This window comes from Arvicanthis niloticus, chromosome 12 (assembly GCF_011762505.2).
Source record: "Arvicanthis niloticus isolate mArvNil1 chromosome 12, mArvNil1.pat.X, whole genome shotgun sequence".
NCBI lineage: Eukaryota > Metazoa > Chordata > Mammalia > Rodentia > Muridae > Arvicanthis > Arvicanthis niloticus.
Genome location: NC_047669.1, coordinates 74,925,323 through 75,067,684, shown reverse-complemented (window position 1 = coordinate 75,067,684; position 142,362 = coordinate 74,925,323). Strand labels below are relative to the sequence as shown.

General features: G+C 45.0%; 4 protein-coding genes and 1 pseudogene across 13 annotated transcripts; 1 reads left to right on the top strand and 4 right to left on the bottom strand.

The window, feature by feature from the left end:
* Positions 1-25,241: 25,241 nt before the first annotated feature.
* Positions 25,242-56,604, bottom strand: LOC117718132 (carbonyl reductase [NADPH] 1-like). 3 transcript variants are annotated; one of them, XM_076943168.1, is made up of 5 exons: positions 56,467-56,602; positions 37,475-37,641; positions 32,043-32,567; positions 29,251-29,358; positions 25,242-25,802 (listed from the first exon to the last, which is right to left on the bottom strand). In XM_076943168.1, exons 3-5 carry the CDS (start codon positions 32,380-32,382, stop codon positions 25,366-25,368), a joined length of 885 nt encoding a protein of 294 aa, XP_076799283.1. In that variant the 5' UTR covers positions 32,383-32,567; positions 37,475-37,641; positions 56,467-56,602; the 3' UTR covers positions 25,242-25,365. The 3 variants fall into 3 exon arrangements, with proteins under 3 accessions (XP_076799283.1, XP_076799284.1, XP_076799285.1); XM_076943169.1 differs by lacking the exon at positions 37,475-37,641 and having other exon boundaries at positions 56,467-56,604; XM_076943170.1 differs by lacking the exon at positions 29,251-29,358.
* On the bottom strand, positions 55,809-56,759 carry LOC117718105 (carbonyl reductase [NADPH] 1 pseudogene; annotated as a pseudogene).
* Positions 56,760-64,537: 7,778 nt separating this feature from the next.
* LOC117717920 (carbonyl reductase [NADPH] 1-like) lies at positions 64,538-74,386 on the bottom strand. Of its 2 annotated transcripts, none has more exons than XM_034515425.2 (3): positions 74,083-74,386; positions 73,471-73,578; positions 64,538-65,096 (listed from the first exon to the last, which is right to left on the bottom strand). In XM_034515425.2, exons 1-3 carry the CDS (start codon positions 74,369-74,371, stop codon positions 64,660-64,662), a joined length of 834 nt encoding a protein of 277 aa, XP_034371316.1. In that variant the 5' UTR covers positions 74,372-74,386; the 3' UTR covers positions 64,538-64,659. The 2 variants fall into 2 exon arrangements, with proteins under 2 accessions (XP_034371316.1, XP_034371314.1); XM_034515423.3 differs by lacking the exons at positions 73,471-73,578; positions 74,083-74,386 and adding exons at positions 66,024-66,131; positions 66,660-67,065.
* Positions 74,387-82,912: 8,526 nt separating this feature from the next.
* LOC117717490 (carbonyl reductase [NADPH] 1) lies at positions 82,913-85,573 on the bottom strand. Its single transcript, XM_034514700.2, has 3 exons — positions 85,174-85,573; positions 84,379-84,486; positions 82,913-83,456 (listed from the first exon to the last, which is right to left on the bottom strand). Exons 1-3 carry the CDS (start codon positions 85,460-85,462, stop codon positions 83,020-83,022), a joined length of 834 nt encoding a protein of 277 aa, XP_034370591.1. The 5' UTR covers positions 85,463-85,573; the 3' UTR covers positions 82,913-83,019.
* A 4,281-nt stretch (positions 85,574-89,854) lies between these two features.
* Positions 89,855-111,529, top strand: Setd4 (SET domain containing 4). Of its 7 annotated transcripts, none has more exons than XM_076943165.1 (11): positions 89,855-89,929; positions 91,661-91,818; positions 94,168-94,263; positions 97,051-97,088; positions 103,480-103,568; positions 104,624-105,053; positions 105,822-105,996; positions 106,276-106,357; positions 107,522-107,602; positions 109,666-109,789; positions 111,305-111,529. In XM_076943165.1, the coding sequence occupies exons 2-11, from the start codon at positions 91,752-91,754 to the stop codon at positions 111,437-111,439; spliced, it is 1,317 nt and encodes a 438-aa protein (XP_076799280.1). In that variant the 5' UTR covers positions 89,855-89,929; positions 91,661-91,751; the 3' UTR covers positions 111,440-111,529. The 7 variants fall into 7 exon arrangements, 6 of the variants coding, with proteins under 6 accessions (XP_076799280.1, XP_034371742.1, XP_076799281.1 ...); XR_013113667.1 differs by lacking the exon at positions 89,855-89,929 and adding an exon at positions 90,049-90,308 and having other exon boundaries at positions 107,765-109,789; positions 111,305-111,327; XM_034515849.2 differs by lacking the exon at positions 89,855-89,929 and adding an exon at positions 90,049-90,308.
* The last annotated feature ends 30,833 nt before the right edge of the window (positions 111,530-142,362 follow it).

The following is a 142,362-nucleotide window of genomic DNA, read 5'->3' as shown; positions in this document are numbered from 1 at the left end:
TGGCTTGTACAGGAGAGTGAATTTGTAAGCTATGTTAAGGGATAGGACTCCTTTTGAGAGCAGAGAAAAATTCATTTGTCACCCAATTTTTTTAAAAAAAATGTTAAATTGTGTATACACATAGCATTGTGGGTTTGTGCCATGTGTATGTGCCACTCAATTTTTAAGCACATTTAGGGTATGCAACGGAGGACACACTGTTACAATCTCAGCCTGTGTTTCCACACCAGCCTCTATATATTATGGCATTTTGGGAATACGGATGCTGCTTTGTTAGCCTGGCGGATGCTGAGAGAAGAGCCTAGGGCAGCCTTGCTGTGTCTTCTGAGGATGGGGTCATCCTTTCCTCCACCCAAACCCTCCTGTGAATGTGACTGTTTCTCTGTCTGTCTGTCTGTCTCTTAACAGTGTTTCTTTGTGTAGCCCTTGTTACCCTGGAACTTACTCTTTAGACCAAACTATCTCAACCTCACAGATCTCCCTCCTGTGCCTTGTCTCCTCCTAGTGCTGGGATTACAGGAATGTCCCCCCAATACCAAAGACATCTGTTTTTCTTATAAAAACATGGGTTTAGGGCTGGAGAGATGACTCAGAGGTAAAGAACACTGACTGCTCTTCCAGAGGTCCTGAGTTCAATTCCCAGCAACCACTTGGTGGTTCACAACCATCTGTAATGGGATCCGATGCCCTCTTCTGGTGTGTCTGAAGACAGCTTCAGTGTACTTATGTACATAAAATCCAGTACAAGGCTGGGGAGCCAGCTCAGGGTTAGATGAGAGTGTCTGTGACTGAGGCTGTGAAAGATCAAGGCATGTGTAGGGCAATAGTGTGCAGAAGGACACAGTTGGTTCCCACTGGGCTCATATCTATTGGTGCTTCTGTGCATCCAGGAGGGAAAACTATGGCTGTGTAGGCTACTGTAGGAAGAATATAAAACACAGTGTGTATACCACCCAAGGGCCTTGAACTAAGAATGTGTTTTTTGTTGTTGTTTTGTTTTTCTTTATTTTTTTTGGAAGACATATCTTCTGGCTGAGACCAAGTGGAGAAGTGGTTTTTTTCTCCACCAAAAAAAAAAAAAAAAAAAAAAAAGTCTATAAGATTTCCCATGTGAGTGAGTATATATGGACTGAGTTATACCATTTCAGCCCCCAAAACTTTCTCAAACGAAACTGAAGAGCAAAATAGAGCCACCTATGACCTCCTGAAAATGAGTTTGAGCTGAGCATAGCAGCCTGGAATACCAGTGCTCTGTCCAGGGATGGAAGGTCTAGGGGCAGCTCAGATGATGTGGTGAGTTTAAGGCTGGCCTCAGCTGCATAGTGAGACCTTCTTTGAAAAAAACATAAATATATTTTATAATGCCCCCCAGTTTCAGAATTTCATTCACTTGAATATTAATGGGTGTGTAGTATACTTTGTGCAATAAATTTGAAAACAAATTTTATTTTAGTTGTTTTACAATTTAAGATGATTGAAAACAAATTTTATTTTAGTTGTTTTACAATTTAAGATGAAAAACATTCCTTAAACCAATACCTGTGTCTGTATGACTTGTGCACATATATGATGTGTGTGTGCAAACACACATGAGCCAGAATATCTTGTTTTTAGTTTTCTTATAAGATTTGTTTAATGTGTATAGATGTTTTATTTGTATATTTGTCTGTGTGCCATGCATGTGCAGTGTCCACAGAGGCCAGAAGAGGGCCTTCTCTATGTGGGTTCTGGGACTTGAACCCAGGTCCTCTAGAAAAGTAGCCCATGCTCTTAACTGCCGACCTATTTCTCTACCTCACACCTCATTTGTGTGTGTGTGTGTGTGTGTTGTGTATGCCAGTCTGGTTGGTCCCAGGGCTTGACAACTGGGAATAGCCATCATAAGAGGTCTCTGTGATTTGTGTAGAAGGGGACCCTGAGTGTGAATTAGGAGACACTCTTGGTCCTACAGGGTGCCTAGTGGGCAGAAAGTGAGCTGAAGGAGAGGGAAGACTTGCTTTCATCTGAGTGATATCCTAAGTCCTGTCTGTTTCTAACTCCTGGTCTCCCCTCCCCCTTTTCCTGCATGAGGATTCAAAGCCAGGTCTGTGTATATTCTGGGCCATTGCTCTAGCACTGAGCCACACCCCCAGCTCACCCTCTGCCTCCTCTCCTTCACAGCTATTTACTTATTCGCTCATTCATGTGTATGTCTCTGTGTGTGAGTATTCGAGTGTGTAGAGCTCAGAGAACAGCTTATGGAAGTTATGGTTTTCCTTCTCCCACATGGTTCTGGGACTGAACTCAGGTTGTCAGGATGAAGGCAAGCACCTTTGCCCACTGAACCAACCACCTTACCATTCCCTCTTTTTTTTAGTGAAGAGATTCTTGTTAAATATCCTCTTTCATTGGATGGGCAAATGGGCAAAAGATGTTTCCACATTAAGGACCCTGGCTTCACAGAGTGTGTTTCTATGTTGAAATGATTCCTTCAGGAAATGTCTGTGAGCTGAGGAGAGAACTGGTAGATATAGTGGTTGCCATGTAAGTTTGCGGAACTTAGTTCAGATTCCCAGCAACTGGGTACCTGTCAGCCATGGTGCCCTGTACTTACAACTCCAGAGCCAGGAGCTGAGGAAGTGCAGCAGAAATGGCAGACTCCAAGTTCACTTAGAAACCCTGACTGAAAACAAGTGAGGGGAGGGGCCAGAGAGACAGCTCAGCAGGGAGGTGCACTGGCTGCCCTTCCATAGGACCAGGGTTTGATTGCTAGGACCCACATCAGGCAGCTCAGAACTAGCTGTGACCCCTGTAGCTTCCAATGCTTCTAGACTTTAAGGTCCTCAGAAGTCATGTGTTTGCACATACATGTACACACACGCAAACCCACACACATATGTGTTTGTGTATGTATGTATATATATATATATATATATATATAAAATTAAAAAATAAATGTTAATAAAATAGAGAAGTGATTGAGGAAGACACCACAGGATCAATCTCTTGTCTTCACATGCAGCCACACAGGCAAGTGCACCCTCGGACCCATGTATAAACATACACTTAACACAGATGGGTGTATGTGCAACTAATGTGCATGTACACAGAGACACAACATACATATGTAGACACACATACACATATGCATACACAGACTTTGTTGTACAGACATAACACACACATGCCCACACATACAAGTGCACACACATGTACACACACACATGCCCACACATGCAAGTGCACACACATGTACACACACACACACATGCAAAATGATTAACCAATTTCACAAGGTCTTGGTGAGAGACCCTGCCTCAAACAATCAGGTAGAGGTGAGTGGAGGAAGACATTTGTCAACCTCTGGCCTCGGCACATGGCACAAAAAAACAAAAACAAACAAGCAAACAAGATGAGAGCTGTGGTTTTCTGTCAACACCTAGGGGAAAATGGAAACCTGTGTCAAGTACATACTCTGGGGTGGGTGAGATGGCTGTGTTGTGGACAGCCAGTTCCATACATAGCAGCAGGGATTTCAGAGGGTATCTTTTCAAGTGTGGAGTTGTTAGTGAGGGCCTGGTTCTCACTCTGTGATTATTAAACAAAGGGGGAAGGCACTTGTCACCAAGCCTGAGGACTTGAGTTTGATCCCTGAGGTCAACAAAGTGGAAGCAAAGAATTGAGTCTTGCAAGTGTCACACACACATATGCACACACACCTACACACGTACTCATATGCATGTACACACATGCACAAACATAAGCACACACGGACACACACAAACACACACAGACATGAGGTACAACAAAATAGTTTTTTAAAGGAACATAGTACTATCCTCCATCCTCCCTCCCTTCTTCTTTTCCTTCCTCTTTCCCTCTCTCCTTTCCTCCCTGTCTCCCTCCCTCCCTACTAAGACATGCACTCTTTTTGCTGCCCAGACTGACCTTGAGTTCAGCTAAGGATGACCTTGAACTCCCTTCCAGATCCTGCTGGAATTGTAGGCACTCACCACACTGTTTCTGAGTTTTCTAATTTTTGACATAACCTTGGTGTTGTGTTTGGGAGATATGGACTCACTGTGTTGTCCAGGTTGGTCTTGAACTCCTGGGTCTAACAGTCCTTCAGTCCCAGCCTCTAGAGGGGGCACTGGGTCCACAGGCACAGGCCACCAGCCGACTTTTCATCCCTCTGTCTCCTAATAAGTCTAGCAGAGATTTAACATCTTAAAAAAAAACTTTCCCAAGCAACCAACGTTTACTTTTCTTGATCCTCTTTTCTGCATTTTCTGATTTTAATTTATTTTCTGATTTTTATTTCCTGGTTTTGCCCACTTTGGGCTTAATGTGCTCACTGGTCTCTTGAAGTGGAAGCCAAGGCTGCTGGTTTGAGATATTTCCTCTTTCTAGTTCAGGCAGTGCACTTTACACATCTCCCTTAAAGTGCTACTTGGTGACATTTAAATGTTGATTTTGGGGTTGGGTGCTGGATCTTGAACCAGAGCCCAGTGCAGACTCGGTGAGCTGCTGGAGTTCACCATCAGCCCCTTCCAACTTGCCTTTCGATACCTTTCTGAACCAATGTTATTTTTTTTTTTTTTAAATTCTTTTAATTCCAACTGTTTAGTTAGGGTTCTCCCACAATCTTGCTATTGATCTCTAACAGTTCCATTGAGATCAGGGAATAAACTCTAATATTATCCTTTATAAAGAGTTTCAAAAACACCGGGGCATAATAGTACATGCCCAGTAGGCTGTTAAGGGAGGAGATGAGGCAGGGGAGTGGCTTCAGATCAGGAGTTCAAGACCAGCCTGGGCAATTCAGTAAAGCAGTTTTTTCTTTCTTTCTTCCTCCTCCAGAGCCCCTTGTTCTGCCCTCTGGTATGCTCTGGGGTTGTCATCCTCCTGTCTTAGTTTCCCACATGCTGAGCTCACAAGTCTGTGGTATTGTGCCTGGCAAAACCTGTCTCTTAAAAAAATGTTGCAAAAGCTGAGCAATAACAATTGGAGAACAAAGTGTGTAGGAAGAGAAAGCTGTCTGATTGCAGGTATCCTATGGAAGCCTAGGCTGGCTGGGTCCCTGTCTACTGAACAGTGCAGGGAAGCTGTGGGGCAGATGGAGAGCCCTACCAGGCAGACACTCTCACATACAATGCATATTTTCTGGTAGTGATGGGTTCCTGTGGTTTGATGAAATCTCCCTTTTTGTCATTATACACCAGGCATGTTCATGGTACACAGACATATATATACACACATACATGTAAAGAGTTAAATTTAAAATATGCTGAGGGGTTGTATGGACTCTGCTGCTGCCCTGGTCTGCAGGGCGGTGGACTGGGACTGGGGGACCACCTGAAAGAGAGAATGGGGGACAAGGGCACACAAGAAACGGACAGCCTGTCTAAAAGTCTGATCAAGCTGCCAAATTTTAATTTTTCCACACGGGGGTTATATACACATAGAAGCAGGATAAGGGGAGGGGGATGACACAGGGTCTTCTTTGTTTCTGGGGAGTGCAGGTGATCTCAGTAACAGGATATCGGCTACGTGAAGAGTTCACAGAAGAAGCAGAGAGGAACACATCACTATGTACCTGTCCATAAGATCTATTTATTGTTCATTTGTTCTGATCTAGCCTAGTACTTTCCCACCAAGGCTACCCGTCTACAAGATCTATAGCTATCTGTTCTAGGGTGAGTACTTGCCCACAGAGACCAAGACTTTGTGTCAGTAGGCACATATTGCTGACTTAGGCCATTAATGTTTAAGCAGGGTCGCTCCCAACATGCTGCCACTTGGGTCCACCTCATCATTTCTTTGACATGGTGATAGGTGCTGAACCCTTCTAAGAAGCTTCCTTCGTTCACAGAATTATTCCAGAATTCATGTGCTGGGTTGGCATCTCAGTCAGGGTTACTCTTGCTGTGATGAAGCACCATGGCCAAAAGCAACTTGGGGAGGAAAGGGTTAATTTCACTCACAGTTCTATGTAACAGTTCATCACCCAAAGCAGTGAGGACAGGAACTCAAGTAGGGCAGGAACCTGGAGGCAGGAGTTGATGCAGAGGCCAGGGAGGGGTGCTGCTTACTGGCTTGCTCCCCATGGATTCCTCAGTCTGCTTTTTTTTTTGCTTGCTCCTTCCTCCTCCTTCCCTCCTCCTCCTTTTCTTCCTCTTCTTCCTCCTCCTCTTCCTCTTCCTCCTCTTCTTCCTCCTTCCCTCCTCCTCCTTTTCCTCTTCTTCCTCCTCCTCCTCTTCCTCCTCTTCTTCCTCCTTCCCTCCTCCTCCTTTTTCTCTTCTTCCTCTTTTTCCTCTTCTCCTCCTCCTCCTCTTCTCCTCCTTTTCCCCCTTTTCCTTCTTTTCCTTTTCTTCCTCCTCCTCTTCTTGAGACAGGATTTCTTTGTGTAGCCTTGGCTGTCCTGGAACTCTCTCTGTAGACCAGGCTAGCCTCAAACCCACAGAGATCCACCTGCATCTGCCTCTGGAGTTCCGAGATTAAGGTCATGTGCCAGTGCTGCCCTGCTCAGTCTGCTTTCCTTCAGAACCCAGCACCACCTGCTGGGTGCATATGGCCCTACCCACAATGGGCTGGGCCCTACTGTGTTAATTGCTAATTAAGAAATGGTTTACAGGCTCTCTCCTCTCCAGGGACTCTAGCTTGGGACAAGTTCACAGAGCACTATGCAGCAGCATAGCTGGAAATTTCACACATCACAGTATTGGTGCTGGAGGCATGCCCATCTACAGGGAGATATCTGAGGATGAGGGCTCCACCTGAAGCATACAGTCCTGGGATCTTGTCTATGGCAAATGCTTCCCAGGTTTTCATTTAAGCTGCCAGGACATGAAGATGAAGGCCGGCACTAGCACACTGCAAGCCATGGGGTACTTTGTGTTCTGGAATGCCAAAACCTCTGCCAGCTCTGGACAGTGCTAGTACTTTTTGTGAGGGTCTGAGGAGGCCTGGAGTGAATACATATTGTTTAATATTCGTTCGTGGGGCCATGCCAAGAACCAAAGCCTCAGACTCATGGGAAATTGACAAAGCCCCTCCCCCCAGGCCAGCTCAGAGGATGGCAAAACTGTTCTCAGGTCCCAGTGCTGATGGTGGCTGTATGTACAAAACCAGCAACTGAAGCCTCCTCCTCTGGGATGCTTACAGCCTGAGTCTGCTAGACTGCCAGCCTACAGACTGCCTATGGAGACCAGCTAACTCCTCCCCTGCACTGTCAGTGATGAACTTGATGAGCTCCCTGTTGTTAGTGGGAACATCAACAGTAGGAGACGTACTCCATCAGGTTGTCTGCATACATTTCTGACCCTTCTTCATTCCCTTGATGCCCCAGGACCAACTGCACTGAATGTGCTAACATTGGACTTGAGTTGACCCATGTTAAAAACTGAAATTTGAAATCTTAGTGAAATAATAGCATAGCCTAACTTGTATGTACATACCTTAAATATCTATCTATCTATCTATCTATCTATCTATCTATCTATCTATCTATCTATCTATCCATGTACATATATGTTCTATCTGCATGTACACCTGCATGCCAGAAGAGGGCAACAGATCCCAGTATAGATGGTTGTGAGCTACCATGTTGTTGCTGGGAATTGAACTCAGGACCTCTGGAAGAGCAGACAACCTGCACTTATATGCATTAAGTAATTTTTTTAGATCCTAGTTATAGTTTATTTAGATTTTTGCATCTTTAAATGTCTATAATTTAAATTATTGTTAGACCTTTGTTTTTATATACTTTTTAAAGTTTTAAAATCTCTGTACCATTAGACATACATAGGTAGTTCCTGAGAGCACAGCATACATGCGTTACTAAGGACAGTCTTTGCAAAGCAAGTTCCTTTAAGCAGCAAAGGTTACATCTGAAGCCTGTTTATCATTGAATATGGATCTTGTTAATCAGGCAGACCTGCCTGTGAGTTTGCCTTTTCTATCAGGTGACCAAATAGCTCCTGAAAAACAAGTCCTGGTTTTTTTATATATGAAATGCATTGACCAGGCAGCTGCTGCTATATCGTGAAGCTACAGTTAGCTGTTAAGGCCATGAGAAACCTGGGAAGCAGCCAGGCAGTGGTGGTGCACACCTTTAATCCTAGCACTTGGGAGGCAGAAGTAGGTGGATTTCTGAGCTAGAGGTCAGCCTGGTCTACAGAGTGAGTTCTTGTACAGCCAGGGCTACTCAGAGAAACCCTGTCTCAAAAACCAAAAACCAAAACAAACAACAACCACCCCCTCCCCCCGAAACCTTGGAAGGATAAACTGTAGCCTGAAGTATAATCCAAATGGCCTATGCATCAATTAAAATGATAGAGACTTATGTGGGCAGTCACCTGAGGCTCCCAAGGTCTTGGTGGCTTTCTTGGGGTCAGATGTAGTGGCATTTAGGACAGTGTTAAGTCTTCATTTGCTATGGTCAGGACAGCATAGGCTTTTGGCTGTCAGGCTCAGAGGACAGAGTGGTTTTCCTGTGGAGGAGGAACTTGGAATAATTGACTCACTTTGACCCGGCAGAGAGGACAGTCAACCCAGTAATGTCCACAGTTTGGGCAGAGCCTGGGTGACAGGGGCAGTTTTGCTCAGTGGTTAGCATTACTGTCATTTAAGTGGAGTAGTCTGTGCCCTATCATCTTCTTTGGAGACCTTAGGACTGTTACTAGGAGGAAATTTTTGTCTATCATAAGAAAATTTTCCCATTAAATATTTTAAATGCTGTCTTAGGGTTTCATTGCCATGAACAGACACCATGACCAAGGCAACTCTTATTGTAAGGACAACATTTAATTGGGGCTGGTTCACAGGTTCAGAGGTTCAGTCCATTATCATCAAGGTGGGAGCATGCAGCATCCAGGCAGGCATGGTGCAGGAGGAGCTGAGAGTTCTACATCTTCATCTGAAGGCTGCTAGGAGAAGAGTGACATCCTTAGGCAGCTAGGAAGTGGGTCTTAAAGCCCATGCCCACAGTGGCACACTTCCTCCAACAAAGCCACACCTACTCCAACAAGGCCACACCTCCAAATAGTGTCACTCCCTGGGCCAAGCATATACCAACCATCACAAATGCCACCCACACTCAGCAGATCTCTGAAAAGTTTTGAAGGCCATCTATTAAGTGTACCTGATTTAAAACTTTCATTGTTTTTAGTTACTTATTTTAGGTTTAATCTTGAAAACATATGGGAGGCTAAATAAATCTTGTCCCTGTAAATGAATTATATTTGTAAAGAATTTAATCATTTATAAGGTGAATGTTAATCTTCAAATATTAACTATAACAGTTTACAAAAAATTAGTAGCTTTTATAAGACTAGGGTCTTACGGTTTTATCCCTTTTAAGTTTGGCCTTAAAAACATTACACTTCTTGAATGGAAGCTTTTAGCATAAGTCATAAACACAGTCCTAGGGAGACTGGCAACTTTATTTTCCTGGTCCTTTCATAGTGCACCATTGCAGAATTTCACAGGTTCTTCTATGACTCAGTATCTCAAAATAGCTAAAGCTTAACAAAATTAACAAGTACAAGGAGGCTAGACATTCATTCTTTTTTTTTCTATCTTTATTTTATTATCAAATCATAATTTTTACTTTTAAACACAGGGGTTATAAACACGAAAATGCAGGATGTGGGGAAGGGGATGACACAGGAGCATAGGTGTTCAGGGGGAGTACAGATATCTTTCAGAACAGGGTATCAGCTGGGTGAAGGTCCATGGGACAGGTCACCATGACTCTGCCTATGATTCACTTGTCCTTATCTAAGTTGGTACTATCCGCCAAGGCTGCCTATTTACAAGGTCTATGACTACTCAGGCTGGTAGATTTCCACAAAAGCTGCCTGTTTACAATAGCTTATAGCCATCCGTTTCAGTGTTTTTTCCATAGAGACCCAAGACTTTGTGTTAGCAGGCATGTATGTCAGGCCTATTGCTGATATTAGGCTTATGGCTGATTTTAGGCCTTCGGTGTATAAGCAGGGCTGCCCCTGACATCTCTTCCCTTCTCCAAGTATAGAAGGGCTGTGGCGATTCTAATCTTGCCAAGGCGGGGATAGAGGCCTGACCTCCAGTAATTAAAGGGGACCTTGTAATGGCTCCAGTCCTCCTGTCATTGTCCAGTGATAGACATTCATTCTTAAGACAGCCTTTGTTAGCCTGGATAGACTTTAGGTGAGGAGACATTCTACAGGTTCTTTCTCAGGCTCCTTAGGTCACTGTCCTGCATCATGAGATAGGAACATTCCAGTCTCTAGTGTTTAGTGTTTGGAGCTCATAACTGTGGCCCTAACTTTAGTTGGTCTGAGGCTATACCAGGTGTTTGGGAATATTTGAGGAAGATATAGGAGGAAGGGATTCAATGGCCCAGCAAGTCCTATGGAAATCGGGGACAGGTAAAGTGGGCAGGATTTATGTCAACTTTAAGGGCTGTGGCTGAAAGTGCCTCTGCTCTGGGAGATGTTAAAAAGGCAGGAGCTTGCCTAATTTTTGTATGTGAATGGGTTGATGAGTGATAGGTGAGCTGTAAAGCATAGCTGTAAACAATGTTGGGAAACCAAAGTTGTGTTTGATGAAACAGTGGCGGCTGTGCACAGAAGGGAGCGCCTGGGCAGGCCCATGCTGAGGTGTTCCCTCTGAGGAATCAGCCACATGGCAGGCTTAGAATAAAAGGGACATTATTAGGACTTGGAGAAGGGGATAGAGACAGAGAAAGGGGACAGGGAAGGACAGAAAGAGAGGAGAGAGAGGAAGAGAGACAGAGGAAGAGTTGGGCAGGAACAAGAGAGAGAGAGAGAGAGAGAGAGAGAGAGAGAGAGAGAGAGAGAGAGAGAGAGATCTGGAAATACCCCTGATTTGACTTTGAGTTGTTTGTTCCTCTGCTCCCAGACACTTCTTTCTCAGAACCCCTTTCTAGTCTGAGGATGTCCCTTGGCTGGTAGCACCTGGAACAGTGACTGAGACAGGTTAGGTAAATATATTGGGTTTGGGATGGACTTCACTTAGGGTGTCAAAACTCCCTGGTGTTAGATAAAGCTGGGTAAAAGAGTAAAGTTTAAGGTAGATAAAATGGGTCAAGCAAATTTAAAAGATAGCAAAATGTATATTAAGGTCTTGAAACAAGCCATTAGTAAGAAAGGTGTTAAGATGCACACAAATCTTTGGCAAGATTTCTTTGATTTCATTCAGAAAGTTAGTCCACAGTTCCCTGAAGAAAGGTCAATGAGCACTGATACCTGGCACAAGGTCAGTGAGCACTTTAGCAACTGGGTACAGACGCACGAGGGTGAAGAAATGTACGAACATGCTCTTTTCTTGCAAAACACAATTAATTAAACCTTAAAAAGCCAGACATGATTGATGATCTATCTCACTCTAGTTCGGTCTGGGTCAAATTGGTTTCAGTAAAGTCAACTTGCTCCAACTTGATTAGTTTGGGAAAAACTATGTCTTTGCTAAGGCTGCCATCATTGGATCCCCCGCCCCCCATGCTGAAGGCTTTACAGGAAAATCTCGCTATTTCTAAAAACCAAAACTGAATCAAAAGAGCAGTCCAATCCCAGCAGTGATTGGACTGGATTTTGATTTGGGAGGAGGCCACTAATAATGAAAAATGTCCTCCTCTCTTGACGAGTATTACTTGAACACCACAGGAATGGCAACATGTAGCAAGGGCTTGCATCTCAGGAGGGCGATTTTTGTTGTGGAAAACAGAGTATGAGGAGGAAAAGCATTATTCTTCAAAAGAGAGAAATATAGGGATGCTACATATCAGGTATTGACTGGAACCAGGGCATTTGGGGACCCTAGGGCACAAATGAGAATATCAAGAGAAAATTTGGTGGCTAGCTAGAATCTTGCTGTTACTTCCTGGAGGACATTACCTTCTTCTGCAGCACAAACCTTGGCTTTGGTGGACATCAGCCAGGGCGGAGAAGCCTATCTAACAGACACAGTCACAAAAATAATTCCTAATGACCGGCATCAGGTGTCTTGTTGAGGCAATTAGCTTATGAAATGCTACTAAAGTCTGTAGAGACCTGCTTAGGCCTGTAAGGTGTTCTGGAAATATTATGGGTTTTGTCTGCCTCTATGCTGACTTTACTTTTTTTTTTTTTTTTTTTTTTTTTTTTTTTTTTTTTTTTTTTTGGTTTTTCGAGACAGGGTTTCTCTGTGTAGTCCTGGCTATCCTGGAACTCACTCTGTAGACCAGGCTGGCCTCGAACTCAGAAATCCGCCTGTCTCTGCCTCCCAAGGGCTGGGATTAAAGGCGTGCACCACCACCGCCTGGCCTGACTTTACATTCTTATTTGGTGCAAGGGCTTGCAATGGCAGCAGCTTTCCAGGGGATTTTCCCATCTCAAAAAGGGAGACCTAAAAGTAAAGATCCAAGCTCTGGCCTTTGTTTCAACTGTGGACAGCCTGGGCAATTCCCTCATGGGCAAAGCAGAGAAGTGTTGGTGCAGAGTGCTGTGGGCCAAGCAGGGGGTGCCCATCCAACTACACTGTGCCTACGCTGCCAGAAAGGTTACCATTGGCAGAAAGAATGTAGATCTAAGTTTCACAAAAATGACACACCATTCTCTGTTAAAGGGAATTGTCCTCAGCAGCAAATCTTTCAGGGAGCAAAGCCTCAGGTCCCTTAAATAATCGGGGTGTGATGGTTTGTATGTGCTAGGCCCAAGGAGTGGCACTATTAGAAGGTGTGGCCTTGTTGGAATAGCTGTGTCACTGTGGGTGTGGGCTATAAGACCGTCATCCTAGCTGCCTGGAAGTCAGTGTTCTCCTAGCATCCTTCAGATGAAGATATAGAGCTCTCAGCTCCAGCTGCACCATGCCTGCCTAGATGCTGCCATGTCTCTTCCTTGATGATAATGGACTAAACCTCTGAACCTGTAAACCAGCCCTAATTAAATGTTGTCCTTATAAGAGTTGCCTTGGTTGTGGTGTCTGTTCACAGCAGTAAAACACTAACTATACAGGGGGCAGCATGAATTCTTTGCTCTAGTCAATCAAGGATGCCAGTCGACTCCTTATGTCAGGCCACTCCAGGGAGTATAGGATTGGATCTCAGTCCCACCATTTCAGTCATGTTAACTCCTATTTCCTACCCGTGACCATGCCCACAGGGGTACATGGTGTATTGTTCATGGACATGTGGGGTTAATTTTAGGTAGAAACTCTACCTTCATACCTTCTACCTTCATACAAGGGATACATGTAGTCCTAGGAGTTATTGATTCTGACTACACAGGAGAGATAAAAATTATGTTGCAGCCACCCACAAAAACAGTACAGATTCACACAGGACAGAGGGTTGCTCAAATGTTGCTGTTGCCATTATGTGTTAGGAGTCAATCAATACAAACTCAGGCAAGAGGAGACAGAAGCTTTGGTTCAAGTAATTTAGTGTATTCAGTGGATGAGGTAAATAAAAATAGGTCTTTTAAGGAGATAACAGTAAATGGAAAAGTTATCAAAGGCCTTTTGGTTACTGGAGCATATGTCTCTCACATATGCACTGATCCTGCTAGTATAAAGTCGAACAGTCCTCTGAGAGGTGGGGGAGTGAGGATGATTATAGGAAAGACAGAAAGGAGACTCAGAGACAAAAGTTAGAAATCGGGAGGGCTGCAAGTCTATACCATGACATCCCTGAATGTATTTCTCATAGCCTTTATATACTTTACAGTGTTGTGAGAAATAATGTCACAAGCTGACAAAGACAATGGCTGATAACATTGGATATCTGTTCCCATGCAGAGGCCTCCCTGTTCCTTCTACCAAGATTAACAGAACGTTCTGCCCCTCACCTTGAGCTTCAAGTATAGATCCTCTTAATTGTTTCATGCATCAGCAGGCCAGGAAATCTGCCAGCAGACCCTGTCTCAGCTATTGGCACAGAAAGACTGTGCCTGTCTTAGGCATCCCCTCAAGAACTGTGAATCTTACCTGTCATCAGAACATGAATCCTGACATTTATGCTCTACCTTAGGTTGATCAACCTCTGAGAGGATCTTTTCTGTCTTTGACTACCAGCTTCTGCAATGGGAGATGTAATCTATTAGGCTACTGTTTTCAGCTGTATATGATGGAGATATGCACAGATGATCAAAAAGGAATGGAGGGCATACTTAATCACAAGTGTTAACTGGCATAATCCTATAACCATTAGAATACCCAAGGCAAATACTGAGAAGGCCAAATGAGTAAACAAAACCAGGAAGGCATATTCTTTTTTAATTGCTCTAACCATTCAGAGGCAACTTTTGCAGCACCAAATTACAGAGGTTTAGCATCTTTTAGAGTCAAAATTTCTTGATGCAATTGAATTAGATCCAATACTTGCAAACCTCTATCTGCATACCAAGGTTCTGAAACGTTGACTGGAAGCATAACAAGTGAAGGTTGATGAAGTTTCATAACAGAAATTCCTTGTACAATGACAGATACACAGTCAAGTTACAGTCATAGCAAGTTATATTGAATCTAAATCCATACATAGTAATGTTAATTTTCCCTAACAACACCACGTATGACAGGGAAATGCAGGCAAGTATATTGCAACCTTAATATTGGGGATCCTAGGCTTAATAGGTATGATTCCTAGTTTTGCCTTATCCACTACATTCTTAGTTAAAAACATTCACACAGCACATCATGTAGACCAGTTATCCAAAAATGTGTCAATAGCACTCATGATCCAGGAAAATATTGACAGGGGGCTTCAGGATAGGCTTAATGCTGAAACAGTCCTATTTATAGGAAATCAAATTCAAAATATTAAGATCAGGCTCTCAGTGCAATGCCATTCACTGCTCCCTTGGTCTGTGTAATCTCCTTGGAATCTAATACCTCTGAACATCACTGACCTAAAATTCAGTCTCATTCAAAGGGGCTTCGGAACAATTCTAATTGGGCCTTGGACATGAACTCCCTACATCATAAAATCATGGATAATAGTAACTTAAGAGTGGGATTCACCTCTATTGAGGAAGTGTCTGCAGCCTTTGCCTCTGCTGTGAGTGAATTCACTTCATCTTCCTGGATGACTTTGCTGATAAACGGAGGAATCACAGTTGGTTTAGTCTTACTCGTTTTGTTTCTTCTTCTAGTCTGCATCAAAGGAAGTTATTGCTCAGTAGCTACACTCACGATCGATGTTCACACCCTTGAATTAAAACAGAAAGTGGGAGATGCTGACTCCAGTGTGGCCCTGGCAAACTTAATCACAATCATACATACACACATTCATACTCACATACACACATACACACACACTCACATGTGCTCTCACACACAGATGCATTCATACACACATGTACATACATGTGACACACATACATGTTTATATGCACTCTCTCTCACACACACACATACATGTGCATGCACACACACACACACATTCAGATGACAGGTCAGTGGGACTGTCATCATTATATTATTAGATATCTTTCTCTTTGTGGGGTTCAGGCAAGGGTGTTGCACCCTGTGTTCAGTGGGGTATATTTGGTAAAGTATCAGACCTGGTTTTCTCAATATAATTTAAAATATTCATATGTTCATGTCCAGAGCTTAGCCCCGGGGCAGGGTCCTCTCTGAAGCAGCTGAGGGGGAAGAGGGTAGGTGGGGGCAAGGCTTGGTCTTGCAAGACAGTAGGATTGCTCTCTATAATAACTTATGCCTATTTTGACTTTAAGTAACTCTGAGGCCAGAAGCTGCAGGCCTCTGGATCTATTGATACTTGTTGCTAACAGTGGGTGATTAGGTAAAGGATTTATTGCTAGCCTCCCTTCTCTTCCAGGCAGCCAGAAGCCTGTCTGGCTAGGCTGGTTAGCACTTTGTGAAACAGAGAAGAAGAAAGAAAAAGAATGAAAATGTTGTATACAGGCAAATATGCACATACACAAGAACATTCACACATACACTGGCCTGGCTTGACTGTCTGTCACAATCAACTCCACAAGTATTCATGTGTGCTTACAAACATGTAAGTATGCAAGTGTACCTATACATGTACATGTAGACAAACAGATACATACATTTGGATGGATGGATGGATGGATGGATGGATGGATGGATGCATGGATGGATGGATGAGGCAGAGCTCCCCAAGCCAAACCATCCAACTAACAACTTTATTTCTTTTCTCTGGTCTTTCTATACCTTCTAAGACAAAAAGTTCTTTTGAAAATTACCTCAGAGATAAAATGTTAGATAAAATGGGAATTACAGTAGGATGTTGATACTAAGTTCAAAGCGGTGTTTCATTCTATATGCTCATTATAAGTTTAAAGCAACAGTTTTTACACAGCCTTGCCTTATCATAGTGCACCTGTGGCTTTATTCTTGGACCTAAATGTTTCTCCTTGAACACAAATATGCCCCATGTCTAGTTCTCTTTTTAGCATAATTATGAAAGCTCTCAATTGTATTCTTTATTAGGCAGCCTTTATTACTATAATGAGGAGTGGGTACATTCTATTTTTGATTCTAACTTTATTACATCTTTCTAGTGTTGTGCCTGTTCAGGAAGCATTCATGAACCCCAAAAGACCACCAAGGAGCCAATTTGAAGCAATTGCACTAGGATCTTTATTCAAGCTTGAGCTTGGGCTCACCACTGTCACTGTTGCAACAGGATGGTAGGGTGATGCCCTGAGCCCTCAGTGGGACAAGGTTTATAGGAAATAGCAAGCAAGCAAAGGGGTTTCTAACCTGGCAAGCGTCTAATTGAATGATTATTGTATTGTATTGTATTGTATTGTATTGTATTGTATTGTGGGTGCGCTGAGGCAAAACCATAAACAATCACAAATGGTCTGAAAGTACAACTGGAACTACCAGACTAATCCTGATTGGCTGTTGCTCAGAAGTAGCTAGGGAGTAACTCTGGGGTATGGGTCAGAGACAAGTTATGTGGCTCTTCCTGAACTAGGGGGCAGCTTGGGTTCAGCTGCAGGTCAAGTTCTCGGCCCTTTTTCTTTTAAAATGGAGGCCTGATGACAGATTTGGGGTCAATGGAACCTCTTTTACCCCAGTGTTGAATAAATTTTCTTTAGTATCCACAGAGTCAGTGTTCTGAGACTACCTTGGCTGCCAAGTGATTCCATCACTAATTTGTGAAGTAGACTTGCATCTTCTCTATCTACTGGTTTAAAACCATTGCTTGTTTTCAAGTGCACAGTTTCATGGTTGGTACAAGGAAAGATTTGGAAGAAAACGTCAGCCAACTTGAGGCATGGAGCTACTTGCTCCCCTAGAGCTGACGTTGACGTTGCTTTTCTTTGTTATCGTTTTGATAACAATGAAAAAAATAAAAAAAAATTCTGGACTTTTTAATGAGCCTTGATGACATTCAAAATACAGTGTTCACCCTGGGGCAAATTGTGGCTTGGCCAGTTGCCTTATAAACACAATTCACCTAATGCTTCAAAGAGAAACCAAGGTCAAAAGCAATCAGTGAATAAATGATTCCCTTGGGGGTTAGGTCTAGCACGATCTGAGCAAATACCTGTTCAGCCACCATGTATGTAAAATGGCAATTGTGGTAGTTAAGATTATAAATCTACAGATATGATCCTCATTCCTAATCCCTGCATTTTAATAACATGGCTGTGAGGTCTGTTCATGTAGCTTTTCTCCTACATTTCTCCTTCCTTCCTTTCTTTCTTTCTTTCTTCCTTCCTTCCTTCCTTCCTTCCTTCCTTTCTTTCTTCCTTCCTTCCTTCCTTTCTTCCTTCCTTCCTTTCTTTCTTTCTTTCTTTCTCTTTCTCTCTTTCTTTCCCTTTCTTTCTTCCTTCCTTCCTTCCTTCCTTCCTTCCTTCCTTCCTTCCTTCCTTCCTTTCTTGTTTTACTACATAGCCTTGACTGGCCTGGAACTCATTCTGTAGCCAAGGCTGACCTCAGACTCAGAGCTCTGCCTTAAGTGTCTGGAATGCTGAGGTTAAAGTCATGTGCCACCTAGATTGTTATGTAGCTTTGATTTAATCCAAAGAAACTGTACTGATGGCAGTCATAGAAGAGAATGTTCAAGTCACATGCAAAGGTGGGCTCATGAGAATTAAAGCTGATGTATCCATGGAAATTCTGAAAGCCAGAAGGATTTGGAAAGTTGTATTTTAAGTTCTGAAAAATCACAACTGATAACCCAGACCAGTGTGCCCAGGAAATCTATCTATCTAAATTGAAAGATAAATAAAAAAATTTCCATGATGGAAACACATTAAAAGAATGTACAACCACTAAGTTAGCCTTCTAGAGGATGCTAGGAGAAATATTGTAGACTTAAGAATAGGAAAAAGCCAAGAGGTTACAGGGCAAAATAAATGATGATAAGCCCATCCAGGTATAAGATGCTACGCAGGTACCTAGGGATGCAAAGATAACAGTGGCATTATCAAGTGGTGAACTCTGTATGCCACAGTACAGCACATCAATTAGTGAAACAATGGCATGAAGGTTATGGTATAACCAACTGCCTTGGAAGTGGATTTAAGGATTTAAATTCTCATAAGAGAATTTATGCCTAGTCCTGTAAAATTGGGCAAAAGAAAAAAATCTAGTGTGTTTTTAAAAACTTATTTATTTATTTTATATATATGAGAACAATGTAGCTATCTTCAGATACACCAGAAGAGAGTACCAGATTCCATTACAGATGGTTGTGAGCCACCATGTGGTTGCTGGGAATTGAACTCAGGACCTCTGAAGAGCACTCGGTGCTCTTAACTGCTGAGCCATCTCTCCAGCCCTAGTGTGGTGGTTTGATTGAGAATGGCCTCATAGGCTTCATATGTTTGAATGCTTGCTCCCTAATGTGGTGGAACTATTTGGGAGGGATTAAGAGATATGGCTTTGTTGGAGGAGCGTATTACTGGAGTGGGCTTTGAGGTTCCAGAATTCCACCCCATTCCCTGTTAGTTCATTCTCGTCCTCCTACTTGCAGAGGATGTAAGTAAGCTTTCAGCTGCTGCCCCAGCACCATGCCTGCCTGCCTGCTCCCATGCTTCCTAACGTGATGGTCATGGACTCATCCTCTGAAACTGTGAGCCCTCCAATAAAATATTTCTTCTATCAATTGTTTTAGACAATTTCCACCCTAACTCCTCCCACCCCATCCCCACCCCAACCCCCCATACACCACCCCTATCAATCCTCACTCCTTATTCCAACCCCCACCCCCCCAGTCTCAGGGACTAGTGTAACAATCCCCGCCCTGCCTCTCCCCCACCCTGTCCCCATCCCCTCCCCCACCCTGACCTACCCCAGTCTCAGGAAATACCATGGAAGGGGAGGGGAATGTGCAAGCTGGAGGATGAAGAGGACTGCTATAAAATCCTGTCTTCTGGACATGATATGGCTGTTGTAGTGATGAGCTCTCTGCAGCTATCGTCACAGCCACAAGACTTGCACAAGGCCAAACCATAAAGAACAGTTAATATTTCTATTGGCAGCACTAGATGAACCCAACGAGTTTAAAAAAACAAAACAAAACAAAAAAAAAACAAGGACTTGATGTGGGAAGGGAAAGGTGTCAGGGAAGCCTGAGAACTAATAGTTAAAAGTAAGTTAAAATTTTAGAAATAAAAATGAACATGTATACACATAAACAAAGTGGAAAACTTAGACATACAGCAAATTCTCCAAATCACTGAGCAAGTATCAAGGCTTTCCAGTACCTTCCACACTTACATTTCTTTTGTGCTGTTAGACTGTTTGACCTTTGTCACTATAACCAGCATTAATCCCTTACATGATCACTGATTTGATTTTTGAGTTGAAAACAAAGTAAAAATATTAATTAAAATCAGTTAAAATGTATCAAAGACTTCAACAATAATGCTTGAAACTTTAAAGCTGTTAGAGAAAACAAAAGGCACACAGTTTAAGACACAGGGATAGGTAAAGAATTTCTGAAAAGGGCTTCAATAGACCAGAAAACGATACTAAGTGCTCACAAGAGAATGAAAGAAACAGCAGTAAAGGGAATGAATACATAATGAACTCAAAACTTAAAATATAATCAATCAAAATACAAATACAAAAATAATGCAATCAACTGACAGGCAAATGAATCAAGCAGATTAGTTCTCCATAAAACACAAATAATCAATAAACACTCCAAAAATGTTCAATGTCCTTAGCTATCATGGAAATGTAAAATAAAACCACAGTGAGATTTATTTTCACCTTAGGCAGAGCTGGTCTTATAAACAGTAGCACTAAAGTTGAAGTGATATTCCCCCGAGTCAACATGGCTATCATCAAGAAAACAGTTTTGTTGAGGGAAAATGAACCTTCTATGGTGTGCCCTTACCATGAAGTAAGTATGAAAATCACTTTTAAAAACTAAATATAAAGCTGGGCAGTGATGGTGCACGCCTTGGAATCAAAGAAAACAAACCACAACTTATCCGTACATTCAGACTAATCATGGTTATTCATAGCATCTGAGATATGTGTAGTTAGTCTAGAAATCAGATGAACTGATGAACAGATGAATTGATAATTGCAGCGTGGTATGCATTCACAATGAAGTTTTATTCAGACATAAAGAAATATGAAATGATATCATATCAAGGAAATAGTTGGAACTTATTTTGTTAAGCAAAACAAGCCGGGTTCAGAGAGATACATATCACACATTTTCTCTTACTTGTGGATTCAAGATTAAAGTAAGAGATACAAATGTCTTAAAGTGAGTGTTGACTCTAATACAGTACATGGTACATATGGATGGTGATGTCCTAACTATGGTCATTATTTTGGGTGCCATTAAAAAAATACTAAGATAAAACAAGCTATTACTATTTGGCTCCTTCTGCGTCTACCCAGCCTGGTAGAACGTTGTCTCTTCCTCTGACCTAACCTTTACATTATTAAACCCTTAAAGATAATCTGTAGGATTGGATAGGTATAGGGTAGGTTGAAGACAATATCTGCAGAGTGGGTACATATAGAGTAGAAAGACGGTTTGGTGCATAAAGCATTTGCCCCCAAGTGTGAAGATCTGAGATCATATTCCAAGGCACCACGTAAAAAGCTGGGCATGAGATGGATCATCCCAGTGATGAATAAACACAAGCAGACTCCTAGAAGTGAACTGTCCAACCAGCCTCAAACACATGGTACAATTCGGGGCCAAAGAAACCCTCATTCTGATTTCATTGTGTCACTGTTATAGATACTCTGACAACAACAACAACCAAGCCAAACCAAACCAAACCAAACCAAACCAAAAAAAAAAAAAAAAAAAAAAAAAAAAACCAAACAAACAAACAAAAAAAACCAAAACCGTATGGGAGTCCGCAATGAAGAGGAAGGAGAAATGAATGCATATGTGCTTGTCCTCAGCCTGACCTCTCCACTCTCACATAGTTTAGGACCCCTTGCCTAGGGAATGGTGACAGGTAGCTTGTCCTGGGCCTTTTCTCATCAGATAACTTATGACTAGCCCCCAGCCCCAGGCCAAGCCAATGTAGGTAATCCCACCTTGAGTCTTTCTTTGCAGGTAATCCTAAGTTCTGTCAAGTTGACAACTAAAGCTGACCATCAAATGAAGTTATAAAATTTGCAGGCAAATTGATAGAACTGAAAACATTATACTGAATGAGTGAGTCAGACCCAGAAGACAAATGTTATGTGTTCTCTTTAATATGTAGATCTTAGCATCAAATCTTTAGTGTGTTTTACTTGGAGCACCTGTAGAATATAGGCAACTAAAGAAGGACTATTGTTGGGAATGGGAAAGAAAGGTCTTAATTGAGGGGACATAATAGAATACAGGTGATATGAAGTGAAAAGGGGACATAATGGGGAGGGAGATTGTGGTGGGTTAAATAATGGGCTCATAGATTGAAATGCTTAGTCTCAGGGAGTGGCACTGTTAGAATGAGGAGAGACCTAGGATGTCTTACTTAGGGTCTCATTGCTGTGAAGAGACACCATGACCAAGGTAACTCTTATAAACATTTAATTGGAGCTGGCTTACAGTTTCAGAGGTTCAGTCCATTATCATCACTGTGGGAAGCATGGCAGCACCAGGCAGACATGGTGCTGGAGAAGCTGAGAGTTCTACAACTTGATCAGAATGCAGAAGAAGGGGACTGTCTTCTGCAGGCAGCCAGGAGGAGGCTCTGGTTACACACTGGGTGGAGCATAAGCACAAAAGGCCTCAAATCCTGTCTACACAGTGCCATACTTTCTCCAACAAGACCACACCTCCTAATAGTGTCACTTCCGATGGCCAAGCATTAGAATACACACGAATCTATGGAGGCCGTGCCTATTTAAACCACCATACAAGACACGGCAACCAACAACATTCCCTGGCAGAGGGCCTAAACTGTACGAGAGTGGAAAAATCAGACTAAGTACAAGCAAGCATACATTCACTGTTGGGGTAGATGTGGTGTAACTGAAGGCCTCATTGTCGCTGGGGGTGGCCTTTGGGATTTTCAGAAGCCCAAGCCAGGCCCAGTGGCTGTTTCTCTTCTTGCTGCTAGTGGATCCAGATAAAACTCTCAACTTCTCTAGCACCATGATGTCCGCCTGCATGTGGCTAAGCTTCCAGACCAAACCTCTGACATTTTAAGCAAGCCCCAATTGAGTGTCTTTATTTATAAGTGTTGCCAATGTCCTGGTGCCTCTTCATAGCTATAGAACACTGGCTAAGGAAGAGTTTTTAGTGGGGAGAGAGATGAGAGGGGAGGTCAAAGGAGGTGGGGGGACAGATACTAATAATAAGGATGTTCTAAAAAGCCTCATGGAGAAAATACTTATTTGTTGTGGGTTTGGTTTAATGTTTGCACTATGGGTTCCCAAAATGCATGAGAGTCCCAAGCGAGACGATGAAGGTCTCTGCCCCCCAGCAGGCTCTAGTTGGTAAATAAAGTTGCCAGTTGCCTGGCCAACGGCTGGGCAGAGAGATAGAGGTGTGACTTTAGAAGTTGCAGGCAAGGGGACTGAAGGAGGAGAGAGAATCAATATTGCCAGGAAAGGAATAAGATGCAGCATAGAGAGCTGTAAAAGAGAGAGTGTACAATCATGTAAGAGCCAGGGAAGAGTGGCCACAGCCCCCACCGACCCCACCTGGGGTTGGGGTATCGAAGATGGAATGTAGATTTTAGTGAGTAATAATTCAGGAGTATCAGAGGTGAGGTGTTAGCAGCCCGTGTGTGTGTGTGTGTGTGTGTGTGTGTGTGTGTGTGTGTTTGTCTTTCATTCAAAAATCCAGAGCATTTGGGTGGGCAGTGAGGAACTCGCACCACTGGTGGGGAATAGAGCACATTAGTCAGTCTCATATCACTACACTTATTACTCACCCACGCGTACACGTACACACAATTAAATTGGAGCATGTGATAATGCTCCTCCTAGAAGCCATAAGTTGCCAAATAAAAATTTCAACGCCAAGTAAAGGATAGCTCCCTCCAGTTATTAGTCAGGGGTATCCTGGATACTCCCAAACAATACAGGATTTTGAACTGTTCTTGGTTACCTGCCAGAATGTAATGGCAGAAAAAGTCATGCACAGTCTCTCCTCAGTGTGAGTCCTGTGTGTGACAAACACAACAAGACATGCTCAAGGGTGCAAAAGTAGTGTGAATGTTATGGGGGTACCCAATTGCTTTTGTGAGACCACCCTGACAAATTCACCATAACAACCAAGGGAACAAAAGGACAAATAAAGACACAATCAGCCCGCTGGTCAGGCTGTTCCTGATAGCAGGGAGAAAGTGAAAAAAAAAAAAAAAACAATTTGGAGATAAACTGCAGAGTGTACTGATTAGTACCCAGCTCTGTCCTTCACAACCCTGGCTAAACATAGCCCACCAGAAACAATTGCCTGAGTGAGTGTGGCCAATAAGTTTAAAGTCCAATTAGGTTTAGACAAGTTTTACTGTTGCTAAAGTCTGCCTATGCCAAAGTATAAAAGGTGTGTGCTCCAGAAATTCGGGGTCCTTCTTCCTGCGAGAGTGAAGAGACCCCGACATGTCAGAATAAAGATTCCTCTTGCTGTTTGCATCAGTCTCGGTCCCTGTGTCTCTGTGCAGACTTTCAGGTCCAACACTTTCTGGTCAGATTTAAGGTAGTAGTTCTCAACCTCCCTGATGCTGTGGCCTGTAATGCAGTTCCTCATGCTATAGTGACCCCCAACCATAAAAGTACTTTGTTGCTACTTCATAACTCCAATTTTGCTACTGTTATTAATCATAATGTAATCTGATATACAGGATGTGTGATCTGTGACTCTGTGAGGGCCGTGACCACAGGTTGAGAACTGCTGACTTAAGGCCTGCTCCATAGGATGAAACATGTACCTAGGACTGTAAATCTGGTCAAGAACCTGTGGTTGAGGCACTCATAGCCCACAAGGGTAAATCTATTACTATTACTTTGCTAACTGGACACAGTATCTAACTGCCCTCTAAGTTTATATCTGTATACCTGTAGATTACTTTAGCTCACAGTCTTCACTAGAGAGATGTCTTTGTGCAGTGGATAGTGGTAAGTGAAGAAACTCATAACTAGTCAAAGTGTGGAGAAAAAGTGTCTGTAGGGTGCTCACCAACAAAAAGGACAGCTCTGTCAATGTCCCCAAGCCTTAGGCCACTAAGGAAGAAGAGGAAGAAAAATTGTAAGAGCCAGAGGTTGGAGAAGAGGAGAGCAAATCAGAGTCTTCTGTACCTGACAGGATGGCTGACTCATGGACCCACAGCAGTTGTGGTTGCCTGCACAAAGTCAGCATTCTGGCACAGACTGGGGAGGTTCCCATAAGCTTCTGCCCTTAATTGAGGAACTATTGACAGCTGGCAGCGTCTGGGAGTGGGGAGGAGAATCAGTTTTCTTTAAGGATGTGCCCTCTGGTAGTTCAACCAAGCTTGTTTAAAAAACAATAGCAGCAGCAGGAAAAATTAAATGTAAGACAAAGTTGGACATGGTGGGAAAACTGGGGAGTAAGGGGGAGAAGCAGCAGATGAGTATGATCAAAGTATATTGCATGCCTGTATGATAATCTCAAAGAATTAACACAAATAGTTTAAAAGCTATCACAACCTTATCTCAAAAATTAAAAACAAAGAGGAAATGGCCTGAGTATCCAGGCCTAAGGTTTTCTTCTAACTTCTATGCTCATACCATGTATAAATTCATAACATACACATATTGTGCACACATGCATTTACACGTCTAACATACACATACAAACACACACACAATAAATGAACACACATAAAGAGTCATTTACTTCATCTTGATTTTAATTCATTATTTTCATACCTGAAGAAACCACAAGACATCATAGAATTAAGATTAGAACTGTTCCTTTAGGACAGGCTACAAATGGGAGTGTGCAAAGAGCTGAGTTCACCACTGTTCAACTTTTTTGTCTTGAACAAACTGCCCATGAGGCCCCTCTGCATCTGGGGGCAAAAGGGCCAAGTACACGGGGGTCTCTGCTCCTTCTTCTGGGCTTTTGGGGGCTTTTGGTCCTGCCATGTCAGTTCTGACCCATCCAGGGCAGCAGGCATTCAGGAGGATCTTGTCCCCTCTCCTCTGCTTGTTGAGTTTCCTGGCATGGATTCTGGACAGGACTGTCACCCCAATCTTGGACACCCCATATGCACTATTAGGCCATCCTTCTTTTTCATGGATTCCTTTTTTTGTGTCCTCCACAAACTTCTTCATGAGCCCTTCCAACTCCTCCTCAGTGATGGTCTCACTTCGAAACTTCTGCTGCAGCTCTGGGCTGCAGTTTCTCAGGGCCTCAAGACTTATTAGGCTTGACACATTCACCACTCTACCTAAGACACACAACATAAGCACAGAAGTGATGAGTTTTAAGTAGCAGGGGTTTAGCTTAGAAAATTCACACTTGAGAGAATACCAGCAGTGTTCATTTGAAGAGGAGCACACACAAACAAGGCAAGCTTGAGGCAGATTGAGCAGGCAAGAAGCATTGAAAAAGGCTACCTTCTAAAGTCTGTGGAACACAGCCTTAAGGCGTACTGGAATCTGCTGGGGGGGAGGGGTAGGCTGGGACAAAGGACAGTAGTTTAAATTGTATATGTGTGGGGAGCCAACAGATGTCATTCATGTGACATTACAATCTGGAGGAACAATCAAGCATATGATCACTCATATGTTTGCTACAATTGCTGTATTGGGTGTGCCTAAACAGATAAAGACTGACAATGGCCCAGGGTATACAAGCTCCAGGTTCTGCCAATTCTGTGAAAAATTGGGAATACTACATAAAACAGGTATTCCATACAATCCACAGGGCCAAGGTATGGTAGAAAGGGCACATCAAACCATTAAATGTCAATTTGAAAAAATTAAAAAGGAGGAATGGTATCCTACCAAGGGATCCCCCCAAAATATCCTTCATCACATGCTCTTTATTTTAAATTTTTAAACTTTGGATTCTGAAGGAAAATCCGCTGCGATAGATTCTGGCACCCTGATACCAGAAAGAATTTTGCAACAGTCCTCTGGAAAGACCCATTAACTGAAACCTGGAATGGGCCAGATCCAGTGTTTATTTGGGGGAAGAGGTTCTGTCTGCATATATTCCCAAATTGCAGATGCCGCACCAAATCTGGCTGCCAGAGAGACTGATTAAACAAATAGACAACTATAACAAATCCAGGGAGAAGAAACCCCCTGAGAAGCATATTTTTTCTTTTCAGGAAATATGAAGATGCTTCTCAATTGCCTTCAAACTGGAACAGATCAACCAGCAAACCTGACTTGGGAATTCTCCAATGTGGAAGGAGACATCAACACCCATACCTCCAGGGTAGCTCTATTAGACTCTTGTTTCCCCAACTTATGATTTAGTGGAGAACATTGTTTAGACCCAGGAGAACACCCACTACTACAGTTATTATAGTTGTTTTTTGGGTTCGAGATTGACTAGAGCAGGAACAGGGATTTCTGTACTTGTTTTGTTAAGATCAAAGCTATGATCAGTTCTGTATTTCTATAGATTTAGATTCTGTTATAACACATTTATAAACAGAATAGAAGAGGCTTATACTTTTTACTCCTCTGATAGAGGGAGTTATATGTTGCCCTTAAAAAAAGAGTGTTGCTGTTATACTAACTATTCAGGCATTGTTAAGTCTCTTGTCTCTTGGGTCCATCCTCTTCAACAAACTGATGGCTTTTGTACGACAACAGATAGATGCTGTTCAAATGAAACCCACACAGGTCTGTTATTACAGGCTGGAAGTAGGGGTTTGTAAAACCTCTGTCATCAAGACAAATGAGGATTAACCCCTAACTTATGTGCTAAGCCGGATAGTCAAAGACGGGTAAGAGAACACTTCAAGACCCTTGCCCCTAAAAAGGGAGGCTTCACCATCCTAAGACAGGAGCTCAACAAATGGCTGTTGAGTATCCAAAGACAGGAAAGGGAAGCTGGGGTCATTTGTTCCAACCTAAGACAGGCACAGTTTCCATAAGTTTCCCCAGCCTTCCCTTTTGAAAAAAAATTAAAAAGGGGGACCTGTGGGGAGCCAACCGAAGGTGGCTATCATCTTTGAGCCATATACCCTGACAAGAGATTTGATTACATTACCCTACCACAGCTGAGCACACTCTGATAACATCTTGTTTTAGATACCCAAGATCTTCCCTTGGGTGTGTGAGACTTAAAGGTGTGATTTAGAGCTGATATTTAAGGGCGTAACTTAAGGTGTGATTTAGAGATAAGACCTAAGGGTGTGACTTAAGGGTGTGACTTAGAGGCACGCCTTAGAAGTGAGACATATAAAAAGGCAGAGGCAGACAGAAGAAAAGAACAGATGATTATTAGGTATTAGGCACTAGGCACTTGGAGGAAGAACTTGGAATTAGACATTAAGCACTTAGTACTTCGAAGAAGTAATTTGGAACTTGGAGGCACTAGGAACTAGGGACTAGACACTCAAGACTTGGGACTTGGACTAGGAAGAGAGACTGAAGAATAAACGGGATTGAATCACACTCTGCCTGGTCTCCATTCCTTGCATCCATCCTCACTCTTTCTCTTGCTGAACCCCAACCTGTGGACCTGAGCAGCTTGCTGCAGCACAGGCTCTAACAACTTAGCCCCCAAGGCTTGTGGCAGTGCGGGTTCAAACATTGACAGAGCGGTCCGTGACATTTTGGCCCCCAAACATGGGGCAGCTCGGTCCTCAATATACATGTATGTTTTAAAAGTGGTTATTTGTCTTTATTGGTGTCCTATAATACAGGGATAAGTGTGTCACCTACAGTACACAGAAGTGATAAGATGGGATTTTCCAGGTCTACTGTAAATGGCTAGTGTAGAAAAGAGTTTATATGAGTATTTCTGCTCATTCTGCCATCTTATGTTTCTGTCAGCATAACTAAGCTGCCTCTATGAAAGAAGGAGGAGCTAGCTGCAGTGGGACAGGATGCCTGCAAAGAAAGCCACCCGAGAGAGGCTGGCTCACTGGCTAAATTATACTAGAAGAATCTATAATGAAAGATATATGATAGTTTGTCATGTGCAGGTTATTGGGGAGCTAACATGAGCCTGGAGGAAAGTGGAGTGGAATCAGATTATGGTAATCTTTACAAGTCGTGCTAAGGGCTTGGGTTTTCTGTCAAAGGGCTTTGGGTGGGGAATAGGAATGAAGACAATAGGGATGGAAAGGAAAAGACCCAGGAGACTTTGTAGCTGTGGATGGGCAGCTGAGAACCTTATGTAGGGGTGAGCTGACAGACAGAGATGCAGGAGACTCAGGCAGGATACTAGGTTCTGACTCTGAGGGATAAGCATGATGTCATCAACAAACTGGTTAGTTACCAAGATGATTTATAAAGAATTATGGTTGGAGTGAGGGAGTATGTTGTGAGGAGGTAGAAATGTTAGGGATGCAAGGATCTCAGGAGAAGGAAATTCTGGGAGTGTTCAAAGCAGGTGGAAGAATTTTCTGGGTGGTGGGTTTAGTGGGTAGGTGTTGGTGAAGGCTCCACTAGGCTAAGAGAAAATGACGCAGATATACAAATCATAATGCTACGGTGAGGGTCAGTGGGTGCTGGAGAAACAATAGTAGGAAGGATACCCAGCAAGGAGGTCTTCTTGATTGGGAGAAGAAGCTGGACCTGGAAAGGAGATACCAGGCAGATCCCAGTCAGGCAGACCCCAGGCAGGCAGACGGCAGGAGGCCAGAACCCAGTAGGGAAAACTCCCAGGCAGCCAGATCCCAGGCAGAGGAGATCACCCATCAGATTCACCTTGGGTTTTTATTAGAGGGAGTAGCTCTGTGCAGATGGCCTGGGTACCGAAAAAGTTAGTTTTCATTGCAGCTTCTCTTTGAATGTGAAAGTGGGTGAGATCAATGCCTTTGTAGGGAAGAAAGAGAACAAGTAACAAAGCATTCATTAGTCAGAACTTGTTCCAACTGTGGACATGAAGTATAGATAGGTAAGACCTACTATGGTGTTTTGAATGAAAATGGTCCCCACAGGATCATATGTTTGATTGCTTAGTCAGAGGGAGTGGAACTGTTTGGGAAGGATTATGATGTGTGGCCTTGTTAGAGTAGGTGTGGCATTGCAAGTGGACTTTGAGTTTCAAAAGCCCACACCAAGTCCAAACCCTCGCCCTCTCCCCCACTCTCTCTGCCTACTACCCGCAGATCAGGATGTAAAGCTCTCAGTTACTGCTCCAGCACCATGTCTGTCTGCTTCTCTACATGGCGATTATGAACCACCCTCAAAAAATGTAAGTAAGTTCTCAATGAAATGCTTTTTTTTTTTTTTTTTTTATAAATTATCTTGGTCATTGTATCTCTTCACAACAGAACACTGAAAAGACACCTACTGATATATAATTGTTGTACCTTTGAGGAGTTCCTGGTTTGATTATGCTGCATTTTACCACATGACATCTTGGAGCTGAGGTGAAGAAATCTTACAAGGAATCTTAGTGTAAAAGACCCTCTTCCCCATTTCTTACTTATTTCAAATCAGTTAGAACTAAACCCAACTAGTTGTATGGTCCAATCATAACATCCACTTGACATGAATGTGCAAAGAACCCCAGAGTCGAGCCAGATAAGTGGTCATAAGGTTCTTTGAACACAATCTCTGGACCAGCCCTAAATTCTTATACAGTGTCACCCTGAGCTAAGGGTAAACTGTCAGGCCACTTAACTACTATTTCTCTGCCTCTGTAAACAATGCTTGTTGTAGGTGTCCAGGGCTGCTTTTCTGCATATGTCACAGTTGCATTTTTGACATTAAAAACTCAAGCCAACTTCCTGCTAATCTGCTTGGGACACTTCCATTAGTGCCTGGAGCCAGCCTGGCTTGGAATGGTTTGACGTGGGACACAGCATTGGACATAGGCGTAGGGTTTAAAGACTGACACTGATAGTCTCTGACCTTCTAGCTCTCTAACTATACTGAATGGTTGCTGATAACTTCTAAAAATTTTAAAAAACTTTCTTGCTTATTCTGTGGTTAAAAAACACTGGCTTGGGCAACTAACACTATTGCCTAGCAGCGGGGAATTTAGTAAAAAATGTATTGTTATTTCTCCCTTCTCTGTCCAGGCAGCCAGAAGCCTCTGTGGCTAGGCTGGTTAACTCCTTGTGAACCAGAGAGGAAGGAAAGAAAAAGAATTAAAATGCTTTATACAGGCAAATATGCATAGACACATGTACATTCATATACCCACTCTGTGGCCAGGTCTGATCGTCTCTCATTCAACTCCACAAGTGTTTATGCATGCTTATATACATACACATTTACCTACATGGGTACATGCAGATAAAACATACATTTGGATGGATGGCTGGGTGGATGGCTGGGTGGATGGCTGGGTGGATGGCTGGGTGGGTGGCTGGGTGGATGGTTGGGTGGATGGTTGGGTGGATGGCTGGGTGGATGGCTGGGTGGGTGGCTGGGTGGGTGGCTGGGTGGCTGGCTGGGTGGGTGGCTGGGTGGCTGGTTGGGTGGGTGGCTGGGTGGCTGGTTGGGTGGGTAGCTGGGTTGATGGCTGGGTGGGTGGCTGGGTGGATGGCTGGGTAGATGGATGGGTAGATGGATGGGTAGATGGATAGATGGATGGGTGGGTGGTTGGCACAGAGACTCCCAAGCCAAACCATCCAAACAACAATTTTATTTTATTTTTTATATCTTAGACAAAAATAGAAAATTTCTATTTAGAAAATTACCTCAGAGATAAACTGTCACACAAAATAGGAGTTACAGAAGGATGTTGATATTAAGTTCAAAGCAGTGTTTCGTTGTAATAAGTTCATTATAAGTTTAAGCAACAGCTTCTACATCTATGATAGGGCCTTAGCTATCATAGCACACACCTGTGGCTATATCTTTGGACCTAAATGTTTTTCCTTGAACACAAATTTGTCCTAAGTCTGTTTTTCTTTTTAGTGTGATTATGAAAGCTTACTGTATTTCTTATTTTGCAGCCTTTACTTACTGTTATGAGGAGTGGGCACATTCTATTCTTGATTCTAACTTAATTACATCTTTCTAGCAAAACAACTAAGACCATCTCTAAAAACGTTCCTTCTAAAATTATTTGAACAAATCAGGAATTCTATAGAATTATTAATCATGAAAGTTCATTTTTATGTTGATTTGCAGGAAATCTGATCAATAATGCCTAATGCCTAGGGATTATTATATTAATTTAATAATGACAGCAAAGGCATATCAGCTGAAAGAAGCAATCCTGAGGTGAAGTCTCTTTGGGCCTTGCTGCTGAGCTCACCCATCGCACAACATGTGAAAATGGTGGCCACCTCCAGGAAGGTCACCTGCTAGTCTTAGCTATACTAGATGGCTCTTGACACACTAGCAGTTAGTAAACACTCCCTTCGTTTTACTAAGGCTCCAGGGAGTTCTTCAGGCAACCCACATCACTAGAATATTCATCCTGTCCTTGCTGAAGCTCCCAACCTATCTTGTACTTCTCAAGGAGCCAGTTGTGATCCCCACAAGCCACTGGGTCCCCATCCCATACCCCTGCACTGCCAGCACAAGAGTAGACCCACCTGGCTGGGGTTCCTTGAAGAAGTCCCCTTTTCCTGGTGGGTTATTTTTGGGCCAGGTGCCAATGCCCGCATTGTTGACCATCACGTCCAGTCCTCCGTACTCCTTGAGCAGAAAGTCGCGCAGGGCTCGGATGCTCTGAGGGTCGTCGATGTCCAGCTGGTGGAAGCGGGGGCTCAGGCCCTCTGCCTGCAGCTGCTGCACCGCTGTGCGGCCTCGTGCCTCGTCCCTCGCCGTGAGCACCACGTCCCCGGAGAATTTGCGACACAGGTCACGTGTGATTGCAAAGCCGATGCCCTTGTTAGCTCCAGTTACCAGTGCAACACGATTGCAGGACGACATGGCTGGGAGGGCAGCGAGAGGCACGTGCCAGAAGAACTAAACCAGCTGACTTTGGGCCACTAAGATGTTGCTAGACTCGAAATTGTCTGTGTGAACATCCGGAGCATCATGTGTCTGGGGACCTTAGGCCCAGAGCCCAGACACCGGAGCAGTCTTGGGCACTGCTCTTGGCACGACTCAGTGGCCTTAGAGCAAACAAGACAAACAAGTCTAAGTTAGTGATGGGTAAGTGTCTGTCTCACTGCAAGATATCTTAGTCTCTTAGTGGCTAATCGTCTTAATTGCTGGGTGTTTAACCAGTGATGGTATACGTGCTGGCACTGTGCATGGACTCAGTTTTATAACAGCTTACCACAAGAGACACTGGATAGTTTGTAATAGTCAGCATGTGGAACATGTTAATAGACAGTTAAAACAAGGAAGAAAGGTGAGTCCAGATTTTAGAGAACAAAAGGATGATCGTGGTTGGCTGACCTAGAAAGGAAATGCTCAAGACAGGAAGCCTGAACTTTGCTAAAACAGACCTTAGAACTCCTGGCATCTGCCCACCTTGCAGCCAAGAATCATTCAGTTGGCATTGTAGTTAAGTCTGACCGTTTTGTTCTTTACTTCCTGAGGCTCTCAGCTTTCTATGTTGCTTCAAGAAATGGTAACTAGCCTAACCCTTTCCCCCCCCTAGCGTTTAGAAGGTATCTCTGCAAACGAAGTAAGTCTTTATAGCTAGTATAGAATGAGCTGTACGGAATGAATGGGGACCTGGTGGCCACTCACTGCTCAAATGAAGGAAAGCCTGTTGGCTAATTTTTGGCTAGATTTTACATAAATGGTAGGCAACATTTTAAAGTCATTATAGGCTTTTACACCCTGGTACTGAAAAGCCAACATTGTCCCTGCAGGTCAGAATGTCTGCTTTCAGGACACAGGGCTGTCCCTGTAGAGTACTTTAGGGGGCATCCACATGCATTTTTTTGTTTAAATTTTCATTAAAATTTTTATATTAATCTTGTCCCTCTCCCATCAGATCCCGCTCTTCCCCTGGTTCATCTTCATTGCTCACATGTATCTCCACTAAATCTTAGAGCCGTAAGTGTGAAAAGGCATGGAGTGTTTGTCTTTCAGAGGCTTCATTTGCTGTTTAATAGGGTTACCTCCAGTTGCACCCGTTTTCCTGTAAATGACAAAACTTTATATTTGAAAAAGTCCGTTGTGTGTGTGCATTCCTCCACCCGTCCCTCTATTGAGGGACACCTAGGTTGGTTCCATTACTTAGCACTGTGAAGTGTGCCTCAGGAGGCAGCAATGTGCAAGTGTCTCTAAATAACCTCTAGTGCCCTGGGTAAAACTCAGGCCTACAATAGCAGAGTAGTAGGAGAGACTGGTTTTTTGGGTTTTTTTTTGGTGTGTGTTTGTTTTTAATTTTTTGAGAAACCGCTTGTCTTAGTTTTCATTACCATGGCCACGGCAACTCTTAGAAAGGAAACGGTTTCACTGAGGCTGGTTTATAGTTTAGATGTTTAGTTCATTGTCATGGTAGGAAGCATGGAGGCACCAAGGCAGACATGGTACTGGAGAGTAGCTGACAGCTCTACCTCCAGATAGGCAGGCAGCAGGAAGAGAGAGTCCCCGGGTCTGGCTTGAGCATCTGACACCTCAGATCCCACCCCCAGTGACACAGCTCCACCAAGGCCACACCCCCAGTAGTGCCACTCCCTACGAGCCTGTGGTGGCCATTTTCATTGAGAGCCCCACATCTCCATTCTGCTGTCGGTGCTGACTAGACCGGTTTACATGGCACCAGCAGTGGCTGTGGAGTCCTCTTGCTGGTGCTTGCTTTAGATAATTTGTTTTTTATTTTTATGTGTGTGAATGTTTTGCCTCTGTGTATGTATATTCATCTGATAACAGTGGAAGCCAGAAGAGGGCATCAGATTCCTTGGAACTAGAATTACGGATAGTTTTGATACAGATTGTAGGAAGAGAACATGCAAGGACCTGCTGCTGAGCCATCTCTCCAGCCTCTGTTTCTGTAATGACTGTCATTCTGACTAGGATAAGATGGATTCTTATATATAGTGTATAGTATATAGTATATAGTATATAGTATATAGTATATATAGTATATAGTATATAGTATATAGTATATAGTATATAGTATATAGTATATAGTATATAGTATATAGTATATAGTATATAGTATATAGTATATAGTATATAGTATATAGTATATAGTATATAGTATATAGTATATAGTATATAGTATATAGTATATAGTATATAGTATATAGTATATAGTATATAGTATATAGTATATAGTATATAGTATATAGTATATAGTATATAGTATATATAGTATATAGTATATAGTATATAGTATATAGTATATAGTATATAGTATATAGTATATATAGTATATAGTATATAGTATATAGTATATAGTATATAGTATATAGTATATAGTATATAGTATATATAGTATATAGTATATAGTATATAGTATATAGTATATAGTATATAGTATATAGTATATATAGTATATAGTATATAGTATATAGTATATAGTATATAGTATATAGTATATAGTATATATAGTATATAGTATATAGTATATAGTATATAGTTTATAGTATATAGTATATAGTATATATAGTATATAGTATATAGTATATAGTATATAGTATATAGTATATATAGTATATAGTATATAGTATATAGTATATAGTATATAGTATATAGTATATAGTATATATACTATAGTATATAGTATATAGTATATAGTATAGCGTATATAGTATAGAGTATATAGTATATCGTATATCGTATATAGTCTCGAGGATAGTTCTTTTTTTTTCTTTCCCCGAGACAAGGTTTCTTTGCTGTAGACAAGGCTGGCCTTGAACTCAGAAATCCGCCTGCCTCTGGCTCCCAAGTGCTGGGATTAAAGGCGTGCGCCACCACTGCTCGGCTTAGTACAGTTTTAATTTGCGTCTCACTGATGGTGAATCAGGGTGAACATGATCACGTGTTTACTGGCCATTTGTTTTTTGATTGCAGGGCTTTTCGGGGTCCTGTGGAGAGCTTTTGGGGCCGCTTGGCAGGAATCTGACATTGGCCAATGACAAGGAAATGGGTTTTAGGCAGGAATCTGACATTGTTCCATGACAGGGAAGTAAGTTCAGGCAGGAATCTAACTTTAGGCTAAAACAGAGAAGTAATTTTAGTCAGGAATATAAATCTTAGGCTAGAACAAAGAAGTAGGCTTCAGGTATGAACATGACTTTGGGCTAGGACAGGGAAGTAGGCTCAGATATTTTGGACCTCCTGATAAGCCCTTAGAAACAGTGATCACGGGACTTTGCTTATTGCCTTGCTTGTTCCTTGACTATTTGCATTTATTGTATTGCTAGTTCCTCAACCTAGAACTGACCTAAATACTTACATGTAATTAAAATGATATAAAAGCAAATTGGGAGAAAATGAAGCCGCCTTCAGTCTCAGAATTGGCTGGGGACATGCTGCAATGTTCTCTAATCATCTTTTTTCTTTTTAATTCTCACTCCTGCGGTGGAGAGCCTGTTGACTGACTGGCTTACTCAGGGTCCTGCTTGAGGTTTAATAATAAAGATGCAGCGACAACTGTATAGTACAAAGCTGTTGGCCTTTTTACCGGGGCAGTCTCTCAGCTAGCTTCTGACTAGCTAACACCTAACACTTCTACCGTTGTGTCCCTCCATGTGACTCTCACTGCTCTACCTCCCTGCCTTGTCTACTATTCCTTCTGTCTCCTGAGTCTCTCTCCTGCCTCTGCTGGCTCTCCTGTGCAGGCTCTGGCTGGCAGCTCATTATTATGCAAAAAGCCACAGTCCTCACTCATCCAGTTGGCATTGGGGGCTACATGACCTTCCCCATGTCTGCTTGTCTTTCTTTTTGGGCAGCTGAGGAGGTGACAAACAGTTACAGATCCTGCCAGCCTGGCACCCCTGCCCCAGCAGTTAACAATTGAGAACATGGGACACACTTTTTCATAGCTAGTTAATACAGTTTTTGTGGTCCATCCCAACATATTTCATCTTTTGAGAATTTTCTGTCCCTTTTTATTGACTGGGTTGTTAGATTTCGTGTTGTTTAGACTTTTGAGTTCTTTATATATTATAGCTATTAATCCTTGACCTGACATACACTAAGAAAAGACATTGTCCCATTCTGTGTCTCTTTACTCCTCCATTGTTTCCTCCACTATGCAAAAGCTTTGTAATTTCATGAGCTTCCATTTATCCACTGACCTTATCTCCTGAATGACAGAGTCCCATTCAGAAAGTCCTGATCCTGTGTCTCGAAGTATTTGTCTTACTTCTCCCTCTTAGTTTCAAGGTCTCAGATTTTTTTTTCTTGTTTGTTTGTTTGGTTGGTTGGTTTTTGAGACAGTGTTTCTCTGTGTAGCCCTGGCTGTACTAAAACTCACTATGTAGACCAGGCTGGCTTCAAATTCACAGAGATCTGCCTGCCTCCGCTCCAGGGTTCTGAGATTAACAGTGTACACTACAATGCCTCAGGGCTTATATTAAGTTATTTAATCTATACAGTTTTAGTGTAAATACAAGTGTTTCTTCATTTAGCATGAAGCAATCTATAGGCTTTTGTCTTGTATAGCTTCGCTGAGATGTGTTCCCTTCCTTCTTAGTCTCTTCAGAATTTTCTTTAGCTACTGTTATTGTCTTTAGCTGACTTTGGTTTAAAGGTAATGCTGACATTGTAAAAAGAGTTAGGCAGCAATTTTTTCTTTTTTATTTGAGAAGCATGGGTGTAAACTCAAAGGCCTGGTAGAATTCACCAGTGAATCCATTTAGATCTGGACATTTTTGTTTTTAGTTTGAAGATTTTTCAAAATTATTGCTTCAATCCTGTTTCTCATTATAGACCTGTTAAAATGGTTTACTTTGTTTTAGTAGACCGTATGGCTGCAACTTTAATATTCACTAAACAAGGAAACAATGAACCCACGGTCAGTGTGTCAGCTAGGGTTTCTTTGCTGTGAAGAGACACTATGACCAAGGAAACTCTTATAAAGAAAAACATTTAATTGGAGCTGACTTACAGTTTTACAGGTTCAGTCCATTATCATCATGGTGGGAAGCATGGCACCGTGCAGGCAGACATGGTGCTGGAGAAGCTGAGAGATCTATATCTTGACCCGAAGGCAGCCAGGAGAAGACTGTCTTCCACAGGCAGCTAGGAGGAGGGTCTGGATCACACTGTCTAGAACTGAGCATATGTATGAGACCTCAAAGCCCGCCTACTCAGTGACACACTTCCTCCAAGGCCACATCTTCCTATTGGCTAAGCATATTCACACCACCACAGTGTTTACTAAGAATTCAGAGCAAAAGCATAGCAGAAAGATATAAAAATGTGCAGCTGGATGCAGGAGTATGTCATGTAAAGTCTCAGGGTGGGTGTGAATGGAGGGCTCATAACTGTTAAAGACATTGGTGATGTGACAGAACAAAACAGTGCAGTGTCTTCATTTTGAACTCTTGCTCAGGCCATCTCAGATTTTATTAGGATTTGACGTCCTTGATGGGGAGTTCTGTGAAAAATTTCCCAATTGTATTCTAGGAGCCAAGATATCCCCACTTAACTTAGCTACTGCTCAACTGTTGGCACAAAACCTCTCCCTGCAGCTAACTACTTATCTAAGCTTCTGCTAATCTGCTTGCACAAGCCCTAATCCCAGCTAACAATTTAGCTTTTGTTCAAGCCTTATCTTTTGCTCAACTGCTTGCATGTGCAGAACCTCCCCTCCAGCGGCTAAGCTAGGTAACAAGATGTGGTTTAGCCCTTAAAAGCCCCTTGGTTTAAATGCTTAGTGTTATACTTGGGTCCCAGATACCTGAGTGTAGTCCCAGCCAGCTGGAATAAAGACTTTCATTTTGCTATAAACTGTGTTTGAGTTGTCATCTCTGATGGGGTCCCCATAACAGTGATACTAAAGAGAAGCTAAGCACAGAAAAAAAAAAAGGTCTTGATAACAAGATCTTACCCATGGAGTGAGCTTCGGGGTCTAAAAATGAAGACTCACTTGAAAATCTTTCATTTAAAAGGAGAATCCAGGCAGGAGGGATGGCTCAGTTGGTAAAGGCAATTGTTGCCACGATGGCCATCATGATCTAAGTGATGGACGCCATCAAGTCAGAGAACGGAACAGATCTCACGTGGGAGGTTTATTGGGGAGGGGTATAAAGAGAGTTTGGAGAGAAGGGATTGGCCTTTTATAAGGGATGTAGCATACGTTCAGGGGGGAGGTTATGGGACTTGTGGCAACAGTAGGAATGTGTCACATCTTGGCATCTAGGGATGACATATTGTTCTGTCACTGGGTTCCTGGGAGCAGGCAGTGGAGATGCCTGGTTGCTAACAATGACAACCTGAGTCCAATTCCTTGAACGTGTGAATCTCTTTCTGTTGCTCTGGCTGGCACCAGGCTGCCGTCAGCTTCTTTTGTCAGCATGAAATTCCTAGGGGAAGTTTCAATTTTTTGGTCATCATTATTTTAATGGTCTGGTGACCAAAGAGAGGGACACAAGTGTCTCGTTAAAGGATGAAAGAGGGGCCACAAATGTCTCTTCACAGAATGGCTACACTCTGCATCCATGTAGAGTTAAGTCTCAGGGTCAGAGCTGAACTGAGCCTCTGATGACTTGCACTGCAGAAGTGAGGCTCAGGGCCATAGAAGCTGCACATGTAAAGGGCCAGTCAGGTTTCACATGGACAAATGGATGGCAGGTGCAGATGGGAAACAGGCAGATAGATAGATGGAAATTCAGGTAGGTTGTGTTAGCAATAGAGACCAAGTCATCATGAGGCTCCTGGGACAGTTGGGAGTTCTCTGCCTGTTGGTCTCTACACACACACACACACACACACACACACACACACACACACACTTATACATATACACACATTCACACTCCTACTCATACACATACTCATATAACTCATACATATACACACATACTCATAGATACATACACATACATGTTTACACACACTCAAATGCACTCACACACACACATACTTAAACACACACACACGTACTCACACACCCTTATACTTGCTGCCTAGGGTAGTCTTGCTGTGTCTTCTGTGACTGAGGTCATTCTCTCTCTCTCTCTCTCTCTCTCTCTCTGTCTGTCTCTCTCTCTCTCTCCATCTACCCCCATCCCTCTGTCTCTTTTCATCTCCCCCCAACTCTCTGTCTCTTTCCATCTCCTCCCACCCCTCTGTCTCTTGACAGGGTTTTTCTGTGTTGCCCTGGCTGTCCTGGAACTCATTCTGTAAATCAGGCTGGTCTCAAACTCAGAGATTTCCCTCCTCTGCCTTGGCTTCTGCCATTGCTATGATTACAGGCATGCACACCTACCACCGAAGACATGTTATTCTTTTTTGTTGTTGTTGTTTTTGTTTTTCAAAGCAGGGTTTCTCTGTATAGTCCTGGCTGTCCTGGAACTCACTCTGTAGACCAGGCTGGCCTTGAACTCAGAACTCTGCCTGCCTCTGCCTCCCAAGTGCTGGGATTAAAGGTATGCACCACCACTGCCTGGCTATGACATCCGTTAACTCTTATAATAAGATGAGTTTAGGGCTGGAGAGATGGCTCAGTGTTTAAGAGCACTGGCTGTGCTTCCAGAGGTCCTGAGTTCAATTCCCAGCAACAACATGGTGGCTCACAACTATCTGTAATGGGATCTGATGCCCTCTTCTGGTGTGTCTGAAGACAGCTACAGTGTACTCATATACACAAAATAAATAAGTTTTTTTTTTTTTTTAAAGATGGGTTTACCCATCTCCTGTGTCTTTATGACACAGGAGAGCCAGCACAGGGTTAGATGAGAAGGTCTGTGACTGAGGCTGTGAGTGATGCCAGGGGTGAGGAGGGCAATAGTGGGCAGAAGGACATGGCCAGTTCCCACTGGGCTCATGTGTATTGTTGCTTCTGTGCATCTGGAAGGAAAAACAGTGTCTGTGTAGGCTACTGTAGGAAGAATATAAAACACACTGGGCATATAACCCAAGGACCTTGCACTAAAAACGTGGTTTGTTATTGTTATTGTTTTTGTTTTGCAAGACATATCTTCAAATAAAACTTGTGTCAGAGGTTCTCTTCCCATTGCTCTACTCCATGAAGAATAGGTCTAAGATTTCCTGTGTGGAGTTGGAGCTGCTATGTGTGAGTTTAAATGGACTTGGTTATGACAACAGAACATCAGTTTACAGAATTTCCTCAAGCAAAGCTGAAAAGGATACTAGGGCCTTCTAGAAGCTTCTGGGGAAGTAGGTTTGAACCAGGCATAGCGGCCTGGAATGGCACTGCTCCATCCAGGGCATGGCCTCAGTTTTAGAATCTCATTAACTTTAATATTAACAGATATGTAAATGTAAGTTGTCAAATAAATTTGAAAACAAATTTTATTTTAGTTTTACAATTTAACATAAGACAGAAAAATACCTTTAAAAAATCCTGTGTATATATGACTTGTACATATGTATGGTATGTGTATATACACACATGTGCCAGCATACCTTGCTTTAGTGCTCTTTCAAGATTTACTTTATGTGTATGGTCATTTTGCTTGAATATGTGTCTGTGTATAATACATATGCAGGGTCCACAAAGAGGGCCTTCACTATTGTGGGTGGAGGGACTTAAACCCAAGTCTTCTTGAAAAGTAGCCTGTACTCTTAACAGCTGAACCGTCTCTCTGCCCCACACCTTGTTTTTTCTGCTGTGTTTGCCAGTTTATCTGGCTGCAGGGCTTCTGGGTTTCGTCTGTCTGGCTTCCCTTCAATGTGCTACAGCTTACAGCTTGTACTGGGGCCTCACATAGCTCAGCAAGCACTGTGCCCCTGGAGCCATCACTCCAGCCCCAGGAGAATAATGTAGTGCCATTTTCCTTCCAAATAGTGTTGCCAATCTTCATGTGCTCACTCTGTGACTATAGTCACTGGGGCTTGGACTGCGTTGGATCTACTTGTAAAACATTCTCACCGTGTACTTATGCAGCCTGTTCCTGGCGTTTCCCATGTTCCTCTAAGGATGTTGATGTGGTTAGTGGGGACCTGAACCTCACTTCCGTCCTCAGCCTTAGAAACCTTAAAGCTTTCTAGGAAGCCAAGATGTATTAGTCAGGCTTCTCTAGAGTCACAGAATTTATGGAATGTCTGTATATATTAAAGAAAATTGTTGGAATGACTTACAGTCTGCAAGCCAACTAACCCAACAATGGGCAGCTGTGGAGAAGTCCAAGAAGGTGTGTACCACTTTGCCTGGACCTAAGCTTTTGATGGACACTATTCTTCAAGATCTGGATCAAAAACTCGAGTCTTCCAGTCTCAAGATCTGGATCACAGGTGTACCCTCCAGTTTTGGATTGTAGTTCATTCCAGATGAAGTCAAGGTGACAGCTGGGACTAGCCATCATAAGAGGTCTCTGTGATTTGTGTAGAAGGGGACCCTGAGTGTGAATCAGGAGACACTCTTGGTCCTACAGGGTGCCTAGTGGGCAGAAAGTGAGCTGAAGGAGAGGGAAGACTTGCTTTCATCTGAATGATATCCTAAATCCTGTCTGTTTCTAACTCCCGGTCTCCCCTCCCCCTTTTCCTGCATGAGGATTCAAAGCCAGGTCTGTGTATATTCTGGGCCATTGCTCTAGCACTGAGCCACACCCCCAGCTCACCCTCTGCTTCCTCTCCTTCACAGCTATTTACTTATTCGCTCATTCATGTGTATGTCTGTGTGTGTGAGTATTCGAGTGTGTAGAGCTCAGAGAACAGCTTATGGAAGTTATGGTTTTCCTTCTCCCACATGGTTCTGGGACTGAACTCAGGTTGTCAGGATGAAGGCAAGCACCTTTGCCCACTGAACCAACCACCTTACCATTCCCTCTTTTTTTGGTGAAGAGATTCTTGTTAAATATCCTCTTTCATCGGATGGGCAAATGGGCAAAAGATGTTTCCACATTAAGGACCCTGGCTTCACAGAGTGTGTTTCTATGTTGAAATGATTCCTTCAGGAAATGTCTGTGAGCTGAGGAGAGAACTGGTAGATATAGTGGTTGCCATGTAAGTTTGAGGAACTTAGTTCAGATTCCCAGCAACTGGGTACCTGTCAGCCATGGTGCCCTGTACTTACAACTCCAGAGCCAGGAGCTGAGGACAGTGCAGCAGAAATGGCAGACTCCAAGTTCACTTAGAAACCCTGACTGAAAACAAGTGAGGGGAGGGGCCAGAGAGACAGCTCAGCAGGGAGGTGCACTGGCTGCCCTTCCACAGGACCAGGGTTTGATTGCTAGGACCCACATCAGGCAGCTCAGAACTAGCTGTGACCCCTGTAGCTTCCAATGCTTCTAGTTTCTGAGGGAAACAGCAGCCATGTGTTTGCACATGCCTGTACACACACACACACACACACACACACACACACACACACACACACAATTAAAAATAAAATAAACCTTTAAAAAAATTAAAGAGGAGAAGGAAGTCACCACAGGATCAGTCTCTGGTCTTCATTTGCACCCACATAAGCAAGTGTACCCTCAGAGACACATATATACAGACATGCTTATTATATATACATATACACATGCAGACATGACATACACATGCATACACATGCACACATACATACACACATGGATAATGCATATATATGCACAATATGCACTAATAACATACCTACATACATAGGCCCCCACACATGCACACGCGTATGTATGTCTACACGGACACATGACACACACACAAGTACACAGAAATGCAGAGTTTATATAGATGTGACAATTCCTGATATTATTTTAGCAGACAGGGAGTCATTTAGTAAGTTCTCACTGTGTGCAGTCAGGTTGTACTCAGTGTTGTAGAGACTCAAAGGGTCGGGGGGGGGGGGAACACACTTGTTTGGGAATGTGAGAGTCAAGCTGGAAATGTGCCTGTGCTCACACCAGCCCTGTGCCTGTTGAAGGGTGGCCTGGAGCTAGTCTGTCTCTACTGTGCATGCAGTCAGGTGGGATGGCACTGGGCTATTGCAGTCCAGACAGGCCACTACCAGAACCTGTCAGCAGAAATCAGGGTTCAGGTCAGGGATGGTGGGCTAGACAGGGCTGCAAACTCACCCTTTCACAACTTCTTCTTGGGATAAAATCAGATTTTATATTGTGCAGCAAGAGTGTGAGGCCACATCAGCTGTGGTGCCTGGTTTTTGTTTGTTTGTTTAATTTTTGTGTGTGTGTGTTTGTTTTTCTGGGTGTCCAGGATGAATGGAGAGACCCTCATTCATTTTTACCGTAACCTCTGTTGTGTCTCTAAAGGTTTGGAGAAATCACCTTTGAATTCAGGTGGTCTTGACCTTTGCCTTGTTGCAGGTTTTTGTTCCTAATCTTGTTGATGGTTTAATCTGTTTCAGTCATTTTGATTTAATGTTGGTAGGTCATGGGTGTTAAGGCCTAGGTAACTATTATGTGGATAGCCTGCCATTATAAGGAAACTTTCTCATATGTTTCTGCTGTTACTAAGAACCTTAGTAATGCCAAGAGTAATTACATATTCTGTTTTATTCTGTGACCCTGGAAACTAATCAGGACAGAAGTCAGTAGGACTGTTCTGTATAGTTACCCACAATAAGATTGGATCAGAAGCAGCCAGCAGCAGCCCTTCCTGTGCCTATGTACAAACTTATGATATAAGCCATGCTGGGATAGACCCAACATAGGACAGAGACAAACTATTTGGAGTAAGACTTCCATTCTGAGTAGTGGTCTAGTAAAGTTCAGGTTCCCAAGACCTTCCTGGGAACTGACATACTACTTGGCAGAAAGACATACATGTGTGTAACTGACATTCTAGTTGTCAAGCTAAGATATGAATGTTTGACAAGTCCTCTTCGGTTAGATAAGTTAGGACATGAATATTATTAGACAAGGCAAGTCCCCTGTCACCTTTGAATACCCCAACCAACGTGAGCAGGATAAATGTACAACACAGACATGTCCCTAAGGAAATCCCCTAACCCTAAACCCTGATTGGTGGAATAACTTGCCACAGATGTTTGTGGATTTGGGGCTTAAAACCCTTGTAGAATCTTAACTCAGGGTCACAGTTCAGATTCTGAATCAGCACCATGACCCTGGATGACCAGTCTTGATGCACATGCTCAATGAACTGTCTCTGTCTCAGTGAGATCGGTGTCCATGTGGTTTGTGAGGCAATTCCTGGAACCCAACAAAGGGTATTGGAATTTACCTATTACACCTGGAATTTCTAGGTTTGGAGTCCAAGTTATTCTAGCATTCCATAATAAGTCTTTGTATTTAATTGGAATCTGTAGGAACCCCTTCTCCTTCATCTCTAATCCTTTAAAATGTGTTTGAGATTGACTTATGTGTGGGTGTTTTTCCTACATGCATGTCTGTGCATCACGTGCCTGTAATACCGAGTGGTATGGAGCCATCATGTGGGTGCTGGGACTAGAACCCAGGGCCTCTGGAAGGGCATTCAGTGCACTTGTCTACTGAGCTATCTCCAGCCCTTCACCTCTAATCTTACTGAGTCATCTCTCTTTCTTGGCTAGTTGGCTTGTGTTTTCTCAATTGTTTATGTTCTTCATGAACCAAATCTTTAATTGATTCTATCTCTTATTCTTTTAGTCTTCATTAATTAATTTCTGCTGAAGTAAGTTGTTATTTATTGGTTATTTATTTATTTATTGCTATTTATTTTCCTTCCTCTCTCCTTCTCCTTCCCTCTTCTTCTTCCTCCTCATCTTCTTTCCTTTTTCTTTATAAAAATGAGTTAGTGCTGCCCATTGGGCATGAATATGGAGGCACACACTGGAGCACGATCTACCTACCAGGATCAGCACACCTCTAAGAACCCCGACTCCCCTCCCTGAGCAGCTCTCACCTGCCAGCAGCTCCTTGTTTAGGGGTAGGTTCTCTGTGTCTGGATGACATATTCCTACATATCTGTTAAGTCCATTTGATCTGTGTTAAACTTTAACTCTGAGGTTCTTGGATCCTTATCAAGCCCATTTATGTGTGATGAGTGTTTTCCAGAAGGATTTCAGCACTGTGCTTTTGCCCTATTAACTCTGTTTGCAACAGCTCCTGACAGACAGGTAAATGCTGTCGTAAGTTTTAGGAATTTATGTCACTTAGTCTACACCATGGACACACTGATTTTTCTCCTGGTTCATACATAAACTACATGTAAACTCAAACCTTTAATCTTTATCTTTGGACCCACTTCCACATCTGTCTGAATCCTTCACATCATACAAATGATCATACATGTGTTTAATAGAAACTTATTTGGCCTAAGACACAGACCTTTAGGAATATTGAATAATTATACTGCCAGATGCCATGGTTAATCAAGGATTTCCTCATGGAGTGCATTCCTTAAAGCCTTTGCAATGCTAGCTGTTATTAAGGTATTAAGGAAAAATACCTCTGGATTGGAGTACACATTTCAGACTATCTCTTGGAACTCTACGGCTGTGATATTTGATCTTGATGTTCTGGTGTCTGTTTACAAAAGTACAAAATAACTGAGAGGAAATGAACACCCTGTTGGAAGAGGAGCCCTGTGCAGTGAACCCCTATGAAAGGCCTTGCTTTCTATTCAGTGGTGATTATTCCTCTGCCAGCCTGGAAATCACTGGTCCACAGTGAGATTATGTCAGAGGCCTTGAGCAATATGCAGGGTTCCTGACAGAGGCAGGGTCATGGTCAGTTCCAGATTTTGCAAGCTCCCTTGTGATAGAAAGTGATCATGTGCTTTTCTTCATTTTTGAGGACTGTGTCATCCCCAATGGCAGTGTGGGTTGACAGCATATACTCTGCATGTCCACCCACCTGGCAAGGTTTGCACACCTAAATGAAGACATGTATCCTGCTGTTCTCACGCTGACTTGACAGTCAATGTGATAGAGGCACAATGACACTTAGCCATCCTGTTTCAGCTCATGCATTAAGTAGGTAAAGCCAGGGATGTCTTCCTGATCCTCTTTGTTCTAGGGACCCAAACCCAGGGCCTCATGCATGCTGGCATACACTCCATGGCTGAGCAGGCTCCTAGCCTTTTGCCTTGGTTGGAGATCTTTCAACAGATCAAAAGGTGAACAAAAACTTAGTAGCTTCCTCCAGGCTTCTCAAGTGGTTGGGAAGACTTTAACCCCTGTCTTAGTTAGGGGTTTACTGCTGTGAACAGACACCATGACCAAGGCAACTCTTATAAAGACGACATTAAATTGAGTGGGCTTACAGGTTCAGAGTTTCAGTCCATTATCATCATGGTGGGAGCATGGCAGCATCCAGGCAGGCATGGTGTAGGAGGAGCTGAGAGTTCTACATCTTGATCTTAAGGCAGCTAGTAGAAGACTGATTTCCAGGCAGCTAGGATGAGGGTCTTAAGCCCAAACCCATAATGAGACACCTATTCTAACAAGGCTACACCTCCTAAAAGTGCCACTCCCTGGCCCAAGCATATACTAACTATCACACCCAAACTTAGGGGAGGCAAAGACAGCAGATCTCTGGAGGTAGTTGGCCAGCTAGTCTAGCAGAGTAACCTATCTTTGAAACAAAATAAAACCCCCCAAATCTGTCGCGCCCCACTCGACCAGCAAGGAAGATGCGAACAACCGGATCCTTCTCCACAGCCTTTATTGCAGAAGCACTCTTTTAGTTTTCAGGAGGAGACCTCGAATGCCCAGGGCGAGCTTCTTATATACCCTCAGCACTGGGGGCGGGGGGAGAGCACGTGGAGGTGCGCGATTGGTCAGAACTGCAGTGCCTCATTAGCATACCACATTAGCATACCCCGCCCTGGAGGGGTGATTGGTCAGGATCGTGGTACCCCATTAGCATGCCCTGTTCGGGAGGGGTTTGGCGCCAAACTGAGTTGATGCATGCGCAGTGCACTATTTACTAGTAGCCGATACCAGAGGCTGAGGCTGGCGCCATCTTGACCGGCCGAGTTGGGTCAGCAGCCTACATCTCTCCCTTTTTTGTTTTATTGCAAACCCTGAGTTACAGAACAGGTTCATGATAGTTGCCCTATGAGTGTAGTTGTACAGTGAGGGAAAGCAGAGGCCTGATCCACTGTGCAAAATGAGATATTGTAATGGGTTTCTTCTCTTGTCGTCATGCAATGAGTAATACTTCCCATACCCATCTGGATGCCTTTTGACGGGGAAAGGGAACCTTCTCCCTAGGGCGCCTGGCACGGCTCCTCCCACGGAGGGGAGGTTTTGGCATCAAACCTTTGTGCAATCAGGCATACTTTCGGGAAATGTATCCACACTCGTGGAACATTCTCTGTCGAGTACCCACTTGAAAACACCTCAAACTGCCAGTAGTGTACTCTTTATGGGCTTGTATCTGCTGAAACCCTCTCATAATTCCTTTAGGGTTGCAAGCCAAACATGAGGAGGTTCACCATCCTCGATGGCGGCCAAGGCTTGGTAGACTACGGTTTTGTGCCTGGCATGGTCTTGTTGGGAGACGCACTAGTCCCTGTTCAGGCGGCCAAAATATGTCGCTGCCCAAGCAAAATGTTGAGGCCCGGGCTGCCCCACGTTTGCCTGCTACTGTATCCCGGCCCAAGCTGCCACTCTGGTCCTCGGGTTGGGGTTCAGCAAGAGAGAGAGTGAGGGCGGTAGCAAGGAATGGAGGGAGACCAGACAGGGTGTGTTTCAATCCTGTTTATTCTTCAGTCTCTCTTCTTAGTCCAAGTTCCAAGTCTTGAGTTCCTAGTCCCTAGTTCCTAGTCCCTAGTGCCTCCAAGTTCTTTCTCCAAGTTACTTCTTCCAAGTGCCTGCTACCTAATGCCTAATTCCTACTCCAAGTTGTACTCCTTGAAGTATCTCCTAAAAGTGTCTCCTCTGTCTGATTCTGATCTGTTCTGTCTCTGCCTTTTATATGTCTCACTTCTAAGCCACGCCTCTAAGTCACACCTATAATCATGCCCTTAGGTCTTGTCTCTAACTCTGATCTCTACACTTCTAAGTTACACACCTTTAATCTCACACACCCAAGGTAACTAAACCAAGATTATCGGAGTGTGCTCAGCTGTTGTAGGCTATTGCAATCCAAGTCTCATGTCAAGGTATATGGCTCAAGATGGCTGCAAAGCTGATAGCTGCTTTCTGCTAAAAGTCGACCCCCAACATGGTCTCTCTTTAGTTTGCATAGAAGCCACATGCAAAAGACGCAACTGGCCAACACCAGGGCTCCCCAGATAAAGACTCCTGCCCACTCTTTAAAAAAGGAAAAGGATTTGGCTATCCAGGAGGTGAGGTCACTAAGGGAGATAGGCTGCAGTCTGGTCCTGTTCAGCTGGGTAACCTGAACAAACAATCTGGCCACATTTCTTCTGCTTGCAATGACCAGTTGCCTCGCAGGTATTCCGACAGCACCCTGGATTGATTGGCAGACTGAGAAAAGTTAGCTTGTAGGGGGGTGACACAGGGGCCTCTCATGGAGTATACACAGGAGGCCTGAATGACTCTAGCTTGTGGAAGTGAGAACAACTCCCTTTACCTATAGTATAAAGGACTTTCTAAGACTTTGCTAACTTTTAAGTTTGATACAGTTAAGAGTGTGTCAGACAAAGACCAGAAAGAAGATGACACGAATGAATTTGTCAGTGTTGTGTGTTGGCGGGCACTGTCAGATGGGGAGTCCAATGTTCTGATTGCTGCTTACAGCCAGGGTACAGTTAAAGTGCTAGAATTGGTATAGAGTTTCCTGATGTCATTGTGTTTGATCCTCCCAAAAGCCATCTGCAGCTGATGATGAGAAGAAAAAGAAATGGCATGTGATGTCTCTCTCAGCATTATTTGGATTTGTTCTGAGTATCTTTTCTCTCCTTTATGCCTTTGGGACACTGGGAATATCCAGAGAATTCTCTGCCATCAGTGTAACTATGAACTTTGCTGTTGGCAGTGTGGCTATCTAATTTTTGTGATAGGGAAACGTGTCACTCTCCCAGCACATGCTATAAAAGCAATCAAGATTACTACAAACTAGTTGGCTCCTATAGCTGAGTAGTATTACTAACAATAAACACAAAAGGTGCCCTAACACAAACAGGAGTAGGACTAAAGGTAATGTTTTTTTCCAAATCCCTTTCCTACAACTGTCTCATAAAAGGATGGTCTGCAGCAGCTGGAGCTTGAGTCTGTGAGCAGTGCCCGGGACTCAGACTATGACATGGACTCCTCATCACGGAGCCACCTTCGGGCCATTGACAACCAGTATACCCCTTTCTCACAGCTGTACAGAGATGCAAACTTGTGAATGTAACCATTTTCCTCCCCTCCAGAGAACTACAGGCTGTTGCCAGCCTTCCCCAGCTCAGATGTGCCCTGCTTCCCACACACAAGGCTGTCAGGCTTCCTGTCAGCCTCGGCTAGCCCCTGGCTTTCTCCCACTGTTTACAGATGTAGTTTTTGTGCACAGGTGCCACTACTGGTACCCTAGGCCTAGTCCCCAACCCAAAGGAGGTGGAATAAGAAAAATTTTTGTACTCCATGAGATCCTCCCCCAATCATAACAAAGGGTGACAGATCTGTGCAGCTACAATTCACTCCACAAAGCAGCCACACATAGTACCAATATCTGGTGAAAAGGTAAAAAAATTATTTTTTGTTTTACGCTAATAAGTATGACGTTCCACTGCAGAGTGACCAGTTACATCAAGTTGTAAAAAATTTTAAGTAAAAAAAGCAAGAGGATTATGTTCTCTCGGGGTGCAGCTATAGCCAAATCCCCCTTTTTTGTTTTTTTTTTTTTTTTTTTTTTAAATTCTTTAAGAGTACAATGGGCTCTTTCCACCATATCCTGACCTTGTGGATTATATGGTAATCCATGTTTTATGGATACTTGTATTTGTTGACAAAAAATTTTTAAAGGAAGCAGTTGTATAGCCAGGGCCATTATCAGTTTTTATCGCTTGGGGTTTTCCCCTCACTGCCCATGTTTCTAAGCCATGAAGAATGACATTCTTTGCTTTTTCCTCTGACAAGGGGGAAGCAAAAATAAGGCCTGAACAAGCATCTACAGATATAAGGACATATTTTAATTTTCTAAATTTTGAAAAATGTGTTACATCCATTTGCCATAACTGTAAAGGCAGCAATCTCTTTGGATTCACTCCCACTGGACAGGAACAATGAATAGTGTTGGAAGCAATCAGTCTTCCAATCCCCAGTATGTCTATCAGTGCCAGCAGCCAAAGCAGCAGTGTTAATAGTCTTCCAGATGCATCAGATGACAGGAGTAAGCTAGACATGATGGAGGGAGACCATGCAGTGATGTCTAACAGTTCTGTCATCCACTTAAAACCTGAGGAGGAAAATTACCAAGAAGAAGGAGATCCTAGAACAAGAGCATCCGATCCGCAGTCTCCACCTCAAGTGTCTCGTCACAAGTCACATTATCGTAATAGAGAACACTGCAACTATACGAACAGCATCACTGGTTACAAGACAGATGCAAGAACATGAGCAAGACTCTGAACTTAGAGAACAGATGTCTGGTTATAAGCTGATGAGGCAACAGCATCAAAAACAGCTGATGACTCTGGAAATTTTATATTTCATTTGCAATGTTTTAGCATTAACATGAAACGTCTTATGAAATTGGGTGGCTAGCGCTACTGGGGAATTAAGAATACTAGTAAAAATAAACTCTCTGCGCGTAGCCATATTAACTTCATTATTAGCAGCACTAACAGGCCCAGTTAAGCCTGTGTGGGCTCTCACATGCTGCACAAAGAAAGGAAATTTACCTTCCCATATCAATTTTTGCAATATTGTTAACGAATTATAAATAGGACTGTTTAATCTTATCTTATCAGTAGCTTCTAACATCCTTAAAACATTTACCACATACAGAGAATCTGATACTAAATTGAAAGGTTCCCCAAATTTATCAAAAACTTCCATTACAATTTTTTAAATCTATAATTTGTGGAGAGGCAGGAGCAAATTGAATCACCACAGGATCATCAGTATTAAATGTATATGATCCACATCCAGTTTTAGAACCATCAGTATATATAACAGCACCAATTAAAGGGCTACTTTTAGTCATTTTTGGAAAAACAATAGGATGGGATTAAAAAAATTGTATCAATGGATGCTGAGGATTGTTGGGGGCCGACTTTTAGCAGAAAGCGGCTATCAGCTTTGCAGCCATCTTGAGCCATATACCCTGACATGAGACTTGAATTACAATAGCCTACAACAGCTGAGAACACTCCGATAATCTTGGTTTACATACCTTGAGATTAAAGGTGCATGAGATTAAAGGTGTGTGAGATTAAAGGTGTGTGACTTAAGAGTATGACTTAGGAGTATAGAGATAAGAGTTAGAGACAAGACCTAAGGGCATGATTAAAGGTGTAACTTAGAGGCGTGGCTTAGAAGTAAGACATATAAAAGGCAGAGACAGAACAGATCAGGAATCAGACTATAGAGGGAGAATCAGACAGGAGACACTTAGAGGAAGAGAGACTGAAGAATAAACGGGATTGAATCACACCCCGTCTGGTCTCCATTCTTTGAGTCTGCCCTCACCCTTGCTCTTGCTGAACCCCGACCTGCAGACTGGAGCAGCAGCTTGGGCCGGGATACAGTGGCCGCCCAAACGTGGGTCAGCCCGGGCCTCAACATTTTGCCTGGGCTGCAACATTTATTTTGGCCACCCCAACGTGGGGCTAGTGTGGACCTCAACATTATTTTGGCGCCCGAACAGGGACCCGAGCTTGGGCCTCAACATTATTTTGGCACCCAACGTGGGGCTAGTGTGGACCCCAACATTATTTTGGCGCCCAAACAGGGACTCGAGCTTGGGCCTCAACAGAGGATAATGATTATCAAATTTTCCAGCATATCCACATTTTAATATTGCCCAATCATCTATGGTAGCACACAGAACCTGCAATTGATTATTATTAAAAGGTATTATAATTTTAGATAGCTCCATACCAAAATGTTGCAAATACTGTTGCACACCTTCCAAAGGTAATATTGCAACAGCTGCAGGATAATATTCAATAGTTCTGGTTATTGATATTTTAGGATGAATCCATTTTAATGGCCCATGCTGCCACAACACAGCAGTGGGTTGAAATTTTGTCTTTAAAATTATTAATAAAATAATATCTGTGGGTTGACACCGCTGTAGGGATGACTTTGCCAGCTCCTTTTCTACTATCTTTAAGGCTTCTCGCCCCTCGGTGGTTAACTCTATGGGCGAATCTAAAGCAGGATCTCCACATAAAACATTGTATAAGGGTTGAAGCTGATAATTAGGAATTTTTTAAATGTGGTCTACTCCAATTGATATCTCCTAATAATTTCTGGAAATCATTCAAGGTTTTTAAGGACCTTAAAATCTAAAGGCTTTTGATATCTCTAAGCATTAGCATCCTGAAAAACTGGAAAGGCTATTTGAACTTCCTTCCATATTCCTGGGTAAAAAGACTCTCCCCCTCCTCAGACTCCTCCCCCTCCAGGCTCGACTTAAGAAGTAGGTGCAGGCAGCTGCAGCTGAGCAGGAGGGGTGATTGGGGGCAGAGTTTTATGCACCAAAAATGTGACTGCCTCTTCCTTCTTCTTTCTCTTTTGAACTGTTAGAGACTCCATTTTGGATAACAAAGCTTCCAAATTTTCTATTTATTATTATTTATTATTATTATTTATTTTTTTTTGCTGATCTTTTCCCAATTTGTCCCAGCTCGCCAGTGTTAAATGGCCTGAGACCGTAAATCAGGGAGCAATCAGGGAGCCATCGTATCCACTCCTTGTAAAAAGGTTGTAAATACTCCCCTCTTCTTATTTAACCCTTTTGTCTCCAGCAACTCCTGAAAAGCTACGAGAAGCAGCTGAGACTGAGAATTTTCTATGACTTTACCTTATTTTCTATTGTTCTGAGAACCTAAGTTCAAGAAGCTCTTGCAGCACGCTCAAAAATTGGTTGGAGGGAGTGTTCCCCATGTTACTTACTTACCTACGTGAGGTTTACACATGGGTCTTACTGTTGATTGCGGGAGCTCTTCGTCCCAACAAACACACTCTCATTCGGGCAGATGACAATTCAGGCAAAAACATGCAATGAGCGTAAAAACGAAAGCAAGGACGATGAGGAGAGCAGCAATCAGCGGATTGACACCAAAGCTCAGCATAGTCAGACACAGGAAACCTTCTCCCGTCGCTTTACTGCTGATGGATAAATCTCCGCCATACCTCGGACTTTTAAATGGCTGCTTTACCACAGTCTTTTGAATTGCCTCTTTACCGACTTCTGAATCCGCGGACTTTTGAATCCTCTCTTTCCGAGGACCTTTTCTTGTTATCCCATTCGACTGGGAACTTACCGGTACCACCGCTTCTAGGGTGAAGAGTTCTGGATCCGCGAGAATTTCTCCTTGGGTCCCCGTTCTCGAGTTTCTTCTTTTCTGGGTTTCTTCTTTCTTCTGTCCGGGTTTCTTCTTCTTTCTTCTTTCTTCTTTCTTCTTTCTTCTTTCTTCTTTCTTCTTTCTCCTTTCTTCCTTTTTCTTTCTTCTTTTTTCTTTCTTCTTTTTCTGTCCCGGATTTCGGCACCACTTGTTGCGCCCCACTCGACCAGCAAGGAAGACACAAACAACCGGATCCTTCTCAACAGCCTTTATTGCAGAAGTGCTCTTTTAGTTTTCAGGAGGAGACCTTGAATGCCCAGGGCAAGCTGCTTATATACCCTCAGCCCTGGGTGGGTGGGTGGGGGGAAGCGCGTGGAGGTGCGCAATTGGTCAGAACTGCAGTGCTTCATTAGCATACCACATTAGCATACTCCTTCTGGGATGGGGTGATTGGTCAGAATCGTGGTACCCCATTAGCATACCCTGCTCGATTGTGGTACCTCATTAGCATACCCCATTCAGGAAGGGTTTGGCGCCAAACTGAGTTGATGCATGCGCAGTGCACTATTTACTATTTACCAGAGGCCGAGGTCGGCACCATCTTGACTGGCCAAGTCGGGTCGGCAGCCTACATCTCTCCCTTTTTTGTTTTATTGCAAACCCTACACAAATCGATCAGAGCAGGGCCAAGCACCTGAGGAATAACCACTGAGGCTGTCATGTATGTGTACCTGAAAGCACACATACACATCATGTATATGCACATGAAAGCATACATAGAAATTATATATGTGCACATGAAAACACACACACATCATTTATATGAACAGGAAATCACATACACATCGGTAACATACATAAACTCACACAGAGATAATATGTATGTTCACATGAGAACAATACAAATCAGGTGTGTGCACAGGAAAACACATATACACATCTGTATATGCACATGAAACATGTCATGCAAAAGAAGATAACCCCCACACACTATGTGCTTGTTTCCTGTACCATTCACTTTTTACTCTTTGTGATGCTGGTCCTTGTGAACAAAAGTTCTTGAAAAGAAGCTGTGTCTGGCTTGAACCAGACTCCTGAAAGGAGTCTCTCTGCCTGCAGAGACTGAAGCACAGGTTGCTGTGGAGAGACTGGAATTCTGTAAGTTCTGAGGTTAATTCTTCATCTTGGACTAGGTTTAGCTTCTGGAACAACTCCTCCTTGCCCAACTCTGAACTAATGAACAAAAACCTCTCAGAAGCTGCTGACTCTGTGGAATACTAGCTTCCAGCAACCCGGGAGCTAACAGTGTCTTCAGGTGGCATCTCGGGCCTACAGAAGAGCTCCATTTCATTGACCCTGCCTCTCTGCTGTGCCCTTCAATGCATTTCACAGTTGTTTTGATTGATGACTTCCTTACTTCTGTACCACTGTAACCCCCTCTGACAGTGCTTCTGAGTTGGAACATGGAATTGGGTCACTCAAAATGCCCCTAGGATAAATGGTCTCATGCATTTGGGGGCTGTGTGTTATGTCAGCACTGTCATGACCCAGGCTTTCCACACACACAGTGTCTATCACGGACTCCCCTGACCTGTTGGCACTGACTGCAGGGTCCACAAGCACCTGCCATCTGATTTGGATCTTAGGTGTTTCCTGACTGGAGTCATACTGTGCCTTCTCTTGCCCTAATTTTGCTTTAATTAAACCCCGGAGTGAAGCTAGTTTTGCCTGAAAGGCCTCTGTGGAAATGAGGACTGAAGACACGGCTCAGCAGGGAAGAGCACTTGCTGTTCTTGTAGAGGCCAGCATTCTGTGTCCAGAACACATGAGCAGGATTACAACCATCTTTATCTACAGTTCCTGGCATCCTCTGCCTCTTCTGGCACCCAGGAGCATTCTATGGATGTAGCACCCTTCCAGACACATACTCAAGACATTCATATTCACAAAATAAAAGACAACTTAAATACATTTGCAACAATCTATGTGTGTGAGGAACTAGTTATGTTTATTTTTTAGGGGTGTTACTGTACTATAAATGTCCTTGGCCTTCACCACGTCAGAATACAAGGGGGCAAGAGGTGAGAGTTCAGGTCACCATTGTTCAACATTTTTATCTTGAACAAACTGCCCGTGAGGCCCCACTGCATGTGGAGGCAAAAGAGCCAAATACACGGGGGTCTCTGCTCCTTCTTCTGGGCTTTTGGGGGCTTTTGGTCCTGTCATGTCGGTTCTGACCCACCCAGGGCAGCAGGCGTTCAGGAGGATCTTGTCCCCTCTCCTCTGCTCATTGAGTTTCCTGGCATGGATTCTGGACAGGACTGTCACCCCAATCTTGGACACCCCATATGCACTATCAGGCCATCCTTCTTTTGAATGGACTCCTTTCTTTGTGTCCTCCACAAACTTCTTCATGAGCCCCACCAGCTCCTCCTCAGTGATGGTCTCACTTCGAAACTTCTGCTGCAGCTCCGGGCTGCAGTTTTTCAGGGCCCTGAGACTCTCCATGCTGGACACATTCACCACTCTGCCTGAAAACACACCACCATGTAGAAATACAGACACAAGAGCAGTGTTTCCATTTGGTGAGACATTAGATCAGAACGATTTAATTCCAAGGCTTACCCTTGAAGTAGACGCCTGCATTGTTGACCAGCAGGTCCAGTCCTCCGTACTCCTTGAGCAGAAAGTCTTGCAGTGGGCGGATTCTCTGCAGGTCGTCCATGTCCAGCTGGTGGAAGCGTGGGCTAAGACCTTCCACCTGCAGCAGCTGCACAGTGGTGCGGCCTGCACCTTGTTCCGGGCACGTCCCTGGAGAATTTGCGACACAGGTCGTGTGTGATTGGGAGGCAGATGCCCTTGTTATGTCCAGTTACCAGGGCCACACGGCTGCAGGATGACATGGCTGTGTGTGCATAGAGATGTGGTCAGAGAGCAATGAACCTTCAGCAAACTCTGCAGCTTGAGGCAGCTGGACAGCTCCTGTAAACATTGCTTTAGTTGCCTGGAGTTGGATTGTGGTGGGAAGAAGGAGGGGAGGGGGAGAGTTGCAAGGAGTCAGGGGCTGTGGGCCCAGCACACATGAGCAGTCTAATCAGGGCCACCAAGTGGGCCAGGTTGCCACACACTGGCAATTGTCCTGGCAATGTTTTCTGAAAATTGGTATGTATTTACAAGGTGGTGGCTCACTCCCTGATCCCACCTCTTGAGAACTTGGGCTGTTTTATAAAAGTTTACCTTTCATAAAAGATGTCAGGTTGTCTTCAGAGCATGCAGGGTGCTGTTAGTGGTTAAAACCAGCCAGGAAAAGGACGAGGTCATATGATGGACATCTTAGGCTTTTTCCTTAAAGTGTTTTGAAGCCATCTGGCAGGCAAGACTGTGGAAGGCTGGAGAGAGGATAGTCAGCTGTCCTCCTGGCAATCATTCATTCAACTCACCAATGCTACTCGATCTTCTTCAGTGTTTGTATAAGTTTTTCATTGTTTTTCCATACGTTCAAATTGTAACTGTGTACATACATATTCTTTCTGGTGTTTAAAGAAAATGAAGGTGCAACTTAAATCACAGGAACTTGAATTGTAGGACAGATGCCCAGCAGAAAACGATGAGGAATTAACATTTGTGTTGAATTTCTCAACCTTTCTTGGCATGCTTTCTTTTCCTTTGTTCTTCTGTTTCTCTCCTCTCTGGTTCAGGATTGGGAAAGCCCTGAGCTGTGACCTCTGGCAGCTTTTGGGAGCACAGCGTCCTTCTGTCCTCTTGGATTGGGGTGAGGGCTCCTCTGACTTTCCTATCCACACTGCTATTCAGCAGGTGGGCTCTGATCTGGGATCTGTCTCCTTCCTCTTCTGAGTTCTGAAATCCCTGAGGAGACCTAGGTCTCATTCCTCTTTGCCATGCCAGTGTTCAGAACAGGGCCTGACACACAATTTGTGTTTGATACATATTTATCGATGGTAACATTATAGAGGCTTTATGGAAATGAGTTTGGCCAATGGTTAAAGAATCCTACCTTAGAAGACAGACGGACATTCCCTTTCTGTCTTTCTGGGGTGGCTTGTAGAGGAGAGTATATTTGCAGGATATATTATGGGATAGGACTCCTTTGGAGAGCAGATAAAAATTCATTTGTTCCCTGATTTTGAAGCACAATTAGGGTATGAAATGAAGGACACATAGTCGGAATCTTGGCCTGTGCTGCCATACCAGCCTCTACATGGCGTGGCATCTTGGGAATATTGATGCTGCCTTGTTAGCCCTCAGCATCAATATTCCGTCATCTCCCCACCCCCACCCCCTGTGTGTGTGTGTGTGTGTGTGTGTGTGTGTGTGTGCCTGTGTGTGTCTGTCTGTCTGTCTGTCTGTCTTTCTGTCTTTCAGTCTTCCGGTCTTTCTGTCTTTCTGTCTTTCTGTCTTTCTGTCTTTCTGTCTGTCTGTCTTTCAACAGGGTTTATTTGTGTAGCTCTTGCTATCCTGAAAGTTACTCTGTAAACCAGGCTAGTCTGAAACTCTTAGATCTTTCTCCTCTGCCCTTCTCTCTACTAGTGCTGTGATTACAGGAATTTACCCCCACCACCGAAGACCATCTGTTACTCTTATAAAAAGATACATTTATGGCTGGAGAGATGGCTCACAGGTAAAGAGCACTGGCTGCTCTTCCAGAGGACATGAGTTCAATTCCCAGCAACAACATGGTGGCTCACAACCATTTGTAATTGGATCTGGTGCCCTCTTCTGGTTTGTCTGAAGACAGCTACAGTGTACTCATATACACAAAATAAATAAGTAAACAAAAAAAAAATTCATGGGTTTACCCCAGTACAAGGCTGGGGAGCCAGCCCAGAGTCAGATGAGAAGGTCTGCTGTTGATGTTGGTGAATGATGCCAGGTGTGTGTAGGGCAACAGTGTGCAGAAAGACACAGTCCGTTCCCATTTGGCTCATGGGTATTGTTGCTTCTGTGCATCCAGGAAGGAAAACCATGGCTGTGTAGGCTGGGCATATGACCCAAGGGTTTTTTTCCTAAGAACGTGGTTTTGTTGTTGTTGTTTTTATTTATTTTTGTTTGGAAGAGACATATCTTCTGGCTGAGATCACATGGAGAAGTGTTTTTTTTTTTTTCTCCACCAAAAAAAAAAAAAAAAAGTCTAAGATTTCCAATGTGGGTGAGTTTAAATGGACTTAGTTATACAATTTCAGCCCCCAAAACTTTCTGAAGCAAAACTGAAGAGCCAAATAGAGCCACTTATGACCTCCTGAAAATAAGTTTGAGCTGGGCATAGCAGCCTGGAATACCAGTGCTCTGTCTAGGGATGGAAGGTCTAGGGGCAGCTCAGATGATGTGGTGAGTTTAAGGCTGGCCTCAGCTGCATAATGAGACCTTTTCCAAAATCCAGGTGGGATGGCACTGGGCTATTGCAGGCCAGACAGGCCACTACCAGAACCTGTCAGCAGAAATCAGAGTCCAGGTCAGGGATGGTGGGGTAGACAAGGCTGCAAACTCACCCTTTCACAACTTCTTCTTGGGATAAAATCAGATTTTATATTATGCAGCAAGAGTGTGAGGCCATATCAGCTGTGGTGGCTGGTTTTAGTTTGTTTCATCTTTTGTTTTTGTCTTCTGAGGTGACCAGGATGATTGGAGATACCCTCATTCATTTTTACCACAATCTCTGTTGTGTCTCTAAAAGTTTGAAGAATTCAGCTTTGACTCCATGTGGTCTTGGCCTTTGCCTTGTTGGAGGTTTTTGTGAAAAATTACTTTCTTACTTTTTTGATGTTTTAAGGTGTTTCAGTCATTATGGTTTAATGTGGCAGGTCACGAGTGTTAAGGCCTAGGTAACTATTACCTGGATAGTCTGCCATTACAAGGAAATTTTCTCATATGTTTTTGCTGTTACTAAGAACCTTAGTAATGCCAAGAGTAATTACATATTCTGTTCTGTGCCCCTGGAAACCAACCTGTGCTATAGTTTAAATCTGAGGTCTTTTGGTTGATTTTTAGTTTAGATATCCTACGAAGGGATGAGTATGGATTTAATCTTATCTGCTGTGATGGCATCAGGGCCTGTCTGTCCTTGTATGTCCACTAGTTTAGTTTCATTAAATTTAGAGACCCAACACTTTGTGCACATATGTTTGCAATCATTATAGCATCTTGATGAAGAGCTTCCTTGATTAATCCGTACTAGTCATCCTTATCTCCTCTGACTACTGTGGTTTGAAGCCTTGGTTATTAGATGAAAAGATAGCTGTGTCATCCTGGTCTCAGTCTCCAGTTACTGTTGGTCTGTGCCCCATCCCTCGACTCTCGGCTTGTGTCTTAACTAGTGATGTGTGCCTCTTGGAGTCATTGCATAGTGAAGCATTGTGGGTGCCTTTGTTTTGTTTTTCTAACCTATCTTTCACTCTGCATCCCTTTATGGATGAGCAGAAGTTGTTGACATGAAGGGCTGTGGTTGAGTGATGTTCACTCAACAGGTAGAAGTGCTTGCTGCCGAGGCTGAAGAGCTGAGTTTCATCCGTGGGACACACACGGTGGAAGGAGAAACCAACTCTTGCCAATTGACCTCTGACCTCCACATGTTGGCCACGTGCATAGGTGCACAGCAGACAAAAGAAAGTAAATGTAATTTAGAAACTTTTTAAAAGAAAGAAAAGGAAAGAATTTCAGCTGAAAAATTTCACAAAGTTAGAAGAGGAATAGCAAATAGAAAATGTAAAAAATACCCTAAAGCTAAAGAAATATTGCTAAGAACAAAGTAAAGTGCAAGTGAATGGGGAAAAGAGGAGCAATAAGAGTTGAATAAATAAATATAAATATAAATAAATAAAGGAAGGGAGGGAGGAAAGAAGGGAGGGAGGGAGAGAGGGGTGGGGTGCTCTGGATTCAATGGGAGTCCAATAGGAATTGGTAAAACCTCTATTTACTTTTTCTGTCGCAGCGCCCTCTGCTGGCCACCCTTAGTGCTGTAGGCTGTGGCTGGGCAGGTTAGAGTTTCAGCTCTTTCCCCCTCGGGCAGCTAATGGTTCACATCACCCAAAACACTGAGAGTCAGGGAGGGACCCCCACACTGGGATCTGCAGAATCAAATAGTCTTTATAAAAATTAAACTACAGTCTGTGAACAGCACACCTCTCTTGGACTGATTCTCAGCATGCCTCTGTAGGGAGAGTGTGTTTATCAAGTTTTACCTGTGTTAAGGCATTCACTGGACTGTGATGGACTTTTGTGTTTGCTCAAGTTCAGTTAATAAGTTATATATGGAGTTCTCCCATGCACTGTGTGTCTACCAATCAAATCTCTTCTGGGTGGGACCTCCTAAACATGAACCCAGGAGTCCCTGTGCAATTAGACTCCTCCACCCACTCTGAGGTATAAGCCAAGAGTGTGTCCCAAGATAACTTGAATCTCACCGTGACTCAGGCTTTTCTAAGTGGAGCTTGTCCACCTGCCTCTGCTTTGTCATCCTGTAAAATCAAGTCAGTGGTGAGGTAAAGAAGGTGGGCATCTGTGTGCGGCTGCCTTTATATCACAGCCAACATTCCTGTTTTTACTTAGACATTATTTGAAGCTTACATTTAAAATTTATTATTTTGACAATTTCATATATGATTATTGTGTTTATATCATTTATGACCCAAAGCACTGCCTAATTCCTCCTGCTGCCCCATTCTCTCTCAAGTTCATGATCTCTCATTTATAATTGTCATTTTACTCTCTCTCTCTCTCTCTCTCTCTCTCTCTCTCTCTCTCTCTCTCTCTCACACACACACACACACACACACACACACTCACACACACACAGAGGCACACAGAGTACTGAACTCATTAGTGTTGAGCATGTGCACACATATTTAGGGCTGGCCACTTTGGACTGGATCACCTATCGTGGGCGTGGCTCTAAAGAAGCCTGGCCTGTGTCTCTTCATTGAGTGCCTGTAGCTCGTTATCTAGAGGTTGGACCTTGTGAAATTTCCCCATCCACGCCCACATGTCAACTGATGCCTACCTTAGGCAGGTGTCATTTAGGCAGTCATCCTGTTGAGATCTCACAGGCTCAGCATCTGTGTCCTGGTCTCGACGGTACCATCTGGCAGCAGAAACTCTGGGCCTCTGGCCTGCACAGTCTTCCTCCCAAGCCCTAGGAGTAGAGCTTGTGCTGTCGATTCATCAGCGGGGGCTGGCTCCACCTGCCCACCTATTCTTTGTAATGTGACAGCTGTGGGTCTCTGGGTCACTGTGGTTCAGTGCAAGAAGAAGCAGCCTCATTTTAGAGGAGAGTCCTTATGTTTCTAAGGCTTCCTGAGTGCTGTTCAGACTTTTGGATGTCTCTCCCTTAGTTTGTTGTCCTGTGACATGAAGTTGCTGACACCATGCCTTCCTCATTCCCCCATGAGTTGCAGAGCTGCAGCCTCTACAGTGCGGACACTGAGAATTCCCAGCTTTCCTGTACATCCCGTACAAACTGCTGAGGTCACATATGTTTCTGTGAAGGAGCAGGCTCTTGGTTGTGTGGACGTTCTCTCTCTGCTGTCCTTTGGTTGTGTTGGGTTCTTTTCTGGACATGGATGTCCTTCCTCCTGTCTTCTGTGCTGTTGTTAGGATTGCTGGAGATCACTGGGCCTTGGGTTGAGTCAGTTCTCTCTTCCTCATAAAAGGCATCAGGTCATGTAAGTTTGCAATTACTTCTCCAGTGTCATTCCTTGATTTACTGTGAAATGACTTTGTTAAAGTGCACACACACACACAGACATGCACACAGACACACAGACACACACATACACACAGACTATTTCTATAAATCTGTTACTAGGAGAACCCTGACTATAATATCCATTTATTCTGGGTTCAGATACAAAAAGATTTTTGTTAATTCTTATTATCAAATTTACATAAAAGACACCAATATCTAATAACAACATCCTTGCATTCTTACCTTTTAAACTTCACATATTTATGTTCTTGCTTTATTTACTGTCTAAAATAGTCTATGGTACAATTAGATTGTATTTTAAATATCAGTCAATCAATATTTTGGTAAAGCTGGGCAGTGGTGGCACACGCCTTTAATCCCAGCACTCAGGAGGCAGAGGCAGGTGGATTTCTCAGTTCGAGGCCAGCCTGGTCTACAGAGTGAGTTCCAGGAGAGCCAGGACTAAAGAAACAAAAACAAAAACAAAAAAACCAAAAAACAAAAAAACCCTAAAAAACAAAAAAACAAAAAAACTCAAAAAAAAAAAAACCAAAAAAAATTTTTTTTTGATTAAAAAAAAATGTTCTTTTTGGTTAAAAAAAAAAAAGAGCCCAAATTAGAGTAACTGTATTGACAGTTCCATTTCTACCCATTTAAATAAGTAAAATTCATCAACAATGAGTTAGTGTGAACCCAGGGATATGTTGTGCCTCTCCTACACTTTGCTTATTCTAGACATCTACTTCATCTATAATTTTCACTCCATTGGACCAAGTGGTGTTCTTGGTTATTTAACTTTAGTGACCTGTGTCCCATATAAAAGTCACATTAGATAGAGTGTAAATATAACAAGTCAGATGTGGATCATGAAGGCCTTTATCAGTACTGCTCTCCTGAACACTGCTGTCCTGCCCACTACTGGAGCCTCCTCAGCATCAGATCCTAGGAACGAGTCCTAACTCTGAGACTGTAGAACTGTCACTGTGGCCTCTGCCTGCACAGAATGTGACCTTTGGCTAACAGGGCAGCTGTGAATGAGAATTCCTGAAGAGCAGCTGTGTCTGGCTGTGAACCAGACTCCAGGAAGGAGTTTCTGTGCCTGCAGAGACTGAAGGACAGGTTGTTGTGGAGAGACTGGAATTCTGTAGGGTCAGAGGTTAATGACTTTGTATTGGAGTAGGTTTAGCTTCTAGAACAGCATTTGCTTGCACAGCTCTGAACTAATGCATAAGAACTCCTGACAATGAATAAGAACATCTCAGAAGCTGCTGACACAGTGGACAACTGGCCTCCAGGATCCCAGGAGCTAACAGTGTCCTCAGTTGCATCTTGGGCCTCCAGAAGAGCTCCATCTCATCGACCCTGCCTCTCTGCTGTGCCCTTCAATGCATTTCACAGTTGCCTTGATTGATGACTTCCTTAGTTCTGTACCACTGTAACCCCTCTGACAGTGCTTCTGAGTTGGAACATGGAATTGGGTAACCCAAGTCTGTCCTGGCCGTGGTCCCTCAAAATGCACCCAGGATAAATGGTCTCATCCTTTTGGGGGCTATGTTTTGTGTCAGCACTGTCATGACTCATTCTTCCTACACAGTTTCTATCAAGGACACCCCTGACCTGTTGGCACAGACTGAAGGGTCCACAAGCACCTGCCATCTGACTTGGGTCCTTAGATGTTCACTGACTGGAGTCATACTGTGCCTTCTCTTGGCCTGAGTTTTGCTTTAATTAAACTCCTGGTTGAAGCCAGTTTTGCCTGAAAGGCCTCTGTGGAAATGAGGACTGAAGACACGGCTCAGCAGGGAAGAGCACTTGCTGCTCTTGTAGAGGCCAGGGTTCCGTGTTCAGAACACATGAGCAGGATTACAACCATCTTTATCTACAGTTCCTGGCATCCTCTGCCTCTTCTGACACCCAAGAGCACTTGGCAGATGTAGCACCCTTAGAGAGTCAAACTCAAGACATTCATATTCACAAAATAAGGACAACTGAAATACATTTGCAACAATCTATGTGTGTGAGGAACTAGTTATGTTTATTTTTCAGGAGTGTTACTATATTGTAAATGTCCGTGGCCTTCACCAAGTAAGAATACAGGGGGTAAGAGGTGATAGTTAGGTTCACCATTGTTCAACTTTTTTATCTTGAACAAACTGCCCGTGAGGCCCTGCTGCATCTGGGGGCAAAAGGGCCAAGTACACGGGGGTCTCTGCTCCTTCTTCTGGGCTTTTGGGGGCTTCTGGTCCTGCCATGTCGGTTCTGACCCACCCAGGGCAGCAGGCATTCAGGAGGATCTTGTCCCCTCTCCTCTGCTCATTGAGTTTCCTGGCATGGATTCTGGACAGGACTGTCACCCCAATCTTGGACACCCCATATGCACTATCAGGCCATCCTTCTTTTGAATGGACTCCTTTCTTTGTGTCCTCCACAAACTTCTTCATGAGCCCCACCAGCTCCTCCTCAGTGATGGTCTCACTTTGAAACTTCTGCTGCAGCTCTGGGCTGCAGTTTTTCAGGGCCCTGAGACTCTCCATGCTGGACACATTCACCACTCTGCCTGAAAACACATCACCATGTAGAGATACAGACACAAGAGCAGCGCTTTCCATTTGGTGAGACATTAGATCAGAACGATTTCATTTCAGACAGGGATGCACAGAACAGGACTCAAGTAGCATAGAATCTGCTTTCTTGCCTCTAGGGTGTGGGTAAGTAGAGAAGCCAGATGACCATGAAGTCTGGTCTGTAGGGCCAGACAGAAGAGAGGACAGGAGTTTTGAGAGAGCTATACTTAGTCAACTGTGTATCAGAGATTCACATTTCCAAAGGGGCTCACTTGTCATTACTGATGTGTAATTAATGAGCCCTGGTTCACATGCTATCCAAAAGACTTGGGGTGCTAGAGCAGTTCATGAAAAATGTAAGGGGATCGTTTGTTTTGTGGAAATATGAAGCATGTTGATGGGGAGCTAGCATGAGCTGGAGGAGGGAAAGGTCAGATTATTGAGTCCTGTGAGCCATACTAAAGGCCTGATCTTTTCCTTGAAGGAGTTTTCCCAGGAGAGGTGTTTTGTAGAGATGTGTAGAAGCCCAGGAAAGGAGCCTGCTCCAGAAAGGAAGCCTCCTCAGAGGGTTTGCAGCAGTGCACCTTGACAGCTGAGACCTGCTGTGGAGCTTAGCTGAGGGAGGCACTTGGGTACAATCTGAGGACTTTTGGGGACAGGCTATTGTGACCAGTGGGATGTCAGTGTGTGTCAAAATCTATTATATATAACTGGAATCCTAAAACCTCCTAATGGGTGGGGATGTGGAAGAAATGGGTCCTGCAATCATATTTGAAGGGTAAGGAAGAGTTGGATATACAAAGGGAGAGTCAATGCTCACAAAAGAATTGAGGTCAGAGAGCAGAGCCACACCGCCAAGTGGCAGAGAGGCAGGTGCAGAGAGGGGGAGGAGCTGGGCCTGGATCTCCTGCCACACTCACCTTGGGGTTTTATTAGAGGGAGTAGCTCCTTGCAGACATCTTGTGTACCAAAGAAGTTGGTTTTCATTGTCACCTCTGCTTGAGTATGGAAGGGGGTGGGGTCAGCAACTTTCAGGGAAAAAGAACTGAGTTAGCTGAGTGGAAATGTTAAGACCTATCTCAGAGCGTTAGAGATCCACTTCCAAGTACAGTGTTTGTTTAGTACAGCTCTGCCTCACTGTCCATCCAATAATGTTCTGCTGTGTTTGGAAGACACCACCACTGGAGGAGGCTGGGTGAAGGTTGTATATCAGGATTTAATGTAATACCCTTCCCCTTGGCTCTCAATCTCTTTTTTATGTCACTATCAGATAATTATTCTACTCAAGTATCTGTAAGTCTGACTACTCAACATCTGCGTGAGGCAAACCTAGAAAAGATGGCGACTAGACCTATTTAGGTAAACACAGGGAACATTGAGCCTGTGCTGTCCTGTATCCCTGCAGCCCCGACCCTGTCCTGTTTCTCCCATGGGATCTGTTTTAGAGTCCCACACTGTAGTCCTGCTGGTCCTAGTAATGCTCCCAGCGAGGCACAGCCCACCCTGGCACCACGGTCTGGGGAAGCCACCTTCCCTCTCCATGCCCCAAGGCTTACCCTTGAAGGCGATGCCCGCATTGTTGACCAGCACGTCCAGTCCTCCGTACTCCTTGAGCAGAAAGTCGCGCAGGGTGCGGATGCTCTGAGGGTCGTCGATGTCCAGTTGGTGGAAGCGGGGGCTCAGGCCCTCTGACTGCAGCTGCTGCACTGCCGTGCGGCCCCGCCCCTCGTCCCGCGCCGTGAGCACCACGTCCCCGGAGAATTTGCGACACAGGTCACGCGTGATCGCGAAGCCGATGCCCTTGTTTCCTCCAGTTACCAAGGCCACACGGCTGTAGGACGACATGGCTGCTGTGTGTAGTGAGATGGTCAGAGAGCAATGAACCTGCAGCCAACTCTGCAGCTGGAGGCAGCTGGACAGCTCCTCTAGACTGTGCTTTAGTAGTTGCCTGGAGTTGGGTGTGGAGAAGGCGGTCGGGGGGGGGGGGGGGGGGAGGGACTATGGGCCCTCAAGCTTGCACACTCTAAGCCAGACAACAATTGGGCCAAGTTGCTACACACTGTTGATTTTTCATGCCAGCTTTCTCAAAATTGGTGTGCATTTACGAGGTGGTGACTTACTCCCCCATCCCACCACTGCAGAACTCGGGCTGTTTTATAAACGTTTACCAGGAAAAGAAACGTGTCTTGTTATCTGTTATCTCCAAGTATGCAGGGTGCTGTTGGTGGTTAAAATCCAGCCAGGAAAAGGGCAAGGTCATATGATTGACATCTTAGGCTTTTTCTTTAAGGAGTTTTGACGCCAGCTGGCAGGGAAGATTGCAGGAGAAGGCTGGAGAGAGGATACTCAGCTGTCCTCTTATCAGTCATGCATTCAGTCCGCCCATGTGGTCGGTCTTCTTCAGTGTTTGTATACATTTTTCATTGTTTTCCCATACTTTCAAATTGTACCTGTGTACATATTTTTTCAGGTGTTTAAAGAAACTGGAGGTGCCACTTCAGTCGCAGGAACTTGAATTGTAGGACAGCCTGGCAGAATATGAGAAGGAATTGAAATTTGTGTTGAGTTTCCCACGTAGGATACTAACACAACTTTATTGGATAATCTTTGGGCAGGAAATGTTCTTTGCCAGTGTGGGGTATTTCTTTGGATACTTCTAAGAGCTTTTCTGAATCTCTGGTTGTCAAGCAAGTGGCCTTCCATCTCACTGAGAACTCTTGAGACTCTGGTTTTGAAGTCCCATGGGTAATGGAGCCAGATGCTATTTCTAAAACAGGGAAGAGAAGTGTATTCATGGAGTTATAGATCTCTGTGGAAGACCCATCAATTCTCTCCATCGTCCCTCTCCCAACCTCTCTTGGCATGCTTTCCTTTCCTCTGTTCTTCTGTTTCTCTCCTCTCTGGGCCAGGACTGGGAAAGCCCTGAGCTGTAACCTCTGGCAGCTTTTGGGAGCACAGAGTACTGCAGTGCTCTTGGGTTGGGGTGAGGGCTCCCCTGACTTTCCTATCCCACTGCTGTCCAGCAGGTGGCAGAGCTAGGCTTTGCTCTGATCTGGGATCTGTCTCCTTCCTCTTCTGAGTTCTGAAATCCCTGAGGAGACCTAGGTCTCATTCCTCTTTGCCATGCCAGTGTTCAGAACAGGGCCTGACACACAATTTGTGTTCGATACATATTTATCGATGGTAACATTATAGAGGCTTTATGGAAATGAGTTTGGCCAATGGTTAAAGAATCCTACCTTAGAAGACAGACAGACATTCCCTTTCTGTCTTTCTGGGGTGGCTTGTAGAGGAGAGTATATTTGCAGGATATATTATGGGATAGGACTCCTTTGGAGAGCAGATAAAAATTCATTTGTTCCCTGATTTTGAAGCACAATTAGGGTATGAAATGAAGGACACATAGTCGGAATCTTGGCCTGTGCTGCCATACCAGCCTCTACATGGCGTGGCATCTTGGGAATATTGATGCTGCCTTGTTAGCCCTCAGCATCAATATTCCTTCATCTCCCCACCCCCACCCCCTGTGTGTGTGTGTGTGTGTGTGGGTGTGTCTGTCTGTCTGTCTGTCTTTCTGTCTTTCTGTCTGTCTGTCTTTCTGTCTTTCTGTCTTTCTGTCTGTCTGTCTTTCAACAGGGTTTATTTGTGTAGCTCTTGCTATCCTGAAAGTTACTCTGTAAACCAGGCTAGTCTGAAACTCTTAGATCTTTCTCCTCTGCCCTTCTCTCTACTAGTGCTGTGATTACAGGAATTTACCCCCACCACCGAAGACCATCTGTTACTCTTATAAAAAGATACATTTATGGCTGGAGAGATGGCTCACAGGTAAAGAGCACTGGCTGCTCTTCCAGAGGACATGAGTTCAATTCCCAGCAACAACATGGTGGCTCACAACCATTTGTAATTGGATCTGGTGCCCTCTTCTGGTTTGTCTGAAGACAGCTACAGTGTACTCATATACACAAAATAAATAAGTAAACAAAAAAAAATTCATGGGTTTACCCCAGTACAAGGCTGGGGAGCCAGCCCAGAGTCAGATGAGAAGGTCTGCTGTTGATGTTGGTGAATGATGCCAGGTGTGTGTAGGGCAACAGTGTGCAGAAAGACACAGTCCGTTCCCATTTGGCTCATGGGTATTGTTGCTTCTGTGCATCCAGGAAGGAAAACCATGGCTGTGTAGGCTGGGCATATGACCCAAGGGTTTTTTCCTAAGAACGTGGTTTTGTTGTTGTTGTTTTTATTTATTTTTGTTTGGAAGAGACATATCTTCTGGCTGAGATCACATGGAGAAGTGTTTTTTTTTTTTTCTCCACCAAAAAAAAAAAAAAAAAAAAAGTCTAAGATTTCCAATGTGGGTGAGTTTAAATGGACTTAGTTATACAATTTCAGCCCCCAAAACTTTCTGAAGCAAAACTGAAGAGCCAAATAGAGCCACTTATGACCTCCTGAAAATAAGTTTGAGCTGGGCATAGCAGCCTGGAATACCAGTGCTCTGTCTAGGGATGGAAGGTCTAGGGGCAGCTCAGATGATGTGGTGAGTTTAAGGCTGGCCTCAGCTGCATAGTGAGACCTTTTCCAAAATCCAGGTGGGATGGCACTGGGCTATTGCAGGCCAGACAGGCCACTACCAGAACCTGTCAGCAGAAATCAGAGTCCAGGTCAGGGATGGTGGGCTAGACAAGGCTGCAAACTCACCCTTTCACAACTTCTTCTTGGGATAAAATCAGATTTTATATTATGCAGCAAGAGTGTGAGGCCATATCAGCTGTGGTGGCTGGTTTTAGTTTGTTTCATCTTTTGTTTTTGTCTTCTGAGGTGACCAGGATGATTGGAGATACCCTCATTCATTTTTACCACAATCTCTGTTGTGTCTCTAAAAGTTTGAAGAATTCAGCTTTGACTCCATGTGGTCTTGGCCTTTGCCTTGTTGGAGGTTTTTGTGAAAAATTACTTTCTTACTTTTTTGATGTTTTAAGGTGTTTCAGTCATTACAGTTTAATGTGGCAGGTCACGAGTGTTAAGGCCTAGGTAACTATTACCTGGATAGTCTGCCATTACAAGGAAATTTTCTCATATGTTTTTGCTGTTACTAAGAACCTTAGTAATGCCAAGAGTAATTACATATTCTGTTCTGTGCCCCTGGAAACCAACCTGTGCTATAGTTTAAATCTGAGGTCTTTTGGTTGATTTTTAGTTTAGATATCCTACGAAGGGATGAGTATGGATTTAATCTTATCTGCTGTGATGGCATCAGGGCCTGTCTGTCCTTGTATGTCCACTAGTTTAGTTTCATTAAATTTAGAGACCCAACACTTTGTGCACATATGTTTGCAATCATTATAGCATCTTGATGAAGAGCTTCCTTGATTAATCCGTACTAGTCATCCTTATCTCCTCTGACTACTGTGGTTTGAAGCCTTGGTTATTAGATGAAAAGATAGCTGTGTCATCCTGGTCTCAGTCTCCAGTTACTGTTGGTCTGTGCCCCATCCCTCGACTCTCGGCTTGTGTCTTAACTAGTGATGTGTGCCTCTTGGAGTCATTGCATAGTGAAGCATTGTGGGTGCCTTTGTTTTGTTTTTCTAACCTATCTTTCACTCTGCATCCCTTTATGGATGAGCAGAAGTTGTTGACATGAAGGGCTGTGGTTGAGTGATGTTCACTCAACAGGTAGAAGTGCTTGCTGCCGAGGCTGAAGAGCTGAGTTTCATCCGTGGGACACACACGGTGGAAGGAGAAACCAACTCTTGCCAATTGACCTCTGACCTCCACATGTTGGCCACGTGCATAGGTGCACAGCAGACAAAAGAAAGTAAATGTAATTTAGAAACTTTTTAAAAGAAAGAAAAGGAAAGAATTTCAGCTGAAAAATTTCACAAAGTTAGAAGAGGAATAGCAAATAGAAAATGTAAAAAATACCCTAAAGCTAAAGAAATATTGCTAAGAACAAAGTAAAGTGCAAGTGAATGGGGAAAAGAGGAGCAATAAGAGTTGAATAAATAAATATAAATATAAATAAATAAAGGAAGGGAGGGAGGAAAGAAGGGAGGGAGGGAGAGAGGGGTGGGGTGCTCTGGATTCAATGGGAGTCCAATAGGAATTGGTAAAACCTCTATTTACTTTTTCTGTCGCAGCGCCCTCTGCTGGCCACCCTTAGTGCTGTAGGCTGTGGCTGGGCAGGTTAGAGTTTCAGCTCTTTCCCCCTCGGGCAGCTAATGGTTCACATCACCCAAAACACTGAGAGTCAGGGAGGGACCCCCACACTGGGATCTGCAGAATCAAATAGTCTTTATAAAAATTAAACTACAGTCTGTGAACAGCACACCTCTCTTGGACTGATTCTCAGCATGCCTCTGTAGGGAGAGTGTGTTTATCAAGTTTTACCTGTGTTAAGGCATTCACTGGACTGTGATGGACTTTTGTGTTTGCTCAAGTTCAGTTAATAAGTTATATATGGAGTTCTCCCATGCACTGTGTGTCTACCAATCAAATCTCTTCTGGGTGGGACCTCCTAAACATGAACCCAGGAGTCCCTGTGCAATTAGACTCCTCCACCCACTCTGAGGTATAAGCCAAGAGTGTGTCCCAAGATAACTTGAATCTCACCGTGACTCAGGCTTTTCTAAGTGGAGCTTGTCCACCTGCCTCTGCTTTGTCATCCTGTAAAATCAAGTCAGTGGTGAGGTAAAGAAGGTGGGCATCTGTGTGCGGCTGCCTTTATATCACAGCCAACATTCCTGTTTTTACTTAGACATTATTTGAAGCTTACATTTAAAATTTATTATTTTGACAATTTCATATATGATTATTGTGTTTATATCATTTATGACCCAAAGCACTGCCTAATTCCTCCTGCTGCCCCATTCTCTCTCAAGTTCATGATCTCTCATTTATAATTGTCATTTTACTCTCTCTCTCTCTCTCTCTCTCTCTCTCTCTCTCACTCTCTCACTCTCACACACACACACAAACACACACACTCACACACACACAGAGGCACACAGAGTACTGAACTCATTAGTGTTGAGCATGTGCACACATATTTAGGGCTGGCCACTTTGGACTGGATCACCTATCGTGGGCGTGGCTCTAAAGAAGCCTGGCCTGTGTCTCTTCATTGAGTGCCTGTAGCTCGTTATCTAGAGGTTGGACCTTGTGAAATTTCCCCATCCACGCCCACATGTCAACTGATGCCTACCTTAGGCAGGTGTCATTTAGGCAGTCATCCTGTTGAGATCTCACAGGCTCAGCATCTGTGTCCTGGTCTCGACGGTACCATCTGGCAGCAGAAACTCTGGGTCTCTGGCCTGCACAGTCTTCCTCCCAAGCCCTAGGAGTAGAGCTTGTGCTGTCGATTCATCAGCGGGGGCTGGCTCCACCTGCCCACCTATTCTTTGTAATGTGACAGCTGTGGGTCTCTGGGTCACTGTGGTTCAGTGCAAGAAGAAGCAGCCTCATTTTAGAGGAGAGTCCTTATGTTTCTAAGGCTTCCTGAGTGCTGTTCAGACTTTTGGATGTCTCTCCCTTAGTTTGTTGTCCTGTGACATGAAGTTGCTGACACCATGCCTTCCTCATTCGCATAGAATCTGCTTTCTTGCCCCTGGGGTGTGGGTGAGGAGAGAAGCCAGATGACCATGAGGTCTGATCCAAGGGCTAGGGAGGGGAGAGGACAGGAGTTCTGAGAGGGCTATACTTAGTCAACTCTGTATCAGAGACTCACATATCCAAAGATACTCACTTGTCATTACTGGTGTGTGTTTAATGAGTTCTTGTGCTATTCAAAAGAGGTGGCTTATTAGAGCAGTTCACAAAAATGGTAATGGGATAGTTTGTTTTGCAGAAACATGAAGCATGAGAATGTGGAGCTAGCATGAGCCAGGAGGAAGGAAGTGTTAGGTTATCCAATCCCATACACCATAGTAATCACGTGATCTCCTTCGTGAAGTGTTTCTGGGAGGAGTGCTGCTGAGATGTATAGATGCCCAGGAAAGGAGCCTGCTCCAGAAAGGAGGCCTCCTCAGAGGGTTTGCAGCAGTGCACCTGGACAGCTGAGACCTGCTGTGGAGCTGAGCTGAGGGAGGCTCTTGAGTACAATCTGGGGACAGGCTATTGTGACCAGTGGGATGTCAGTGTGTGCACAAAATGTATTAGATATCATTGGAATCCTGAAACCTCCTAATGGGTGAGGATGTGGAAGAAATGGGTCCTGCAATCATATTTGAAGGGTAAGGAAGAGTGGGAAATGCAAAGGGAGAGTCAATGCTCACAAAAGAATTGAGGTCAGAGAGCAGAGCCACACCTCCAAGTGGCAGAGAGGCAGGTGCAGAGAGGGGGAGGAGCTGGGCCTGGATCTCCTGCCACACTCACCTTGGGGTTTTATTAGAGGGAGTAGCTCCTTGCAGACATCTTGTGTACCAAAGAAGTTGGTTTTCATTATTACCTCTGCTTGAATGTAATAGGGGGTGGGGTCATCAGCTTTCAGGAGAAAGAGAACTGAGTTAGCTGAGTGGAAATGTAAAGACCTAACACAGAGCGTTAGAGATCCACTTCCAAGTACAGTCTGTGTTTATTACAATGTTCTGTTGTGTTTGGAAGATACCATCACTGAGGGAGGCTGGGTGAAGGTTGTATATCAGGATTTACTGTAACACCTCTCCCCTTGTCTCCTTTTTTTCTCTCAATCCTTTTTTTTTATGTCTCTATCAGATAAGTATTCTAATCAAGTATCCATCAGTTGGACTACTCAACAACCTGGAAACGGTGGCGACTAGACCTATCTAAGTAAACACTGGGAGAATTGAGGCTCTGCTTTTCTGAATCCCCGCAGCTCCAACCCTGTCTTGCTTCTCTGGGAGGATCTGTTTCAGAGTCCCATAGCATAGTGCTGCTGGTCCCAGTAACACTCCCCAGAGAGGCACAGCTCACCCTGGCACCAGGGTCTGGGGAAGCCACCATCTCTCTCCATGCCCCAAGGCTTACCCTTGAAGGCGATGCCCGCATTGTTGACCAGCACGTCCAGTCCTCCGTACTCCTTGAGCAGAAAGTCGCGCAGGGCGCAGATGCTCTGAGGGTCGTCGATGTCCAGCTGGTGGAAGCGGGGGCTCAGGCCCTCTGCCTGCAGCTGCTGCACCGCCTTCTGGCCTCGTGCCTCGTCCCGTGCTGTGAGTACCACGTCCCCAGAGAATTTGCGACACAGGTCACGCGTGATCGCAAAGCCGATGCCCTTATTACCTCCAGTCACCAGGGCCACACGGCTGCTGGACGACATGGCTGCTGTGTGTAGTGAGATGGTCAGAGAGCAATGAACCTGCAGCAAACTCTGCAGCTGGACAGTGGTGCTAGACAGTGCTTTTCTAGGAAGCTGTAATTGGGTTAGGGAGGTGGGGTTAGGGGGAGGGGAAGGACGGCTGTGGGTCCAGTACATAGGCTCAATCTTAGCCAAGCCAACAAGTGGGCCAGGTTGCCACACACTGGAGATTGTCCTTGCAAGCTCTTCTGTGAATTGGTGTGTATTTATAAGGTGGTGGCTCACTCCCCAACCACCCGTACAGAACTCCGGCTGTTTTAAAAAAAAGTTTACCATGACAAGAAACCTGTATTGTTGTCTGTTACATCATATTATGCAGGTTGCTTTTTGTGGTTAAAATCCAGCCAAGAAAAGGGCCAGGTCATATGATTGACATTTTAGGCTTTTTCCTTGGGGAGTTTTGAAGCTAGCTGGCAGGTAAGACTGCAGGAGAAGGCTGGAGAGAGGATACTCAGCTGTCCTCTTGTCAATCATGCATTCAGCTTGCCCATGCGACTTGGTCTTCTTTAGATTTTGTGTAAGTTTTTCATAGTTTTCCCATACTTTCAAATTGTACTTGTGTACATATTCTTTCCGGTATTTCAAGAAAATAACTCTTTCACCTAAATCACAGGGTCTGGAATTGTAGGACAACCTGGCAGAAAATGAGGAATTGTGTTGAGTTTCCCACTTAGGATACTAACACCACTTTATTGGATAATCTTTGGGCAGGAAATGTTCTTTGCTAGTGTGGGGTATTTCTTTGGATACTTCTAAGAGCTTTTCTGAATCTCTGGTTGTCAAGCAAGTGGCCTTCCATCTCACTGAGAACTCTTGAGACTCTGGTTTTGAAGTCCCATGGGTAATGGAGCCAGATGCTATTTCTAAAACAGGGAAGAGAAGTGTATTCATGGAGTTATAGATCTCTGTGGAACACCCATCAATTCTCTCTCCATCGTCCCTCTCCCAACCTCTCTTGGCATGCTTTCCTTTCCTCTGTTCTTCTGTTTCTCTCCTCTCTGGGCCAGCACTAGGAAAGCCCTGAGCTGTAACCTCTGGCAGCTTTTGGGAGTGCAGAGTCCATCTGTTCTCTTGGGTTGGGGTGAGGGCTCCCCTGACTTTCCTATCCCACTGCTGTCCAGGAGGTGGCAGAGCTAGGCTTTGCTCTGATCTGGGATCTGTCTCCTTCCTTCCCTGAGTTCTCAAATCCCTGAGGAGACCTAGGTCTCAATCCTTTTTGCCATGCCAGTGTTCAGAACAGGGCCTGACACACAATTTGTATTTGATGCATATTTATTGATGGTATCATTATAGAGTGTTTATGTAATAAACAGTTTGGACAGTGGTTAAAGAATTCTACCTTGGGAGATAGACAGACATTTCCTTCCCTGTCTTTCTGGGGTGGTTTGTACAGGAGAGTGTATTTGCAGAATATATTAAGGGATAGGACTCTTTAGGAGAGCAAAGAAAAATGTATCTGTCACCTGATTTTTAAGTATATTTAGCGTATGAAATGACAGACACAGAGTTGGTTTCTTGGTCCATGCTGACACACAAGCTTCCACATGGCGTGGCATCTTGGGAATATTGATGCTGCCTTGTTAGCCCACAGGATGCTGAGAGAAGAGCCTAGGAAGCCTTGGTATATCTTCTGTGGCTGAGATCATCCCTTACTTCATCTGAATCACCCTGTGGGCACGCTTGTATGCATTCGTGCATGCCTGTGTTTCTGTCTGTGTGTGTCTCTCTGTCTCTCAACAGAGTTTCTTTGTGTAGCCCTTGTTATCCTGGAACTTACTCTGTAGACCAGACTTGCCTCAAAATCAGATATATGCCTCCTCTGCCTTGGTCTCTGCCACTGCTGTGATTATAGGCATGCACACCTACCACTGAAGACATCTGTTACTCTTATAAAAAGATGGGTTTAGGAGTGTAGAGGTGGGTCAGAGGTTAAGAGCACTAGTTGCTCTTCCACAGTTCCTGAGTTCAATTCCCAGCAGCCACATGGTGGCTCAAAACCATCTGTAATGGGATCTGATGTCTTCTTCTGGTGTGTCTGAAGACAGCTACAGTGTACTCATATAAATAAAATACATTAATAAAAAGGAATAGATGGGTTTACCCCAGTACAAGGCTGGGGAGCCAGCTCAGGGTTAGATGAGAGTGTCTGTGACTGAGGCTGTGAAAGATCAAGGCATGTGTAGGGCAATAGTGTGCAGAAGGACACAATCGGTTCCCACTGGACTCATTTGTGTTGGTGCTTCTGTGCATCCAGGAGGGAAAACCATGGCTGTGTAGGCTACTGTAGGAAGAATATAAAACAAACTGGGAATATGATCCAAGGACCTTCAGTTAAGAATGCGTTTTTGTTGTTGTTTTGGAAGGCTGTTCTGTGTAGTTACCCACAAGAAGACTGGGCCGGAAGTAGCCAGCAGCAGCATTTCCAGTACTGATGTACAAACTTATGATACAAGCTGCCCTGGGATAGACCCAACACAGGAGAGAGACACACTACTCAGAATAAGACTTCCATTCTGAGTAGTGGTCTAGTAAAGTTCAGGTTCCCAAGACCTTCCTGGGAACTGACATACTACTTGGCAGAAAGAGACATGTATGTGTGTAACTGACATTCTAGTTGCAAGCTAAGATATGAATGTTTGACAAGTCCTCTTCGGTTAGATAAGTTAGGACATGAGTATTACTAGACAAGGCAAGTCCCCTGTCACCTTTGAATACCCCAACCAACGTGAGCAGGATAAATGTACAACACAGACATGTCCCTAAGGAAATCCCCTAACCCTAAACCCTGATTGGTGGAATAACTTGCCACAGATGTTTGTGGATTTGGGGCTTAAAAACCTTGTAGAATCTTAACTCAGGGTCACAGTTCAGATTCTGAATCAGCACCATGACCCTGGATGACCAGTCCTGATGCACATGCTCAATGAACTGTCTCTGTCTCAGTGAGATCGGTGTCCATGTGGTTTGTGAGGCAATTCCTGGAACCCAACAAAGGGTATTGGAATTTACCTATTACACCTGGAATTTCCAGTGTTTGGAGTACAAGTTGTTCTAGCATTCCATAATAAGTCTTTGTATTTAATTGGAATCTGTAGGAACCCCTTCTCCTTCATCTCTAATCCTTTATAAAGTGTTTGAGATTGACTTATTTATGTGTGGGTGTTTTCCCTACATGCATGTCTGTGCATCATGTGCCTGCAATGCCCAAGTGGTGTGAGCCATCATGTGGGTGCTGGGAATAGAACCCAGGTCCTCTGGAAGGGCATTCAGTGCACTTGTCTACTGAGCTATCTCCAGCCCTTCACCTCTAATCTTACTGAGTCATCTCTCTTTCTTGGTTAGTTGGCTTGTGCTTCCTCAATTGTTTATGTTCTTCATGAACCAAACCTTTGATTGAGTCTATTGATCTTTTAGTTTTCATTAATAATCTCTGCTGAAGTAAGTTGTTATTTATTGGTATTGTTGCTTTTGGGTTTGTATTGTTCTTGTCTTTGTAGGGTCTTGTGGCCCACCATTAGGTTATTCATTTGACAACTGCTTAGTTTTAGTGTAAATACATGAAGATATATATTTTTCTCTTAGCGTTCTCTTAGCTGTATTCTAAAGGGTTTCATAAGTTCTGATTTCATGTTCATTTGACTCTGTCAATTTAAAGATTTCTTTCCTCATTTCTCCTAAGACTCACGGTAAAGAGATTGTTGTTCAGTTACCATATAGTTGGGTATTTCTGTCGTTTTCCTTTAAAAACTTTGAGATGTATTTATTTATATATATATATAAATTTTATATATTTATTTTGAGATGTATTTATTTTATGAGTATCATGTCTGCACTAACACAGGCGTTCCATATGTGTTTCTGGTGCCTGAAGAGACCAGAGTGGGGTTGGATCACCTGGAAGTAGTGTTACCGTTGGTGGCCTCGAAGGCAATAGTGGCACACACTTTTAATGCCAGCACCCAGGAGGCAGAGGCAGGCATCTCTCTGAGGGTTTGAGGCTCTTCATAGAGTTCCAGGATAGCCAGAGCTACCATAGACCAGTTCTCAAAAGTAAGACAAGAAAGGATTTATGTATTTAATTGGAATCTGTAGGAACACCTCCTCCTTCATCTCTAATCCTCTAAAAAGTGTTTGAGATTGACTTATTTATGTGTGGGTGTTTTCCCTACATGCATGTCTGTGCATCATGTGCCTGCAATGCCCAAGTGGTGTGAGCCATCATGTGGGTGCTGGGAATAGAACCTAGGTCTTCTGGATTTCCCTCCCTCTCTTTCCTCTCTTGTACCTTGATGTGTATCTTTCTTCTTCCCCACTTCAAACCTGATCTTCCTCTCTAGTTCTCTCCTCTCTGTCAAAAACTATGGAGTTAATTTGGTTGTAGGGCACCATATGGGTGCTGGGTACTGAACCTGGGCCCTCTGCAAGAGCTGACAATTCTCATGACCTCTGAGACTAAACTATGATCTACTGGATACAGGATATTTTTTAAATTAATTTTTATTTGTTAGGATTTTGTTTTTGGCTTTGTGTGTAGTCTGGTTTTGTTTGTTTGTTTGTTTGTTTAATGTGTATGTGTGTTTTGCCTGTATAGAATATCTGTGTACAATGACCATGCCTAGTACCAATGGAGGCCAGAAGAAGGAGTCCTTTCCTGTGCCTAAAGGAACTGAACTGATTCTTATGCTAGAGCAGCCAGTGCTCTTATCTCCTGAGTTATCTTTCTAGTCCTAGTGCTTGGGTTTTGGGAAGATTCATGGATGCTGAAGAATGGTTATTTCTGGGGGTTAACATATTTATTTTAAAAATATTTTACAGCTTTTTTTCCTTTCAGAATTTTATACTCATTCCCTCCATGTGTCATCTCTCCAACTAATCCCAATTTCCATCCCTCTAATCTCCCTCCTATTTTCAAGGTCCTTTTCTTCCTCCTCCTCCTCCTCCTTTTCTCTTCCTCTTTGTTCTCCTCCTTGTCCTCTTCCTTCCTCTCTTGAACAATGAGTCTATGTTGCCCACATGGACACAAATATGGAGGCACACACTGGAGCATGATTTACCTACCAGGGTCAGCACACCTCCAAGAACCCTGACTCCCCTCCCTGAGCAGCTCTCACCTGTCAGCAGCTCCTTGTTTAGCCGTAGGTTCTCTGTGTCTGGATGACATATTCCTACATATCTGTTAAGTCCATTTGATCTGTGTTAAACTTTAACTCTGAGGTCTTTTGGTTGATTTTTAGTTTAGATATCCTATGTAGAGATGAGCATGGATTTAGTCTTATCTGCTGTGATGGGATCAGGGCCTGTCTGTCCTTGTATGTCCAGTAGTACTGTTTCATTAAATTTAGAGACCCAACACTTTATGCACATGTTTGTAATCATAATATCACCTCGATGAAGAGCTTTCTTGATTAATATGTCATGGTGTTTATCTCTTCTGAGTAGTTTGGTTTGAAGCCTCGGTTATTAGATGAAAAGATAGCTATGTCGTCCTGGTCTCAGTTTCCAGTTACTGTTGGGTCTGTGCTCCATCCCTCGACTCTCAGCTTGTGTCTTTACTAGTGATGTGTGCTTCTTGGAGTCAATGCATAGTGAAGCATCGTGGGTGTGTTTGTTTTGTTTTTCTAACCTATCCTTCATTCTGCATCCCTTTATCGATGAGCTGAAGACGTTTACATGAAGGGCCTCTGTTGAATGATGTTCACTCAACAGGTAGAAGTGCTTGCTGCCAAGGCTGAAGAGCTGAGTTTCATTTGTGGGAAATTCATGGTGGAAGGAGAAAACCAACTCTTGCAAGTTGACTTCTGGTTTTCACATGTGGGCCTCGTTCACAGTGTTTACATGTGCTTACACATCACAGAGTTTACATGTGCTTGTGGACTGTAAGGCCTGAAAGACATGTAAATGTTGTCCTAATTCCTAGGGATTGAAGCGACTCACTCTACACCATGGACACACTGGGTTTTGTCCCTGTTCATCCTTTAACTCAGCATGCCTTTATTCCATGTATACTTGAATCTTTGGACCCACTTCCACATCTGTCTGAATCCTTCACATCATACAAATGATCATACATGTGTTTAATAGAAACTTAATCTTGTATCCATGAGAGTCACAATTTTCCCTTTTCTAAAACTCTCATTTTAGCATTGTGTACTTTACCATTTGGCCTAAGACACAGACCTTTAGGAATATTGAATAATTATACTGCCAGATGCCATGGTTAATCAAGGATTTCCTCATGGAGTGCATTCCTTAAAGCCTTTGCAATGCTAGCTGTTATTAAGGTATTAAGGAAAAATACCTCTGGATTGGAGTACACATTTCAGATTATCTCTTGGAACTCTACGGCTGTGATATTTGATTTTGATGTTCTGGTGTCTGTTTACAAAAGTACAAAATAACTGAGAGGAAATGAACACCCTGTTGGAAGAGGAGCCCTGTGCAGTGAACCCCTTTGAAAGGCCTTGCTTTCTATTCAGTGGTTATTCCTCTGTCAGCCTGGAAATCACTGGTCCACAGTGAGATTATGTCAGAGGCCTTGAGCAATATGCAGGGTTCCTGACAGAGGCAAGGTCATGGTCAGTTCCAGATTTTGCAAGCTCCCTTGTGATAGAAAGTGATCATGTGCTTTTCTTCATTTTTGAGGACTGTGTCATCCCCAATGGCAGTGTGGGATGACAGCATATACTCTGCATGTCCACCCACCTGGCGAGGTTTGCACACCTAAATGAAGACATGTATCCTGCTGTTCTCACGCTGACTTGATAGTCAATGTGATAGAGGCACAGTGACACTTAGCCATCCTGTTTCAGCTCATGCATTAAGTAGGTAAAGCCAAGGATGTCTTCCTGATCCTCGTTGTTCTAGGGACCCAAGCCCAGGGCCTCATGCATGCTGGCATACACTCTGTGGCTGAGCAGGCTCCTAGCCTTTTGCCTTGGTTGGAGATCTTTCAACAGATAAAAAGGTGAACATAAAATTAGCAGCTGTCTTGTAGCCTGTCCCATGGTTGGAATGATTTCAGCAGATTTAAAGGGAAAGAGTGAAAATAGTCTAGACGGCATCATGCAGGCTGAGGAGTGAGTCAGGTCAGTCAGCGAAGTGCTTGCCTTACAAGCTTGAGTCAGAGCCCAGGACCCATGGCATAGGCTTTAACCCCCATAGGGGAGAGGCAGAGCCAGCAGAGGTGGTTGCCAGCTAGTCTAGCAAGTAGCTGATCTTTGAAACAAAATGAAAAACCAAGATTGATCAGAGCAGTGTCTAGCATCTGAGGATTACCCCTGAGGCTGTCATGTATGTATTTGAAAGCATGCATACATATCATTATGTGCACATGAAAACACACAGAGATCATGTATGTGCACATGAAAACACATGCACATCATGTATACAAACTTCAAAAACCACACATCTGTATATGCACATGACAGCACACATCACATAAAACAAGAAACTCCCACACACTATGTGTTTGCTTCCTGTACATACCCACTTACTTTTCAATCCTTGTTTGGCTATTTGTTGTCAACAAAAATTCTTGAAAAGAATCTGTGTCTGTCTGTCACCCAGATTCCTGGAAGGAGTTTCTGTGCTTACAGAGACTGAAGGACAGGTTGCTGTGGAGAGACTGGAATTCTGTAGGGTCAGAGGTTAATGACTTTGTATTGGACTAGGTTTAGATTCTAGAACAGCATTTGCTTGCCCAACTCTGAACTAACAGCTGATAATGAATAAGAAACTCTCAGAAGCTACTGACACAGTGGACAACTGGCTTCCAGCAACACAGGAGCTAACAGTGTCCTCAGGTGGCATCTCAGGCCTACAGAAGAGCTCCATCTCATCGACCCTGCCTCTCTGCTGTGCCCTTCAATGCATTTCACAGTTGCCTTGATTGATGACTTCCTTACTTCTGTACCACTGTAAACCCTCTGACAGTGCTTCTGAGTTGGAACATGGAATTGGGTAACCCAAGTCTGTCCTGGCCGTGGTCCCTCAAAATGCACCCAGGATAAATGGTCTTTTATCATTTTGAGATCTTTGTTTTGTGTCAGCACTGTCACGACCCAGGCTTTCCACACACACAGTTTCTATAAAGGCCCCCCCTTGACCTGTTGGCACAGACTGCAGGGTCCACAAGCACCTGCCATCTGACTTGGATCTTAGATATTCACTGACTGGAATCTTATGTGCCTTCCCTTGGCCTGAGTTTTCCTTTAATTAAGCCCCTGAATGAAGCCAGATTTGCTTGAAAGGCCTCTGGGGAAATGAGCACTGAAGACACGGCTCATCAGGGAAGAGCACTTGCTGCTCTTGTAGAATCTTAGGTTTCCGTTTCCACCACACATCAGCAGGCTTACAACCATCTTTATCTCCAGTTCCTGGCACCCTCTGCCTCTTCTGGCACCCAAGAGCACTCTGTGCATGTAGCATCCTTCCAGACTCATACTCAAGACATTCATATGCACAAAATAAAGAACAACTGAAATACATTTCCAACAATCTATGTGTGTGAGGAATTAGTTATGTTTATTTTTCAGGAGTGTTACTATATTATAAATGTCCTTGCCCTTCACAAAGTGAGGACACAAGTGGTTAAGAGGTGATAGTTAGGTTCACCACTGTTCAACTTTTTTATCTTGAACAAACTGCCCGTGAGGCCCCTCTGCATCTGGGGGCAAAAGGGCCAAGTACACGGGGGTCTCTGCTCCTTCTTCTGGGCTTTTGGTGGCTTTTGGTCCTGCCATGTCGGTTCTGACCCACCCAGGGCAGCAGGCATTCAGGAGGATCTTGTCCCCTCTCCTCTGCTCATTGAGTTTCCTGGCATGGATTCTGGACAGGACTGTCACCCCAATCTTAGTGACTCCATATGCACTATTAGGCCATCCTTCTTTTGCATGGATTCCTTTCTTTGTGTCCTCCACAAACTTCTTCATGAGCCCCACCAGCTCCTCCTCAGTGATGGTCTCACTTCGAAACTTCTGCTGCAGCTCTGGGCTGCAGTTTTTCAGGGCCCTGAGACTCAGCATGCTGGACACATTCACCACTCTGCCTGAAAACACATCACCATGTAGAGATACAGACACAAGAGCAGCACTTTCCATTTGGTGAGACATTAGATCAGAACAATTTCATTTGAGTCAGGGATGCACAGAACAGGACTCAAGTAGCATAAATACTGCTTTCTTGCCCCTGGGGTGTGGGTGAGGAGAGAAGCCAGATGACCATGAGGTCTGGTCCAGAGGGCCAGACAGGAAGGGGACAGGAGTTCTGAGAGAGCTATACTTAGTCAACTCTGTATTAGAGACTCACATATCCAAAGGAGCTCACTTGTCATTACTGATGTGTGTTTAATGAGTTCTCCTGTTATTCAAAAGACTTGTTTTATTAGAGCAGTTCATGACAAACGTAATAGGGTAGTTTGTTTTGTAGAAACATGAAGCATGTTGATGGGGAGCTAGCATGCGCCTAGAGGATGCATGGGTCAGATTATAGAGTCCTGTGAGCAATTCTAAAGGCCTGATCTCCTTCCTCAACGATTTGTTGGGAGGAGAGGCATTTTTTAGAGATGTGTAGAAGCCCAGGAAAGGAGCCTGCTCCAGAAAGGAGGCCTCCTCAGAGGGTTTGCAGCAGTGCACCTGGACAGCTGAGACCTGCTGTGGATCTGAGCTGAGGGAGGCTCTTGGGTACAATCTGAGGACTTTTGGGGACAGGCTATTGTGACCAGTGGGATGTCAGTGTGTGTCAAAATCTATTATATATAACTGGAATCCTGAAACCTCCTAATGGGTGAGGATGTGGAAGAAATGGGTCCTGCAATCATATTTGAAGGGTAAGGAAGAGTGGGAAATGCAAAGGGAGAGTCAATGCTCACAAAAGAATTGAGGTCAGAGAGCAGAGCCACACCTCCAAGTGGCAGAGAGGCAGGTGCAGAGAGGGGGAGGAGCTGGGCCTGGATCTCCTGCCACACTCACCTTGGGGTTTTATTAGAGGGAGTAGCTCCTTGCAGACATCTTGTGTACCAAAGAAGTTGGTTTTCATTGTCACCTCTGCTTGAGTATGGAAGGGGGTGGGGTCAGCAACTTAAATGTGGAAAGAGAACTGAGTTAGCTGAGTGGAAATGTAAAGACCTAACACAGAGCGTTAGAGATCCACTTCCAAGTACAGTCTGTGTTTATTTATTATTATTGTTGTTGTTGTTGTTGTTTTAGTTTTTCGAGACAGGGGTTCTCTGTGTAGCCCTGGCTGTCCTGGAACTCACTCTGTAGACCAGGCTGGCCTGGAACTCAGAAATCCGACTGCCTCTGCCTCCCAAGTGCTGGGATTAAAGGCGTAAGCCACCACCGCCTGGCTATAGTCTGTGTTTATTACAACTCTGCCTCATTGTTCATCAAACAATGTTTTATTGTTTTTGAGAGACACCATCACTTGGGGAGGCTGGGCGAATTTTGTGTATCAGGATCTTAATGAGCCTTTCCCCTAGGCTTTCCTGTCAATCTCTTTTTTATGTCACTTATAGATAAGTGTTCCACTTAAGTATCCCTAAGCCCAATTACTTAACTGTGTGAGGCAAACCTCTGAAAGATGGCGATCACTGAGGCTTTGCTTTCTTGCATCCCTGCAGCCTCTAGCCTGTCCTGTTTCTCCCAAGGGATCTGTTTCAGAGTCCCACACTGTAGTCCTGCTGGTCCTAGGAATGCTCCCCAGGGAGGCTCAGGGCACCCTGGTACCAGAGAAGCCACCTTCCCTCTCCATGCCCCAAGGCTTACCCTTGAAGGCGATGCCCGCATTGTTGACCAGCACGTCCAGTCCCCCGTACTCCTTGAGCAGAAAGTCGCGCAAGGTGCGGATGCTCTGAGGGTCGTCGATGTCCAGCTGGTGGAAGCGTGGGCTCAGGCCCTCTGCCTGCAGCTGCTGCACTGCCGTGCGGCCCCGCCCCTCGTCCCGCGCAGTGAGTACCACGTCCCCGGAGAATTTGCGACACAGGTCACGCGTGATCGCGAATCCGATTCCTTTGTTAGCACCGGTTACCAGCGCCACGGGTCTGCCGGAAGACATATCTGCATGTGTGTAGGGAGGCCGTTGGAGACCAAGGAACCTGGAGATAAACTCTTCAGGTTGGAGGCAGTCGGACAACCGTTCTATACCGGAGTATTCTATTGGCCAAGAATTGGACGGCGTTGGTCCGCCAAGCATGCGCAGTCGAAGCCCCTCCCCACATGGGCGTGGCTTGGCCGGAGCCTGATTCTTTGAATAGCATGTTTTGTTTAAGTGTCTCCTTTTCAAGTTGGTGTATATCTTGGTAGTGGCTCACTTTCCCAGATGTTTTGTAAAAGTTTACCAAGAAAAGAAAGGTGTCAGGTTGTCCGTTATCTCAGATTATGCACCGTGCTGTTCGGGGGTCAAAAGTAATCCGGAAAAGGGCGAGGTCATATGATTGACATCTAGGCTTTTTCCTTGCAAGATTGAAGGAGAAGCCTGGAGAGAGGATACTCAGCTGTCTTCCTGACAATCATGCATTCAGCTCGGCCATGAGACTTGGTCCTCTTCAGTATTTGCATGAATTTTTCACTCTTTTCCCCAAGTTGCAAATTGGACCTCTGTATGTATTCTTTCTGGTGTTTAAAAACATTAAGCTGCCACGTAAGTCATTGTTGGAATTTGAATTGGACAAATTGGAAGAAAATGATGAGGAATCAGAATTTGTGTAGAATTTTCCTCTCAGGGCACTAAAGCAAAGCTATTGGGTAATCCTTCCGTCGGCAACATCCCTTACTAGCCTGGAGTATCCCTTTAGATATTTGTAAGAGCTTTACCTTACCTGGATGTTAGTACCAAAGTGTACAGAGGTGTGAGGCTTCAGGGAAGGCTACTTTTCTGTGTTCAAAATAGCACCACGACGCACTGTTTAGTCATTTTTAAGATGGCATGATGCCATTTGTTCAGAAAATTACATTTGGTTCAGTAGTGGGAAAGAAATTTCCTCACTGGTTCCTAACACCCTGGAATCAGGGATCTCCAGGTCAAGTTTCATTTCCTCTTTGTTCAGTAGGTTTCTATTAGACACTAATGGCCATTTAGATTAAAGTAAGACACTTTCGTTAGACTGACCGCACAGGAAGACCTCTCTGTATGTGCATGAGGGTCATTGTATTAGGAATACAGTAAAGTAAAGGAAACAGGTATAAGACATTTCCATTTCAAAAGATTCTATTGCCTCATATAGATGGCTTGTTATTTTCCATTTAAAGTAGGCTCCTAGTCCGTTGCCTTAATAATCAGAAGTTGTGCTGCCCAGGGTGGGATGGCTCAGCAAGTAAGGGCAAGAACCTTGAAACCTGGAAACCTGAGTTCAATCCTTGGGACCCATGTAATCACTGGAGGCAAAAACCGTGTATGTGTGTGCTGACTGAACATACCTCTGCATACCATGTGCATGCTTACAGGCCAGGAGAGGGCTTTGGTCATCAGATCCCACAGACTAGAGTCATACAAAGTTGTGAGCTGCCATGTGGCTGCTAGGCATCAGAGTAAGCAGTGCTCTGAACTGCTGAGGTCCCCAGCACCCATCACCTGACATTTTTATGGAGGTACTTAGAGACTCACATGCAATTTTAAGAAATACTGAAATTATACACATTTTCAAAACTATAGTAAAATATCACGTATCAACAGCAAGACAAGCTTCCAATTCTATTCAGACCTCTCTTTTTTGATCTCAGGTAAATTTATTTATTCTATGTGATTTCATTGGTATTTTAGGTTTGGTAGCCATCTGTTGCAGCCCAAGCTGCCCCACGTTTGGGGGCCAAAATGTTTCAGACTGCTCTATCAATATTGGAACCTGCACTGCCAAAAGCCTTGGGGGCTAAACTGTTAGAGCCTGCACTGCCCCAAGCTGCTCCGGTCTGCGGGTCAGGGTTCAGCAAGAGAGAGAGTGAGGATGGACGCAAAGAATAGAGACTAGACAGAGTGTGATTCAATCCCGTTTATTCTTCAGTCTCTCTTCTTCTTTCCAAGTCCCAAGTCTTGAGTTCCTAGTCCCTAGTTCCTAGTCCCTAGTGCCTCCAAGTTCCAAGTTCCAAGTTCTAGTCTCAAGTGCTAAGTGCATAATCCCTAGCTGCCTGTCTAAAGTCTCAAGTGCCTACTACCTAATTCCAAGTTCTTCCTCCAAGTGCCAAGTGCCTAATACCTAATAATAATTGTCTGTCTTGAGTCTCAAGTGCCTATTCCAAGTGCCTAATACTTAATAATAATTTCTTCTGTCTACCTCTCGCCTTTTGTATGTCTCACTTCTAAGCCACGCCTTTAAGTCAGGACTTTAAGTCACACACCTTTAAGTCTCACACACCCAAGGGAAGATCCTGGGTATCTAAAACAAGATGTTATCAGAGTGTGCTCAGCTGTTGTAGGCTAATGTAATCAAGTCTCTTGTCAGGGTATATGGCTCAAGATGGCTCCAAGGATGATAGCCACCTTCTGTCGGCTCCTCACTGCCATCACAGTCAAGACACAAAGCACCAGGATCCTTCTTGTTAGTCTTCTTTGAGCAGACACCCCTCCATTCTCCTTGATGCTCATCGGTGTTACATAGGTGAAGTCATACCCTGCATGATCTTGACAACTGCTTTGTCATACAGGATAAAAGCAGTTTGTGGTTTTCTCTTTTATACCAGTGACTGTTTGGTCTGCAATTTCCATACCACCAGGTACTTTCTTCTGTTGCTGGAGTGAGACAGATGTTCATTGAATTATTTCAGTACAAGAGCCACTCAGGAGTAGTTCGTGGTGTATAAGGACCCTGAGAGTTGTGAAGGTCCTGCTGTCTTAAAAAAGCAAGCTGCAGAAGAGCATAATGAATGGCAGTTAGGACTGTGAGGGGTTCGGGAACCAAGGTAGGGGCCTCCTGATCCTTGTAGGCTCACTGCACCTTCCAGTAGAAACTGCCTCAATCTGTTAAAGACATTTCAGATCAGATCAAAGCCATTCAAGATGAACTTGACTCTGCCACCATGGTGGGGGATTGACCTCCTCACTACATCCCACAGAGGGGTCTACACTTGCCTCAAGGAGCCATGCCATCTTTACACCAAGCAATCAAAGGTGGCTCAGGGACCAGGTACTGAAAATCCAGTGCCCCTTCCACCCTGGCTCCTCCCTGTTCTCACGCCTTTCCTCTTTATCCCCCTATCCTTTACCCTTTTGCCTTTTAACCTTTTTTTTTTTTTTTGATTCATCTTCTCCAGAGACAGTGTTTCTCTGTGTAACCCTGGCTGTCTTGGAATTTGCTATGTAGACCAGGCTGACAACAAACTCACAGAGATACGCCTGCCTCTGCCTCCAGAGTGCTGGGATTAAAGGTGTGTACCTAGCCCTAACATTTTTTTTTAAGCTTTCTTTATTTTATGTATATCAGTATGTTGTCTTCAGACACACCAGAAGTGGGCATCAGATCCCATTACAGATGGTTGTGAGCCACCATGTAGTTGCTGGGAATTGAACTCAGTCCTCTTGAAGAGCAGTCAGTGCTCTTAACCGCTGAACCATCTCTTCAGCCCCCCTTTTTTTTTTAATAACAGAAATTTCTCTTGCATCATTTCACTGACATCACTCAGTCCATCACACACGTCAAAGTCAAAATTGTACTTCTTTTAGAGTCATCCTAGATCAAAACCCTAGAAAATGATGCTGCCAGCAGGAAGTAGCCAGACAGATGTCACTTCCTATCATTTACATATAAAGGATCTGGAATTAAACCCCCTGCCCCCCAAAAATTAAGACCCTGAAATCGAATTCAAACTTAGCTATTTGGAGATTACAGTAATAAAAACCAGCTGATACCTACGCCAGTGGTTGTAAAAACAGACGCTGTAGTGTCAAAAACCAGCTAACTTCGTCTTTCTGTTTCTAGCTAGCTCCCTTTCTCCCTTTCACGTCCTTTGCTACAAAAAACCCCAGCTTAAAGCATGAAACGTGCCTTTTCTTGACTTCTGGTCTTTATGTGACAGAGTCCTGTGCTTGGTTCGCGACATGCATGGCTAGAACTAGATAACCCACTTCTCTGAATAAAGCTTGCTCTTCGCTGTTTAAGGGCGTCTAAATTCTCGTCTTTCATTTCTTCCTATAAGCCTAATTCTTACTTTTACTTTGACCCTACTACTCCAGTAACAGTCTTGGGATAAGACAGAAACACCTTCATAGTGGATGAGAGGAAAGGCAGGGACAGGCTGTCAGGGATAATGGAACGCCTGGGTCCTGGCAGCTGGAGGGCAGGGCAAGGTGGGGACCAGGTAAGCCAGCCTGATGGAGGGGGCAGAAGTCGGAGGAAGACAGGACTTGGTGAGGAAAGACTTCTGTTGGCTCTTCTGAGTACGGATCAGTAATTATGCTACAGGCGTGTAGGGCTGAAGGCCTGGGAACTGCGCATGCGCGAGGCAGAGGCGCAGGCTCGCCGCACGCTGCTGCTTTCTCCGTTGCTAGGGGAGCAGTCTGCGTCGGCCCACCCGCTTCGTCGCGGTTCCTAAGGTAAGCAGGAGCACTTCCGGTGGACCTGGCGTTGCCTGGGTAACGCGAACGGAATTCCGTTGCCATTTCTGAATTCTGTGTGGCTCCGGACCTCAATTTCCTGTGCGAGCGAGTAACCTCTCCCAGACCGGAAGTCAAGACAGGAGCGACTACTGCGCAGGCGTGGTGTGCGCCCCGGAGACCCGAGTTTGTTAGCTGCTGCGGGTGGTGTGGAGTGATACCGGGTTTGTCCGGGATTGAGAGCGGCGCGGTGCTGTGACGTGTGATCATCACTGGGGCCCCGGTGGCGAGCAGGGCACAGGGCTGCGGTAGAACTGCGCGTCCTTGGGCACCACACGTGGGCTCCAGACTGGCTCGTAAAGCAAGTCTTCCCGGCGAGGTAGATTAAAACTGCCTGGGCGGCTTGGCGGGCGGTCCTTTTCTGCTCTCGATTGTTTTTGCTCAGAGGCAGGACCCCAAAGGGTTTATCTTATGTATATAGCTATTGCCTGCATATATGTCTGCGCACCACATCCATACTGGGAGGCTAGAAGAGGACATTGGACCCCCCAGCAGTGGAGTTACACATGTGGGTGCTAGGAACTGAACCCTGATCTTCTGCAGGAGCCCAAGGCTCTCTTAACCACCGAGCCATCTCTCCAGCTGCCCCTCCCATCTTTTAAATTAGGGTTTTCTTCAACTTTAGTTTTACTCAGTATTTCGTGTATAGTTTTAAATGTTAGCATGTGCCTTCCAAGAACGCTTGTGTTTGTTTCTGTTGTTATTTTCTACAGTTGGTCTACACTGTTGTCTGTTGCCTGGAGCTTTCCTTTTTGAGAGCTGATGTGGGATGGAGGAGTCATTTTATGTCTTCTGGTCATCTTTGGTCTGTGCTCTCTTCAGCCTACTGCAAATGCCCATTTAATTAAGCTGACCTTTAGATCCAATGTCTACACTGGGTGGGGCTTAGTTTTTCTAAGTCTTGTGAGCTGATGGGTGCTTCACAATGACCGTGTATTTTTTGTATTCATTATTATTTTATGTGCATGGATGTTTGCCTTCATCTTCTGTACACTGTATGTGCACCGTGACCTCACCCCTGAGCTGTGTCTTAAGCACGGGTATGTCTAGGAGATCAGCTCTGAGAGTTTAGTCAGTAGGGCCTCCAGATGGCTTTGCTCTTTTTGGAGCAGTGATTCTCAACCTTCCTGATGCTGCTATCCTTAAATACAATCCCTGATGATATACTGACCCCAGCCACAAAATCATTTTGCTATTTCATAACTGCATTTTTGCTATGTATCATAGTGTATGTATCTGATATGAAGAATAGCTAATAGGTGACCCCAAAGGGGTTGTGACCCACAGGTTGAGAACCACTGTTTTAGAGCCTCCCACCCCCATCCCCATAATGGGGACCTGTTACTTCGGGGATCCCAATTGAACACTGGTTAAAATATTTGGTGTTCAAAGCTTTTAAGAAAATAATTTTTTTTTTTTAAAACAAAAACATGGGGCTGGAGAGATTGCTCAACAGTTAAGAACACTGATTGCTCTTCCAGAGGTCCTGAGTTCAATTCCCAGCACCTACATGGTGGCTCACAACCATCTGTAATGGGATCCAATGCCCTCTTCTGATGTGTGTGAAGACAACTACAGTGTACTCATGTATACGCAAAATAAATAAATAAATAAATATATATTTAAAAATCCTGAAAACATTCACCAAAGTAAGTATTTGTATATTCAAAGGTACCAAGGTCTTTGATTCTCGTCCAGCTGGAGAGTAAGGCTGAGCCTCTCATTATTCTCAGTTGAACAAGACACAGGCTCTGGGGTTGGCATGCAGAGACGCAGAGGAAGAACAGAGAGGGTCAGGAGGCAAAGGAGAAGCTCTGGCTCAAGAGGAGGTACAGCTGCTCACACAGGGTGGAGGGGGGTCTGCTCACACAGGGTGGAGGGGGGTCTGCTCACAGTGTGGAGGGGGGTCTGCTCACACAGTGTGGAGGGGGGTCTGCTCACACAGTGTGGAGGGGGGTCTGCTTACAGGTGCTCCTCAGAACATTGTTCAAAGAGAGTGATTCCTAAGGGACACTTGTTGATGACGTCCCTACATGCAGTGAGAGGATGAATGTGCTTTACCCACTGTTTGCAGTCTATTCTCTGTGGCTCTTCCCTGGGATTCTACTTCTGTCTGTCCATCCCTCTGCTCTGCTCTCTCTCTCTGAATATTAGTGTCTCTGATCAATGGCACGAAATACTTTGGTCTTGTCCTTGGCCTGGTGGACTCTGCCTTTTCATGGATTTTGTGTATCTGCCATCTTTTGTCTTGTTTTCTCTTTGTTGAATATCTGCTTTTTGTTTTTCTGTTTCTCCTTTAGTGTTTTATATGAGATTGGTATTTTAATTTCTAATTGTTTTTTCCACTATATACTTTTTAAATTAATTTATTTTTATTTTATGTACATTGGTGTTTTGCCTGTGTGTATGTCTGTGCTAAGGTGTTGGGTCCCCTGGAACTGTAGTTACAGACAGTTGTGAAGCTGCCATGTGGGTGCTGGGAATTGAATCCGGGGCCTCTGGAAGGGCAGTCAGTGCTCTCAGTCACTGAGCCGTCTATCTCTCCATCCCTTCACTATATATATTTTTATATATTTTTGGAGACAGAGTTTCACTATGTATCCCTGACTCTGCTTCTACTCATTATATAGATCAAGCTAGCCTCAGACTCACAGATTCCTGCCTGCCTCTGTCTCCCGAGTGCTGGGGTTAAAGGTGTGGGCCATCATGCCTAGCTTACTAAATAAGTGTACACATACACCCAGTTACTACCATATTGATAGTTTCAAATCTTAACCATCCATTCTTTACTAGTTTGAACCATGGTCTCACTGTAGCCCAAGTCCTGAGTTTACTAGTAGCTGAAGCTAGCCTTGAACTCCTGGTCCTCCTGTCTCCCAAGTGTTGGGGATAAAGGTGTGTGCCACCATGCCGTGTTCATCCATCTTGATCAGAATCTGTTTGTTTAGGTTTGAGCGTGGGCTACCTTCACCGAATGGCATGTACCGGCTAGCTTAAACAAAACAACTTGTGGTAGAAAGGTTGAGAAATATAACATCAAGGTCTGGATAACTTGGTTCCTGGAAAGTGCTGTCTGCCTGGTTTGGGGCTAGCTTGGTTCTCACCCTGTCCTCATGTGGCAAGGAAATCTGTGTTCTTTACTTTTGTTGGGAAGGGTGCTGGCAGTCAGATCTGTGCCTCATGCATGGTAAGTGCCTGCTGTACCACTGAGAACTATCCTTCTCAGAAGGCCGCCAGTCCCATCATGGAATGGCCACCCTGGTCATTTTAACCCCAGTTACACACTTCAGGCTCCATTTCCAAATATCACGAGAGCTTCAACATACAACAATAAGAAATATAAAATTTAGAAGTCGTATTTATGGTTTTTCCCTTGTTTTTAGCAGTGATATATATATATATATATATATATATATATATATATATATATATATATATTTGAGTCTGTTAAGAATTTCATATTAATGACATTTTTGAATTTTTGGTTATTACTAGTATGCAGAAATACAATTATTTAGGTATTGATTTGTATCTTATTTGCTAAACTCATTTGTCGTTTCAGTAGCTGTTTTGGTAGCCTTGTTAGATATTCCATGATTGTACTTACGTCTTCTGAAAATAATTTTTCTTTTTTTTCCCTATTTGATGTTTTTATTTATTTCTGCTGTCATTCTGGTTAAATAGTTACTATGCCTTGTCTTGCCCCTGATCCGAGGAGGAGGTCACTTAGCTTTCACTGTTGATGTGGTTGAATGGCAATGCTGGGACTGGAACATATGGCTACAGACATTCTAGCCTGGGCTGTAGCTCCCCTGCAGTACCCTGCCCTGCCCAACCTTGCCCCGCCCACCCCATCCTGTCCTACTCCTGTCCCGTCCTGCCCCTGTGTTTTCTGTTTCATGTTATTTATCTGGGTATGGAAGTTAGGAAACTGTCTTCGTTTGTTGGTAATGTTTACCAGACCGATACTAGATTTTATCAACTGTTTTGGTGCATGCATTGAAGTAATCGGTTAGTAAATGGCTTTTCTGTTTAGCTGTATCATTTTCATTTTTAGAGAGATTTGTTCCCTTTGTGATCTGCCTGTCTGACCTGTTTCAACAGATTTATACCCTTGATATGCTGGCCTGCTGATCCCGTGGTGTTAACTGTGCTGTATCCTCTTCTCTCCCAACCAGTGAATGAGAGCTACAGATCTGAATTTATAGAGCTAAGAAAATGGCTGAAAGAAAGGAAGTTTGAAGACACAGGCTTAGTACCCGCCAGCTTTCCAGGTGAGAGTCACCGGAAAGGAGGGGGTGTCATTTCCGGAAACACATCTGTTGCTGTAAGTTGGGCTTCATTTGTCACTGTTGGCGTGTACTTTACCTGACTGTCCAAAGAGAGGTGGTCCGTGGAAAGAAATGACAATGAGAAAAAAAATAGATGTGCAGAAGGAGAAAGATAAAATAAAATGAAGCCATGGGCCTGGTGTGACAGTGCAGGCCTTTGATCCTGGGCACTTGGCAGGCAGAGGTAGGCCAGTCTCTGTGAATTCCAGGGAAGCCAGGGCTGTGTAATGCGACCTTGTCTCAAAACATATAAATAAATTTAAAAAAAAAGGGAAAATAATGAGGAAAGATATACGTCTTCTGCACCTTGAGGGCCATCATTTGAGCAGCCTGTAAAGAGCCCACAGGACTGGCAGGACCAGTGATCCCAACCCAAGCATCTGTAAACAAACCTTAAAAAGTTTTCATCTTTATCAGCACTTGAGGAAAAGCAAATTGAGAACAACGTTGAATTTCATCTCATCCCAGTCAGAATGGCCAACAGCAACAAAGCACCTGGCAAGGAACGCTGGTGACCTTGAGGAGAAACAGAGCCCCCTGTTTACTGCTGGCGGGAATGCAGACGGGTCAGCTGCTCTGGGTAGCAACATGGAGAATCCTCAGAAGGCTAAAAGGGAATCTGCCACACAACTGAGCTATAGCACTTAGCGTATGTCCACAGGACCCCGCAGAACAGGACTCAGCCATGGCCCCCATGCTCTATTCACAATAGCCAGGGGATGAAACTGCCTAAATGTCCTTCAGCAGGTGAGCGGGTGACGAGGATGTGCACACAGTGGGATTCTTCTCAGCTGGGAAGGAAGTGAGCATGAGATTTGCAGGTACTTGGCTGAGGTAACCTGGAATCAGAGAGATAAGCAGAGTGTCTTCTTCTCATCTGTGGCGCCCAGCTTCAGATCCTCAGATGTAAGTGTAACTACCAGCCCTTATGGAAGAGGTCGCTCTTCACAGCAAACCACCACAGAACACCACACAGCTGGACACAGTGCAGAGATTGACAGATCATGGCAGCCGAGCCCCAATGACATCTACCTCACAAAGTCTGTGTCTGTGAAGGAGGACTGTAAGCCCTAGTAGACCAGGATGTCTGTGATGAAAGTCTTTCCTGGAGATGGGAGCATAAACAAGCCTGGAACAATAGCAATGTCAATGTACACATTAACACGGAAGGGGCAAAGTGTGGGTCCCACCCCTGGACAAGAACTACAGGCAGCTAAACACTGCTGGGAGGGGACATAGCCTCTCCCAAGGAAGAGCTTCCTTAGTGGTCAGCCTTGAAGTTAAAAAAGCCTGCGTTATCAGCTTAGCAGAAGTTTGGGTCTTCCTGGAACCTGGCCTGAGGGAAAGCCCTCCCCTGAGGCCTCACATGCACAGCGCTGCCTACTGATCGGATGCTCCACCACATCCCTTGAGGTGGTAGGATTTGGGGGACCATGCAGTTGGGGTTGTCCCGAGCACAGTAAGTAAGTAGTTTTCTGAGGATGAGGCATGTCCCAGCCAACCAGTTGGGTTACTTTTTCTGTAGCGTGTGGCTCCAGGAGAGGAGCCCTTGGTGGGGCCTCAGCAAACACTGTTCCTTAGGTCGTTTGGATCTTTTTCTCCCGTGGGGGAGCAGCTTTGTGGGTTTCCAGTCATCTAAGCTGAAGCAGGTTAACATTTTCCTCTGGCATTTGATAGCTTCTTGTGGGGGTTAAATTGATATTAGTTGGAATCAATTTCTCAGAACTTGGCAGTGCACAATGGACATGTGCCTGTAGTCAAGGCCACAGGTGGGTTGATGGTGACTACAGAACGCACCAAGATGCTTTCTTTCCAAAGGGACTGGGTCACAACAGGGCGAGCTGCCTACGATCATAGCTCTGAGAGCATATGCTGTTGGCTCTTCCCTCTGCTCGCCAGGTAGCTTCATTTGGAATAAATTAACGTAGGTAAATGACTTCCCAAGCAGCTCTCTGGCTGAGAGGGTGCTCCGTGTGAGTCAGTCACATGTAGTGACTGAGCTGCCAGGCTGAACATCAAGAGGGTATTATAGGGGCAGAATGTTTGGCCAGTGTGAACTATGCATGTGTTGAGGGAGGCAGAGGGTTTAAAGGTGACATGGAAGGGTTGCACCGTTGCCCTGGACAGTTGTCCAGAGGACAACAGGACGACTGTGAGTCTAGTGCTGGGCAGATGACCGGTGGGCAGTCCTCTCACACGAGTGTTTCTGTGTGAGTTGTACAGCACAGGAATGCTTTGTGCTGGCTCCTGTTGTAAGACAGTAATAAGTAAGTAAGATGAATAAGTAAGTAAGAGTATTAAGTGAGTAAGAGTCCCCCCTTCCCTGGCTCCGGACGTCAGGACTAACACCTGCTTTGGTTCTGATGATATCACAGGAATGTCAAGGTCTCTGCTGGTTTATGAGTCTGACCTGCATTGCCAGCCAAGCACAGTATCTTTAACTTTGTGTTTTCATGTGCCAAAGGATGGCCAGTAAGTTATGTTCCATGGAGTTCTCCACTGGCCATTGGGAGAGCAGTGTGAGCATCGTCCTGTGTCAAGGTCCTTAGGTCATGACCAGACCTGGCTTCACTCAAGGAATGTAAACCACAGAGAGGCCAGGTCATTTTCCAGAATAGCTTTCTGCTTCCTTCTCTGGGAGGGAGAGGCCGAGAGATGTTGAGTGTGTAAGGGGTCACCAGGATCTGCAAGGTGCAGTAGGATTTACCCTCCATGTTTTGGTTCTTCTAGGAACAGGAAGAGGACTGATGAGCAAAGCATCATTGCAGGTGAGGACTTTTCCTTTATCTTTGAGGCCCAAGATGGATCCTCCTGCGTGGTGTGTGTGCACACATGTATCTGTGTGTGTGCACATGCACACATGCACAAGCTCACATCAAATGAATCAAATCTGTAGCCTTTTCCCACTTAACAAATGGGTGTGTTTGTTTAGGATTATGCCCAGGAAACTTGAGTTTGCTGTGTCACTGACATTGAAGTCCTGCTGCTGACACAGATTGCAGTTCATATGACATTTAGACAAGCATAAAGGGGACAGACAACCTGTCCTCAGAGGGCCTGTGTACTTCCAGCTCCTTGTCACTCCCTAAGCCTCCATGAGGGAACAAGGCAGGAGTGCAGGTTTCCTGCCTCTTTTTCTGAGGATGGTCCCGCCACCCTCCCCCCCCCCCCCCCCCCCGTGGCCGCACGGGCGGGGGTGTGCTGTCTTTTCCCTGCGCCCTGCACCCTGTGCGTGACATAGCTTCAGTAGTACACTGAGTGCCACAGCCCGTTAGAGCTTAGATCGTGTCAGGGATGTCGGCAGTGGCTGCTCTTGTCCGAGTGGAAACATGATGTCCAGAGCCTGGCTCCAGGCCTCCAGCTGGTTTCCTTCCTGGAGAGTGACATTCGTGGTATAGGTCATCTCCATGGACCCCTTTTTGGTTTTTTTTCTGTGCTATTTTAAAACATTAACCAGTATACAATGTTCTCAAAAGTTACAAATTAATTTCTTTATTTTAAAATCACATATACTTATTTTTCAACAAAATTTTTATGCTGGTGTTTGTACCCAAGGTCTTACCCACACGAAGCACACATTGCACCACAGAGCTACAGCCTAGCCCCTAAGTTTATTTTTAAATTCCTTAACTTAATTTGTTGAAACTTAGTCCTATATGTATGTTTAGCCAAAAGAATGTGCATTTCTGTGTTGTGATTTTATAATGCTTTTGTTTTTATTTATCATATTACTACTTTTAAGTGTTCAGTACTAGTAAGCAGTATCATGCCAGTGTACAGTATTTCTACTTTTTATTAGGTAAATCATTTTTAAGATAAATTATTAGTGTGTGGTTTTGTGACGTTGCATGTGTGCGGGTCACATGCCAGTGCATATGTGCGGGTCAGAGGGCAGCTCGGTGGAGTTGTTTCTCTCCTTCTGCCCTCACACGGGTTCTGGGGACTGAACTCAGGACACCAGGCTCGTAAGGCAGCGCTCCGCCCCCTGAGTGTTTCTGGTTTTCATGCTAATCATGACTGACTTTGCTCCACAGTGCATGGGAGGTGAACTAAAGCTGGCCCACTCGCAGCAGTGTTGATGTGCTTACACCGTGAAGTGGACACTGACCATGGCTTTTCTCTTTCCTTTCCCATCCAGTTTTTGAGACAGGTGTTTGTGTGTGTGTGTGTGTTTTTAAATGTAGCCCAGACTGGCCTGTAATTCAATATGTAGCTCAGGCTAGCCTCAAACTCTCAGTCTTCCTACCTCCACCTTTGGCGTGCTGTTTCATGCCGTGGCACCTGCCATGTGTACTTTGAAATATGTGTTTTTATGAAACTGTTTGAAAGAGATGTGTGCTGTGTGTGGTGAGATGTATGTAGGTCTTTAATGTATAGTTTGATATGTATTATAGTTATAGATATTATAATGAGCCTGTTCAAATCTTTCTCTGTTATGCTAAAAGACTTACCAGAAGCAGCTTGCGGAGGCCTGAGTTATTGTACATCACATAGGGAAGTCAGGGCAGGAGTGTTTGCTGGAACCTGAAGCCAGGAACTGAAGCAGAGACCATGGAGGAGTGCTGCTTTCTAGGGTCTTGGTTTTCCTGGCTTGCTCAGCCTGCTTTGTTGTACAGCCTGTCCAGGGGTGGCACCACCACAGTAGGAAGTGTCCCACCCATATGCCCACAGGCCAGTCTGATGGAGGCAGTCTCTCAGTGCAGGCCTCCTTGGCCCGTGTAACTTCAGTTTGTTTTAATCTGACAAAAATTAACCAGTATAGTTGAGCCCTTTCTCAGCCTTACACAAAAATATGTCGTCATTAACCCATAACTCTCCTTGCCTGATTATCCCCAAGATCTCATGTTAATGCCATGGTATAAACTGAAGTACAACAGTCACAGCCTTGAAACTTTAAAAGTTCGAAGTCAGGTTAAGATATCACCTCCAGGCATGTGTTCCCATTCCCGGCTGCCTCTCGGCCTTGCCTGCTTTTCTCCTTGAGTGCAGGGACTCTGGCCTTGGTGTTCAGCCTCTACTCTGGGCATGAAGACGCTCCACAAAGATGTCATCTTGTCTCTGGTGTCCCTTACCCTGTGGAGCCTTGACTGGACCTGGAGCTTGTGGTCATCCTCATCCACTGTGGCGCCCTGGTGCCCCGCTGTGAAGCAGGTCCATAAGCTGAGGTGGCTGCAGAGGCAGGGGTGGGGTGGGCAGGGCGCCAGGCTGTGAGGAGAGGGCTGGATGGCTGCTGGAGAAGGATGGCAGGACCATGTCATGTGACAGCTGGCCCTGAGCCTGGCTGCTCTACAAACCTCTTGCTGGGGGAACCATGCCTGCTGTGGCCGGGCACCCCTCCAAGCACTTCTGCACAGCAGCTCCCTGTGTGGCAAGAGCCATGGTAGCACCTCCTCATGGGCCTCCTGTCACCCGATGTCACAGATAGGGAGGGTGGCTCTCCAAGAATGAATGGCAAATGATGAGGTTCTTTGGTCTCTATGAGAAGATGTTCACTGAAGTGGAAGGAACGCTACGGCTCTTTAGCAGGTGCAGGCCTTTACGACTGGATCTGTAATGCAGCACACACAGTTTATTAAATGCAGATGCTTTCCAAAGCCAGTAGACAATTTAAATGAGACTTAGGCAGCTTTTCAAATGTCTGTTAGACCTGCCAGTTAAAGGTACTGGACCTCCCTGGCCTGCTGTCTCCACACAGACAATGCAGAGGTGCTGGGGTATTTAAATAATGTGCAGCGGTTACTAGCCCATCCAGCTGCTCCCTGCCTAAGGACACCTTGCAGCCCTTGGACTCAGCAGCTGAGCAGAAGCAAAGGCTTCTCCAGGCATTCTCCAGTTTGCTCAGGTGCAGACCCTTCTTTCAATGCTCTGGGAAAAGACAGCCCAACAGCTTGTAATTGTGAGCATTGAGTCCTTCACAACTTCCCTGGTCACAGACCTTATGCCTCAGACCTAATGTGTGTGCTTTCCCACTGTGAGAATGCTAACACTGGTAAAGAATTCCAAGTACAGATGCTGTGGAATGAAGAAGTGTTACCCTTGGCTCATTCACAAGGAACTGGAGCTTTTTATGAGGATGTGAGGAACCACTGCAAGATTGGTCTTCAGAGCTGGCACACCCGTGAGGAATGTGGCCTGCCAAAGCTGAACTTAGTGTCCAGGAGCTCTGAGTTGCTGAGAACATTCTTAGTTCAGTGTTGCTTTTCTGTGAAGGATGATAGTGTTTGTAATGACAAGTTCAGGAAGCTTAAGGCTAGGTTTGGTGGTGCACACCCTTATGGAGACAGAGGCAGGTGAATCTAGAAGTTAAAAGCCAGTCTGGCCCACAGAGTGAGTTTTAGGCCAGCCAGGGCTAGCTACATAGAGAGACCCAGGCTCAAAAATAAGTAATTAAATAAACAAGCCCTTCAGATTACTTGGTATTTCTGTCTTTTCACAGACAATAATAGAGTTTCTTTTGGGGTCTGGACACTTTAGGTAAGAAATGATCCTTCCCTGGAGCAGCTCTGTTCAGGAAAAATCCACTCAAGGAAATAACTCGTCACGCAAGAGGTGAATGAACATTTCTACTACACATTAGAAACCTCACTGAGGTAGACTGTCATTTGGAATGACACTCGAAAAGGTGGATTATCAAATATGGCAATGATGTGTAATTTGAGTTAATGAGCTGAGGGACTTTACGCATGATGCTAAGTTCTTTCTTTTCCCTCGGGTAACACTTGTAGAGATCGTAGTAAAGTGGGGCACAGTTTGAGAGAAAGTCTGCAGGCGTCCGTGTGCTGCAGGGCTGAGGAGTAGGCTGAAGCAAGGCACAGTGCTGAGACCATCTTTGTTAATGTTATTTGTAAGACATTTGAACACATTTTCATAATTTATTTACATTCTGAGTAAGTCTTACAAGACTGTTCTGACTCCTCAGACGTATTTGAGGTGTGCAGTAAGGAAAGGAGAATGTGGACAGACCCTGAGAGTTCGTACATCTGTTACTTAGTTGTCTTTTTCCGTTGGCTTCTGTTTTTATATTTGTTGTGAATATATATAGTGTATCTTTTGGTGGTTTGAATTCTTTTTCTTTGTAAAAGTTCTTTATGCTGGCTGGTTTACTTTTATAGATTTAACCTGTTTCAAAGAGATTCCGAGTTCTGTTGAATGCCATAGAATATTTGTTACAATAAACAGAATTTTTGAGACTTAGAAAAACAAGTTAAATGCTTTCTTTCTCCAAAAGAGAAGAACCAAGGCCTAGGACACATCATGCTTAATCAAAACCTGAGTCCTGCACTGCGCCTCCTATTCTGTAGCTTCTTGTCTGGCACCTGGGGCTCACTCCAGATCTTCTGGGCCCTGCCATCCATAACACACACAGCTTGCCCTGTAGGCAGAGGCCAGCTCTGCTCTACTCCTGCTGCTGTCCTTCGTGGTCAGCTCATGGGCCTGGCATCTCCTCCACAGTTGAGGCTGCACCTTCACCAGTGGCCTCCCCTGGCCTCTGACATTGCCAAACCTCAGTTTCTCTTCATGGCTCTTCAGTCCTGGCATTTCCGTTGCAACAGAGGCTGCACCTTCACCAGTGGCCTCTCCTGGGTCTCAGTGCCAAGCTTCGCTGTTCTTCATGATCCCTTCATGCCTTCAGACACTTACATATTGTTTACTGTGTTCTGCTGTCATCTTGAGGTGCAGCCTTGGTTTCCCCACTGGACCCCAGCTTCTGTGTGCTGACCCGAGGGAGCGCCCCCCACTGGACCCCAGCTTCTGTGTGCTGACCCCAAGGGAGCACCCCCACTGGACCCCAGCTTCTGTGTGCTGACCCCGAGGGAGCGGCCCCCACTGGACCCCAGCTTCTGTGTGCTGACCCCGTTGGGAGTGCCCCCCACTGGACCCCAGCTTCTGTGTGCTGACCCGAGGGAGCGCCCCCCACTGGACCCCAGCTTCTGTGTGCTGACCCCGAGGGAGCGCCCCCCACTGGACCCCAGCTTCTGTGTGCTGACCCCGAGGGAGCGCCCCCCACTGGACCCCAGCTTCTGTGTGCTGACCCCGAGGGAGCGCCCCCCACTGGACCCCAGCTTCTGTGTGCTGACCCCGTGGGAGTGCCCCCCACTGGACCCCAGCTTCTGTGTGCTGACCCGAGGGAGCGCCCCCCACTGGACCCCAGCTTCTGTGTGCTGACCCCGAGGGAGCGCCCCCCACTGGACCCCAGCTTCTGTGTGCTGACCCCGTGGGAGCGCCCCCCACTGGACCCCAGCTTCTGTGTGCTGACCCGAGGGAGCGCCCCCCACTGGACCCCAGCTTCTGTGTGCTGACCCCGAGGGAGCGCCCCCCACTGGACCCCAGCTTCTGTGTGCTGACCCCAAGGGAGCGCCCCCCACTGGACCCCAGCTTCTGTGTGCTGACCCCGAGGGAGCGCCCCCCACTGGACCCCAGCTTCTGTGTGCTGACCCCATGGGAGCGCCCCCCACTGGACCCCAGCTTCTGTGTGCTGACCCCGTGGGAGTGCCCCCCACTGGACCCCAGCTTCTGTGTGCTGACCCCGAGGGAGTGCACCCCACTGGACCCAGCTTCTGTGTGCTGACCCCGAGGGAGCGCCCCCCACTGGACCCCAGCTTCTGTGTGCTGACCCCGAGGGAGCGCCCCCCACTGGACCCCAGCTTCTGTGTGCTGACCCCGAGGGAGCGCCCCCCACTGGACCCCAGCTTCTGTGTGCTGACCCCGTGGGAGCGCCCCCCACTGGACCCCAGCTTCTGTGTGCTGACCCCGTGGGAGCGCCCCCCACTGGACCCCAGCTTCTGTGTGCTGACCCCTAGGGAGTGCACCCCACTGGACCCAGCTTCTGTGTGCTGACCCCGAGGAAGTGCCCCCAGAAGATTTTATCTCCATGATGCTGGTCTTGTGCTATCAGAGCTAACCTTTAAGCCCATGCTAATCATCATTGATTGTCCTGGTAAAGCAGAGGTTTTACTTCCACAGATTCTTGATTGAAATCTATCACATGAGTGGCCCTAGTACAGTCTGTGCTTCTCTCTGAAGAGTTGCTAGCCAGAACTGCACTGTCTGCACTCCGGGGCTCTTGGTGTATAATGATGGGATTCGGTGCTTACAGACCTTAGTCTCAGGTCATTTGCAAAGCTGAGGTGTCCTAAACTCTACTTTCTCTTTGGCAAGGAGGGCCAGGTGATTATCTCACTGCCTGAGAGCTGTCTGCTCACCACGGACACTGTGATTCGAAGCTCCATAGGGCCCTACATTAAGAAGTAAGTGACCACACTTTGTACCTGGTGCCTGTCAGTGTCGTGCCATCTGCAGCACAGGGCGTGAGGACCCAGCTCTTGGCTAGCCAAGACATACTTAGTATGATTGAAAGTTTATCCTCTTCCAAGTTTGTTCTTAGTTCCGTGTGAACTGTATTTCTAAGGTTTTCTAGGCTGCCTGGGATGTGGTGTGAACCCTGTCCTCTATTTACTAGAAAGTAAGTGTGGAATGGGATGGTGTCCATGACAACAGTGTGACTGTTTCCTTCTACCCTAGAAAGCCTGGCAGATGCTAGTTCACTGTCCCAGGTTCACCGTATTATACCAGCGTGGCTTCTTCAACTTTGAGCGGATTTGACGTTAGGAAGAGCTTTGGGTAGGAATGGAGGAGGGCAGGTGCTGTAGGCTGAGAGCCATGCTCTGGGCACAAGGTGGTGAGCCTTGATTTTGGAGCATCCCTGAGGACAGAGTGAGGGAGAGTCTCAGCAGAAATTGTTTCTACATTGGGTTCAAAGATGGTGCTGATCCTTAACCCAAGTGGCTACGCCGTTCCCTGGCTCTCTATGACACCCCCCACCTTCTGTGTGCCTTTGCAGAGGTGAGGATGCTCTGGTCCTTATTCTCTGAGTCACTCAGATTGCTGGTACAGTGAGTGTGTGGTAACTCGGGAATTGGGGCTGTAGAGAGTAATGTTCCTGAGTCTCTGTGCCATCGGGACTGAACTGAGTCATTATTCGGCAACTGCATAGTTTGTATTAGAGGAACAGAGGCGTGAGGACCCCACAGTTCTGTCTCGGTGGCACTGTTTAGTAAACCCCAGAAGCTAGAACCGGGCTGGAAACAAGTTGTTTGTTTGTTTGTTTGTTTGTTTGTTTTTTAAACCAAAGTGAATCTCACTGACTAACCATAGAAGTGGCTGCTCTGGAGAGGCAAAACCCTTGGGAAGATGCCTGTGTCTTGGGTGGACAGTTGCCAGCTCGAACACAGCCCCTCTGAGGCAAATTACACTGTTGGAGTCCACATTTTAATTCCTCCGATTTGTCTTCTCATTTTACAAGGTGGAAGCCTCCTGTGTCTCCTGTGCTGGCCTTGTGTACGTTTTTAGTCTCAGAAAAGCACGCAGGCAGTCAGTCCCTCTGGAAGTCTTACCTGAACATTTTGCCCAAGTCATACACCTGCCCGGTGTGTTTGGAGCCAGAAGTGATAGATCTTCTTCCTGGACCTTTAAAGGTGAAGGCGGAAGAGCAGCGAGCCCGAGTGCAGGACCTGTTTGCCTCCTCCAGAGGTTTCTTCTCTACCCTGCAGCCTCTGTTTGCAGAGTCTGTGGACAGCGTTTTCAGCTACCGCGCCTTCCTGTGGGCCTGGTGCACAGTGAACACCAGAGCTGTGTACCTGAGGTCCAGGAGGCAGGAGTGCCTTTCCGCAGAGCCAGACACGTGTGCACTTGCTCCGTTCCTGGATCTGCTGAATCACAGCCCACATGTCCAGGTGAGAGGCTGGCATGGAATCCTGTTGTTACAGAATCCCCGCCACGTAGAGACAACGGTTCTGAGTCAAGGACGGCATGGTTGTGGAGGTGTAACCTGCTTCAGATAGATGTGCCGGGCCACTGGCCTCCATGCTCCCCTCTGCTGTGCGTCTGCACTGCGCTGCCCTCCAGGCCTACAGCCCCTGTGCTGAGTGCTGCCTTTCACTGACCCAGGCAGTGACATTGGGTGCATAGAAGGCTGAGGCTGGACAGAGGGACTCAGTCCCTAGCAGCCTCACTTAGATTTTATTGCTGTGTTTGTGAACGTTTGTAGCTGAGTGATTTTATAGATGACCATAGAAAACCACAGCCATAGTTGGTGGGAGCCTGAGGGTCCTGAGCTACAACAGACCTTTATTGCCTTAAAAGACTAAACACATAAAAAAACCCCTGATCAAGGCCACACAGTTGGTGAAGCCTTTGCAGCTGCTGACAACTAGTGGGTCTTCCTACTGCCATAGTTTCTTCCCTTAGGCTGTTTGTGACAGGTCAACTCCTGTCAGATGTCACGCTTGGCCATTTTCAGAACCCGTGACTGAAGTTCCTCCCTCACCTGGATAAAGGCGAGATGAAGGAGGGAACAGGCTGAAGTGCAGCCTGTTCTCTGTCTGTCCGTGAGATACTCATTGCAAGCACATCACACTGCCTCAGACTGAGGTTACCATGGTGACTTGGTGAGCCTTTTAGACCTGTGTTAAAAAGAGGAATCTTATACCCTTCCCCTGTAGGTAAAAGCAGCATTCAATGAGAAGACCAGGTGCTATGAGATTAGAACAGCCTCACGCTGTAGGAAGCACCAGGAGGTGTTCATCTGCTACGGCCCCCATGATAACCATCGGCTGCTCCTGGAGTATGGCTTTGTGTCCTCCCAAAATCCTCACGCCTGCGTTCCTGTCTCAGGAGGTGGGACTGCCCGATAACAGTTATTTCCTATTGTAATGGGAAGAGCCCTCATAGACAACAGTCACTTTTCTCAGGCAGAGCCTGCTTTGGAAAGCTCACAGCTTTTCAGGGACCTGAGATCTCAGTGAGTTGCCCAAGAGAGGACATTTGGTGTGAATTAGGAGACAGTCTTGTTGTCCTGGATGGCTAATGTGAGGGAAAGAGAGCTGAAGGAGAGGGGGCATGTGCTTTATCTGGATTACATCCTGAATATCTGATGGTTTTCTCTCCTCAATGTAGAGAGGCTGGTTAAGTACCTCCCACCAGCAGAGAAGCAGGTCCACAAGAAGATAGCCATTTTGAAGGATCATGGCTTTACAGGGTAAGTGTTTTTCTGTCTGGAAATTATCCCTTTAGGAAATTTCCATGGGACTACTCCTGGCTCTGGTTTCTGTAGGTGTGATTCTCCTGCCTCTGTATTGCTGATGGGTGGGTATTTGTTAAGCTCTTAGACTGTAGTAAAGTTGTGCTTGTTGTTCTAGACACTCACAGGTTGGAAGACACTAGCTTGGGAATGTGAGAGTCAAGCTTGGAACAGTCGTGTGTATGGTCTAGGCCGGGGTCAGCTGGGGTGGTGCTGCGCTGTCATAGGCTGTCATAGGCTGTGCTGATATTTAGCAGAACCCATCAGCTGCATTAGGGTACACATCAGGGGCAGCGAGCCACACCAGATTCCCACACTTACCCTTTCACGTCGTCTTCTCTGGATAAAGTCAGGTTTTGTGTATATAGTGACAGTGGCTGTGTTTGCTCTCTGGGATAACTAGTCCTCTCCAAGTTCATCTCACTGTAAATGTGTGATGTAGTTACCAGGCCTCTCGCTGTTGTCCCCTAAACCAAGTTCAATGTCTTGCTGAACTTGATTGGAAATGGCTTTTAACCTTGTCTTAGGGTTACTAGTGCTGTGATAAAAAACCATGACCAAAAGCAAGTCTGGGAGGAAAGAGTTTATTCGGCTTACACTTCCACATCACAGTGAGGACAGGAACTCAAGCAGGGTGGGAGCCTGGAGCAGGAGCTGATCAGAGGCCATGGAGGGGTGCTGCTTACTGGTTTGCTCCTCATGGCTTGCTCAGCCTGCTTTCTTTTGGAAAGGAGGACCACCTGCCCAGGGATGACTCCACCCACAGTGGGCTGGACCCTCCCCCATTGTTCATTAATGAAGAAAAGCTCTGCAGCTGGATCTTAGGGAGGCCTTTCCTCCGCTGAGGCTCCCTCCTTTCCCGTGACTCTTTCTTGTGTCAAGTTGACATCAACTAGTACCATAGCCCAGAATAGTCAGAGCAGATTCCACTTGTGTGGAATGGACCACACAGAGACTGTTGTTAACCCAGCTTCATTCATAGTAGCCGCAGCCTGATTTTCTTGCCCCTGTGTAGAGGTGACCTAACAATGTACCTGTTCAAAGCCACTGCTAGGTTCCTTAGTTGTTTGCATGGAGTCATTTCTAAATGACACATTGGTGTTGCCTGCTTTGCTCCTGTAGAAATTTGACGTTTGGATGGGATGGACCATCTTGGAGGTTGCTCACGGCTCTCAAGTTGTTGTGTCTGGAAGCCGAGCACTTGTAAGTTTCCCCCATTATATACAAGCTGTGTCTGCTTCTTGGTAAAATTGAAGGGGTTTGGGAGGCTGGCATTTAAAGGGAAGGAGCGGACTGTGCCCTGCTGCTTTGAGTGGCCTTAGCCTTCCAGAGTTCATGGCTCTGAGAACTTGCCACTCTGTCCAGGTTTCCCCCTGGTGATCTGTGCATACTGTTCTGAGTGAGTACTGTCAGCACTGAGCACTGTCCAGAGGTACACCCGTGAGTGGGTGGGCATTTCCTGTGGTAAGCAAACCCCTAACCACGCCCTGTCCTACCGTGTCCTAACCAGCCCTGCTGAAGGCCTTCTCTGTGAGAGGAGTGGGGTAGAAGAACCCCAGTGTAGACGTTCGTCTTGCTCAGGCTCCTTAACCTTTCTAAGGGGTTAGGGCTGCCAGTCACGTCCCAGAGCTGCCTGTCAGCCTGCATGGCTGTGCTCTGGTCAGCACAGGGGCTCCTCCAGGCCCAGGATTGGTTAGAACACAGCTTCTACCTTGCTGCTGCTCGTATGCTGGGCAAGTGTCCAGTGGGCGGATGAACCATCTCAGCACGGCGCTGACTTGTGATGCCTGCTGTCTGTACAAGCATTTCTCACCGTTGCCTCTGGAAAGTTTCTCCCTGGTCTTAATACCAGAAATATAGTTGACTCTTGGACAGCACAGATTTGCACCAGGCAGGGTCACTTACATGGGAATTAGTTTTTTAAAAAATAATTGCCCATGACAGAATAGCATAGTGTGCCTCCCTCCTTGTGTTGTTCCCTAGAGAGCCCAGGACTGTCTGTGGTCAGCCTGGCGCACAGCATGAGGGTAGGAATGGCGTGGCTCCTCGGGTTCTTGTCTTCCTCCTCCCTCTTCCCTTTGAACAGTCATTCACTGTTCACTTGCTCCGTGTGGACCCTGTGGGAACGAGGTGTGTGCGCATCCTTTTCGGGCTAAAGCAGCCAGTGCTTGCAGAGGTCACCCCAGAGTAGTTTTCCCTTAGGTTCACTGATGTGAGTGACATGGCGGGTTCTGGCTGATGGGTGTGTATGGCCACCTTTGCCTCTCTGCTTTGCCTTGTGACTAAGACCTTTATTTTCCCAGTTTTGTTTTCTTTGAATGGAATGGCGTGATTTATTTGTAGGGAATTATGAAGATTAAATTAGATATTCATTCTAGATGACACACTCAAGTACAGTGTAACCCTTGGCTTTCTTGTGTATTACGTCACATCCTGACTTTTGAGCTATCAGCTTTGAAGCGGATGTTCCCCTATTACCTGAGGTGTCCTGTTGGGACTGTCTGTCTGCCTGTATACTCTGGATTTGCATATTTGGCAGCCGTCTGACCTCCCTCTTCTAAGCCACTTCCATGCACACCCAGATTTCCTGCTTCCAGTGGCTCCTTCACCCTTCTTCCAAGTAGAGGGACTTAGCATTGACCCCCTTCTAGCTTTGAAACCTTTGGCTCCTGGTTGCTGACTTGACAGTCCTGTGGTCTTTTGACTGCAGAACACTGGCTTCATCTTCTCGCAAAGCTTTCACCTCTGCAAGCCAAGGCAGCATAAGTGACTCACCTGGGTGTAGAGAATGGCATGGCTGCAGACTCTGCCATTTGGAGGGCATTTGGCAGTGAGCTGTGTTCTTGGTTGTCACCTTTTAGGAAAAACTTTCCCTTAAAGGCATACAGTGCCTCAGCTGCTGAGTCTTCTGGCTGTTTGCCAGAGCCTGGCCTTCCTGTTCTGTGTTTCTCTGCCTCTTGTGCCCCTGTAGCTGGTGGGTGTGGCTCCAGTTATTTGTACACCAGACCCAGGATTGCCATGAAAGTAGATCCAGTCACTGCTGGCAAGGAGCAGAGTAGCTGGCCCTCATTCACTGTTGGCTCCTCTTTCTTCCTCTGTGCTGGTGGCTTCCACTCAGGAGCTGAATGATGTCATAGGGTTAGGAGACGAGCTTCACTGTGCTCAGGCAGAACAGGGACATGCTGTGTGTCGTGTTGCAGAGTGAGTGCTCTCTCAGGTAACCTGGGGACCTGCTGAGAGGAACTTACTGAACATTTCGGTTCTAGTGCATGCTGGAAGAAGGTGCTCCTTGGTGAAGTAATCTCCGATACAAATGAGAAGATGAGTTTGGGTGTGGCCCAGAAACTATGCTCTGATTTCATCGAGGAGACGCATGCTGTGCTGCACAAGGTGTGCTTCCTGATGCTGCTGGGCACACGATCTCAGTCCTGTGCTACTTACCATGCATGCTGTTAGGGAGGTCTTGAGAATCTCCAGTGAGCTAATGTTTTATAATCTCTATGTGACTGTGTTAACAGATTGACATTTTAAAAGTTAGGTAAGTGGTGCCGGGGAGATGGTGATACGCTGTGCAAGTGTGAGCACCCGAGTTCAGATCCCAGCACTGACGTACAAGCTGGGATGGCAGCCTGTGTGCTGTGCCTGGGGTTGGGGATAGACAGAGACCGATGGAGTTAGGTGGAACCAGGACAGTTATGAAGGCTCACTGTTCCTGCCTATCCAAGAGGGGAGTTCCAGGTTAAGTGAGAGACCTCGATTAAAGCAGTAGAGGGCAGCACGAGAAACAGGGGCTCAGCACACCCCACTGGCCGCTGCGTGTGCATGCGTGGCCAGCACACCCCACTGGCCGCTGCGTGTGCGTGCGTGGCCAGCACACCCCACTGCAAGCGTTATATATAGTGTATGACACACAGTGATGCTTTGATACATACATGCACACCTTGTGGAATTGCTTCGCCAAGAACAGCATTACCCACCTCGCTTTTTTATGCTGAGGGTTCTTACAGCATGTTTGGTGTACACTGTGTGTCTTGTTTCTAATTGTGGTCACATGCTGCTGTCCAGAGAGCTCTCTTCTCCTGGCTAAGCTCGCCTCCATTCACGTGGTGTCCACCGTTCTTTCTGCAGTCGACAGAAAGAACACGGAGGCTCTGGTTTATTTCACTTAACTTTGTGTCCTCCTGGCTTGTTCCTGATGTCACAAATAGGGTCTCCTGCTCCCCATCCCTTTTTTGTGACATTGGGATCGAAACCCAGGGCCTGACACCTAGGCACATGCTCCAAACCCGAGCTCCGTCACCAGCCCTTGGTTCTGTTTCGGACTGTACCCATGTGTGAATACATTAATATTTTCTTTGTTCATTCATCACTGGGTACTTGGGTTGATTCTTAGTTTTTGCCTCATGCTTTAGTAGATAGAAGTCATTGCCTGGTTTCTTAGTAATATAGCATTTCAAGTATTTTTTCTATGTGTGTTTTAATTTTATAATTTTTTTGTTTTAATTATAAATCATTTATAAGATATGTGATTGTTAGAATTAAAATTTTAATGTACTTTTATGCTGTGAAAATAAAAATATAAAAGGACAGGTGTTGTCCACACAGATTCCCCAGAGCCGGCAATTCCCAGGGCTTGTGTGTGGGGGTGGCAGCTGGCTCACACATTCATCCTTAGAGAGTTTGGACTGCACAAGTAATCTGGAGTGAATTGTAGCCGTGCTTATCCCACATGGGGGTGGGATGGGGTGATTATTCCACATGGGGCTGGGGTAGGGTGGTTCCCCTACGTGGGGTAGGGGTGGAGGCAGGGAGTAGCCCTACGGCTACTGACTGCCTCAAAGCAGTTTACATGGTAAATCTTATAATACATTTCTATTTTATTAAAAATTTAAAAATAACTTGCAGGTTTCTGACATGAAGGAAGGGAAAGTGTCGCTGATAAGTCAGCTCGCTTTGGTGGAAGCTTTGCGGATGGAAGAGCTGAGGATTCTCCAGGCCTCTGCTGAGATCCTGAGTAGTTTACTAGCCCCCTTTTCCTGATCTCCCGGGATCACGTGATTCCCTCCTATGGAGGGCGTACCGGCTGCATTTCTACTGAGGTTGGAATAAACAGACTTTTCTGTGAAATCATTTGCAGGCTTTGGACGGTTTCTATTAAACGGTGACATGTTTAGTGTTTCTTCCCCTGCTTCCCTTATACCAGTGAACTGTGACCAGCTTCTCCATGTTCCCAGCCCAGCACAGGGAGCAGAGGTGGCTTCTAGGCAGTGAGGAGCCATGGACAGACATGCAGTCTCTGTGAACAGACATCAGTGGGAAGGAGTGGGTGTCGGTGACGGACTGCAGAGTGGGAAGCCGGAGGGATTTCCTGGTCTTCCATTTCAGGACAACCCCTGGCTGTCAAGAAGTAAACTGTAAGCCTCACAGGTGCTGTTGGCTAACGGGACAAGTTGGGGCCCGGTGCCTGTGGTGACAGTGTGGCAGAGGTTGGCAGTGTTGGGTCACAGCTTGATTGCTCAGGCCTTCCCTGTGTAGTCACTGAGGGGAGTGTTGAGGGGCCTTCTCAAGGAGGGGAGTCCTGGAGGTCTTCCTGAGGACAGCATGCTGGTGGCCTTCTGCAAGCCAGAGGCAGGGAAGGACTGTGAGCCACACAGGTCCTTTCCTGTGTGCCCTTTCTGTATGGGGATGCAGACCCCGTTTATTCATGACTCTAAAGCTGGCTTACAGCAAGTGTCCTGATGGTGGCCCCTTGTTCCCAGACACTCTGGGAGGAGAAAGGCAGGAAGGCAGGCATTAGGATCCATCGAGGATGGATGAGGACCCAGGGCCTGTAAAATACCCACGCAGCATCACTAAGGGAGCATCTGGCCTCAGGTTTCTCCCATCCCCAGTGTGTAACTGACTACTGTTCTCTCTAGCCTGGCCTCTAGTTTTTCCTGGTGGTTCAGATCTGTGTTCATTCCAGGGAGCGAACTTGGCAATCCCCTAGGCAACTGCCGACACCCCCAGTACAGTTACAGTTCAGTCCAGGACAACTAAAGCCACATTTTGCCCTGTGTCTGTTTTGTCTTAAGACTTTCTCCCTTAAGACTTAGGGTTAAGGAAAAGGGGCAGGGATTTTGAGCAGTCTGTGACCTTTGAGGACTCTCCCCAACTGAGTAATGGAATGAAGACTAACGGAGGCTTGGCTTTCTCAGGCAGTCATTGCTGCTGCCCAGAGTCCTCACTCCCCTTGGTGTCCTTTCTTCCACAGAGGGTGCACTCTCTCACCACGGAGCCCCAGTGAGATAGTGCGTGCAGAAGCAGGTGAAGTTCAAGCAAGCATTCCAGCCATATTTTTTCTTTGTATGTCAGATGTAGAAGCAAACACGCAGATATAGTTTGTGTTGACTTTTGTGTGTACACATGTGCATGAGTGTGAGTGTGTGTGTTACTGTGTGTGCACACCTGTGGGTATGCCTATGTATATGTGTATGTGTGTGTATGTGTGCATGCCTCTTTATGTGCCTGTGTGTGTATGTATATGTGTGTGTGCATGCCTCTGTGTGTTCGTGCCTATGTCTGTATGTTCCAGGTATGCTTATGGTGGCCCGAGGACAACTCGTGGCAATTGGGTCTGTCCTTCCACCATGTGATCCCTGAGATTGAACTCAGGATGGCAGGTGTGGTGGCAAGTGCCCACCTCCATTAAGCCATCTCAAAAACCCAATTCTTTTTCTCTTTTTAAAAATTTATTCACTTGTATGTGCATGACATGTTTGTGTGAGCGGTCTCGTATGCATGTGTTGCATATTTGTCAGAGGCTAGAGGGCAGCCTTGGGTCTAATTTCTCAGGAGTTGGTTACCTTGGTTTTTGAAATAGAGTCTCTGACTGGGATCTGAGGTCTACCAAGTCATCGAGACCGACTGGCCAGACAGTCCAAGGCATCCCACCCCCATGTGTGCTTCCAGAGCCTGTCCTTCACCCTGCACCTCCCCCCAGCCCCTCACCCATGAGTGCTGAGGATCGAACCCAGGACCCTGTGCTTGCATAAGTTTTAATACGGTCTCTGTCCTAGGTGTGTTGTAGACAGAATCAAGGTCATAGACAAGCAAGTCACCTAGCCGAGTTTCAATAAAACTTTATTTTCAAGGACAGGTGGTGGGCCATTGTTTGCCTCTGTGCTGTTTGAGAATTTCTTCTTCTGGTCCCCCTTAGTACTTTAGTAAAATTTTTTTTACACCATTCAAAGTGAAAGCCCCTTGAACCTCAAAACTTTCACAGACACCATGTGGCTTTACTTGTTTTTGTTTTGTTTTTGTTTTTTTGTTTTTTTTTAACTTGTTATTTCTAACCCCTGGTTGGAGGTGGGGCCACCTTGCAGACTGGGCCTTCTAGTGCTCCTGCTCAGGGTGGACAAGCACTTGTCTCATGATTAGAAAAACACCGACACAGCCACAGCCGCCCACCACGGTTCCACAGACACAGTTACATATGTGATGCTTCGTGCCCACAACCGGTCGGAGTTTATTTGAGGACTGTTGTGTAGGACTAGCTTGCAGACAGTGCTTGGCACACATATGCACAGGAATAGATGAGAAACTACAGGTTACTGGCAGGAAGTCTGAAAGTTTGGCTTCTAGCAGGACAGTATTTCTAGGCCACCCCATCTTGATGTGTTCTTAAAAAAACAAAACAAAACAAAACCAAGGTCAGAGCCTCCCCACCTTGGGAAGGGCCAGCCTCAGTACTATCTCTTTGATTTTGAATACTGACCACTCTGGCCCTGTACCTTATACACCACCTCCGAACCCTGGCCCCAGCATGCTTTTCTCTGCCAGTGACTTTAGCTATGAGGGTGACATGTGTCCCTGCCACCCCATAATCTGGTACTGAGTTTGTGGGTGGTAAACCTCCCACTGCTTGGTGTCTATGCCTTGGCCCCAGGGCATAGACACCAAGGAGTTAAGGATGATGTGAGATCTTCCCCTGTCATCTTTTAAGCTAATGTCTGGATGGGAGTTGGATTTGCCTTGCAGACTGAGCCTCTAAGTGTTCTTGCTCAGGGTAGAAGTTTGCAGTGGCTGCCTAGGACTTGTGATTCTGAGTCTGACAGTCTCAGGCTAGAAGGTCTCAAGTTGGCCAGCAGCAATCCTGTCCTACATGACAGGTTAATGTTTGGTCATTTTGTCCCAAGAGAGAAAGTAGAACAAACACATGCTGGTTTCCTGGCTGGAAGCTACACCTGGGACCTTTGTCAGGAATGCTACAGTTGGATCACTCAGGAGCAAACTTGCTTTCATAGAACAAGAAAGTCAAGTGTGAACAAGGGAACATGACCCATAGGAGGGAAGAAGTGGCCTAGTGAGCATGTCTGTGTCTCCTCATGTGTTTGTGTGTATGCCTGTGTGTTTGTATGTGTGAGGGCTTGTGTGTGCTCAGGAGTGCAGAGTTCAAAGGAGCTCCCAGGTGATCCTTGCCTATGCTGAAGTGATGTGGAGTTCTGAAGGACGACTCCTGGATGTTACCCAGTCCTTTTCTGAACTCTTGACAAGTGGCATTCAGCAAACTTGACTCCAGATCCGTGTGCACTTTGCCTTGAGGGCGGTCTGAGGCGAGCCTTCTCCATGGATCCAGTCTATGAGGATGAGGACTAAAGGGGACCTTGGGATGATCTTTCAGAGCCCCCGTTTGTGGTGGAAGCCTCAAGAGTATGAGAAACACTCTCTGAGAAGCTACAGGTTTAGGACAGAATCCATGTCTCTGCCACTTTTGATGGGTTTCCCCTTCCTGCGTCTGCCTCTCAGACTGTATGGTCTAGATGCCCTTCTTCAGGGGTCCCTGGGACAATCTGGAGCTGTGGGAGGAGAAAGGGAAGTGGTACCCTCCACCCAAGAAGAAAGGAGACTGTCGGTTTGTCAATCTGTGTCCTTTCTCAGTTATCACAGTGTGAAGTACTGAGTGCAATGTCTTTTAGTGATAGAAACCCAGGCATCAAGACACAACTGACCTGGTTTACATCATATGCTGAGATCAAAACCTAGAAGTGTCTAGTGTGTGTTCTTTGTGTTGTGTGTGATATAAATGGACCACACAGAGCCTACCTCATAATTACTGGGACAGTAAAAAGTTTCAGTCCAACTCTGGGAGACTCTCAGCTACTTGAAGATCAAAAGGAGTTCAGAATATGGCTGCAGAGGCAGGTCAGCCCTAAGGGGGTGTTCTGACTGCAGAAGTGTCTTTGGTCAATCTCTGAAACCTGTTTTGTTATTTTGCCTCTCAGGCCTTCTCTGTGCATTGGATTCCCACTGGCATCCCCTGAGGTGATGTATACCGGTCCTGGAGTGTGCCAGGGTGTGGGGGCACTAAAGCTCCAGTGTTTAACTGTCTGCAGTTTCCTCCCCGAGCCTCTGGGATACAGGAGCAAACTGCTATACCTTTCCCAGCTGGAACATTCTGGTTTCAAAGACTTTCAGTTATGAAGGGAGAAGAGAGAGTGGTTATTGTTACACAATCTTTTAACTAGTAGCATTTGGTGTTAAGTAAAGAGGCATCCAAGGGTCAAATATTTTATTGTTTAGTTAAAAAACTGAGTTAAATATAAGTGCCCAGTGTACGACAAATAATATACTTGATATTTCCTCAGGAGGCTCACTTACACACAGACAGGTTGATGCCTGAAAGAAACTCAGGTGCCCCCCTCGGACTTGGCAGTTCACAGACTTCGTTGTCTTGAGTCATTTTATCTTTGTACACAAGGTGGCGCCAGAGGACTGTTGGGCAAAGGATGTTGGTTTGGGTTTTTGGGCTCCATCAATTCAAGTCACCAAAGGTATCCCTCCTAGTGCTCCCCATATTATCAGGACCCACATAAGGTAAAACAACTTTCTGTTTTGCTTTTGGGACAAAAGTCAGATGGTTATGCTCCTTTTGAAAAGCAGTAAGTTGTTCGTATTGGAGCAACAAGTACTGAGCAGATATGAAGGTCAATTCATGGATATAAAGCAGGGGCGGGCTTGTCCAGTGTGTGTGTGTGTGTGTGTGTGTGTGTGTGTTCAGGGTGGAGGAGGGGCCAACCTCCACCTGTTGTTGCTCTACAGATAAGCCCTAAGTAAATGAATGATGTCTTTAGCATTGTGGAGAAGGACCAGGCAGACGCTAACTTTCATCCTAATTGAGAATTTAGACACTACCCGAAGGACAGGCAAACACAAGAGCTGCCTTTAAGGAGCTGAACGGACCACCCACGCAAAGTCCTCAGGGCCTTAGTGCCTCATCTGGTAGACATTTCTAGAAGGGTGCATTTTGTGCTGGAGAGAATCTGTTTCTGCGGACAGATGGCTCAGCCTTAGGGGTGCGCTAGATCAGAGGCAGAGAGTTTCAAGGCGCTCTTGGCTCTTCTTTCCACAGGCAGCTGACAGTCTGCAGATCACTGAGGGCTGACTTAGCCCTACCATGCACTGACTTCACTCCGATGGTCTCAGAAAAAAAAAAAAAAGAACCCACCATGGCCAGCCGAGCTTCCTGTGCTTCTGTCGTGACCTGCTCTCATGTTCTGGATTTACTGTGCAGAACAGGGAACTACTGTCATTTTTTCCCTCTTGGTCCTCTCCCTTCCCTGTTTCCTGCTGATTTTGGTCCTTGAGCTTTTGGTATGGTTTGTTTAAAGCACATTGGTCTGGATAAGGCCCTTTCCACAGCATTGGGATTTTACAAAAAAAAGAAAGAAAGAAAGAAAGAAAGAAAGAAAGAAAGAAAGAAAGAAAGAAAGAAGAAAAAAGAAAAAAGAAAAAAAAGGAAAGGAAAGAAAAGAAGAAGAAAAAAAAAGAAGAAATAAATTCTAACTAGAAAAACATACACTACCTCTTCCTGATTGGAGCAGTCCTGCTGGTTTTCTCTGGGATTCAGCTGACACTTTAATGGTGTTCAGTTGGTGAAGACAGTGATTTAGATTGCTTTCATTCCAGCACTGTTTAGCCTGGGTCAGGAGCCTCGGCTCACCCACACACAGTTGGTGGGCAGTTTTCAAGAGAGCTCTCTGAAAGCAGGCAGCATTTCTGATACTGGTAGGAGTGACACAGTACAGTCAGTGGACAGTGCTGGCTCTGCCTTCTTCCTTTGAATGTACCATGGAAGGCTTCTGTGTCAGTACAATCTTCCATGCACAGGGGAGGTAAAATGTCTGAACTGCAGGCGCGTGACTGGCCCCAGCGATGGAGTCAGTTTGTGTGTGTCATACGCAGTACCGTCTGCATCTACTGTTTCTGCATCTGAGATTCAGTCAACCTTGTGGTGAAAATTATTTTGGTTTGCTTTCTGTTGCTGTGATAAAAACACTGACCAAAAGCAACTGATGGGAGGCAAAGGCTTTACTTCACACACTGTCAGGTCACTGCCGGCCATGGAGCGACAGCAGGGCAGGAACCCGAGGCCAAACTGCTTGCTGTTCACAAAGCATTACCTCAAACAGGGAGCTCACTGACATCCAAGGATGCACAGCAGGACACAGGGCGGCAAGCTGTTTACTGGCTCCCTGGCTGGCTTATGCTCTGCTGACTTGCTTGTACACACAGAACTACCTGCCTAGGGACAGTACAGCCCATGGTGGCCTGGGCCTTCCTACACCACGTAATAATCAGGACAGTCTGCACAGGTCAGTCTGCTCTAGGCAATGCCTCGCTCCTTGCTTTCTTCTCAGATGACTGTAAGCCTTGTCAAGTCAGCAGTGAATGGTAACTAAGTCAACGGCACACCTGTGTGTACAGCGTTACATTGGACTAAGCTTTAAATAGTAAAGTTGGTTTAAAGCACACACGTGTGTGGGTGATTTGCAAACTGTTTGCCATTTGGTGTGAGGGGCTTGGTGTCTGCAAAGGGATGCCAGGAGTGCTGGGGAATAGCTATACCAGTCTTCTGGGTTGGTCATGTGACCATCAGTAATCCATTCATTCCGTGGGGACAGTTGCTCTCAAAAAATGGAGCCAGCAGGGATCATGCCCCTAAAGGGGGAGGGGGTAGCTCTGCTTAGAGGACTGAGTGGTGACAGTTTTGTCGCTTCGCTTGGGAGATAACTGATCCTAATTATCAAATATAGCTTCTGGACCTCCAACCTACCACATGCTCAGGGTCTGGGAAGTCGGGCTGCAGATTCATGGACTGTCTGACACAACACTTGGAGTTTTACCTCCGTCCGCTCACAGGGAAGGTTCTTTGCCCAAAGCCACTGACTGGAAGGAGACATAGGCTTCTTCTTTTTCATCCAGCCTTTTCCCTGGCTGCTCTCTGATGCCCCTCAGGCTTGGGATCAAGTTTCACTGGAGTCTTTAAGAGTGAGAGGCAGGGAAGAAGGTGAGAACATTAGGAATAGGGCTGGCTTTGTCTTTGTTCTGTTTGTCTGTAGGTACTGGGGCTTCTGGGAAGGAGGGAGCAAGGGAGGGAAGACAGACTCACCTTGAACACTGCTGGGCCTTTTCTTTCTCTGGGCTTTGCTTCACTCTGCGGGTTCTGACATGCCCATGGCTTGCATACAGTGGCAAGGGGAGCCACTGGCAGCCGCAGGCTTGCTGGCTGGCCAACCTCATGGTATTGTTTTTGACTACTATCTCATGGTACAGAATGACAGCCATCGGAACTTGGTGGCCCTCTTTGTTTGTGTACATCTTTTTGCTTTGCAAAAGGCGAAGAAAGAGTTGGCTCCCTTTAAGAGACATGAGCACTGTCAAACAAAAGTCAGCTCAGAACCCCAGATCACACAGGGCCTGTCCCAGGCAGGAAGTGGGGCCTCACTGTGAACGTGTAAGTTACAGTAAGTTCTCAGCAGACTGAAAACCCTTTCATCACGTTCTGTTTCCCTGCCTCCCACTATTTTACTTCATCTGCGACATCACTCAAGCACAAATGGTATTTGTCAGGGGTAATCGGCCAACCCTGGAGGCCGTGTTCAAGGCTGCTTGGATGGAACATCTCAAAGCAATTGTCCACGATGAAAGAAAACATTACATTTGATCTCCCTTGAAAATGATTTCTGCAGACACCATGTGTGTCTGCATTCTTTATCCTTCTAACCCCTTTCTACCTGGGGTGGGGTAGGACCGCAGGAAATAGCAGTTCGCAGTTAATTTTACAGTATGTCTGCAGGAACCAGGGCAATGAAAAGCCATCTGAAACATGACCAAGGTTTATTTTTATTAGCCAGCTAATGAACCCGAACAGGCATGCAGGTTGTTAAATGTTGAACGATGAGTTCACACTTCGCACATGTCTGCAAGGGTATTTATTCTCCTGGATGTGATGGGTATAAGGACCATGGCAGCCATTCTTGAGATGGCAGCCGTAATGCCTATGCAGGGTCTCCTCCATAGGCTACCTACTTCTCGGATGCAGGGCATCCGGGATACGGACAGCTAGGGAGACTGGTCGGATGCAATGGAGCAAAGTGTGACTGTGCTGTTTTTGTTGTTGTTTGGTTTTGTCGAGTTGAAACAGGATAGAGTCATTTTGGAAGAGGACCCTCCACTGAAGAGTTGGCTTCATCAGATCTACCTATAGGCAAGTTGGTGGAGTATTTTCGCAATAAATGACAGATGTGGGCACCCAGCCTACTGTGAATAGTGTCGCTCCTGAGCAGGTAACCTTTAGCTGTATAAGGAAGGTGGCTTGGCAAGCCAGGAGGGTAGGCCAGTAGTTAGCGTTCCTCTGTGGCTTCTGCTTCAGCTCCTGGTTGAGTTCATGCCCACTTCCCATTTAAGATGGCTGTCAGCTATAAGGTAGAATAAACCTTTTCCTCCTCAGGTTGCCTGTGTTCATGGACAGGGACTGAGGCTATAGGGAGTGGGGACTGGGCCACTGAAACCTGTGGTCACATGATCCACTGGATGGATCATTTCCTCTGCTCAGGCCCAGAGTATGACTTAAGTCACAGATCTGAGGTATAAGATCACACAAGCAGTGTAAATGTGTCATCCTCCATATCCTAGGTACTTGTGTGTGTATTTATGTGCATGTGTGTTTATGTACATGTGTGTTTATGTACATGTGTGCTTATCTACATGTGTATTTATGTACATGTGTGTTTATGTGCATGTGTGTTTATGTGCATGTGTGTTTATGTGCATGTGTGCTTATCTACATGTGTATTTATGTACATGTGTGTTTACGTACATATGTGCTTATCTACATGCATGTTTATGTACATGTGTGTTATGTACATGCGTGTTTATGTGCATGTGTATTTATGTACATGTATGTTTATGTGCATGTATGTTTATATGCATGTGTTTATGTGCATGTGTGTTTATGTGCATGTGTGTTTATGTGCATGTGTTTATGCACATGTGTGTTTATGTGCATGTGTATTTATGTGTATGTGTGTTTATATACATGTGTGTTTATGCACATGTATGCTTATGTGCATGTGTATTTATGTGTATGTGTGTTTATGTGCATGTTTATGTGCATGGGTGTTTGTATGTGTGTGTTAATGTGCATGGGTGTTTATTGCATGTGTGTTTATGTGCATGGGTATTTGTGTGGATGTGTGTGTGAGGGGTGTTTATGTATGTGGGTGTTTTCTTGAAGTTGAAATAGTCTAGTGGCTGAGGAAGATAGAGGACCACACTTGCCACCTTGTGTCTCTTATACTTGGGATAATTCTTTGATATTATGGAAAGCACTAGATTAGGAGTTGGCAAACTGTGGTCACTTCCTGTTTTTGCAAATAAAGTGCCCCCTAATGCACACATTTTTTACTATGACAAAGAACACATAGTACCAAATTTACCTTCTTAACCATTTGAGACTGTACAGTCAGCCCTCTGAGTACTTCCACAGTGGGTCACCATTCTGTCTCCTTCCAAAATGTTTGCATTCTCTAAGCAGAAGCTGTGAACCCATCCTCAGTAACCTCCAGTCTCTTGTTCCCACAGGTGCTGGTATCCTCCATTGACCAGTAACCTTCAGGTCCCTGTTCCCATAGGAGCTGGTACTCTCCATTAATCAGTAATCCCCTCTGCCTCCGTCTGTTTTTCCTACAGGTACTAGTACCCTTCATTCACCAGTAACCTCCATCCCTTGTTCCTGCAGTGGCTGGTCCCATCCCCTCCCCTCTACTATCTGTCTTTGTGATGTTGTCACATCAATACAGTTGTTACTAAAGTCTGGGCCCTCAGTTGTACCCTAAGCAGCCAGGTTCAAAGACTATGCTTGAGAAGCTAACGAAGACAGCCAAACTAATAGTAAAAATGCAGAAAAGAAGAGAGAGTCATTCAATGTGGCCACTTTTGAAGGAGGGACAAAGAAATCCAGTGACCTCCTCCAGCCCATCGTTGGTGAGATTAGGAGGCCAGGGATGTGCTCATTAAGGGGTTTCCGATCAAGGAATGGTTCTGCCCATTGTTGGGCCCATCCTTGTCTCCAGCAAGATGGTCTGGCAAGTGACCAGCCATGTGTGAATCTGGCTTCAGCCTTGCCCTTCTAAGTTCTAGAGAGGATTTTCACTCTTTTGGGATCCACTGTTTGAATAATGTGGCAGTCAGTTTGAGGGATACAAATTCATTTTTAGAATATAGCCATTTCTATAATTTGTCCCTTTGTGTAGACTTCTCTCTTTCTGAGTAATGCTCTGGCATTAGCAGATGTTTCTAAGGTTCACTTGGATGGCAGGCTCACCAAGGCTGGGTGAGATCCGGGTGTTTGGACACACACACACACACACACACACACACACACACACACACACACACACACACTATATTTGTCCATTGACTGATAGACAGTGGGGTGGCTTGTCCTCTTGTCTATTGTAACAGTGCTGCAGCAAACCTAGGCATTGCTAGCACCTGAGTCCTTGTAAATTGCTCTCTGTGTGCACCCAGGACTATGAGAGATTGCACATGCTTGTTTGTTTGCCAGTAGTTACTGCTTTCATTTTGCAGTAGAGTTGTGGCAGAGATAGGGTGGTTTACAGAGCTAGGGACATTATCCTCTGGCCCTTCACAGGGAAAGCTTGCTGGCCTAGGCTAGAGTTAGGATGCTATGTACTCTCTTGGATGCCTTTATTGGAGATTTCTTCTTTTGGGTGGGCTTGATCAGGTGGTATCTTTCTTCAGCTGGCACTGAGTACCTACCAGACTATCCCTCTGGAGAATGCTCCAGCCATTGGCAAACTCCTGGCCCTACATGAAGTGGTGTCCGTTTGCTCTGTTAAAAACTAAAACATTTCTAGACAACACACATGTACTTCCCAGTTTATCTGTGAATACCTCCTGTCTGCCTGGGATGATGTGGTTGGTGTCAGTGAGGCAGATGGTGCCTCTGTTGCACAGCAGTGTACATAGCAGCAGAAACAGGAGCCTCAGCTGTGCTTTCTGGAAAGAGATCAGAGAAGATAAAGTAATGGAGTGTGTTCCATATGAAAGGTCACAGAGCAGGTGTCAGCCCCAGTATTCTTTTGAGCTGTGCAGGAGAAAAAGGAGGTGCTCAGAGGAAGGCAAGGGAACCAACAGCACCCCATCACTAGAGCTGGATTTTCTGGAGCAATCTACCGAGAAATGGAGGATGGGAAGGACAAGGCTGTCCTTAGGCGAGGAGTGACCCATGACCTGTCTTGACATCTGTTGTGTTGTGAATGTCAGATGTCTCTGTCTTAGTTGGGGGGTTTTATTGCTATGATGGAACACTATGGCCGAAAGCAACTCGGGGACAAAAGGGTTTATTCAGATCATGCTTCCACACCACTGTTCATCCTCAAAGGACATCAGGACAGGAACCTGGAGGAGCTGATGCAGAGGCCATGGAGGGGTGCTGCTTACTGGCTTGCTCTCCATGGCTTGCTCAGCTTGTTTTCTTATAGAACTCAGGACCACCAGCACAGGGATGATTCTATCCACAATGGCTGGGATTTCCTCCGTTGGTCACTAATTAAGAAAATGCCCTACAGGCTTACCTACAGCCCGATCTGACAGGCATTTTCTTGAAGTTTCCTCCTCTCAAATGACTTCAGCTTGAGTCAAGTTGACATAAAGCCAGCCAGCACAGATATCCATAGGATCATGCATTTGAACATTTGGTCCTCAGCTGGTGGCACTGTTTTGGAAGGTTATGGAACCTTTAGGAGGTAGAGCTTCCTTGGAAGAGGTCGGTCATGGGGGTGGTGTCAGGGTTGTATAGCCTGTTCTTTGCTTCTTGACTGCAGGTCCACGGTGTTCAATGCTCACACTCCTGCAGCTGTGCCTTCCCCACCACGAAGGGCTGCACCCTCTCGGCAGTAGCCAAGATGAACCCTCCCTCCCCTCAGTTGCTTCTTGAGGAGTGGCTCCTCACTGCAAGACAGGAAACTAATACAAACCTCATCTCAACCACATCAAATTTCAAAACGTGTTTCCTCACATTCCATCTCAAAACAAAACAAAACAAGCAATCCAGACAGGAAGGAAGGAACTGAAGGAGCATATTTGAGGAGCAGAGATTTTTATTATTTTACAACTTCAGCCTCAAAGTTCTCTGCTACCTTTCAGTCATTTCGTTTTTGCAGGGCACAACCCCAGGGATGCCTGGGGATGGGTGTATATTTGTGACTTATTAAAATGTGCCAGTTCCATTCACCAGTGTACAAGAGAAAAGGAAAGAGGTGATTAGTCACAATATAAATACAAATCTGACAAATACAAACCCCATCTATGACAAAAGACACAGAGGTCTATCTGTTCCTTAGCCAGGTATGTGGAAGGTCAGGTGGTCTCTGTGAGCCAAGCTGTGGCGATTCTGGAACTTGTGCAGACAAGAAAGAGGAAGATGAACTGTGTTCATGGGCTGGGTCTAGCCTGATGCCTTTTCTGTGCAGACAAGATGAACTGTGTTCATGGGCTGGGTCTAGCCTGATGCCTTTCTTTGTTAATAAAGTTTGATGGGAATACAGCTACACACACTCATCCGTTCATTGCCTGTTTTTACAAAGGGAGCATTGAGCATCTGCTACAGAGACCATCTGACCGTCCACATACCTGGCTGAGGAATGAATATTTTTATTTATTGAATAAAACACCCAATGGATGTTTTCATCAAAAACATATTTTGATGAAAAGAAGTAAAAAAAAAAGAATTAACCCCCTCTCAAAAGAAACCTAGGAAAAATTTGATGGGTCTAATTAAAAAGTTTGATGAGGCCTGGCTTGGTGATACAAGCTTGTGATCTTAGCTGCTTGGAGCACTGAGGCAGAGGGATCATGAGTTCAAGACCTGGTGGGGTACAGACTGTGTTGGAGGCCAGCCTGGTCAAGGTAATGAGACCCTGTTTCAGATATAAAAAGTCCGGAGAGTGCCGGGAATATAGTTTACAACAGAGCACTTGCCTAGCGTGACCTCATGCCCATGAAAAGAGATGGCAGCTAAACGTAAACTGTGAACTATGGACACACTTGAAACAATGTCATCAGCACAGTGTAAACATGGTCTTGTGTAACAGTATTATGTATCTCCACTCTACCTTCTAGGTGACACTGAGAGCCAACTGGTCTACCTGTCCATAGCACACAGTAGTGAATAGATGGTTCACAGTTTTGGCTTACTGTATTCTTCCTCAGGAGAGTGTCCTCACATTTGAGGTCACATCCCATATTTCTCTTTGCTCCCCACGCATTGATTCACTTTAATCTGTCCCTAAAATGTTGATAAATACTGACTAATGGATGTTTCTCACTGTGGCAATGTTTTTGAAAAGCAATCAGTGACATGTAATAATGAAGTCATTCATCAATTATGAAAGGCTGTGCTGCACACAAATCTTGTGAGTTCTTATCGCAGATTCCATGACTGTAAAATAATGCCACACTCACATCTTGACAATGTGGAGCTTGAGTTGTGACCACAGACAGAAGGTGAGCGTCTTGTATCACTTTTAAGTCACTGTTGAACAGGAAGGTCTGGGAATGTTTTAGAATGCCAGGAGTCACAGCCAATACTTCACTCAGCAAATAAAAACAAGATTTTCTGATCTGTCCATCTGTCCACCTGTCTGTCTGTCTGTCTCTCTGTGTATGTCTGTGTACATCTGTGTACATGTGTTCAAGTGCCTACACAGGAAAGGATGTCACATATGCTAAAGCTAAAGTTACAGGTGGATGTGTGTGCTGGGAACTGATTTTCAGTTCTCCAAAAGAATGGTGGATGTTCTTAACTATTGAGCTCTCTCTCCTGTCCGCTTACTGTGCAATATTAAAGAAATTGTAGACCTCAACACATTGTATTTAGGATTTAATAGATTCATATTCATTCAGCCTGCCAGGAACTTTTCTCATTTGTTCCCCTGTCCCCTTCCCCTGCTCCAATCTCAGAGTACTCTGGTTGGAACCCAGGGCCTGGTACATCCTAGGCAACTGCCAACCCACTGAGCCATAGCCTTCAGCTCTCATGTGTGTGTATGCAGTGGTAAACACCTGATATGTTCTATAAGCAGATGCAAACCTTTCAACCACAATGGCTTAGGCATAGTAGGTTCTTGGGTACATAATTCTCTTTTCCCTAATGCAAAGTGGGGCACTTTGGAGCAATGTGCTCATTCAGAGGCATAGCCCATGAGGACTTTCAGTCTTTACTTGAGTTTTTGTTTTACTCTGTTAAAAACTTAACCCAGGGCCTTGTACATGCTAGGCAAGTGTCTTGCCACTGAGCCACACTCTTGCCCACAGAGGTGTTTGAAATAAAGTGAACCCAGGACTATAAAGTCATGTATAACATAAAGACCTTTCTATCAACATCAGACCACATATAGACCATGGTTCCATATGACTGTAATGCAGGCTGGGGGCATAGCTCAGTGGTAGAGCATTAACACAGCATGCAGGACCCCGAGCCTGTCCTTACATCACTTAGTGACACTGTAGTCTTGTGTAAATGCACTCTGTGATCTTTAGACAATGAGTTAATTGTGTTTATCAGAACATGCCACAGTCAGCAAGTGACAAAGTAGTTCATGGTGGCAGCCGTACTTTTGCCCTGAAAGAACACTTTCCTAAGAATTGCTTTTCTATCTGACTGTGTCTCAGCCCACAGCACCTCCTCACATTCTTCTTCCTCTGAGGAGTCACAGGTTCTCCCTTCTTCACTACAGATTTCTTATTTCTGTTAAATGCCACTCCTCCTCTATTCCTCAAGGGCACCCCATTCCCTTGGCCCCCATCTTTTTTCCCTTGATTTCTCCTGCACATCGCACCTCCAAATTCTCAGTCTTTACTTCACAAAAACTACAGAGTTGGAAGGAAGTTCGGATGTCTATAGGTGGTGGGGAGGCAGAAGTAGGAATCAGTTCTTTGGTCTGTTCATGGTAAATCCGCATCACTAAGATTTTTTTTTTTTTTAAACATTTCTGGGCTGGGAAAATGGCCCAGACAATGCAATACTTGCTGCACAGGCATGAGGACCCAAGTCTTGGGTGCTAAGCATCCATGTCAATGGCTCAGGAGGGCTGTGAATGTCTGTAATCCCGGTTCTGTAGAAGCAGAGACTGGAGAGCTCTGGTGCTCACTAGATACTCATGCCAGCAAAGTCAGGGAGCTCCATTGTCACAAAAAAAGTGGGAAACGATTGAAGAAGAAGACACCTGGAGCCCATAGGGAGGTGTACCGCACACATGTACATATGCGCACATGCACATATGCACACATGCACACACACACACATAGGCATATACACAAACATCTACCACATGCATACACATTAAAAAGTTTTTCACACTGCCAACATCACTAGTAGACTGTGGTGGTTTGAATAGGTTTGGCCCTCATAGATTCCCGTGTTTGAAAGCTTGCCCATAGGGAGTGGTACTATTAGGAGGTGTGGCCTTATTGGAGTAGGTATTGCCTTGTTGGAGGAAGTGTGTCACTGTGGGGGCGGGCTTTGAGGTGTTATATATATGCTCAAACTCCACCCAAGGAAGAAGAGAGTCTTCTCCTGGCTGCCTGCTTATTCAGATATAGAACTTTCAGCTCCTCCAGCACCATGTCTGCCTGGACACTGCCATGCTTCCTGCCATGATGATAACGGACCTAACCTCTGAACCTGTAAACCAGCCACAATGAAATGTTTTCCTTATAAGAATTGCCTTGGTATTTGTGTCTGTTCACAGCAATGAAAATTTAACTAAGACATAGACTGTTAGTGTCACTTCAATGTCACTAAGAGACAGTGCCTTTCTTCTCCTTAGATGTGATGACTAAGGGCTCCCTGCTGCCTTTGGCTTAGCATATCAGTTACAGAAGAACCTTTCCCACACACCTGGAAGGTGTACATTATCTAGTTCTGGCTTCAGCCCACGAGTCTGTGCTCCATTCATCTCCTTCTTGTTTCCCCTCACAATATTAATTTGAGAATATCCTTGGAAACTCCAGATCCTCAAAGGTTGAAATACAACCCACATCTCATAAAAATTATCATTTAAAAATAGGTAGTTACTCTGGGCACTGTTGGTGCAGGCCTTTAATCCCAGTCCTGGGGAGGCGGAGGCAGAGGCAGAGGCAGAGGCAGAGGCAGAGGCAGAGGTAGAGGCAGAGGCAGAGGCAGAGGCAGAGGCAGAGGCAGAGGCAGAGGCAGAGGCAGAGGCAGAGGCAGAGGCAGAGGCAGAGGCAGAGGCAGAGGCAGAGGCAGAGGCAGAGGCAGAGGCAGAGGCAGAGGCAGAGGCAGAGGCAGAGGCAGAGGCAGAGGCAGAGGCAGAGGATCTCTATGAGTTCAAGGCCAGCCTGGTCTGCAGAGTGAGTTCAGGACAGTCAGAGCTACACAGAGAAACTTTGTTTCAAAAAACTCCCACCCCTAAGAAAAAGCAGTTGTGTTTTTAGTATTCTTATGAGCTTATCCAGCTACCTCTCCCTGTGTTGGCTAGTTCCAGCTGTCTGCTTGACATAACCTATAATCACACGCCTAGAGTCTTGTCAAACAGTGAGATGAGTTTAGCCTGTGTGTATATCTTTGGGTGATTGTCCTGATAGTTAATTGAGTGTAGGGAGACTCACCCTGGATATGGGCAGCACTATTACCTAGGCTGGGTTCTAAACACAGAGGGAAGCAGGCTAGCTGAGAGCAATCACACAGGCAGCATGGGTGTAAGTGTTTCTCTTTGCTCTGGACTGGCTGTGGTTGCCGGTGTGGATGTGGACCGGCTGTGTTGACTTGGCCCAGTGATTTACTGTGACCTGGGATTGTAAACCATGTTAAGTCCTTTCTTTCTTTATGTTGCTTTACAGTTCACTTATTTTTATTTTCTGCATATGTCTGTGTACCTTGTGTGTGCCTGATACCCACAAGAAGCCAGAAGAGGGCATCAGATCTCTTTCAACTGGAGTTGCAGATGGTTGTGAGCCACCATGTGGGTGCTGGGACACAATCCCAGGTTGTCTGCACAAGCAGCCAGTGCTCTCAGCAGCTGAGCCTGTCTCTAGCTGCTATTTGTCATAGAAGCAGAAATGAAACCAGAACACCCACACCCAAAAAACCTTCCTATTAGGAATCAAGACACACTGCATGGTACCCTCAGCACCCAGTGATGGCTAATCTTGTTGTCCTGTGGCCTTTTCTGTTCCTGTTAGTTCATAGAAACAGACGCCTGCACCAGGCGTCCTTTGTGATTGACTCTTGCACTTGATGTGATGATTTCAAGTTCATCCATGGTTTGGTCCATTTCAGTACTTTGTTTATTTCTGCATAGCACAGTTTTCCATTATACATGTGTACCGTACTTTGCCCAGCTCACGAACTGATGGTGCCTCACGTTGGTTTTACTTCTTCGCCTCTATGAGCACTGCTGAACCCTTCTACACAGCTTTGCGTGGCCGCGTGCTTTCAGTTCTCTCGGGAACATGGCCAGGGTGGTGCTGAGGAGCCACTGGGCTGTATTAGGAGAGACTGCATCTGCCCTATCCCACACTCCCCTCAGTGTGTACAGGTGTTCTAGTTTCTCCACAGATCACCTACGCTGCTCTCGTCTGTGGACGTGATGTGACTAGCTGTTTGAACTTCCTGTCTCACTTCTCAGTGTTGTACTCTAACCTGGAATTGCTAGCTTATTTTTTTTTTTTCTGTGTGTGTGATAGGATCTCTTACTGAACCTGGAGATCACCTATTTGGCCAGGAATCCTGTTTCTGTCTCCTCAGCTCCAGGATTACAGGTACATGTTGCCAAACCCTTCTTTTTTATGTTGGTGCTGGGAATTTAACTAAGACCTTTGCACTTGTACGGTAAGCACATGACTGACCGGACCATCTCCCAGACCCCTGTATGTATGTGTGTATGTATGTATGTGTGTATGTGTATGTATGTGTGTGTATGTATGTGTGTGTATGTATGTATGTATATATATATGTGTATGTATGTATGTGTATGTCTGTGTGTATATGTATGTGTGTATGTGTGTATGTATGTGTATGTATGTGTGTGTATGCATGTGTGTATGTATGTATGTGTGTACGTACGTATGTATGTATATATGTGTGTATGTGTGTGTGTATATGTATGTGTGTGTATGTATGTGTGTGTATGTATGTGTGTGTAGGCATGTGTGTGTATGTATGCATGTGTGTATGTATGTATGTGTGTGTATGTATGTGTGTATGTATGTATGTATATATATATGTGTATGTATGTATGTGTATGTCTGTGTGTATATGTATGTGTGTATGTATGTATGTGTACGTATGTATGTATATATGTGTGTATGTGTGTATATGTGTGTGTATGTATGTGTGTGTATGTGTATGTATGTGTGTGTAGGCATGTGTGTGTATGTATGTGTATGTAGGTATGTCTGTGTATATATGTGTATATGTATGTGTGTATGTATGTACATATGTGTGTATGTATGTACTTACATATGTACATATGTATTATGTATGTATATGTATGTGTGTATGTATGTGTATGTAGGTATGTCTGTGTGTATATGTGTATATGTATGTGTGTATGTATGTACATATGTGTGTATGTATGTACTTACATATGTACATATGTATTATGTATGTATATGTGTGTGTGTATGTATGTGTATGTAGGTATGTCTGTGTATATATGTGTATATGTATGTGTGTATGTATGTACATATGTGTGTATGTATGTACTTACATATGTACATATGTATATGTATGTGTATGTGTGTGTGTACGTATGTGTGTGTATGTATGTACATATGTGTGTATGTATGTACTTACATATGTACATATGTATTATGTATGTATACGTATGTGTGTGTATGTGTTAGTTTCTTTATTTTTATTAAGTTAGTATGCACATTAATCGGTTCCATTACGGCATTTTCATACATATTTGCCATTTTGCTTTACTCTTTCTTAACCCTGATTACTTTTTAATGTTATGGGATTCTGTAGAACCATTTCTTTTCTTTGGCTTTGATGGGAATTTCCAGTTGCTGTGAATTTCCCGCTTATGAGACAATGAAGAACAAGAGGTAGAAGAATAACATCTCTGGTTGTTGACAGGCTGACAATGAACATGAGAACCAGATGGGCTTCTTCCCCTGCAAATCTGAAAAAATGTCGTCACTTCTACAAATGGCTTAAAAGCCTCAAGATTTTAAGAATATGTTTTTGTAATTACTCTTCTTTAATAATTAACTACTAATATGTACTAATCACTGGGAACACGGTTTTGATCATTAAGAATTTACAATGTAAAGATTATTTCAAGGTCAAACTCCAACTGTTAATTGTCTTAACCTAATGCACGCAGGTCTCTACTGAATTCAGTTTAAAAATAAAAAGTAAACCATGCGTCGGCCAGGCTGTACTTACCGGGAGCCATCTTTGCTCATTCCAGTCCAAGGGCTCGTCTTTAATCAAACTTCCCAGCTGGACACAGCGCCTCAGAGAAGAGCACTTTGCATCCTTCTTCGTTTCCCTGAACACACAGCTCTCACAAGAGCCTCTCTGCCTGGCCCTTTCCCTGCCTCGTTCCCACCTCATCTTTATTTCCTGCTTCACACTTTTCATTTTGTTTTAGAAACCATGTGTTTTGTTTACTGCTGAGAGACGCCTGTGTGTGTGAACACTCCAGAGGGTGTCTTCCTGTTGGTGAGCCGAGCAGATCAGCAGCTCAAGTATTTCAAGCCTCAGTTGTGCTCTGCTCAGGTGTGACATGGTTATAAACCCTGACGGTCCACCGGGTTTGGCTCTGAGTGCGCTTGGTACTAGCTCTGTTGGAAGTTTCTATCCCGTGTTCCTTCCTCCTGTGTAAATGGGAACACACAGGGCAGCCATTGGCAGAGCCCTGCTGTAGGAATGACAGGACCTGGGCCTATTCTGTGTGGAATTATCAGCTGAACTCACACTAGAGAGAAGATGTAATCCCTTAATTTTGGTTTCTGTGTCCATCCCCCAGGTTCCTGGGTGATATTTGACTCCTGTTCCATCCATTTTAAAGCTTTGTTCTATCCAGTTTATATTAAAACTTTAGCTTAACTAAACTAATGCCTGTAGGCAACTGTCTAAAGAGATGTAGGCTTAAGTAGCCTTCTAGTGTATCTTTCCTTACACAGGTTCTGGCTGTGAGAAGGATGTTGGTATCCACGCATCTTACTCCCCACGCTGGCTTCCCTGCATCCAGCTGTTCCCCCTTCCCCACTGTCCTGTTCCATATTCTCGGGACAGTCCTGGAATTATGCATGCTTTCCAACTCCATATACTCTACCTTGTTTCTTACATTCATACCTAGGATACAATTTAATTTATAGATTAAACACTGTAAGAATAACAGCAGAGATTAACAGAGAGGACAGTTATCATATACACTGTACTCGAAATTATGGCGATGTGGTTTCAAAATAAAATAAATTAGTATATCATCAGAAAAGTTTTTCTGTGTGTACAAGTCTACATGTGCACATGTGCAGGTGTGCAGCATATTTGTGTGCATGTGCATGTGTGTGTGCATATGAGTACACACATGCAGGTGTGCATGCGTATGTGTGAACACATGCTGATGTGTCTGCATGTGTGTGCATGTGCAGGTGTGTTTATGGTATGTGCATGTACATGTGTGTGCATGTGTGCACAAGTGTGGATATGTGTGCATATGTGTGTATATGTGCAGGTGTGTGTGCATATATATGCACATGTATAGGTGTGTGTATTTGTGTGTGCATATGCAGGTGTGGGCATATGCGTGCACACATGCAAGTGTATATGTATATGTGTGCACATGTTCAGGTGGGTGTATGTATGTGCATGCGCAGGTATATGTGCATGTGTGTTCACATGTGTGTGTGCTTGTGCAAGTGTGTGGGCTTGTGTGTGGAGGCTAGAAGTTGGTGTTAGTGCTTTCTTCAACTGCTTCTCTACTTTACCTTGTGAGATAGTCTCTCTCTCTCTCTTTCTCTCTCTCTGAACTTGGAACTCAACAGTTCAGCTACACCTGCTGGCAACCCCTTGGAATCCTCCTGTCTCCACCTCCTCAGCACTCAGATTATAGGCATGTGCAGCCACTTTTAGGTGAGTCTTGGAGATCCAGACTCAGGTCCCTATGCTGGCACGAGAAGTGCTCCACCATCTGCCCTTGCCCAGTTCTTTATGGCTCCCTCTGGGACTCCCAGCGCCAGCGTCAATTCTCTTTACTATGCGGCCTTTAGCAGTAAGATGGGGTTTCTTGGATATCTGCTTTGCTATAGCTGCTACAGCGGATCTGATAACCGAACTGGGAACTAAATGACTGATGGAGAGCTACTGAGCGAGCACTGTGTGGATACACTAGACAATTCATGTCCTGGATAGGTCAGAATGGGACATCAGACTTATTCATGCTACTCCTAATTCATGTGCAGCTTAACACATATGAGCTACCTATTTCTGAAATGTTTCACTTAATATCCTCGGGCTGTGATTGACCACAGGTAACTGATGCATAAATCAAAATTATGGATGAGGAGAGACCACTGGAGTCTTGTTTTCCTTCCTTCCTTCCTTCCTTTCTTTCTTTCTTTCTTTCTTTCTTTCTTTCTTTCTTTCTTTCTTTCTTTCTTAGTTCAGATAGTAATTACCTCCAGGGTACCTGTGCTATCTCTACTTTGTTAGTATTTTGTTGCCTGCAGACCTTTAAGACCAGCTCTCACCTAGCCCCAGGGTGGGAATCCACACTGATGGAGAGTTCCCTTTTCTGCTGGCTCTCAGCCCCACAGAAGCTGAAGTGACCCCTGCTGCAGCTGAATTTTAAAGCATTCCATTAGATGATTCTGTTTTGGGAGCTGACAGGATCACCAGCACAAGTCATGCTTGGATGGGCATGTCTGTCTGGATGTCTCTATTGGAAAGTGGGATGACCCTTGGCTTCTCTTAACCTCCTGGCTCTGTGTTTTCTTCTCCTCACCACACTTCACTCAGGGCCAGAAAGGGGCGGGTCTTCCCCTCCAAATATTGCACAGTTTAGTCCTCTATGCCTGGCTCTTAATATGCTACGGAGAGGATGAGCAAGGGCAGTCCTTCCCGGGTCAGCAGCCCAGCACAACAGTCTGCAGAATGCTGGTGTTGCTCTGGTGTTGCTATGTATTCAAGTGCTAAATACTGTTTCCCAAACCCAGATTGCCCCAAGACCAGTCAGTTCTCTTATACACCAGCTTTTGTTGTGCACATATTGTCCCTCAAGTTAACCCTGATTGGTTGATAAAGATGCCTACATCCTGGGCTGGGCAGAAGAAAGGGGGCTGAGCAGGAGTTTCTGGGCTTGGGGTCTGAGGTAGGGACCTTGAGAGTCAGAGAGAAGAAGGAAGTTGCCATGAGGTAGGTGGGTCATGATCTCATTCATGGCTATGAGGGCTGGCCTGATGGGATAGGAACTGCCCAGGTGGAACATGGCAAGTGACATTTCGGGGATCACCACAGGGAAGTAGACAAAATGGCATAGAGGGTTGTCTTTTATCTGGGAATAATATGGTTTGAAGTGGGGTAGAAATCCCTAATAGATATTTAAAGTCAACAAGGGGGTGAAGCAAACCCAAGAATAATAATTAATGACCACAGTAGAAACCATCTGTTTCCATGTTCAGAGGTGGGCGTGCCCTCCATTAACGCCTCTGTATCCTCCATCATCTTCCCTGCAAGGGCAAACCTCTAAGATCAAGCAAAGAAAGGCAAAGGCAAAAAGCACACCAACACTCTTCAAGCTTCTCTCTTTGTAATCTTTAGTCTACCCTGACACTCAGAACAGCTTCTGGTCAAAACACAGTGTCTTAATTATGTTTTCGGTTGGTGTGAAGAGACACTGTGGCCATAGCAACTCTTACAAAGGACATTTAATTGGGGGTTGGCTCAGAGGTTTAGTCCATTGTCATCATGACAGGGACTGTGGTGGCATGCAGGCAGACACAGACATGGTGCTGGAGGAGTAGCTGAGCATTCTGTATCCAAATCCAAAGGCGGCAGCAGGAGAGAGAGAGAGAGAGAGAGAGAGAGAGAGAGAGAGAGAGAGAGAGAGAGAGAGAGAGACTGGGCTTGGCTTGGCTTGAGCATCTGAAACCTCAAGGCACACTTTCTCCAACAAGGTCACCTAATAGTGTCACCCTTGTGAGACTATGGTGGCCATTTTCATTCAAACCACCACACACAGTGAGTATATGTTGAGTGCCATTGAATGGGTGATAAGGATGAGTAGTTCTCTACACAAACTTGTATAGACATATAACCGCCCTGGCAGCTCTAGAGACAGACACTTATACAGTCTGTTTGGCTGTCAGACTCTTGAAATAAGAAACAATGGCTCGCAAGAAATTGGAATTCACCTAAGAATTCTTGCAGAAATAAGGAACAGGCTGAGCCCTGTTGCCAGCCAGAGAGAGAACTTGATTCCCTGGAAGAGATTTTACATCATTCCAGTAACTCACTGGACCATCTTGTAGGACAGACCAGAGATGAGACAGAGCATCAGTGATGGACAGGTCCATGCTGTGACCAAGACATCTTAGGCATGCATGCTTCTTGCCCTCTGATTAAACCTGAACTTCAAATTAGTGTCCCAGTGAAGAACTTGGGGTCACTAGACCTCTTTATGGGTCCTCTTCCCAAAGTGGCCACATAGGATAAATCTCCTTTCTCTTCTCTTCACAGGATTCCATCACCTGGTGACACTGTAGTCTTCAGTTTGTCTTCTCTTCACAGGACTCCATCACCTGGTGACACTGTAGTCTTCAGTTTGTCTTCTCTTCACAGGACTCCATCACCTGGTGACACTGTAGTCTTCAGTTTGTCTTCTCTTCACAGGACTCCATCACCTGGTGACACTGTAGTCTTCAGTTTGTCTAAGCCGGCTCTGTCATAGTCATGTGACAGTGAATTTGGTAATATCACAGTTCTCTCACACCCAATATCAGTGAGTCATATTTCACTGTTTCCCAAATGACTTGCTGGTGGCTCATAACAGGATGGGCACTTTGCCACAAAGAACTCAAGAATCCTGTGTTCTCAGAGAAATAACTCCTTGGAGCAGCAAGAGAAAACCTTTCTCCTTTCTCCATGAAGTACAATGTCATAATTAACTCCTGTTAAAGCAAAAATTGTACCAAACAAAGCTAAACATGTAAGGGAGACTTGATTCAGGGAAAGAGAGGGGCCAGAGGTTGAGGCCAGTGCCCAGTGTTGGGTCCCGTGGTTTCAAGAGATTTTGGCTGTGATTAGGCTCTCTGATGCCTGTCCAAGCAGGCTGCTACTCTGAAAGTGACACCCAGAGAGGGGGCATTGTCTTAATGATTCTATTTCAAAGGGATGGTTCCCAGGTCCTCCAGAAAGACATTTGTGAGTTGTCAAACTAGAAAGAGACTTAATTTTTTTTAATACATTTCATATAATTTTTTTCCCATTTATTGAAGTAAGTTTCTGCTATATAGCCCAGGCTGGACTTAAACTCACAATCCTCCAGCCTCTGCTTCCCAAGTGTTTGACTACAGACCTATATACCTTGACTACCTATATACATACCAGCATACCAGTCATATATGTGTTTTGAAGTGACTGAGATAGAATTAACCGTGATAGATTTTCTAAAGAAAATGTTGTAAGAAACAAAGACAGGCGTCTAGAGTCAGGTATAAGATGGTTTTAAGTTGAGTCAACCTGGGGAAACTGTGAAGCAAGGGGTGGATAGTTTCCTTGGGAATTCAGTGAGAGCATCATGTTTTGTAAAGCTCTCGGGACAGTATCCTCTGTAAAGTATCTCTGAGCCAGCAATAGGAGAGTACAGTTACTGTTGTTTGGTGGGTTGGCCATTTGGGTCAGTCACCAGGAAAAAGGATGCTTGTGATTCGCTGGGGTCTTGGTGTTGGTGACAGAAGTCTTTGAATATGGTCATACCTACCCAGGAGTGTTAGCCTCCAGGATCTTCCCAACATAGATGCTGTTATCTGACAGACGTGTAAAATACAACACGAGCACCCATGTGCTTTCCCTAAAGATATGGCACCTGTAGGCTTTTCTTTCTGTATTCCATGGGAGCTGTCTCTTTACCCTCATCATGTCTTTGGTCCTGTAACTGCTGGTGGATCTGATCACCAGGAAGTAAGAGAATTTTAAAGAGAAAATTTCTGTGGAATGGAAACACACATTGAGTATTGTCTTAGGGTTCTATTGTCATGAAGAGACATCACGACTAAGACAACTCTTATAAAGAAAAACATTTAATTGGGGCTGGCTTACTGTTGGGCTTTGGTGACCGCGTGGGCGTGGGTTCTGCTGGTTGAGTTGTGGATCCCATGTCAGTCCCTCCAGGTGGCTGGAGCCTTGGCTCAGAGAGGCAGAGGCACAGGAATTTGATTGTGTTTACGCCATGCTGTGCCTGGCAAATGCCGGGCTGTGGGAAGCCGCAGAGCTCTGCTCTGGGGGTGAAAGAACACAGTCTGAGACCCTGTGGGGGCTGAATCTCTTGGGTTGGGGGTCCCTGGGCCAGGAGGTGGCCAGGAACTGACTTGTCTCAAGCCCCTGGGCTCTCAGGCACTGCTGAGAGGCTGTGGAAGGACCGAGACTTTGGGGGGGGGGGCATACGGGCTGGATCGACATGAAGGGGTAAGGTCACAGCTGGCTTGGCTAGCTCGATTGAGTTGGCAGCCTCCGTGGCTCAAATGTAGAGAGGTTGTTGGTGGGAGGTTAGAAGGCAGCTCGGTAGTTGAAGGCCTTCTCCATGTTCTCCACGCCTTCCCACCGTGGGCCCCAATGAAGAGAGGTAGTCTATGGTCTCAAAATGTTTATTGTCATGGTGGAAAGTGGATGAAGATATACCCCGTATTCTCAGGGTGGGCCTGAGGTTAAATACCTTTTGTGAGGAGGAAGGTCTGGGAAGGAATGCTTAATTGGCTATGCCCTGTGGCCTTTAGGTATCTCATGAATATGGAGATGTCTTGAGGCTCTGCACCTGTAGCCACACGTGACTGGTGATTGATGGTCACAAACCTCTCTTTGGGAGGGGTTGTAGAGAGCTGTGGCTATGTGAAAGGAACCAGGGGTCCTAGGAGCAATGCCAAACTCCTACCATCCCTGAGGGGCTTCAGGGTTCAAAGCATGCTTGACCAGGTACCCAGCTGCCTCTCACAGCCCACTGCCCCACAATTTACAGTTCAGGGGTTTAGTCCATTATCGTCATGGCAGGAAGCAGGTAGCATGCAGGCAGGCATGGTGCAGGAGAAGCTGAGAGTTCTACATCAGCAGGCAGCAGGAAGTGACAGTGACACACTGGCCAGGCAGGAGCTTCTGAAACCTCAAAGCCCACCCCGTAGAGATGCACTTCCTCCAACAAAGCCATCCCTACTTCCACAAGGCCACACCTCCTAATAGTGCCACTCTCTTTGGGCATCATGTGGTGGCCATTTTTATTCAAACCACCACAAGTAGCTAGTGTGCCAAACTATAGATTCAAAAATAGCCCAGTTTTAGAAGCAAGAAGAAAATATCAAAGACTGGAGAGGTACATGGGAACGCCAAACTTAAGGGATTGCTTAAGTCAAGAAGGCACAGGTACATTCTTACCAAGAGTGTTTGGGGCAGGTGATGGAGTACTGTGAGTGCCTAAGAGAAGCTCGGAAATTTAGAAAACTCTATCAGCAAGGGCTAACAAAACCTTCTTTCCTTTTTTTTTTTTTTTTTTTTTTTTTTTTATTCCGAGGCAGTTTTGCTGTGTAGCCCTGGCTGTCCTGGAACTCACTCTGTAGACCAGGCTGGCCTCGAACTCAGAAATCCGCCTGCCTCTGCCTCCCAAGTGCTGGGATTAAAGGCTTGTGCCACCACTGCCCAGCAACAAAACCTTTCTAACATGCCATGCCATGTACTTGAGACTTAAGTCAGGGCTATTTCAGGACCTTTGCCATCGAGCTGCCTCAAGACTCCATGGTTCTAGTCAGAAAACAGATATTTGGCAATTCTAATGGAGATTTATAGTCATGCTTTTTTTTTTTTTTTTTTTTTTTTTTTTTTTTAATGTCAGAGAACAGACATCATCTGCATCTTGCCACTACTCTAAGGCAGCATGCAGCTTGGTACTTCAGCACACAGCATACTTCAGTGCCTGCATTCAGCTACTCCACAAACGACTGCTCTTGAGCAGTGTTCTCAACCTACCTTCCTAATGCTGCAACCCTTTGATACTGTTTCTCATGGTGTGGTGACCCGTCAATAAAATTATTTAGTTGCTACTTCTTAACTGTAATTTGTTACTGTTATGGATCGTAATGTAAATATCTTTGCTTCCCAATGGTCTCAGAAGACCCTTGTGAGAAGGTTGATTGACATCCCCCTACCCCGGCAAAAAAAGGTCATAACCTGTCATGACCCTCAGGTTAAGAACCACTGCTCTAGATGTTCACTTTGGGTATCTTTAAAAGTCATGTACGTTTTAACGACCTTTGTTAAACTTAACAGACAACAAATGGAGTTAGTATAAAGGAGACGCAGCTGTTAAGACTGGAGTTTTGGGGGGAAATCACTGTATTTGCTTTTCTATGGCAGAGTTGGAGAAAACTCAATCTTTTTACTTAGGGTGGAGTTGGATAAGGCTTCGAAGCAAGGAGGTTACTCATTGAGAAGATTATTCTGAATTAATATTGTGATTTTAACCACAGAGGCCTCCAATTATGCTGCATCTCAAATGGTGGGAGAGGAGAGGAGAGGAGAGAGGGGAGAGAGGGGGGAGATGAGAGAGGACACAAACAGCAGCTAATCGGAGCAAGCCCCTAGTGAAAGCCCGACCCCTCTCCAGTAAGGGCTTTGGGAACTGGCACACGATCATCCTCAGGATGCTGTGCTGCCCTCCTGGTGTTTTGCTAGGTGCTGGGCTCCTATTTTACGCTCTCTGGCATCCAGCTGGACCCTTTCTCTGTGAAGCGTCTACCAGACCCTGACAGCCCCCATTGGTCCGTTTACCTGTAGATCTGCACAGCATTTCTTAGCCCCCAGACAACATCTCTTGATATTTAAGAAGCAACCGGATTCTGGGCTATTTTTACTTGGAATTTTGAGCTTTCTCTCTCCCCAAATCCCCTCGGGCTATACATTAATTTGAGCCGAAGCATGCTTTTCAGACAAGGGGACTCTAGTGTGGGACAAGAGTTTGCTCTTTTTGAAATTGCATATAATTTAGCTCGGTATAACCTTGGAAGGCGAAATGTGACCTGCTCAGAGTGGTGCAGCGGGATTTACGGAGGCTGGGTGTCTGAGAGCCTGGTCTCAAAGCCGGCAGGTATTTGGTTTCAAATTATCAAAACAGCCTTGTACTCTTTTTGGAGTTATTTTGACATCTAAATAATAGCTGTGGCATTTCTCTCAGCATGTAAATCAATAACATCAACTTGGTGCATTCTTTCCCCTTGTTTTCATTCCTTATCCATCTATAACCTTAGGCCAAGCACTAATGATTACTTTAAGCCTTGGCTTAGGTTTGGTACTTTGGCACTTGGTGATGCTAGATACTTTTCCTGTTTCCCTCTATGGTTGCCCAGCTCTTCCAGAATGTTCTCTTCTTGAGACAAAGACTCTTCAAAAGCAGAGAAGTGGGTGGAGCAGTTGGCCGGGATCCTATCCTTTTTCGGTTCCTCTCCACATCCTCCCACTGTCCGCGCACTGGTTTCCCATCACGGTTTCTGAGCAGCGGCCCCAGAACTGGTACCTGCTGGAGCTTGATTCTGGGGTCTTACCCGAGACCCAAAGACTTGGGCTTTCTGGAGAGGAGGTCGTGGAAGGTGCGGTTTTAATTAGAGAGGTTAACAGTGTCAGCCTGAGAAGCCTTTGCTCACAGCTTCCTGAAGTGAGCTCCTGTGTAGCCGGAAGTGTTTTCTTTGGATGGCAGCTCAGTTTCTGGGAGCTCCTGGGGGGTCTAGGTTAATGTACACTGTTGGTTTTCCTATGACGCTTCTTGTCCTTTTCTGATTGGCTGTCTGGATCCCTCAGCTGAGTGTCTATGGTCAGTGTCTGTTGCTTTGGTGTTTGAGACTGGTCTGTGACCACAACAGACTTGATTCAGGGATTCATTATGGTGTCTTATGGATATGGTGCCACATCCTTCTGGTCAGGCAAGTTGTCCCACAGAAGCTGTCACGTAGCAAAAGCATGGCCAGTTAGTGATTTTCTAGTTTCCCGTATTAGCTATATAAAGCCAGAGCTGGCCTTGGCTTCAGGAGAGCCAAGTCTTGCAGGCTTTTGGACTTGCTATCTGCACTGGGCCTGGGGGTTTGGGAGTGGAAAGAGTCTGCTGCTGTCTGCTCTCCAGCTGTGCTGGAGTCTCAAGTTCCCTGGTCTCTTGTCCAGCTTCTCCAGGTCCCCTCCCTTCCCAGGAGTGGGCTCTTCATACCCGCATGTGGCTGGCTCCTGAGGACTGCACAGTGCCCTTCCTCTTCTTACACACTGCACACACTGTCAGCGTGCTTTCCTTGGGGGTGGCACAAAGTATAAAGATGATAATTTCACTTTTATTGTTTTGTTTCTGTCTCTTTCAGAGAATGTCAATATTTAATATTGGAAAAATAAAACAGGCAGAGCAACAATTCATAACAAAATCTACTTGACTTGATATGTTAGCAGCAGAGTGCTGGCCTAGCCTGAAGCCCTGGCCGGGTTCATTCCCTGCAGAAGTCTTAAAATAAAGGTGATCACAGAAACGCTAACTTAAAAATGTGGAAAATAACCATGGTTTCCTTGGATTGTAGAGAAACATTTCCAGGAATATAGGCATAAGGTAGAACTCAGCCTCTCATGGAGAAAAGTGGCCGCTAGACCTTTGTGCTTTAGAAAACACTGAACGGTGTAGTGTGAGGCTCAGCCTTAGAAGGAGAGTGCCGTTCACAGGTGCCCATGGAGTTTGGAATCAGACAACTAGGCCCATCTGAGGGATCTCTTCAATCCAGAAAATTAACATCAGTGTCTTTTCATTTTGCAGCCACTCAATTATATTATATATTATATTATATATATTATAATATAATATATAATATAATTATAATATTATATAATATAATTATATAATAAATATATAATTATATTATAATATAATATATAATATAATTATTATATATTATATTATAATATATATAATATAATATATAATATAATATAATTATATTATATTATATGCTAGATGGCCCTTTTGTTTCTTAAACTTACATTTTGCCCCATCCCTTTGGTAAATATCACTGTCCATAGCGTGGTTCCTTCCCCTAGACCTGCTCTTTTGTACATCGTGGCTGCTCTTACACAAACGTGGCCAACCCTCTCCCGTGGGTGTTGGGACCTTTGGGAGATGAGCTTGGAGCTGGGTCTCAGGGCTTGTGAATGACCTCACATTTCTTGGAGATGCTGAGAGGATGTTGTTCTTTTGCTCTGTGAACACAGAAGCAGAGGATAATGTTGTGAAGATCTGGGAGAATCAGACAATTAGATAGAGACACAGACACGAGGGGTGGAGAAACTGGTAGGTTCCAGGCTCTCCAGTCTCCTCATCCATGTGTTCCACCATGGACAACAGTAATCTTCTTTC

Bases quoted from the DNA above. Each gene is read 5' to 3' on its own strand.
- LOC117718132 (XM_076943169.1), bottom strand. From the start codon at position 32,382: ATGTCGTCCTGCAATCGTGTTGCACTGGTAACTGGAGCTAACAAGGGC. The intron at 29,359-32,042 runs GTGGGTCTACTC...TTCCCTACAAAG, and splicing joins CTTCAAGGAACCCCAGCCAG to GCATTGATCTCACCCACTTT. The intron at 25,803-29,250 runs GTGAATCTGATG...TGTGTGTCTTAG, and splicing joins CCCTCTAATAAAAACCCAAG to GTAGAGTGGTGAATGTGTCA.
- LOC117717490 (XM_034514700.2), bottom strand. From the start codon at position 85,462: ATGTCTTCCGGCAGACCCGTGGCGCTGGTAACCGGTGCTAACAAAGGA. The intron at 84,487-85,173 runs GTAAGCCTTGGG...TCCACATTTAAG, and splicing joins TGCGGGCATCGCCTTCAAGG to TTGCTGACCCCACCCCCTTC. The intron at 83,457-84,378 runs GTGAGTGTGGCA...ATGTGTTTTCAG, and splicing joins CCCTCTAATAAAACCCCAAG to GCAGAGTGGTGAATGTGTCC.
- Setd4 (XM_076943165.1), top strand. From the start codon at position 91,752: ATGCAGAGACGCAGAGGAAGAACAGAGAGGGTCAGGAGGCAAAGGAGA. The intron at 94,264-97,050 runs GTGAGAGTCACC...TGGTTCTTCTAG, and splicing joins AGTACCCGCCAGCTTTCCAG to GAACAGGAAGAGGACTGATG. The intron at 109,790-111,304 runs GTGTGCTTCCTG...AATAACTTGCAG, and splicing joins CGCATGCTGTGCTGCACAAG to GTTTCTGACATGAAGGAAGG.
- LOC117717920 (XM_034515425.2), bottom strand. From the start codon at position 74,371: ATGTCGTCCAGCAGCCGTGTGGCCCTGGTGACTGGAGGTAATAAGGGC. The intron at 73,579-74,082 runs GTAAGCCTTGGG...TTCTCCTGAAAG, and splicing joins TGCGGGCATCGCCTTCAAGG to CTGATGACCCCACCCCCTAT. The intron at 65,097-73,470 runs GTGAGTGTGGCA...ATGTGTTTTCAG, and splicing joins CCCTCTAATAAAACCCCAAG to GCAGAGTGGTGAATGTGTCC.